The sequence below is a fragment of the Humulus lupulus genome, chromosome 5 (genome assembly GCF_963169125.1).
Source record: "Humulus lupulus chromosome 5, drHumLupu1.1, whole genome shotgun sequence".
Classification (NCBI taxonomy): Eukaryota; Viridiplantae; Streptophyta; class Magnoliopsida; order Rosales; family Cannabaceae; genus Humulus; species Humulus lupulus.
The window spans coordinates 90,451,807-90,595,985 of NC_084797.1; the positions used below are offsets into that span (position 1 = coordinate 90,451,807).

Genomic DNA, 144,179 nt, shown 5'->3' on the forward strand with positions numbered 1-144,179 from the left:
AATTTTATGTTCTTCATCTCAAAAACATCACAGTATAATTTAATTTTACAAAATAAATATACAGTGGATGCTTGACCCCTTGGAAGTCACAGCTCAAAACTTGTATTTTTGTTTTAGGATTTTCAACAAAACCCTTAGGGATTTTGGTCCCTATTTTCAAAAACCAACACACAAGCATCATAAAAATTATAAAGCAACTACCATAGCCTTATTACATCACCAATAAGAAACTTTAAGCATTAAATATACAAAATAATGCTTAAAAAATAAAAAATAAATAAAATCCATACAATAACAACCATAAAAAGTAAATTGTTTACCTCTTGAAAGTAAACTTTCAAAACCTTAACCAACTCCCCCAACAACATATATAGTTAGCTATTGAAAGATCTATGGTTTAAAACTTTACAAAAGTCAAGTTTTTTTTAAAAAACTTTACCTTAGGGATACTCTTCCTAGACCAAAGCTTAAGCTTTCTTAGTGTCCTTGATGGTTGAAAATGGAGAGAAAACTTGAGAGAGAATTTTTAAGATGAGAGTGATTTGAGAGAGGGGGTCAGTTATGGGAGGTTGGAAGAGCTTAGACAACTCTAAAATATCTAAAGCACTTGAGTGTTTTTACTTTGACCACTTGATGCCATTAACCCTAATTTAAATGGAGATTAAAACTGAAATAATTTGGTCCACCCAATTAATTTCCTTCACATGGCTGGCCACTATTTCTTTTATTTATGTTATTTTTTTTTTATATAATGGTTAATAAATATTTCGTAAGAAGAAAATTCCAAAATGACTATCTATAACCTTTTCGCTCATATAAAGTTTTTTTTAAAAAAAATAAAATATAACACATAATAATTAAATTAAATGTCTCTCACATTTAATTAAATTAATTACACAATAAAATTTAACCTAAGGTCTATTTATGGAATAAAATTCCCCAATTCGATTAAATTAAGCATTTTAACACAAAATGCCCTAAAATTTCCATTTCCTCTTCCATTTATTATTTTGGACCAAAATTTAATTTTTATGAATGTATTTTATGCCCAAAATATATTTGCCATAGTTTCTCATTTTATTTTCCGAGATTTTTACCCGATTAGGGTTTTTGTATCGATCCAAGACCAAAAGTATTATCTTGACTTTTAATCACAAAATTCATAATTTGGCTAGCAATAACTCATGGAAATAAATTCCAAACAAATATAATATTATTTAAAATAATATTCTTAACTTGGGGAAAAAAACACGACCCGAGTCGTTTAAAGGTACCCCAAACGCAGGGCATTACATTAGGTCGATTATTATTGTATATCATATCAATTTTGCAAACACATAGTACAAGAAATCAATAATTGGGAATCTCATACCCGTTCACAACCACACAAGGGTGTTGTTTTCTTACCTTGAATTCCGAAGGAAGGATACAAATTGGTCCAAAGCACGATCCTCAGTCTTGTGTTTTGGAAAAAAAAAACCTAGGGTAATCATTAATTTCTAATCCAAATAAATACTTAGGAGACAAAAGCTAGCCTCTGGGACCTCAATTTCTACTAAATCGGGTAGTAGAAATTGGCTCGAGCGCCTAGGTTCGAACCCCCGAGCCTTACCGAACGTAGAAACCACCCTAAAGCAAAATCCCCTAGGCGGGCCATGACATGGCCCTAAGGGTCGCGACTTGCCCCCAAGTCAGAGGCTAAACCCTCAAGCCTCAAGGGGAGGCAGGCCGCGACTTGACTCCTAAGGTTGGGGCGCGCCCTAAAAAATAGAGAGCCACCCAGGAATTTTGGGCACGTAGGCCGCGACGCCCCCCCCCCCCCCCCCCCCCCCCCCCCAATTCTCTGGGTTTCCTCCTCTCTCTTCCCAGCCAAATTCCCAGAATTTAAATCCTAACAATCCTCTCAACCCCAACCGAGCTTAGATACATCTTCTTTTCGGTAGCCCATCACTTGAGAACTCCAAATTTAAGTGTGCTTGACCTGGAGTAGTCTCATGATGGGTGTACCTCCTGGGAAGTTTTCTCACAAAGCGTGCGAGTGAGGACAAAGCATGCTGGAAAGACTCGTGTTGTTTTGTAGAGCCAAACGTCATTCCAAGAAGCAACCATAGTGTAACAACCTGGATAGCCAAGACTGTTACACTGTGTGTTTATAAAGGTGCAAGACTCGCTAGTCAAGTCATTTAATTCAAAACGTGTTACTGAAACTAAAGTTGAGCTAGGGTGAAAAGGTTTTGGTCTCAAAAGCTTCATCACTTATAAATAAACATTTTCTTTTTACATGGGATCCCAAAAGTAATGTGTTTAAGACCGTTTACAAAAGATTTAAGATTTAAATACAGTAGCTAGCCACTCTAAGGAAAAACAAACAAATAGGCTTTTCTCATCCTGTTCCACTCCTCGGCTGTGGCGGCCGATCAGCTGACTATGTACATTCAGCCCTACAGCTCTCCATCTCAGGATTGGTCCAACTTGCCTTTGCCTTTACCTGCACCACGTAGCACCCGTGAGCCAAGGCCCAGCAAGAAAACACAAAAACAGAGCATAATCATTCAACAGACAATCAGATAACTCATACCGCATAAGCATGTACTCAACAGTTTAAGCATTCATGTTAATCAAGTATTCAGCATACCAAGTATATCATTTCATATCAATAATCAATCCACACATGATAACTAGGGTTAACACCCTTAGGCCGCACCCTCTATTTATCCCACTGACACCGACCCGCTTAAACCGAGTTCAGTGAATATTAAGCTCTCCTCAGCTACCAGTGGCCGAGCCGCGCCCTGTGCGCAAGTATAATTTACAGCACCCTTAGGTTGTTTATCACATGTCCCATGGAATAATACCATCTATGACATCATACATATTTAGGGAGCACTTAGTCCCATCACAAACACATAACCGGGTGCAGTTTTCTTACCTTTGGTTCGCTAGCTTTGTTCAATTTGATCCTCAAGCACGATCCCGTCTGAGCCCTAGCGTACACCTAGTCACAGCCATAGATCAGAATCATCACCAAACATCAAGTCCAAAACCTAGTCTCGGGACCAATCCCGAGCCCTCGAGAAGCCCTAATTCCACCAAATGGGTGGTGGAATCAAACCCCGAACCCCCGGGCAAAAACCCTTGAAAATAACCAAAAAAACCCATTTCTGGAAACAAGGTAGAGCTACAACGCTCTAAGGAGAGCGCTATAGTGCTACAAAAAAAAGCCTAAAACGCCCCAAAACACAGCAAACCCAGTGACTAGCGCTGTAGCGCTAGTCACAGCACAGCAAACCCTGCATTTTCCTCCTTCGATTTTCCCCGAGCCAAACCTTACCAAAACTCTTCCAAAGTTCAACCAAACATTAAAACAAGCCTACCAACATCTCCAACTCACCCCACACATCCCAACCACACATAACTCAATCACATGCACCCTAAATCAAGGAAATCACCATAGCTGAACCTAAAGCTCAGAAACTCAAAAAAAACAACAACTGAAACCACAGAATTCGAACTAGAATTCCTCACCTTTGATGGGTGAGCCCAACCTAGGTTATTCTCCACACTAGCTTAGCCTTCACCTCCTCAAAGCTTCAGCCTCAACTCCCTAGAATTCCCACAGAATTCTGCTTTGAAAACCAATTCAACACCAATACCAAGAACTTAAATATTAACCTCAAAGTCTTACCTCAACCGATGAACAACCTCAGCTAGTTTCCCCAACCTGATCAAGACCCCAAGTATACAATCTCAGCCTTAAGCTCCTTTGGATTCTAGCCTCAAATCTCCAGAAGAAATTGGTGGAGAAGACCCAAACCGTTCTTGAAAATTTTCCCTGCTTTCCCTTCCTTCCTTTTCCTTCTTTTCTTTCTTTCCTTTAGACCTCTACTACCTTCTACACATTCCACTAAAGTATAAAACTTAATAATACTTATCCCTTATAAACCAAATGACCACAATACCCTCCCATTAAAATTTAACCCATCCAAGGGCATTCTGGTCATTTATTCCCAATTCTCGCTAATTCCTCGAGTGTCTCTAATATTTACAGCTTACATCCCGACACCTAACTAATCACCAATTATATTCCTCAATATCAAGATAAACTCCAATATATTCTCTAAATTCCCATAAATACCCCCAGGCTCGTCCCGAGCCGGGTATAAATCCCCGCCATGACTTTTTCGCTAAACCACTCCTAGGATCGTCTCGAGTCACAGATTACAAATATATCCACATAATAATGTGGTCTTGAAAATTTATCACAAATATATACAGTTATGCCCTCAATGGACCAAAATTATGAATATGCCCTTCTAACCTAATTAGGGCCTACATGCATACTAATACACATAGTCATGTATGTTAGATATTCAAATAATCATATAACATGCTTTTAATCATTAAATCACATATAATCTAGTTATGCCCTCCGGCACACTAATCAAGGCCCTTAAGCCTTATTAGTAAATTTGGGTTGTTACACATAGTGACGTGGGGCGTTACAGAAGAGGTTTAGAATAGTTTTCAAGTTTAGAGAAAACTATCGCGTTTTAGAGAGAGAGCCTGTATTTTTAATCTCATAAAAATAAAATCTTGTTATGAAAATCACGTACTATCAGACTTATACAAAATTATTTAATCTAACTAAATATTCTTTATTTTATTAAAAATAAAATTCAAATTAAAACTGATATGATATTTATATTTAATTATTTATTTAACTCATATTTAAAAAGGAATAATTAAATAACTGATTAAAAAAACTTATTTGAAATTCAAAATTCAAATCCCAGGGATAAAAATCACTAAGTTAGGCGCCACACACTGTACTGTACAATGTGTGTCACCCAACCCTATTAGGGTTTCCCTAATTTTTCTCATTTGTTTATTTAATCAAATTTTAAGACAATATATTTATCACAACATAAATATCAGTTAATTCAAAATTAAATTGATCTTAAAATATCAATTTTAAATTAAATAAATAAATATCATATTCTAAATAAGATATTTATTATTTTCTCTCTTTATATTAATCCAAACAAGATTAATATTAATTTTAACCTATTGTTTTTCAAAATAAAAAATATATATTTAAATAATTAATTAATTCACAATTAATCAATAACCCATAATTATCAAATAATTATTTCCTTGCCCTCGAAAATTAATTCATTTACAATTTAGTCATTCTCTCTACAAACCTTTCTTTTGACATCCTTACCCCTGATAGTATAGGACAACGGTGATCTGGGGACCATGGACCTATAATACGAAGCTCGAATAAACCAAGTTATTAATCAAACTCTTTAATCTAATAATCTTATTTCTTAATTTCATGATTACTCCACTATAAATATAGAATTTCACTCTAAGTATTTATTGAATTATATTTACAGAGTTTTCTCTTGTAGTCCATTGATATAATCAATATATGTAGTTATTGTTGGATTAGCTTATACAGGATATTTATTTATTTTCATGTATATCTAATATTAAACAAATTAATACGAGATAGCCTAAAACATGTTTCTAAAATTAAATTCAAAGAGAAACAAAGAATAGCATACTTATAGTATGAGCAGTGGAATGAAAGAGTCATTCCTTCAGTTTCTCTAACTCTTGTATCCTCTCTGTCGCAGAGTATTATCAAGAAACTGAACCGATCTTCTATTTTCTTCGCAGCCTTCCAATGTATCCTTAGAAATAACCTAGAATAGTGTGGGCAATTCTCAACACATGAGATAGATACAGAGAAGAAGAAGAAGAGAAAATAATCAAAGAGGCTTAGAAAAGGACTTGTGTTTAGAGAGAATCTAAAACTATCAGAAAACTAGTGATTAAACTTATGTTTTCACTTCTCTCTAAGCACTCTTTTTATAGACTCAATTAGGTCATTTAATTTAATTAAAAAATCAATAAAATAATAGCCATTTTAAAGCTCTAGGTCGAAATTATCATGGGCTTTAGGCCCGTGAAATTTCCCATTTGATTATAAGCCCATTGGACTTAAAATCAAGGCCTGTATTTTTTTTATTGATTTAATTAATTAAATCATTATTTAAATCCTTTATCAAATTACTTATTTATAATTTGAACCTTGATTTAAACTTATTTTTTAATTTAGATAACAATTTATCTTAATTAATAAATTTGCCATAATTTCTCTTTTCTTCTCAAAATTACACAACTCTGTGAAACTATCCAAAATTGACCTGGTCAACTTTGATAATTCTAATTGATAATTAAATCAATTAATTAAGACTATCTAGATGATTTTATCCAAGGTACAATGGGGACCATGGGCCTATGAAATCAAGTTCTAATAAGTTATCATAAATCTAACAAATAAATTTACTAACTTATTAATTCCTCGTGACTCCACTATAGACTCGGAATTGCACTCTTGAATTCATAGAACGCTCTATAACAAATATAGATACGCTATTAATTATCCATTGTTACAACCATAATTGTCACTCAATCCTCTATAGACGGTCTACAATGAGATAGAACTAAAATACCGTTTTACCCCTCATTGTATTTTATCCTTAAAACACTTAGTTCCTTGTAAATGATATTTCAGTAAACTAATTTAATTACTGAAATGAGATCTCTATCATTTAACACCTTGAACCAAACTAAAAGGAAACAATCGTTTCACTTCTTCATCAAAAGCTATAGATGTTCATATCTATGATTAACACTCCCACTCAATTATACTACCGAGCTCCCAAGATGTAAGTATGGGCTAGTCCGTAGGGTAAGCTGGTAACGAACAAGTCAAAGAACTCAAATAATACAATCAGTTAGATTACTAACCACTCATAATTGAGATTGAATTGACCTATGGTCAACTATATGATATGACTAGAATAGATAATAACGGTATGTTTACTTATCTTATCAACTGTCAATATCGGTCTTGTCCGATGTAACAAATACATCCGATCTTATCTACTTTGCTAATGTTCTGGAAAGAACATAACATTGTAATGTGTAAGTAGATCATGTCGTAGATTGGCAAGTCGATGTAAATCTGGTGCACTGACTAATCATAGGACTAACTTATTTTGAACATATAATCATATTTATATTCCACTTTGATTACGTCACTATAAATAAGATTAGCTATATGCTTGGGATTTAATAGAATTTTATATTAAGCAAATAATCATGAAAATAAAACATGTGAGCAAAGTGATTGACCAAGGCAAAAAATGATTTCTAATCTTTTATTGATAATAAAATGAGATTACAAAGAATTTGGGTTTTAATTAGGGCATTAAACTCCAACAAACTCCCACTTGCACTAATTGAAACTAATGCCTTAATTCTACTAATCCCACTTCCTTGATATGCTTATCAAATGTAGCTTCTGGTAGTGTCTTTGTAAACGAATCCGCAAGATTGTCTTCAGTTGCAATCTTCATAACCTTCACATCTCCCCTGGCCACATATTCTCGAATAATGTGATACTTCCTTTCTATATGCTTACTCCTCTTGTGACTTCGAGGTTCTTTCGAGTTGTCTGTCGCTCCTGTATTGTCACAAAACAACACAAGTGGTTTATCCATTTCTGGAATAACACCAAGATCCGAATAGAACTTCTTTAGCCAGACTATTTCCTTAGCTGCTTCTGACGCAGCTATGAACTCAGCCTCCATGGTGGAATCTGAGATTGCAGACTGCTTTACGCTTCTCCAAATCACAACTCCACCCCCATGAGTAAACACCATTCCAGAAGTAGACTTCCTGTCATCGGCATCAGACTGAAAATCAGAATCGGTGTAGCCTACAGGGTTCAGAACACCACCCTTGTAGACTAACATATAAACCCTAGTCTGTCTTAATTACTTCATGATATGCTTAACTGCTATCCAATGTTTCGGTCCTGGGTTTGACTGATACCTGCTCACTACTCCCACTACATAGCAGATATCTGGTCTAGTACACAACATGGCATACATCAGACTTCCAACTGCAGATGCGTAAGGAACTTTTCTCATTGCATCTTCCTCTTCAGGAGTCTGGGGAGAATGCTTTTTTTAAAGAAGAATTCCATGGCGGGACAGTAGACGTTCTTTCTTGGAATTTGTCATTGAGAAACATTCAAGCACTTTATCTATGTAAGTTGCTTGAGATAGAGCTAAGAGTCTGTTCTTTCTATCCCTGATGATCTGGATACCTAGAATATAACTGCTTCACTCAAATCCTTCATCTGGAATTGAGTGCTCAGCCAATTCTTCACATCTAATAATTTCTTAACATTGTTTCTAATTAGTAAGATATCATCTATATAAAGAACCAGGAATAACACTATTTGATTTGCCTTCAGTTGGTAAACACAGGGCTCATCAATTTTTTGTTCAAAGCCATAGGTTTTGATTATTTCATCAAACCTAAGATTCCAGGAATGAGAAGCTTGTTTAAGTCCATAGATGGACCTATTCAACTTGCAAACTTTTCCTTCTTGTCCAGATACTTTAAATCCTTCTGGCTGATCCATATAAATGACTTCGTCAAGCTTTCCATTAAGAAAAGTTTTCTTGACGTCCATTTGCCATATCTCATAGTCAAGAGTGGCTACTATGGCATATCTCATAGTCAAGAGCGGCTGCTATGGATAGGATGATGCGAATGGATTTCAGCATGGTTACCGGACTAAAAGTTTCCTCATAGTCCACGCCTTCTCTTTGGGTATAACCCTTTGCCACTAATCGAGCTTTATAAGTCTCAATATTTCCATCAACACTTCATTTCTTCTTGTAGATCCACTTGCACCCAATGGCCCTAAAGTCACTAGGTACTTCCATAAGATCCTAGACGGAATTTGAGTACATGGACTCCATTTCCTATTTCATGGCTTTGAGCCATAGTTCCTTTTCAGGGCTAGCCATTGCCTATTTGAAAGACAACAGATCATCATCACTAGTGTCACCAACAACCATATTGGTTTCACCATCCAAACCATAGCGAACTGGGTTCCTAGAAACCCTCCAACTACGACGAGGCTCCGTGACTGTTTGCTCAGGAACAATGGTACTTTCTTCATTTAAATCGACTTGCATCGGTTGTACATGAAGAGTGGTAATTGATGGCGATGGAACATTGGTTGGAGTCAATACTTTAACCGTCTCCTCTAAAACTACTTTGCTGCGAGGTTTAAAGTTCTGGACATAGTCATTTTCCATAAAAGTAGCATTTGTAGAAGTAAACACTTTCTTTTCTGAATGACTATAGAAAAGTCCACCCCGAGTATCTTTATGATAGCCAAAAAACATGCAAACTTCAGTTCACGGTTCTAGCTTTCCCTCCTTTTTCCTCAGGACGTGAGCGGGACACCCCCCAGATTCTATAATTGTGTAAACTAGGTTCACGACCATTCCAGCATTCTAATGGTGTTTTGGGGATTGATTTAGACGGCACGACAATGAGAATGTCGTTCGCGGTTTCAATTGCATGTCTCCAGAATGAAGTTGGTAGAATTGAGTAACTAAGCATGCATTTAACCATTTCCAATAAAGTTCTGTTCCGGCGTTCCGCTACACAATTTTGTTGCGGAGTACCTGGGGCAGTAAGTTGTGATAAAATACCAAGTTTAGTTAAATGATCTTGGAACTGCATATCAAAATATTCTCCACCCCTATCATATCGCAAGATCTTTAACCTTTTACCTAATTGGTTCTAAGCCATTGCTAGGAATTCCTGAAACTTTGAAAATATTTCTTATTTCCTATGCATTAGGTAAAGACATGAGTATCTAGAGTAATCATTAATGAAAGTGATGAAATACTCAAAACCACCCCTGGCTTATACATTCAAAGGTCTTCAAACATCTTAATGCACAAGGCCAAGTGGTTCTTTGGCCCTATCACCCTTTGCAGAGAATAGACGCTTGGTCAGTTTGCCTTCTAGACAAGATTCACAGACAGGTAATTCACCTAAGGTGAGTTCCCTCAAAGGTCCGTCTTTGAATCCTATCATAGCCAATGTGACCTAGTCTCAAGTGCCATAAATACATCATATTATCGTTATCAATCTTTTGACGTTTATTGGTCCTAGGTTTAGCTACTTTGAATAAATCATTATTAAGAGCGAGGGGTTCATTAGGTCGCAGAATATAAAGCCCATTTTCCAAACACGCAATACACAACTGTGATCCACTGAAAGAAATAAATATATTAGAACTTGTGAAAGTCATAACAAACCGTTCTAATTGCATCATGGAAAGTGAAATTAAATTTCTACTAAAACCCAGAATAAAAAATACATCATTTAAATTTAAAATTTATTTCCGAACTTTAGACGAGCTCTTCCTCTAGCTTGGACCGCAACGAACGCTTCGTTCCCAACTCTAAGCTTTAAGCCACCTTCGTTCACTTCCTCCCACGATTCAAGAAGTTGTAAAGAATTACAAACATGTTTAATAGATCCATAATCAATAATCCAAATGGATTATCATTCTCTAAAACACATGTTTCCAAGATAAATGAACTATAATCATTACCTTTGTTTTTTCACTGCTAGAAACTGTTATATTATTTCATATAATATAATGTTAGATTAAATAATGTGGCAAAATGTGATTTGTCACACAAATGTGATTTGTCACACAAATGTGATTTTTCACACCTTGTAACATATTATTGAGAGTCACAAAAAATTAGACACATGTGTGTGCCCAAATGTGACATATTTTGGAGTTACAAAATCAGTTACAAATTTGTAACTCCCAAATATTACCCAATAATGTGTATATTATATGTTACACATTTGAGATTGGATTTCACAAAGCTATGATGAAATATGGCTGTTGGAGACATGTTTTTAACTCCCAATAGGTGTTTGGAGGTTACAAAATCATGTGAGAAATGATTTGGGACGTTTTGGAAAATGAATTTTTTGTGCTGAAAATGGCCTGTGGCCGCAGCCTGGGGGACAGAAGCCAGTGGCCGCGGCCAGTGAGGCTGACAGCCTATTTGGTTTTTCAGTTTTTTCCAAATTGAACGGTTCTAACATCCCAAATAACTCCCAAATCTCCATTTTAATTCCATAAACATCCAATTAAACATTGGTAACAGCCATGGGGGTTGGTGGACTTTGAAATTCAAAGGGGTATCTCAAACTCTATAAATAGGAGCATAATGCTCACTTGGCTGGAAAATACACCTTGAGGCTTGATTATTCCAGAAAGCATTTCCAAAAAATCTGTGAGAGATCCCTTATTGCTTGAGTTAGGGGGAAATAAGCTTTTGGACAAAGGTTTTAAACCTTGTTCAAGTTGGTGATCCCCAACCCTCTTCACTTAGGTTGTGTAAGTGAGAGTTTACTATTGTTTTGTTCTTACAGTTTTTCTCTATTGCTTTTCTTCTTATTTTCATTTTCTATTTACTTGTAACTTTTGTTTAGAGTTGTAATCTTCTTTTCTTTTGTTTCAAACGCCTTTCATTTACTTGTAATCTTTTGTTTAGGGTTGTATCTTTCACCATTCTCTTCTTCTCCTTCTTCTTCTTCCTTTTCTTTGTTTGTTTGTATTTTCAGTTATAGAGTTGTAACACTCTTTCTAATCAATCATCTTGTCCATTGTATTTTTTGCATAGAGTTGTAATATTTCTTACCATTTCCATTGAAATAAAATATATTCTCTAACAATCAAAAAACTTAATTTAATTTTCAATAGAAGGAGAAACCATGGAGATCATATGAGGATCCAACTTTTAAAAGATGGTAAGATAAGGTAATGTTCTTCTTTAGTTTTCTTAGAAGATCTAATGGTTTTCATATAGTGATAGAAATGTGAAGAAGAAAAGTTTATAAATGAGGTTCATTGTTTTCTAATCTCCTTTGTTTTTCAAATATAGTGTTAGATTAGAAGATAATTTAATATCTTGAGTTTTTGTTATATGTGATTAATATGTAAATAATCTAGTAGATTATTGGGTAAACTGCTAGCATGTCATAAAATTGTCCCATTTTGTGTTAAGGGAAATTATTAGAATGACAACTATATGAGTTTTATATGACATGTATAAATATATTGATCTTGTGAATCAATAGAATGTGAAATCATATGTGTATGATATTTGTAATTCATGTTCTCATATTAATAAAGAGCCATATTAGTATGATATTAGTCATGTATGTTGACATCAATGTGAAAGTATATTGAAATATAATCATGCAAACAATGCTCGTTCTGGGGATTCCTCAATCATGACGAATCCAGAGTTGTCTTCAATCAACTCTATGTTGATGTTTTGCTTCCAATTAAGGAAGTTTTCTCCAGTGAGTTTCTCCATCGAAAGTTGATAAAGGATGGAAGTAGACACAGACACTACTTAGCTTAAAACTACAAATTATCAATAAAATAGAAAACTTCTATTCACACAAATTTCAAGAAATAGCACTACATATATCAAAAATATGTAAGATATGAGAAAAAATACCAAAAACAATCATATCTCTATTTCTTTAGGTTTTTAACTAATCTATGATATCCTTGTCCCGGTTGGCGAGAGTAAAAAATACCACTAGTTAAATAGAGTTGTAAACTCATTTAATAATGGACACCGCTATTAACAAGCTACTATTCGATCAAAATAAGAAAACAAAATCTCTTATTTTATGAGCTAGACCCACAGTTTCAAAAATCATAGATTTAGTCCTAGTAGTCACCGTAGGGGTGAGTCTAGTAGAGTTTGACCTATAATTATCTATCTTTCGAAATCTAACCTTGTCAAAATAACCAATGAACACCTTCCGTCGGGGGACGAATCAAAGCGCCTCGAGGCCCCATTAAGCTATTGACTGTGTTAAACCAACGGTGGAGATTGAATAAAATTCTTAAAATAAGCTCATTATAAAATTAAAAATAGTATTTTTATTATTTATTTTTAGAAAATTAATGACTATGGTTTTCCCAAAAAAAATTAAACAGATTAAAATTTTTAAAACCAAAGTCCTATAATTTCCTATTAATTCTAAAGTGTCACATTGAAACAAATTCAATTAATTTAGAATTAATTTATTCCTAATCAATATTTAGGTTTAACTAATATAATGAACCGATACAATTAAGTCAAACTCATGTACATGGGCCTTAACAATTAAGCTTGTGTGGAGGAGGGTTGGGCCCAGTATGTCGTTCCCACTACAAAGGCCCCCTATCTTCCATACAAGGTCCAAAAGACAGGAATTTAAACCTTCGTTTTATTAATTGTTATTAATTGATTAGGCCCACTATAGTCATGCAAAGCAAATGAGCCTTCACAAGTGGAATCACCCACAAGAGAGAAATTTAAACTTTATATTTTCTAATGGGCCCAAATAAAACCTATCATTTTATCAAATATTTTATTTGGCAAAATACCATATATCTAGCAAACATATGGGCCACTATATGCATCTAAGTCCAATTGCAAAAATACCACATATAGTGCAAACAGACATTTTATAATTGGATGGGCCTAATCATGTTACTATATGAGCAATTCTATGAATTTATGCAAAAATACCACAATTTATTTCATTTGCAAAAATACCACAATTAATTGTCTAGAATTTATCAAAAAATTCAAATTAATTAAATTTTTACAAAAAAATAAGTCAATTTAAATGAAATTTATCAACAATTAACAATAGTTAATTTAAATTTCATTTATCAACAATCAACTTGGTTTTAGGTTAATTTGAAAAAAAAATATTAATTTAATTTAAATAGGATCTATCAACAATTAACCAAAATTAATTTAAATCCCATTTATTAAAAAAAATATTTTATTGATTGGTTGAAAAAAAATTGATATTTTTCAAAATTTAACCAATTTTAAATTTTAAAATCAATATCTTAACTATTTTCTAAAAATATCTTGTGTTGTTACAACTATTAGCTAATATTTTAACCATTTAAAATAAAATATAAATAGTTATAACAACCCTAAAATATCTCAAAATAGTTAAACAAATTCAAATATCCATAAAAATATCTAACTATCAATATTCAAATTTTAAATAATTTAAATATTAAAAACTATAGAATAAAAAGATATTTATATTTTCAAATAAAGATTTAATAAAAAATCAAGAATTTAAATGAAAATATCTAAAATATCTGATATCATAATTCTAATATTTTAATATATTAAAAGATTTAAAATTAAGTTGTTAGTCTATTTTTAAATTTGAATTTGAATCTTTGTAGAAAATATCTAATTATTTAAATCCCAACTAACAAAAATGTCTTATTTAAAAAAAAACAATTTTAAATACAAAACAAATCTCATATTTTTGGCATTGATTATAAATAATAAATTTCCACAATTTTAATTTTCTTTATTTTTTTTTAAAATTTGATGAACAGTTTCCGTCGTCGGCTACTAAAGGAGGGCATGCGCGCGCGGGGCACGGGGTGCGCGCACGAGGCACGCGCGCGGAACAGGTGGGTGGCACGCGCAAGTGTGCGCGTGCATGGCAGCTAGTGCAAAATAATTTCAAAATTTTTTGTGTAATTTTTCAAACCAAAACCGTTTTCTAATTAATTTTTAACATGTTTTACACAAAATAAAACATATATAAAACTAATAGCATAGAAAACACAAAAAAATAACCTAAAAAATTGCTAAAATTCACATAAAATCAATATGCTTCATAAAAACATAAAAATCATCCAATTATTCAAACATATCAAATAATCCAATTTTAAACATGTTCATGCATGAAAATAAAGATTACTAAAGTCTCTGATACCAGTTGTTGGATTAACTTATACATGATCTTTATTTATTTTCATGTATATCTAATATTAAACAAATTAATACGAGATAACCTAAAACATGTTTCTAAAATTGAATTCAAAGATACACAAAGAATAGAATACTTACAGTATGCGCAACGGAATGAAAGAGTCATTCCTTCAGTTTCTCTAACTCTTGTATCCTCTCTGTCGCAGAGTATTATCAAGAAACTGAACCGATCTTCTATTTTCTTCACAGCCTTCCAATGTATCATTAGAATCACTTAGACTAGTGTGGGAAATTCTCAACAAATGAGATAGATACAGAGAAGAACTGTGCCAACTAAGTTTCTTCAGTACAGATTGCAAAAATACAAGGATTCTTTCAGATACACGCACTTTCTCTCTCTAGAATACTCAGACCCAAATTGTCTCTCTCTAGAAAGAAGAAGCAGAAGAAGCCCCTCTCTAATCCCATAAGCTCTCTATTTATAGGCTTAAGGTCATACATACGGTATCCCCTAGAACCGGGATATTTTATTATACTTATTACATTTAAATTACAAAAAACATTCAAAATGTAACAAACCCCCCATTTGTGGGAAGAATGAGAGATTCCCGCATATCTTGTTGAAGTTGTTTATGGGAATCTTGATTTAGTCCTCCTCTAGCTAGTTGATCCACCTCCTACTGACTGTAACGACCCCAAATTCACTATTAAGGCTTAAGGGCCTGGAGTAGCGTGCCTGGAGGACATAATGGGATTTGGTGTGTGTCTTTAATGAGTTTTATGCATGATTATGAGTTAATGCACGTTATATGACTATTTGATTATTTGAGATGCGTGACTATGTGAACTAGTATGCATGGAGACCTGATGGTCTTAGGAAGAGCATAATTGTAATTTGGCCATTTTAGGGCATAACTGTGACAACCGTATTATGTGATTTGTGCCATGTGAGTGTGGTGTTTTTATCAGGATGCACGCATCGAGACGGTCCTAGTGAGCCAATTAGTCTAAAAGTCACAACGGGATTTTATAGCCGGCTCGGGAGGAGCCTAGGGGTACTTTAGGAATTTCGTAAGTTGAAGTGAGAACTAATGGTTATAGTTTTGGCGATTGAGTAACCTGGGTAACCATTTGTAACTGCTGTGAGTAACAAGTTTTAGATAGAAAATGGTAGAAATGAAATAGAAGTGAAAGGACTTAAGTGCCCTTGAAGGTTTAGTTAGGAAGGGTTATTAGGAAGGGGTAAATTGGTCATTTGGCAAGGCAATTAGACAATTTTCAGCTGGGTTTATGGGGTACACAGTTTGGGAATTGGGTCATTAGGTGTTTTGATAAAAATTGGAAGAGAAGAAAAAGAAGAAGAAAGAAAGGCAAGGGCAAGAAGAAGAAAGAAGAAGAGGTGTAGAAGGGGCTGAAGTGGGAGTTTAGGAGGAGATCAAGGAAGCTTTTAGGGTGGATTCTCCACTTGAGGTAAGGATCTTATGCATATTTAAGTTTGATTTCTGCTTTGACTTGTGAATCTAAAGCTTGAGTTAGTTTTTTTGAGTTTTGGTTTGAGTTGCTGAAATTAGAAATCAAGGGGTGGATTTTTGGGTGTGATGGTGTTTTGCTCTTGATTCTAGTATCTATAGGTTTTTAGATGGTTCATATGAGGTTTTGATTTGATTTTGGGGTTTAGGTATTTGTTTGGGGTGATTTGGAGAGGTTGAAGCTCGGAAAAAACGCATGGGAAAACCCAGAAAATCTGGGTTCGCGAAGGAGCGCCGAGGCCCTGTTCTTGGGCGCCACGGCACGAGGATGCTTCAGGATGGGGGCCAAGCCGCTAGGCGCCACGACCCTTGATGGGAGTGCCGCGGCCCTAGGCCATTTTGGCAGCCAAAAAGTTGGGTTTTTAGGGCTTTTGCCCGGGGACACGGGGGATGGTTCCGATGTTTTGTTTTATGGATTTAGAGGTCCCGGGAGTGCGGGATTGGTCCCGGGAAGTGGTCTTGGGCTTGGTTAGTATTAAAAGTGTTTTATGTGTGTTGTGACTAGGATTTTGGGGAGGCTCGTACTAGAGGACCGTGCTTGTGACCTTGGTGCATCAGATATCTCGGGATACAGGTAAGAAAACCGTAACACCCGAGAATAGGGCATGGGCCCGCAGTGTGATTGCAGGGCATGGCCCTAGATTGTATTATGTGCAAATGTGTAATCTTAGATGAACTATTATATGTTTGAATGTTTAATTCAAAATGTATTATACGTACTATTATAATGAAATGAACGGCTATGGCCGAGAGCGGCGAAGGCCAGGTACGGCCTTGGGGCCGGAAGTAACACTCAGCACATGGGATGCTTATAGCCAGGGTGGGACCCAAGGGATACATGAGTTATCCTTACGGTGAGGACCGAGACCCCAGGCTTCGGTAAGGCCTCTGGGGCGGCATGGCCGTGCTTGTTTAGTCTGATGGTTTTCCTATTTGTCAGTGGATTATGTCAGCTATATTATTTGCATATGTTATGTACTATTTGGGTTTTCTTGCTGGGCTTCGGCTCATGGGTGATCCGTGTTGCAGGTAAAAGCAAAGAGTCAGTCAACCGGCCATGAGCATTGAGAGTGTGGGGGCGGCGTGTACATGTTCGGCCTGCCCGACTGCTTTGGTTGGGGTCATTTTTGTATATGGCTGTATTTACCATTCTTTTGATAGTTGATCAAGTGTAAATCTAATTTTGAGTTGTAAATATTTTGTAAACCTTATTTTGGGATCCCAGATGTTTTATACTTAATGTTTTCAATGAAGCTAAACATTTTAAAAGAGTACAGCCTTAAACTTTGATTTATTCACACTTTTGGTTTTAGAAACCACTTAGAGTCAGTCAAAAGCACGATTTCTGTCTTAAACTCACTAAGTAGCGGCTCTAAGGTAGTAGGGCGTTACAACTTGGTATCAGAGCGAGCCAAGGTTTATTGGTTCTGGAGATTGACCAAACATGTACGCACACTGCCATTGAAAAGCTCGACTCAGGGTTGATTGGTATGGTCGATTGATATATTCATGAATATGTGTTTAATGATTTGTGTGCCTGCCTAGATTGTTATGAGCATGATGATTGAAATAACATATGCATGATGCCAGGGCAAGACCCGTTGTATGCTGTATGATATTTGTATGTCATTTTGGTCGATTGATCATGGTTATTGTTGTGATTGAGAGGTGGAAATTGGACCTTGTTATCATGCCTGATGAGCGGTGTCACTGATTGCAGGCATTTAGTTGTAATGCCTCGCCAATCATCGAGACTCCGCGGCATTCAGGCCGAGGATGACAACCAGGGGCAGGACCCTCCACCTGCTCCTCAGAACTGACTGCAGATTTTAGCCGAGATGGAGGCTAGGTTGAAGAAAATAGAGGAAGAGCTTAGTCAGTTGAGGCAACCAGCTCCTCCACCAGCCACTGGGATACCACTACAACCGAGTGTAGCACCAGCTCCGGTTCAACCTGTGACTGAGAACAGGTTGGAACCTCTGTATGAAAGATTCAGAAAACAGCAACCTCCTACCTTTGAGGGCGGAGCAGACCCACTGCAGGCTGAGCAGTGGATGAGTATGATTTCTATAATCCTGGACTTCATGAGGGTTGAAGGAAAGGAAAGGGTTGATTGTGCCAGTTTTATGCTTAAAAATGATGCAAGAATATGGTGGGATGTGGTAAGGCAGTGAAGGGATACTGCAGCTATGACTTGGGAAGAGTTCAAGAGCATTTTTAACGAGAAGTACTACAGCGTGGCAATTCGAGCCGCGAAAGCTGATGAGTTTGTCAACCTGACGCAGAACAGGTTATCTGTCACCGAGTACACCCTGGTATTTGACAGATTAGCGAAGTTTGCGCCAGAGCTAGTGCCAACTGATGCGGCCAGAAGGGACAGGTTTATACGGGGATTGAACGTAATGATCGCCCGCGATGTGAGTATTACACTGGCTCCAGAGACTACATATGCGCAAGTGGTAGACAAGGCCCTCACTGCTGAGAGGGCTGAGGATCAGATCTGGAAAGATAGCGCTGCTAGGCGCGATACCCGGAGGGTAGTGCCTTCTTCTTCTGGGCCTAGTCGGGGAAGCGGCCCCAGTGAGTAGAAGAGAAGAGTACCAGACTCATTTGCTCCTTATGGTTCTGACAGGAGGGTTCGTGGTTCTATGGGTGGTCGCCAGGGCGGAAATGACAGCTGGAGAAGCTTTCCGATGTGTCCTCGATGCAGGCGACGGCATCAGGGCGAGTGCCGGACCAGGGCATGCTTTGTTTGTGGGAGCACCAGTCACTTGAAGAAAGATTGCCCGCAGGCTAAGAAGGAGGAGCCAAGGCAGGGAGACAGCCTCGCTCCTGCTAGGGTTTTCACCTTGACTCAGACTGAGGCAGAGGCCAGTCCCTCAGTGGTCACAGGTCAGATTTTTAGCGCTGGATCCTTGTTTACTGCATTGATTGATTCTGGTGCTACGCACTCATTTGTTTCTGCTAGGGTGATTGATCAGCTTTGTAGACCTAGTATTTTGTATGCTAGGGGTTTTCAGACTATATTGCCTACAGGAGAACTGGTAGTCTCTAGGAGGTGGGTTAGAGCATTACCAGTAGTAGTAGACGGTAGAGAATTGTTTGTTGACCTGATTGAACTAGATATGGACAATTTTGATATTATACTAGGAATGGATTGGTTGATGCGGTATGGAGCAACAATTGACTGTAGGCGACGAATGGTGACCTTTGAACCGGAAGGTGAGGCACCCTTTGTGTTCGTGGGAACGGTGAATGGACCGCGGGTGCCTCTGATCTCAGCACTAAAGGCTAGAGACCTGATGCAGGAGGGTTGCATATGATTCCTAGCGAGTATAGTAGATTCCTCCAAGGTGGCGGCAGTGGGACCGAATGAAACCAGAGTGGTCTGTGAATTTCCAGACTTGTTTCCAGCAGATCTGCCAGGACTGCCGCCACAGCGAGAGATTGAGTTCGTCATAGAGTTGATTCCGGGAGCAGAGCCAGTGTCCAAGGCACCTTACAGAATGGCTCCGGGAGAATTAAAGGAATTGAAGATTCAATTGCAGGAGCTACTGGATTTGGGGTTTATCTGACCGAGTTTCTCGCCGTGGGGTGCTCCAGTGTTATTTGTTAAGAAAAAGGATGGATCGCTCAGGATGTGCATTGACTACAGGGAGTTGAATAAGCTGACCATCAAGAACAAGTATCCATTGCCTAGGATCGACGATTTATTTGATCAGCTTCAAGGGAGTACAGTGTTTTCAAAGATTGATCTCCGTTCAGGTTATTATCAGTTGAGGATCAAAGAAGAGGACGTACCAAGGACTGCTTTTTGGACACGATATGGGCATTATGAATTTCTGGTTATGTCCTTTGGATTAACCAATGCCCCAGCAGCATTTATGGATTTGATGAACAGAATTTTCAAGGACTATCTGGATAAGTTTGTGATTGTATTTATTGATGTTATCCTAGTGTACTCCCAATCAGAGACAGAGCATGAGCATCATCTGCGCCTGGTGTTGCAACGGTTAAGAGAGCATAAGCTATATGCTAAGTTTAGCAAATGCGAGTTCTGGTTATCGCAAGTTTCATTTCTAGGCCATATTATCAGTAAGGATGGGTTACTAGTCGACCCAAGCAAGACGGAAGCAGTGAGAGATTGGCCTAGACCCAGCAATGTTCTTGAAGTTAGAAGTTTCCTTGGACTAGCAGGTTACTACCGGCGGTTTGTAGAGGGGTTCTCCAGAATTGCTACTCCATTGACAGAGTTGACAAGGAAGAAGACCAAGTATGTGTGGACAGATCGATGTGAGAATAGCTTTAAAGAGTTGAAGCGGCGGTTGATTACTGCACCAGTGCTGAGCCTGCCAACAGATGATGAGAAGTTTGTGGTCTACTGTGACGCTTCTAGACAGGGTCTGGGATGCGTGTTGATGCAGGCTGGGAAAGTGATAGCGTATGCATCAAGGCAATTAAAGGAGTACGAGCAGAGATATCCCACGCATGACCTGGAGTTAGCTGCAGTGGTATTCGCACTTAAAGTTTGGAGACACTATCTGTATGGAGAGAGATGCGAGATATACACTGATCACAAAAGTTTAAAGTATTTCTTTACCCAGAAGGACTTGAATATGAACCAGAGGCGGTGGCTAGAATTGGTAAAGGATTACGATTGTGATATCCTATATCATCCTGGGAAGGCTAATGTAGTGGCTGATGCATTGAGCCGGAGGGGCCCAGGACAGCTGTATAGTTCGAGGCAGATATCTGACAGACTAGCTGGAGAGATGACCAGAGCGGGCATTGAGTTAGTGGTTGGTAGATTAGCCAACATTACTCTGCAGTCAACGCTCCTCGAGAGGATTAAGGAAGCACAGGGAAGGGACCCCCAGTTAGTTGAACGTAGAGAGAATGTCCTAACTGGAGCAGCTAAGGACTTCTCTATTTCTGAGATGGGTTTGTTGAAGTACAAAGGACGGATTTGTGTTCCGATTGATCCAGAAATTCGGCGAGAGATTTTGGACGAGTCTCATACCACTCCCTACTCTTTGCACCCAGGGTCTACGAAGATGTACCATGACTTGAAGGTTTTGTATTGGTGGTCGGGCATGAAGAGGTATGTGGTGGACTATGTGGCTAGATGCTTAACCTGTCAGCAGATTAAGGCTGAACATCAGAGGCCAGTAGGATTATTACAGCCTCTAGGGATTCCCGAGTGGAAATGGGAAGATATTGCCATGGACTTTGTGGTTGGATTGCCGAAGACCGTGGGTCAGCATGACTCGGCGTGGGTGATTATGGACAGGTTTACCAAGTCCGCCCACTTCTTACCTGTGAGAACAACTTATACCGTGGAGCAGTATGCAGAGCTTTATGTGAAGGAGATTGTTCAACTTCATGGGGCTCCGAGGTCGATAGAATCCGACAGAGACCCCACTTTCACTTCCAAGTTTTGGAAGAGCCTACAGAAGGCGATGGGCACGCAACTTCGGTTTAGTACCGCTTATCATCCTCAGACGGATGAACAGTCTGAAAGGACAATTCAGATACTGGAGGACATGTTACGAGCTTGTGTGTTGGATTTTGAGGGATCTTGGAGTAGGTATCTCCCTCTGATTGAATTCTCGTACAATAATAGTTATTAGGCAACTATCGGAGTGGCTCCGTATGAGATGCTGTATGGAAGAAGGTGCAAATCACCGATTCACTGGGATGAGGCGGGTGAGAGAAGGTATTTAGGTCCTGAGATGGTTCAGAGGACCAATGAGGCACTTGAGAAAATTAGAGCTCGTATGCTCGCCTTCCAGAGTCGCCAGAAGAGTTATTCAGATCAGAAACGCAGGAGCATGGAATTTCAGGTTGGTAATCATGTATTCCTCAGGGTTTCACCCCTGAGAGGAGTAAAACGATTTGGCGTTCGGGGCAAGTTGAGTCCCATGTTTGTTGGTCCATTTGAGGTTCTAGAGCGAGTTGGGGAGGTGGCTTACAAGTTAGCAATGCCTCCAGCTCTATCAGGGGTTCATGACGTGTTTCATGTATCCATGCTCCGGAAGTACGTGTCGGACACTACTCATGTGTTAAGTTATGAGAACTTGGATTTGGATCGGGATTTATCATATGAAGAAAAGCCTATTCAGATCCTTGATAGAAAGGACAAAGTCTTGAGGAGCAAGACCATCACCTTGGTTAAAATATTGTGGAGGAATAGCAAGGTTGAAGAGGCGACATGGGAACTGGAGTCGGATATGCGGGAGCGGTATCCCGAGTTGTTCAGGTAAATTTCGAGGACGAAATGTTCATGAGGAGGGGATAGTTCTAACGACCCCAAATTCACTATTAAGGCTTAAGGGCCTGGAGTAGCGTGCCTGGAGGGCATAATGGGATTTGGTGTGTGTCTTTAATGAGTTTTATGCATGATTATGATTTAATGCACGTTATATGACTATTTGATTATTTGAGATGCGTGACTATGTGAACTAGTATGCATGGAGACCTGATGGTCTTAGGAAGAGCATAATTGTAATTTGGCCATTTTAGGGCATAACTGTGACAACCGTATTATGTGATTTGTGCCATGTGAGTGTGGTGTTTTTATCAGGATGCACGCATCGAGACGGTCCTAGTGAGCCAATTATTCTAAAAGTCACAACGGGATTTTATACCCGGCTCGGGAGGAGCCTAGGGGTACTTTAGGAATTTCGTAAGTTGAAGTGAGAACTAATGGTTATAGTTTTGGCGATTGAGTAACCTGGGTAACCATTTGTAACTGCTGTGAGTAACAAGTTTTAGATAGAAAATGGTAGAAATGAAATAGAAGTGAAAGGACTTAAGTGCCCTTGAAGGCTTAGTTAGGAAGGGTTATTAGGAAGGGGTAAATTGGTCATTTGTCAAGGCAATTAGACAATTTTCAGCTGGGTTTATGGGGTACACGGTTTGGGCATTGGGTCATTAGGTGTTTTGATAAAAATTGGAAGAGAAGAAAAAGAAGAAGAAAGAAAGGCAAGGGCAAGAAGAAGAAAGAAGAAGAGGTGTAGAAGGGGCTGAAGTGGGAGTTTAGGAGGAGATCAAGGAAGCTTTTAGGGTGGATTCTCCACTTGAGGTAAGGATCTTATGCATATTTAAGTTTGATTTCTGCTTTGACTTGTGAATCTAAAGCTTGAGTTAGTTTTTTTGAGTTTTGGTTTGAGTTGCTGAAATTAGAAATCAAGGGGTGGATTTTTGGGTGTGATGGTGTTTTGCTCTTGATTCTAGTATCTATAGGTTGTTAGATGGTTCATATGAGGTTTTGATTTGATTTTGGGGTTTAGGTATTTGTTTGGGGTGATTTGGAGAGGTTGAAGCTCGGGAAAAACGCATGGGAAAACCCAGAAAATCTGGGTTCGCGAAGGAGCGCCGCGGCCCTGTTCTTGGGCGCCGCGGCGCGAGGATGCTTCAGGATGGGGGCCAAGCCGCTGGGCGCCACGACCCTTGATGGGAGTGCCGTGGCCCTAGGCCATTTTGGCAGCCAAAAAGTTGGGTTTTTAGGGCTTTTGCCCGGGGACACGGGGGATGGTTCCGATGTTTTGTTTTATGGATTTAGAGGTCCCGGGAGTGCGGGATTGGTCCCGGGAAGTGGTCTTGGGATTGGTTAGTATTAAAAGTGTTTTATGTGTGTTGTGACTAGGATTTCGGGGAGGCTCGTACTAGAGGACCGTGCTTGTGACCTTGGTGCATCGGATAGCTCGGGATACAGGTAAGAAAACCGTAACACCCGAGAATAGGGCATGAGCCCGCAGTGTGATTGCAGGGCATGGCCCTAGATTGTTTTATGTGCAAATGTGTAATCTTAGATGAACTATTATATGTTTGAATGTTTATTTCAAAATGTATTATACGTGCTATTATAATGAAATGAACGGCTAAGGCCGAGAGCGGCGAAGGCCAGGTACGGCCTTGGGGCCGGAAGTAACACTCAGCACATGGGATGCTTATAGCCAGGGTGGGACCCAAGGGATACATGAGTTATCCTTACGGTGAGGACCGAGACCCCAGGCTTCGGTAAGGCCTCTGGGGCGGCATGGCCGTGCTTGTTTAGTCTGATGGTTTTCCTATTTGTCAGTGGATTATGTCAGCTATATTATTTGCATATGTTATGTACTATTTGGGTTTTCTTGCTGGGCTTCGGCTCACGGGTGCTCCGTGTTGCAGGTAAAAGCAAAGAGTCAGTCAACCGGCCATGAGTATGGAGAGCGTGGGGGCGGCGCGTACATGTTCGGCCTGCCCGACTGCTTTGGTTGGGGGCATTTTTGTATATGGCTATATTTACCATTCTTTTGATAGTTGATCAAGTGTAAATCTATTTTTGAGTTGTAAATATTTTGTAAACCTTATTTTGGGATCCCAGATGTTTTATACTTAACGTTTTCAATGAAGCTAAACATTTTAAAAGAGTACAGCCTTAAACTTTGATTTATTCACACTTTTGGTTTTAGAAACCACTTAGAGTCAGTCAAAAGCACGATTTCTGTCTTAAACTCACTAAGTAGCGGCTCTAAGGTAGTAGGGCGTTACACTGACCACCCATGCAAGTGCTGGTCGGACATGTGCATGGTGGTAGGACATGTTTTTGTGGGTCGGACAAGTGCATGGTGGTAGGACATGCACTCCTCTCCTCTAACATGGCACTCTCCTCTAGCATGCCATATCTCTCCTCTAACATGGCACTCTTTTATTTGGGCTACCATGCACTTGTTGGACATATGTATAAAGACCAAATTCTTGGGCTCTCCTCGGACCACATCCTTGGGGTCTCCTAGGACCACTCTCTGGGGGTCTCCTAGGACCACTCTCCTTAGCTCTCCTAGGACCACCCCCTTGGGGTCTCCTCGGACCACACCCTTGGGATCTCCTAGGATGCACTTGGCTTGGTTATGACATCTTTCAAGCAGTCCAAACTCTTCACCAGTCTACCGGGTCACTTTATCACAACTCTGAGGAGTCAATGTATTTATTGACTATTAATATGTCTTTTACTGACCATGCACTGCCACTTGTCACCTTTATTGCCACTTGTCACCTTTATTGCCACGTCATTGATTTCCAATTTTTGGGGATAACAATACCGTTTTACCCCTCATTGTATTTTATCCTTAAAACACTTAGTTCCTTGTAAATGATATTTCAGTAAACTAATTTAATTATTGAAATGAGATCTATATCATTTAACACCTTGAACCAAACTAAAAGGATACCATCGTTTCACTTCTTCATCAGAAGCTATAGATGTTCATATCTATGATTAACACTCCCACTCAATTATACTACCGAGTTCCCAACATGTAAGTATGGGCTAGTCCGTAGGGTAAGCTGGTAACGGACAAGTCAAAGAACTCAAATAATACAATTAGTTAGAATACTAACCACTCAGAATTGAGATTGAATTGACCTATGGTCAACTATATGATATGACTAGAATAGATAATAACGGTATGTTTACTTATCTTATCAACTGTCAATATCGGTCTTGTCCGATGTAACAAATACATCCGATCTTATCTACTTTGCTAATGTTCTGGAAAGAACATAACATTGTAATGTGTAAGTAGATCATATCGTAGATTGGCAAGTCAGTGTAAATCTGGTGCACTGACTAATCATAGGACTAACTTATTTTGAACATATAATCATATTTATATTCCACTATGATTATGTCACTATAAATAAGATTAGCTATATGCTTGGGATTTAATAGAAGTTTATATTAAACAAATAATAATGAAAATAAAACATGTGAGCAAAGTGATTGACCAAGTCAAAAAATGATTTCTATTCTTTTATTGATAATAAAATGAGATTACAAAGAATTTGGGTTTTAATTAGGGCATAAAACCCCAATAGTTATGTCCTCCATTATTGGTTCATTAATTAGAGCTGGTCCAAATTACTGTTTTGCCCTTCTAATTACCTCTTTATCCTTAAGTACCATTAATTCACTAGCGAATAATTAATCTATAATTTAATTATAGATTTGAGCTCAATAACTATTCAGTTCCAGAATTAACCCTTAAGGGAACCAATATTCAATCTGTTAGGAAAGCATGGATTCCAATATTGTAATTCATGTTCCCAACCATCCATGATTTTGAATCTCCAAAACAAAAGTCATTAGCCTCATTATTCTAGGAGACCTTAACGAGTGAATCAAAAGATCCAATAAACACAAACAGGAGTTCATGAATACTCGGGATTTAGAGTGATCTGCAAATGATCATCTATTATGATAAGAATTAAATTTTTATGTCAAACGGCAAGTTTATAAAGATAATTCTCATCGGTCCTATCATATATAATATCTATTATATACAGAATATTTACTAAGATGTCTATCCACATCAGTAATCCAAATCTAGATTACTCGCATCTCGTATGATTAGCAAACCGTACTAGTAACCATTCATTAAAGATTCCATACTTTAATATCTTATTGACTATTTTATTCATTATATATGATCTTAATTCTCTCGTACTAATACAAGATCATATTCTCATAAATGAATAGGGAATTTTCTTAATATTTTCATATAATTAATTCAAACAAGAATTATAACATTCAAATGTAATAAAATTGTACTTTTATTTAAAACCAATAAAATGTCCTTATATTCTTTTAGGGCATTAATCCTAACATGTCCTTCTTCTGGCAGAGCACACCGCGGGAGGGGTAGTGAATGCCCTCATCATTATAGAATTCCCTCATCCATAACATACTTGGGACTTGATATAACAATTTTCTTGCGTCCTTTCGGTCATTTGGTAGTTTACCGGTTGTGAGGTATTCCACTATGGGGGTTATCCAAGCTGGTTTTGTGTTAATCACTCCGACCTCAACCAGTTCTTCCGTTATGCTTGGTCATTCTAAGAAATATATTGGGACCACGTTTAATGCATCCACTTCTTTGGTGGTGGTGAGTCGGACTAAGGCATCACCATTGGAATTCTACTCGCGAGGTACCTGCTCAATGGAATGGAACTCGAATTCAGAAAACTCATCTTTAACCTTAGCAAGATAAGCTGCCATTTTGATACCTTGACCTTGATATTCTCCCAATATCTGATAAACCACGAGCTGAGAATCACTATAACACTAGATCACCTTTTCTTTTAGTTCATTTTCCACCCGTAATCCTGCCAATAGAGCTTTGTATTCTGCTTCATTGTTGGATGCTTTGAACCTGAACCTTAGGGTTGTATTGAATCGATTTCCCTTAGGTGAGATCAGAATAATCCCAGCTCCAGATCTGTTTTCTTTAGATGATCCATCAACAAAGATTTTCCATAACTCTTGCACTAGTTCTCTCATTGGCTCGTCCTGAAAACCTGTACATTCAGCCACAAAGTCAGCAAGCACTTGACTCTTGATTATTGTGCGTGGCATATACAATATCTCAAACTGGCTGAGTTCCATGGCCCACTTAAGTAAACGTCCCAATATTTCAGGCTTTTACAAGACCTGCCTTGAAGGTTGGTCGATTAAGATGTGGATGGTGTGGGACTGGAAATACAGTCTGAGTTTTCTCGAGGCCAAGATCAAGCAGAATGCGAGTTTTTATATTAAAGGATAACGGGACTCAGCTCCCCTAATGTAACGACTCAAAAATGCTAATAGGGTTTAGTGCCATGATTAGCGTGTCGAGAGGGAAAAATTGGATATGCGTGTGATTAATTGATTAAATGCGTGACTATGTGGCATGCATGATTTATATGATGATATGAATATATGAATATATTAATATGCATGTTTACGAGTATTAAATATGCATGTGGGCCCATTCTTGTTTATAAGGGCATATCTGTAATTTTGGGACATTAAGGGCATAAATGTGATTATATGTGTTAAATGATTGAGACCACATTATTATGTGGATATATTGGCGGTATACGACTCGAGGCGATCCTAGTGAGAGGATTAGCAGAAAAGTCACAGCGGGGTTTAATACCCGGCTCTGGGGAGCCTAGAGGTATTTTGGTAAACTTAACATATATTTGGAATATATCGAGTAATGAGTACGTATTTGGTGATTAGTTGGTTATGACGGGATTAATTAGGGATTTGTTGGACAACTCGAGGAATTAGTGGGAATCAGGATTAATGACCATTTTTCCCTTAAGGGCAAATAGGAGGCTGAGTTGGTTTCAGGGACATTTTGGTCCATTTTGCTTAAGGGTTATACTTAGTGGAAACTCTAGGAATAGTTAGAACTCACTAGAAATCACTCAAGACTTTCAGCACTCTCTCTCCCTATCACTCACGTTCTCCCACTCTCTCTCTTGTGCCTAAGGGAGTTTTGAGATTTTGGAGGAGGAAACTTAAGGAATTCAGCAGGAAAGTCTAGAGAATTGAGGCTAGAAGTTGACAAGAAACAACTTAGGGAATTAAGCTACAAACTCAGGTAAGAATAATGTTTTGTTTCTGCTGGAATTTAGATTGTTAGGATGAATTTGACTAGGTTTTTGAGTGATGATTTATTGCTAATTTCATATGGTAATTTCAATAGGATTTTGAGTATTTTTATGCCTAAGCTATGTAGTTAAGAGTCCTAGACTCAATTCTAGGTTTTGGTTGAAGAGTTCAAGGGATTTTTGATGAGTTGAGGAAAGGATGCTGAAAACCCAGGGATTTCTGGGTTCACGGAAGTGCGCCACGACCTAGTTGATAGGCATTGTGGTCTGCATGCCCAGAAGGACCTGGCAAGGCTTGCTATCTTGTGGGCGCGCTGCGACCCTAGGGGGACAGGTCGCGGCCCACCTCCCCCCAGAAGCAAGAGACTGCGCCTCTGACTTGAGGCGTGTCGCGACCCTTAGGGCCAGGTCACAGCCCACCTAGGCAGCCATAGCCTAGGTTAGTTTTTAGGCTCGGAGAGGCTTGGGGAATTAAACCTAAGCGCTCGGGACGAATTATACTACATGGTTTAGTAGAATTCGAGATCTCAGAGGCTAGTATTTATTTCCAAAACATTTAATTGGATTAGAATTTGATAGTTATTCATTGTTGCTTGTGACTAAAGTTACCGTTAAGGCTCAGGATTGAGGATCGTGCTCGAAATTGTTCTTTATCCAATGCTCGACACTCGAGGTAATAAAACTACACCCAAGTGGTTTTGAATGGGATTGAGATTCCTGGTAACTGAACATATGTAACTCCCTGGGTAACCAAGACCGTTACACTGTGTGTTTGAAATAGTGCAGGACTTGCTAATCAAGTCATTTAAATCATAATGTGTAACTAATGGCATAACAAGTTAGGTTAAAAAGAATTTTGGTTATAAATGTTTAAGTTTTACTAAAATACATGTTTGATACATGGGATCCCAAAACAAGGTTCAAATAACGTAAATATAAAATTCTTGTTAACAAATAAGCAACCAAGCCACTCTAATGGAAAAATTCACAGTTTAGGTTCTCGTCCCTGTACAATTCCCCCGACCGTGGTGGCCGAGCAGCTGACAATGTACACCTCGCCCCCAGAGCTCTCCAACCCATGGCCAACTAGCGTTACCTGCACCACGTAGCACCCGTAAGCCGAGGCCTAGCAAGAAAACATAACATCATAATATAACAGTAATAGCAGCTAAACAGTTTGTTGAGCATAATCCAAGTAATCACAAGGCATTAATCAGTTACCAGCACACCATAAAGTACATTCAGGGCAGCACACTGGCCAATAACCAATAATTCAACTCCAGATACTCATCAAGTCATACACAATAATCAACAATAGAGCATTTGTCAAGTAATAACTAGGGTTAACGCCCATAGGTCACACCCTCTGTTTAATTCACTATCTTTGGCTCGCTTAGGCCAATCCCAGTGACATACCCACTGACTCCGGCCAGCTTAACCGAGCTCAGTGATTAATAAGCTGTCCTCGGATACCAGTGTCCGAACTGCGCCATGTGCGCAAGTGTTGATTTCGGCACCCTTAGGCCGCTTATCACGTGTCCCAGTGGCATAATACCACCTCATGACATTCATATAATTATAGGGAACTCTTAGTCCCAACATATTCACATAGCAATACAAACAGATATAGGGAATTCTTAGTCCCAACCTATCCACCTACATAGGTGCAGTTTTCTTACCTTGATTCCAAATGCTTTAATTAGAGAGGACGAACCCCGAGCACGATCCACCTCTCGAGCCCTAGCTTATCACCTTGTCACAACCAGGATAATGGATTCCATTAATATTCAAACATAGGTTTTCGTATACAAAACTAGCTTCCGGGAAGTCAAATCCCACCAAGCACGGTGGTGAGATTGATCCCGAGCACCCTAGGCTCGATCCCCGTACCTTAAAACCTTGAACGTTCAAGTATGCATCTAAGGGCTGCGGCCCCTAAGGCTTAGCCGCGGCCTTGCCCATAAAACAGAACCAAGGCCCTCTCTGAAAGAAGACACGTGCCGCGGCCCTTGCCTTGGGCGCCGCGGCGCTCCCCCTTGGCCGAGCCCTCCTAGCTCATCTTCACCCTAGGGCCGCAGCGCTCTAGAACAAAGCCGCGGCCCTTCCCTTCGAACCCAGAATTTCCCCCATTTCTAACATCCAAAACCTCATCCAAACCTATTTTAAACAATCCCAATAACACAACTCAATTATCCCAACACTCTAGCATGCTTCCAGCAGTAAAGACCCAGCAGAAATCCAGGCTAAAACCCTCTCAACACATCATCTTAATCTATGAAACTCCCACACCTAAGAACTTCAAAACCAGTAAGAAAATCTCAGAAACTCAAACATTAAAACCTTAATTTCAAACTCACCTTTGCTGCAGAATCAATCCCCCAAGCAAAACTAAGCTAACTCCCAAGCTCCAAGCCTTAATTCAACCTTTAAATGTCAAAATCCACAATCTCTTCAAAACCCAGCATAATCACAGAATTTAACCATCATGAACAAAATTATATCTTACCTTTACTCTTGCTGGAATCCTCAGCTAATCCCTGAGTTAAGCTCCTAAGTCATAGTTTCAAATTCTCTGAATTCCAATCAAATTCCCCTTAATTTTAAGTAGTTCTTCATGAGAGTAAGAGAAAAGGAAGAAGACAAGGGGAAAGGCTGAGGCTAAGTCGGTTCCTCTAAGTTTCCACATAATTCCTTTATTTTGTATTATTAACTTAAGCTTTAAGGTTACCTCAAGGCTTAGGGTACCAAAAATGTCTCCGAGGGCAAAAATGGTAAAATTCCCCAATATTCCCGCCTAGACTTTCTAACCTCAAATATATCTCCATATATTTACTTTCATAACCCGATAGTCTAAATAACTACCCATCACCTATAATACCCCTGACTTATCCAAAGTCAACTATCAAGCCCCGTTGTGACTTTTCTGCTACTTGCTCCCTAGGATCGCCTCGTGCCGATAGCTACCAATGCACACACATGTACACGCATATATACATTTATCTATCTATCCACATAATAATCTGGTCTCAACAATTTATCACACACATTCACATTTGTGCCCTAACAGGCCAAAATTACAATTAAGCCCTTACCAGCCAAATAGGGCCCGCCTGCTTATCCAATAACCATATCCATACTTTCTTACCATTAATTCTCTTAACCTCCAATTATGCCATCCCAACACACTAATCAATGCCCTTAAGCCTTATTAGTAATTTTGGGTCGTTACAACATATGTGTTCTGTGAGTTATTTATTTGTTATGCGTAATTTCAAAGTACGACCTAAGGGAGTTAGGGCTGATGATAAGTGTATTGAACGCAGGTCAGCCTAAGCGAGTCAGGATCAGCTAAATAACCAAAGGGCTTGACCTAAGGGCGCCGACACCTAAATATTTGTGTTACAGATTGAATTATAAGCTTGAAAGTATATGTTTATCGTTGCCTAGCTTAATACTTGTGTTATGCTGATCAATTAAATTGAATGGATTAAAGATTATTATATACTCTTGTTACTGTCTATGCTTGTTGATTATGGTATTCTTGTTGAGCCTTGGCTCACGGGTGCTACATGGTGCAGGTAAAGGCAAAGGACAGCTGGACTAGCCATGAGTTGGAGAGCTTTGGGGGCGGAGTGTACATCAACAGTTGCTCGACCGCCACGGCCGAGGGAATTACATGGACTAGATCTCAAACTTGTATTTTGCCATTTAGACTGGGTACAATTGTATTAACTTTTGATATTTGTTTCTGCCATGTAAACCATATTTTTAGTATCCCATGTATCAAACTCTTATTTTAATGAAAATCAAACATTTTACAATCAAAATCTTTTAACCCTAACTTGTCATATGACTTTAGAAACACATTTACGTTCAAACGACCTGATTAGCAGGTCTTGCACTATTTTAAACACACAATGTAACGATATTGGCTACCCAGGGCATTACACCAAAGTCTTTTACTCAAGTAGTACACTGGTTTCTGCGCCCGATTCTCCTCTCGAACTAATACACCGCTAACTGCATTTTCCCAGCTATGTATAAGAGCAAACATTCTCCAGCTTCCAATTTTGATAGTATGGGGGGTTCAGCCAGGTGAGTTTTCAAATGCTGAAATGCCTCCTCGCATTCTTTGGTCCATTCAAACTTCTTGTTTCCTCTGAGTAAGTTGTAAAACAGGTGACACTTGTCAGTTGATTTTGAGATGAAGCGCTTTAGGGCTGCTACTTTCCCAGTTAGGCTTTGTACTTCTGTATGCGACTTGGGCGAGGAAATTTCTAACAATGACCTGATCTTCTCTAGGTTCACCTCTAGCCCCCTTGTGTTGACTATGAGGCCCATAAATTTTCCCGACGAAACCCCAAAGGTGGACTTCTGGGGGTTTACCTTCATGTCATATTTCCTTAGCATGCCAAAACATTCTTCCAGGTCGGATACATGGTAATTAGCAGTCTTTGACTTACTGAGTGTTGATGGTGAGAACTCGTCAACTAAGTTAAGTTAGAAAAATTGCAAAGTAGAGTTTATCAAAAGAAAAGCTTTTAGAAATCTATGTATAAACTCCAAGAACAATTGCAGAAGAACAATGGTGAAATCAGTTTGTATTCACTATGGTGCACTTGCTACAGTAATTTTTCCAACCCCCTTCCATGTGGAATTGGGGTTCATTATATAGTGTGCTCTAATGGCCCTAGATACATTGTGGTCCAGGGGACCAGGTGGTACATAAGTACACTGTCAGGAGAGTGGTTTCAAAGGCGGTGTTGTTGGTACAAGTACATGGCCAGGTACCATGAGGATGTCTCCACTACTCGACCGTACGACTGTCAGAGGAGTGATGCAGGTGGTAGTGGTGTCGACTCTGACATCGGGTTGGAAGCATGCAGGCCAGGCCCTCTCTCCTAGTGCTCCAACTACTTGTCTTGCATGAGTGCCATGGTCAGGCGTACAGGGTCTTAAAAGCCGTACCCCGTACAAGATTGTACCAACATGACCTTTCTGAGTCATACTTGGGCTTTCACTCCTAGATGGTGGGGTTTCCACAAGTCTCCATAGGAGATGCATCTCGAGGTGAAGGGTGAGAGATGCTCCCCTGCGAGGCCCTCGTGGCGCAGCCGAGGAGAGGTACGCGTGGCCCTTGGACGAGGCCCTTGGGGGCGAGGCCACTACCCTACGCATGTGTGGCCCTTAGGCGAGGCCCTTGGGGGCGAGGCCACCCTACGCATGCGTGATCCTTGGGTGAGGCCCTTGGGGGCGAGGCCACCCTACGCGCGGATCTGATGGTGTCTCGCGGCCAGCGCGCGCGGATCCTGGTGGTGTCGCGCGGCCAGCGCACGTGGATCCTGGTGGTGTCGCGCGGCCAGCGCACGCAGGCCCTTGGTGGCACGTGAGGCCATGGTGCGGGGGCACGCGAGACCGTGTCGTGCAAAGGCGCGAGACGGGGCCCTTAAACAGTTGGTGCGATATGCCCGTAGCATATCGGGCGTACCCACGAGGCGTTTATGGGAGCCTATCACGCGCTTTTGGCCTTTTTATAACTGTTGAATTTTGAGAATCCACACTTGCCCCCCAGTCTAGGAGAGGACCTTTAGGTGCTTTGGTAGACTATTCTCTTTAGTTCTTATAAATAGGCCTACATGCAAGGCTTATTATTTTCACCTTACTTCTTTGGCTTAGTGGTTTTGAGAATCCTTCCTCTTTCAAGAGGTAAGGGGTTCAATCCCCCACATCCTCATTTTTGCCATAGTTTCCTTCATTTTATTTTTTCATTTCATTTTTTTTATACATATGAGCTAATTTTTTGGTATGTCTATTTGGAAGCTAACACATCCTTTTTGTCTATTTTTGCAGACGCGTACTTCCCACCATTTGGTGCTTTTGGCCCTCGACCTCCTTTTGACCTCGACAGCGCTCCATTTTACCTGCTTGAGGTATATTTTCCTTTTCCCTCATATTCATTGGGTCCAAATTAGCATTACTCGGGATGGGGTACCTTGGCCTGAGCTTGCAATGAGTTTTCCCAGTTGCATGCCCCTCTTTTTTATACCCTGTAGTGGATCATTTAGGGTGTTTGCATCTAGAGGTTTTAAGCCCATTCCTTTGTGTTTTGTAGCCATCCCCTCATTTATACGTGAACCCCTTTTTGCTTTCGGGACGAGGTCTCATGGCCAGTGACGGTCCGTTCGACATACCTCCGGGGGTTGAGTTTATTGACCTGTCCTCAAAACTCCGAGTCCCTTGAGGAAAACCCTTACCAGGACTACCACTCCTTAAGGCAGGCCCGTATCCGCCATCTTGAGCACATGGCTGAACTTAGGCGTAAAATTTGGGTGGTGGAGAGTGAAATCGACTCGGTGTTGAGAGGAGACAGGGCACCTTTCCCCCCTTTCCTTAGTGACCATGTAGCGAGCCTTAGGGTGACCCTTTTAGAGTTGCAGAGGGAGTTGGAGTTTATGGAGGGACACCTTCCGCTTGAGCCCTCCAGCCCATCCTCACCTGATGACTATCATGGAGCCGCTCCCACTTCTCCTCAGCCCTTAGTCTCGATTTTCCCTAGCTTAGAGCTTCCGCAGTCGTTCCCCCGATGGAAGACTCTTGCTAGGAAGAAAAAATGGAGGGTCAAATGTTCCATCTCTTCCTCACCTTTTTCTTTTGGTTTTGCAGATATGCCGAGGGCACGATGACAGGTAGCTTCCAATGAACCGGATGATGCCCCTTTACTGGCATCCGAACTAGTGTCGCATGTGTCAGAAAACAAACTGAGGGAAATTGTGAATCACTATCGCGTCCCTCCGGAATACGCTTTATACATTCCTCAGGAGACATGCTGGGCTGACTGCCCTAGGACCGGCTTTGTGGACCTCAGTGAGCACATCCTGAAAGCGGGTGGTACCATCCCGTTACACCTGTTCTTTGTTGCAGTCCTCAACTACTTTGACCTTGCCCCGCTTCAGCGGGCACCCAATGGCTGGCTGACTTTGAGCTACCTTTTCGTTGCGTTTATGAAACTGTTTAAACGCGCTCCTACGGCGACAGAGGTGTATTTCCTCTACAACCTCATGCCTACTCCCAAGTCAAAGGGCTTTTACTATTTACAAAAAGCCAACAGCGAGGCCTCTTTGATAGAGGGCTCAGTGTCCAACCTGGGGTCCTGGAAGCAGAACTTTTTCTTCGTGCAAGGTCCCCTCTCTGTCTGCGAGCATTTCCGAGCCACTTCTAGTAAGTACCCTAAGCATCACTTTCTCTCTTTTCCTTTTTTGCAACTTATTGTTTCGCGACTTACGTTCGTGTCGACCGTGACGTGTATTATGCAGAGCAATTCACCGAACCCAAAGTTGTCGGGTCGAAAGCGAAGGATATGAGGAAGTTCCTCAGCGCTGACCCCGCTATGAAAAAGGTGGTGCATCTATTCACCATGAAGAATCTGAACCTCCATAAATTGTCCCGTGTCTCGGACCCCAAGTTGCTGTGGACCATCTCTGGGTCCAAGAAGATGAAGGGGGTATCGGGCAAGCCTTGTCCAGACGACGATGAGGCTAAGGAAGAGCCAGAGGAAGCCCCCCTTGAACGCGGGGGACCTCACCAGCTGCCTTCATCTCCTGGGGGATGCCCTCCATATGCCTCTTATGATTCGGACATAGCCCCTCATTCTCAAGACCAGGAGGCCGTTCCGGGGTGTTTTGTTTGCCCCAACCCTGAGGGCTATGATGCTTTCACTCAAGCTCCCCTCGACCCTAGTCCATCGGGGGCTTACTTCGCCGATCTTCCAGAACCCCCCTCTGATCCACCGAAGCCTCACTTTTCCACTTTTTCTATGCCCCCTCCCGTCTCAGCGAGCGAGTCGTCTGTCCTTATCCAGCCAGGTGACCCTGGCCTGGATGGGGTGCCCTGGGTGAATCGTATGTCAACCACCTACGGGCGGCGGCTCACCCAACTCGCCTCGGACCTCCCTGAACCTGACTAGAGCAGTCTTGGGAGTTGTGCTCTGTCAGACCTTGGGGAAACATTAAGGCGCACCACTACTTGGGTTAGTTCATGCATCTTGTGTCGGTCCTATTATATATAAATGTGCATACACATTTTTTTTTGTTACTTATCATTTCTGTTGTTAACTTTCTTGTGCAGGCCCATATTGTGGCTCAGTGGTTTGCCGACTCGACCAACATTCTCTCCTCGACAAGTGCTGAGAGGGACAGTCTCACGGCCCAGGTCGGGGAGCTCGAGAAGGAGCTTGAGAACACCCAGACTGAACTAAAAAGGGTTCGGACCAAACTTGCTGCCTCGTCAGAAAGGAAGCTGAAGGTGGTTGCCAAAGCCACAAAGTCGCGGGGCCAAGTTACCAGCCTGAGGAGCGAACTCCAGGGGACCAAGGATATCGTGGCAGCGTCGCAGGAGAGAGTTACTTATTTAGAGGCCGAAGTCGAGGCTACCAGGGCCGAACTCCAGGCTGCAAGGGCCAAAGTCGAGGCTATCAGGGCCGAACTTCAAGCTGCCAGGGCCAATGTCGCCTCGTTGCAGGAGAGAAATGCTTCCTTGGAGGCGGAGAAGACTGCCATTGAGTCCAGGTCCAAAGACCGTGCCCTTTACAGCGTGTGGAGGCAGGATCCCAATTTTGATTTTTCTTCTTTCGGTGAGCACGTCGTTGCTCGAGCAGCCGTGTGGAGCGCCCGCGGCAGGAGGCCCTGAAGTTGTTATTTCATAACTTTTGTCAACTAGCCCGCTATGGGTGTACGCTCTTTTTTGAGACTTTGTAATATCATTATCATTACTATTTTTCTTCTGTAAATCTTGTCATGTCCTCAAGACTCCCTTTTTTAATGTATATATACATGTGTGGTTATTTATCTCTTATTCCACTGCATTTGAGGCCCTTTTGAGCCTGTATGATGGGATTTGGCGGGTTCACCTCTTTTATTTACCAGGTTGGAGGTCCTTTGGAGCCCATGTGAAAGGATTCAATGGGACCTCTTTTGGTGCCTCTTGATTACTTTTTTAAGGATATTTTGACCCCTTGGGTCCTAGCTATCCTTTTATATATTCTTGCGCGCGCTTATTATTTTTTGCGAGAAGCGTCATTCTCGTTGTTATTCATAGTACTATTTTTGCAAGGGACTCTTTTAGGACCCTTTTTGGCTAGACGGCTTGGTGGCCGCTCTAGACTTATTATTGTTGTTACTATACTTTTTTTTGTAAGTTCCATTGGCCTCCTTGATGTTCACAAGGGTAGCTAATCCTTGTGAACCCAAGGGATGCCTTGCAAGGTCCTCTCCCTGCTTTCTATATATAAGGACTTCGCCTAAGGCCCCGATATAAGGGGTCCTTCTGGGATCCCCCATTAAAGGGTCCTTTTTAGGGTCATGGACCCTTTTGGGTCCTCCTGATGGAGGGTCCTTTTTTGGATCCTCCTGTTTGCTGGGGGGTCCTTTTTAGGCTCCTCTTGTTAGAGGGTCCTTTTTTTAGGATCCTCTTGCTAGAGGGTCCCTTGTTTTTTTTTTTTTTGCTTGCTATATTTCATTGCCTCCTGCCCTGCCCCCCAAGTGTTTGGGGAAATTTATTTCGGCAGGCACTTTGGCTGATGCTCGCATAGAGAAGAAAAATAACACGCGAAGTTGCAAACAGTTTCATTCATAGCATGTGGTTTACAACGGCACATTTAAAGAAGGGTTACATCTAACTGGGAGGTTACCTAGGTAGCCTCTTTGGTTCTTACTTACTATGCTAACATAATAAGGAACAAACTAAACATAGGTCCTCTTTGCACCAGGGGCCGAAGCCCTACTGGTAGCATTTCTCGAGGTGTTTCGTAACTCGTGGATCCAACTCGTGTGGGTCGCGCCTTCATACACAACCATTGCCATCGGCACCGATGGTTTTGTGGCTGTGCGGAGGGACATGTTATAGCATTCCCTCGCTTCCTTCTGCTCCCCTTTCATGCATGCTACTCCCCCAGGGGTTGGGAATTTCATAGCCAGGTGATACACAGAAGTTATTGCCTTCAATTCTCTCAGAGAGGGTCTCCGTAATACCGCATTGAAGGCTGAGGCGCAATCCACCACGACAAAGTTTGCCATTATGGTGGTTTGCTTGGGTTGTTCCCCCATGGTGAGGGCTAATTCAATCGCACCTAGGGGCTGTATCGAGTCCCCTGTGAATTCGTAAAGGGAGGAATTGCAGGGTTTCAAGTGTCGGACGCTCAGTCCCATCTTCTCCAAAGCGGGGCGATGCAAGATGTCCACAAAGCTTCCATTATCCACTAGGACTCGATGTACTCTCATGTTCGCAAGCTAGACAGTTAGCAACAGGGGGTCATTATGAGGGAAATGCACCCCTTGTGTGTCTTCTTTAGTGAAACTTATTGAGTCATTCTCGCCCTTGAAACTCTTCGGGGGGCGTTGCTCCAAACTTAAAATGCACGGTGGTGAACTTCGTCTGGCCTCCTTGGCGTATTTGTCTCGTCCCTTCCTTGAATCGCCTCCGAATCCTGGTCCTCTAAATATGGTCCTGACCTCCCCCTGTATTTCTGGGGCCACCTCTCGTGCCCGCGGCGGGGACGCTCCTTCTTCTGGCCTCTGGTTCTCATTGCGCACGTACCTGCCCAAATGCCCCCTACGAATGAGCTCCTCGATTTCCACCTTCAAATGATTGCATTCTGCGATGGTGTGGCCGACATCCTTGTGATATTGGCAATACCTGCTGGGGTCTCTTTTGGACCGGTCTTTTTTCATTGGCGGGGGCCTTTTGAAAGGGACCTAGTTTTCGTTCGCAACGAAAATATTCTCTCTCACATGGGTGAGGTCAGTGTAAAAGGTGTAGGGGCCCTGTAGGCGCTCCTCAGAGCGTTGATGCTTCCGGGGTCGATCGTCTCTTGTTCCCTCATAAACCCCCTTCTTCTTTGCACCGCTTGGGATCTCTCGGGCTGAAGGTTTCGGGGGTGACGGACCTTCTCCGGCCTTGAGGTTCTCGTGACCATCCTCCACACGAATGTATTTTTGTGCCTGCTCATAGAAATCATCCAAGTCTGTGATCTCCCTCTTGAGCATGTTATCCCATAACTTGCTTCCTGGGCGTACCCCAGCTGTGATGGCCATGTTCAGCTCTCGGCGGGTCAGGCTCCCTACTTTAGCTGCCTCCATATTGAACTTGTGAATATAGCTCTTCAGACTCTCGTTTTCTCCTTGCTTCACATTCGCGAGGCTAGTGCCTGGCATCGTGTAGTCTCGCACGGCGTGGTGCTGCTGGAGGAATTCATCAAAAAGCTGTTGCCAAGATCTGATGGACCCCGGTCTAAGTCTTTTGAACCATTTGTATGTAGGTCCTCTTAAGGTGACAGCAAAGCAGTGGCATCTGGCTCCACTACCAATTCCCCTCAGCTTCATCAGATCGTTAAATGTATCTAGATGGTATTTTGGATATGTGCTTCCTTCGTAGGGGGTCATATGGGGCTCCTTAAAATTGGCAGGGAGCTGGATGGCTTGGATCTCCCTAACGAAGGGTGACTCATGGTTGAACTCTTCCTCAGTAGCTTGACCTCCAGAGGCGGTGACGATCTTGCTTCGCAGGCTCCTCATTTCTGTGTCTAGGTCTTGTCTCCTCTTGCTTAGGGAGTCCCTTAACGCGGATGGGTTAAGATCCCCCTTTCCTTTGCCCTCTCGAGGCGCCATAGGGGGTGTGGTCCTTTTACCCGCCCTCTTTTTTTTGAGCTCCTCCCATAAATCTGAGGGTGCTCTCTTAGAGGTGACCTCATCCTCGTTGCGATGGGCCGCGTTGGTCTTCGGCTCTGGTTTCTGGGCCTGCTCCGGTGGCTCAGGATGTTCGCGTTGCTTCGTTCGGGGGGTGTTACTGGTGCAGTGTCGAGTCCTCCCATCGTCTACTGGAACGGTGGTCTCTGCCCCCTCACGACCTTTCTCTTTTCTCTTGGGCAAGGTTACGTTTGACTTTCCTTGCAATAGACCATTCAACACCTCTTGCATATTCTCCAGGGTAGTCTCCAACCTTTGGTTCTTACGGTGCAGCTCACGTATTTCTTCTTCATAGAATCGAGATTTAGAACTCGAGCTCATGGAATGGACCCGAGGATGCTTATCATGTCTATGTGTTGAGGGGTCTGGGTCCTTCCAGTCGGAGTTCGGTACTTGTGGCGGTTTAGGAGGCGGAAACTCGTTGGCATTTCCCGACGGTGCCCTTGGAAGACTCTCTCCGGGTGGGACAGCCGATGACTTGACCTCTCTATCACCCTCGTGAACTTCAGGGTCCCTTGGAGGCTCTACATCTCTGGGTGGAGGAGGGTCCTTCATGGAGGCCTTCATCTGGACTCCGTTAGGGTGGACCTCCACCTCTCGTGGCTCCCTGAGTCACTTTGAACGTCTCGGCATTTCTCCTTGCCGGAAGTAATGGTAGAACAATATGGGGGGTTCAGCCAGGTGAGTTTTCAGATGCTGAAATGCCTCATCGCATTCTGGTCCATTGAAACTTCTTGTTTCCTCTGAGTAAGTTGTAAAACAGTCGACACTTGTCAGTTGATTTTGAAATGAAGCGCTTTAGGGCTGCTACTTTCCCAGTTAGGCTTTGTACTTCTGTATGCGACTTGGGCGAGGAAATTTCTAACAACGACCTGATCTTCTCTGGGTTCACCTCTAGCCCCCTTGTGTTGACTATGAGGCCCATAAATTTTCCCGACGAAACCCCAAAGGTGGACTTCTGGGGGTTTACCTTCATGTCATATTTACTTAGCATGCCAAAACATTCTTCCAGGTCGGATACATGGTAATTGGCAGTCTTTGACTTACTGAGTGTTGATGGTGAGAACTCGTCAACTAAGTTAAGTTAGAAAAATTGCAAAGTAGAGTTTATCAAAAGAAAAGCTTTTAGAAATCTATGTATAAACTCCAAGAACAATTGCAGAAGAACAATGGTGAAATCAGTTTGTATTCACTATGGTGCACTTGCTACAGTAATTTTTCCAACCCCCTTCCATGTGGAATTGGGGTTCATTATATAGTGGGCTCTAATGGCCCTAGATACACTGTGGTCCAGGGGACCAAGTGGTACATAAGTACACTGTCAGGAGAGTGGTTTCAGAGGTGGTGTTGTTGGTACAAGTACATGGCTAGGTACCATGAGCATGTCTCCATTACTCGACCGTACGACTGTCAGAGGAGTGGTGCGGGTGGTAGTGGTGTCGACTCTGACATCGGGTTGGAAGCATGCAGGCCAGGCCCTCTCTCCTAGTGCTCCAACAACTTGTCTTGCATGAGTGCCATGGTCAGGCGTACGGGGTCTTAAAAGCCTTACCCCGTACAAGATTGTACCAACATGACCTTTCTGAGTCATACTTGGGATTTCACTCCTAGATGGTGGGGTTTCCACAGGTCTCCATAGGAGATGCATCTCGAGGTGAAGGGTGCGAGATGCTCCCCCGTGAGGCCCTCGTGGCACAGCCGAGGCGAGGTACACATGGCCCTTGGGCGAGGCCACTAGGCACACGTGATCCTTGGGCGAGGCCCTTGAGGGCGAGGCCACTAGGCATGCGTGGCCCTTGGGAGAGGCCCTTGGGGGCGAGGCCACTAGGCATGCGTGGACCTTGGGCGAGGCCCTTGGGGACCAGGCCACTACCCTACGTATCCGTGGCCCTTGGGCGAGGGCCTTGGGGGCGTGGCCACTAGGCACGCGTGGCCCTTGGGCGAGGCCCTTGGGGGCGAGGCCACCCTACGCATGCGTGATCCTTGGGGGCAAGGCCACCCTACGCATGCGTGATCCTTGGGCGAGGCCCTTTGGGGTGAGGCCACCCTACGCGCGGATCTGATGGTGTCGCGCGGCCAACGCGCGTGGATCCTGGTGGTGTCGCGCGACCAGCGCGCGCGGATCCTGGTGGTGTCGCGCAGCCAGCGCGCGCGGATCCTGGTGGTGTCACGCGGCCAGCGCACGCAGGCCCTTGGTGGCATGCGAGGCTGTGGTGCGGGGGAACGTGAGGCCGTGTCGTGCAGGGGCGCGAGACGGGGCCCTGAAACAATTGGTGCGATATGACCGTAGCATATCGGGCGTACCCACGAGGCATTTATGGGAGCTTATCACGCGCTTTTGGCCTTTTTATTATTGTTGAATTTCGAGCATCCACACTGAGCATATCATTGACATACATTTCAATGTTATTCCTGATCTGGTTAACAAACATTTTGTTGACTAGTCGTTGGTACGTTGCACCAGAATTCTTCAGCCCGAGTGGCATAACCTTGTAGCAATATACATTATGCTCTTTCATGAAGCTAGTGTGCTCTTGGTCTATAGGATTCATTGTGATCTGGTTATATTCAGAATAAGCCTCCATGAAAGACATGAGCTCGTGACTGGCTGTTGCATCTACCAACTTATCGATTCGAGGTAGGGGAAAACAATCCTTAGGATAGGCCTTATTGAGATCGGAGAAGTCAATGCAAGTTTTCCACTTTCCATTGGGTTTTGGGACCAAAATAGGGTTAGCAACCGAGGTCGGAATTTTGCTTCCGTGATGAATCCACACTTAAGTGGGCGATCTACTTCTTCTTCTAAAGCTTTTGATCGCTCCTTCCCCAAAAGCCTTAATTTATGTACCTTTGCAAGCACATTCCTGTCCAGATTCAGAGTACGCATTATTACATTCAAATTTATTCCCAAGATATCTTCATGTGACGAGGTGAAGACGTCCAGGTTATTTCTCAAAAACTCGACCAGCTCCTTCTTCCTTTCGGTTCCAATATTTTTTTTCCAACTTTTTGTAACGCACTGGATAACCAAGACTGTTACACTGTGTGTTGAAAATAGTGCTTAACCTCCTAAGCAAGTCGTTTGAACTTAAATGTGTAATTAAAAACTAAGCCAAGGTCAAGTCATAAAAGTTTTGGTCAATAACAAGATTATTTTTCATTAAAATATTAAGTTTGTACACGAGATCCCAAAAATCAATTTACAGATTAATAAAAGATAAATAGATACAATTTAGCCGTCTGAAGCGGAAAAAATAGGGTTTAACCCTAGTTCCTCCCAAGCTACCCCAATCGTGGCAATCGAGCAGGCTGCATATGTACACACCACCCTGAAGCTCTCCAACTCATGGCTAGTCATTAACTCCCTTACCTGCACCACGTAGCACCCATGAGCCAAAGCCCAGCAAGAAAACTTAAAACATCATACACAACTAAGCAACAATATAAAGACAGCAAATATAATTTACCAGATTCAACTGACAATAGATTATAGGCAGCAATCCCAATAAAAGAGCAACAATAGCATCCAACCAATCATAAGACAGTCATTTAGATATTCAATAAGTCATAGCCATCAAACTAATAATAGTAAACATATACGTTCAAAAATTTATCTCAATCAATATGCCATACTCAGGGTCAGCGCCCTTAGGTCACACCCTCTATTTACTCCACTAACTCCGACTCTCTTAGGTCGTGTCCACTTTTATCTAGCTGACCCCCGTTCACAGTGGCCAAGCTACATCCTGTGCTCAAATCATCAGCCTCGTCTCTCTTAGGATTTTCATTTCATGTTCGCTTAACAATATCACAGTTATACGACACATTCATATCCAAGTACAGGGAATCTCAGTCCCAACACATCCACACAAGGGTGCAGTTTTCTTACCTTGAATTCTGAGCGGAGATAATAGAACGGCCCTGAGCACAATCCTTAGTCCTGAGCCCCAAGCCACAGGGGAGGCGGGTCGCGACTTGCCTCCTAAGGTCGCGGTGCGCCCCACATCACAGAGCATCCCAGGGCACACGCGTCGCAACACCCCTGAGCTGGGTCGCGATGTGCCCCTTCAAACCCAGAAATTCTGGGTTTTCTCTAACCCTTTCCAACCAACAACCACAAGGTTTCAAACCAATTATACTTCCCACTTACAATTAAATCTCCAGAGTGAATTCAAGACTCAAACTATAGATTCTAAGCATACTAGAACCCAGCAACTCTACTTAAGCTAGCACCAATTCATCAACTAACTCAGCCTCAAAACTACTCAGCTCAATTCAGTGAATTAAAATTGAAATCTTACCTGAATTGATGTCCTAAAATCCTTAGAATCCTCTTGCTATATTCAACCTAGCTTTTCCTCAGCTTGAACCAACTCAATTTCAGCTGAGTCCTTGAATCTCCCTCAGCTTTCCTTCCTAGTTCCAAAGTACAATGAGAGGAAGAGATATGGGGAAAGACGTGCAAGGGAAGAGGGAGAGAGGAGAGTTTGGGGTCTTCCTTTATGTCTAGTGAGTTATGTCCTCTTCTAGGACCTTAGCCGACCATACTCTTTACAACCACAAATGACCAAAATGCCCTATGTTTTACTTAGCCCTTAATACTCTAGGGGTATTGTCTTTTCTCCCCAGTTCCCGCTAATTCCTCAAATGTTCCTACTATCTACCAATTAACCCTATCATGACTAACTAATTACCAATTACTTATTCAATATTTAATAAATCCCAAAATATTCTCTAAATTCCCAAAAATACCCCTAGGCTCCCACCGAGCCGGGTATTAAACCTCGTTGTGACTATTTCGGTAATCTTCTCACTAGGACCGTCTCGAGCCATATGCTGCAAATATATCCACATAATAATGTGGTCTCAACAATTTATCACATATATTCACATTTATGCCCTTATCAGGCCAAAATTACAAATATGCCATCATAGCTATAAAGGGCCCACATGCATATCTAATACTCATAAACATGCATATAATATATCCATATAATCATATTAATCATGCATGTCACATAATCATGCATTTAACTATTTTAAATATTCATATACCAATTATGTACTCCCGGCACGCTAATCAAGGCCCATACGATCTATTAGCAATTTTGGGTCGTTACAACTATCCTCTCCTACTGAGAATTTCATCCTCGAAATTTACTCAAACATATCGGGATATAAATCTTCTACATCTGACTATAATCTCAGAGTCCAATCCTTTACCTTTTTATCCCTCAAAAAAATTCTTACTAGAATGATAATCTTGTTCCATAAGATTTTTACTCCCTTATCATAATTCCATTAGCTTTTCCTTACGCAATAACTCTGCTGAAATCCCAAGGTCCCCTTACCTCATCAGCGGTGATTATTTTACATATCCTATCTTGCCATTGGCACCAGTAATACCCATAAGCCACCACCCATGCAAGGGTAAGGCTAACTTGTAGGCCTCCGGCCTAACCCTTGGTACGATCTCAAAACCCTTATACCTTATTAAATCGAGAGTCAAGACTCCTCTTTCTTTCCCAATATATTATATTCTTTCTTGTCTGCGATATTTGGAGAAATACAAGCCTCCAATCCTGGAACTTCGTGTTCCCATACTTGAAACTTGAGAACTCTTATGCCCTTTCAGATAGGCAGACACTTCTGCCCTAATAATCTCAATAACTTTATTGGTTTCTCCAAACCAGTACGGATTCACAATTTTCTCTGTCTACCGTTTCATTACCTGGAACAAGTACCTCATGCTCCCTACCTTGCTATATCTTATGCTGAGTCACCCTAGCCGCTGACCAGCATTCACCATTATGACGATTCAATCAAGGGACTATACTTATCTCAAAGCCCCAAACACTTGCACATGCATAGTGTATTCTTTTAAAATCTGAGTCACTTTTTCAAATTTCCAGTCTATCCGAAGATAACTAATAATTCTAGGTTCAATTTTATTCCTTATGTTTTCTATCTTCTTTCCAAAACTTGGAAAATAAAAGGTCTCAACACGACACTATCAGATACCATGTTATGTTACCTATTCACACGAACCAAAGTGTGTTAACTCAATCTGTTGAGTTGGAACTTTTCATGTCCAACCTTCTTACTCGCCATCCAATGTGGTCCACTCTTAAGATCCACCACTATACCATTTTATCTTTCAATATACGGATTTTAGACTCCAACATCCATTTAAATTTCCTGGTTACATTATGCATCTAGAATTTCTACCTCAACATCAGGTTCCATTGAATCACTCATCCACTCTTCATATCTTAATTCATTAATACTAAATAGTAGGATTCTTAACCATTCCCACTAAACTTCCTCCCTGAACTTCGTTGTCCATAGAGTTACATCTACCAACTATCAACTACAGATACCATATCAGTCCTGATCATTACATCGTCTAATCTTACGGTAATCTATGGGGTCCTATTCAACTGACACAGATCTACCCAACTTATGGGGGGGGGGGGGGGGGGTCAACTTCCATATTAATTTTCCTCTATGCAATCAAGGGTTTCTAATATGAATCACCCATTAATTTCTGCTAGGTTCTGGCCTCAAAGCTATTCCACTACGATTGACCACACACTCAAATCCTTTAAGCTATTGTGTCCACTTCTATTATGTAGGTGTTAGCACTACATCTTAACTGTGGTTATCTAGCATCACCGTCACTTTATATTTCGTATATAACATTCGTGTTCTTATTCTTTCATCTACCGCATGGCATAAATAACCGTCCTTTTAGTTTCATGTCTTAAACAAAGACAATATCCTTAATGTTGCCCTTCCATATCAATCCATTGCACACGGGCTCGAACACCATAGGGTGCTACCAATCCTTATTATTCCTTCTGAAAATCTAATACAAAACTATCCATTCAGTCTAACTTTAGGTTCTTTTGTCCTCCCAATCTCGAGTGTAGCTATCTTCAAAGATATTTCAAGTAGTAGACGACATGTCCATTGGTCTCACTATACTTCTCATACCTCTGTCATTATTCAGTAATTTCTTTGTGGCTTCTGATTTAATTCCTTCGTACATGATTCTACCACTTCCTACATCGTGGCCTTGAATGACTTTGGAGAAATCAAAGTTTACATCTTTTGGAGCCTTACCTGAAACCCTGCTTCATTAGTCGTAGTATTATCAACATAGTAGTCGTTCGTATCTTGCTTCTAGCTAGGAGTAGACCGACACATTCCTAACCAATCTAGATATGACTCATCCATGTCGTTCCTATAATCTCTGCTTGTCAAATTTTCATGTGCCGTTGAAGCATTGGTCAGTTAAGAACCTTCACTGATAATCTATCATATCCCACTTGGGACAAGTAATAATTCTTAAGATGTCTCTTTCCTTGATCCTCAGCTGGTAATAACCAGATCGAAGATCAATTCCTGAGAACATTATCCTGTCTTGCAACTAGGCAATCGAACTCTTCATCCATAACAGGCAATGTCCATGTGTAATGACCCAAATTTACTAATAAGGCTTAAGGGCCTTGATTAGTGCGTCGGGAGGGCATAATTGGATTATATGTGATTTAATGATTAAACGCATGTTATATGATTATTTGAATATATGTGATGCATGACTATGTGTATTAGTATGCATGTAGGCCCTGACTAGGTTAGAAGGGAATAATCGTAATTTTGGCCCGTTGAGGGCATAAATGTATATATTTGTGATAAATTAATGAGACCACATTATTATGTGGATATATTTGTAATCTGTGACTCGAGGCGATCCTAGTGAGCAGTTCAGCAAAAAAGTCACGGCGGGGATTTATACCCGGCTCGGGTCGAGCCTAGGGGTATTTCTGAGAATTTAGAGAATATATTAGAGTTTATTTTGATATTGAGGAATATAATTGGTGATTAGTTATGTGTCGGGAAGTAAGATGTAAATATTAGAGACACTCGAGGAATTAGCGGGAATTGGGTGTAATGACCAAAATGCCCCTAGGTTGATTTAAAGGCTTAGGGATAAAGGGAGGGAAAATTGGTCATTTGGCTTATAAAGGATAAGTGTTATTAGGCTTTATACCTTAGTGGAATATGTAGAAGGTCTTAGAAGTCTGAAGGAAAGAAAGACAAGAAAAGGAAAAAAAAAAGGGAATTAGAAGTCTATCTTTCTCTCTCTCGGTTGGAGGTTTCTTCCTCAATTCTTGAAGGAGTTTGGAGCTGAAACTCAGAGAGAGTCTGGGCAGGAGCTTGAGGCTAGGGTCCCTGGTTTGGTTTGAAGAGTTAGCAAGGGCGGTTCATCATTTGAGGTAAGGTTCAAGGTAGCTTTTCGATTTCTAGTTCTTGGTATTGTCATGGATTTTGAGCTGAGTTTTGATGGGGAATTCTAGGGAAATTGGAAGCTGAAGCTTTGAGGAGTGGAAGCTAAGGAAGAGTGGAGGATAGCCTAAGGTTGAACTTCTCTATTTAAGGAAAGAAGCTTTGATCGTGGTCACTTGAATTATGTGGTTTCAGTTGTTGTTTTTATTGAGTTTCTGAGCTTTAGGTTCAGCTATGGTGATTGAATTTTGTGTGGTTGGGACTTATGGGATGAGTTGAGGATGTTGGGAGGCTTGTTTTGAAGTTTGGTTGAGGTTTGGTTGATTTTTGAGAAGGTTTGGCTCTGGAAATTTCGAAGGAGAAAAAGCTGTGCAGGGCTGTGCTGTGACTAGCGCTACAGCGCTAGTCACTGGGCACTACAGCGCTAGGTCCTAAAGTTCCTGAGCCTTTTGGATCTGTTTATAGCGCTATAGCGGTCTCCTTAGGGCGTTGTAGCGCTACCCTATTTCCAGAAAGGGGTTTTTGGGTTATTTCTAAGGGTTTTTGCCCGAGGGTTTGGGGTTTGATTCCACCACCCCGTTTGGTGGAATTAGGGCTTCCCAAGGGCTCGGGATTAGTCCCGAGCCTAGATTTTGGACTTGAGGTTTCGTGATGATTCTAATCTATGGCTGTGACTAGGTATACGATAGGGCTCAGACGGGATCGTGCTTGAGGATCAAATTGAACAAAGCTAGTGAAATCTAAAGGTAAGAAAACTGCATCAGGTTATGTGTTTGTGATGGGACTAAGAGCTCCCTATATCTGTATGATGTCATAGATGGTATTATGCCATGGGACATGTGATAAATGGCCTAAATTCGCGGTAAATAATACTTCCGCACAGGGCGCGGCTCGGCCACTGGTAGCTGAGGACAGCTTAATATTCACTGAGCTCGGTTTAAGCAGGTCGGAGTCAGTGGGATAAATAGAGGATGCAGCCTAAGGGCGTTAACCCTGATTATCGTATGTGAATTGATTATTGATATGAAATGATATATTTGGTATGTTGAATACTTGAATAACATGAATACTTAGACTGTTGAGTACATGCTTATGCAATATGAGTTATCTGATTGTCTGCTGAATGATTATGCTCTGTTATTGTGTTTTCTTGCTAGGCCTTGGCTCACGTGTGCTACGTGATGTAGGTAAAGGCAAGGGCAAGTTGGACATGTCCTAAGAGGGAGAGCTTCAGGGCTGAATATACATAATCAGTTGATCGGCTACCATGGTCGAGGAGTGGAACAGGACGAGAAAAGCTTAACTGTCTGTTTTGCCTTAGAGTGGCTAATAACTGTATTTTAATCCTAGAATTTTGTAGACTGTCCTTTAACTTTACTAATTTTGGGATCCCTTGTAAAGAAAATGTTTGTTTATAAGAAATGAAGCTTTTGAGACCAAAATCTTTTAACCCTAGTACAACTGTAGTTTCAGTGACACATTTCAATTTAAACGACTTGATTAGCAAGTCTTGCACCTTTATAAACACACAGTGTAACGGTCTTGGCTATCCAGGGCATTACACCATGAGTTCCACGATACAATTCTCCGTCCAATCCATCCTTAAGTCAAATAATTCTTCAACTGAATCATTAATTCTTTTTGTTAAGCTAATATCATTCTTCATGATGTCCCTGATATCGAGTCTGTCCATACCCAAAGCCTGTAGCGTACCCAACAACTCCTTGCGTGCCCATCTGAAACCCTACTGGCCAACCAAGTTTCCATTCAGTCCAACTAATATACTTTAAGTGATATCTCCTGTGATCCATGGTTGTACCTTATCTAACAGATTAGTTCCCACTCAGGCTCATATCATGGCTCTCATATAACGAGCTCAATCACTTTTACTATAAACCTTTTACCACTTGTATTCCAATTCTTCTTTTAAAAGTTACTAACTCTCCCACAACATGTATTAATATCTTAAGCCCCACCATAAAATAATCTTGAGGCATGTACTTCATATCTAAATCTTTTCTGGGAGACACGCAACACCGAATTCTTCCAACTCATTATATAATAAAGAACGAGAACTAACAAATCAATCGGTCACCTCCGAGGGACTAGCCCCGGGCTCTGACTGTAATAGGGCAGACTAGTCCTCCCTGCTCCAATCTTGGGAAATACGGCCTAAAGTATTGAACCATTCCATGTAGAAAACATGCCTTCACTTGACATCCACCCAGACAACGTCTCCCGCATCTGGCGCATACTAAATAACTCTACTGGCCCCATCGCCGCCTAGGCGGTTAACTTGTAAACTATAACCCTTCCTGTCAAAACCAGGAGTAAAAGAACTATCAGGGGTCCTTCTTTTCTGGTTACTGGGCATCTGGCCATACTTGATCCTACAAATGGGAATACCATTACCTGCGTTTCTTACCCTACAACATTCACACTTCATATCTCATCTCTTATGTCTTTAATAGCAAGGCCCTCCCTCCAAGCCTTCTCTGAACACTAAAGGATAATGCTTCTAAAGCCTTCCATATGGTAACTCTTATCCATTTCCATCCCCAGATTAAACCAACACTGGTGCCCTCGCCATCAAGATATATGAAGCAGCTTTTTCCTCAACGAAACCTGCTATCTCAACCATCTAGTCTCCTTATTGCATACCAGCAGACATCGGCTGCAAATTCCAAGGGAAGATAGAGGGTTCCAACCCTAACTGTCATCTACATCCCCCACCCTAACAGTACCAAGTCCAATTAACCATCTTGAGTACGTATGTAACGACCCAAAAATCACTAATAAAGCTTAAGGGCCTTGATTAGTGTGTCGGGAGGGCGTAATTGGTTTATATGTGATTTTAATGATTTAATGCATGATTCTGTAATTGTTTTATATGAATATTCAGATATATGAAATGTAAGTTTACGGGTATTAGTAGGCATGTAGGCCATGTTTAGCTTAAAGGGGCATATTTGTAATTTTGGGCCGTTGAGGGAATAAATGTGATTATATGTTATAATTATGGAGACCACATTATTATGTTGATATATTTGCAGCATGTGGCTCAAGGCGATCCTAGGGAGCCAATTAGCGGGAAAGTCACAACAGGACCCAATACGTGACTCGAGGAGAGTCAAGGGGTATTTTGGGTATTAGATATTTATTTGAGCTATTGGGTTGTGAAAATAAATATTTGGATATATATATTTGAAGTTAGAAATTTTAGAAGGGAATATTGGGAAAATTTACCATTTTGCCCTCGGGGATGTTTTTGGTACCCCGAGCTTTGAGATTAACTTAAGTAAGATAAAAATAAATAAAGGAAATAGATAGAACTTTGCCAAACTGACCCTTCTCTTTCTCTCAGCTCACTCATCTCTTTCTCAAACTCTCTCTCTCTCTCTCTCTCTCAAGCTAACTTGTGGAAACCAAGGGAATTTGGGCTAGAAACTCAAGGATTTGAGCTGGAATCTTGGGGAGTAAATCAATAGCAATTTGGTGGTTCAGACAGAAGTTGAGGTAAGCATTGAATTATGATGTTAGTTTTTTAATTCTGTAGTTTTTGGCTGGGTCTTAGGTGTTCTTGGGTTCTGGATATTGAAGATTGAAATGAAGCTTTGGATGAGGATTTAAGTTCGGTTTTGTTGGGTTTTGCTGCTGGGAACATGTTAGAACTATTGTGATAATTAAATTATGTCACTGGGATAGTTTTGGGTTAATTTGATTGAGGTTTGATGGTTGAAAATGGGGATTTTTCTGGGTTCGAAGGGGACGGGTTGCAGCTCTGTTCTTCGTGTGTCGCGACCCTCTAGAACAGTTAGGAGCCGAATTGAAGGGCGGACCGCGACCCGTGTGTGCTGTTTGGGGAGGCTGGGCCTCTGGTGGGAGGTGGGTTGCAGCATGGAGGGATTAGGGTTGCAGCTCTTAAGAGCATTTTTGGCTTTGAGGAGGTTTTAGGTGCGGGAACTTAACCTAGGGTGCTCGGGATCGATTCCACTACCGTGTTTGGTGAAATTCAATCTTATGAAGGCTAGAACTTGGCCCGGAACCTTTATTTTTTTATTATTGATGGATCCCCTTATCTTGGTTATGACTAGGTGTACGCTAGGGCTCGGGAAAGGAATCGTGCTCAAGGGGTCATTTATCATAATCAGGGCGTTCGGAATTAAAGGTAAGAAAACTGCACCCGATTGTGTAACTATGTTGGGACTAAGAGTTCCCTATACCTATATGCATTATTATATTATGGTATTATGCCATGTGAACATGAAATAAATGGCCTAAGAGTGTCGAAATTAATATTGGCGCATAGGGCACGACTCAGCCACTGGTAGCTGAGGACAGCTTAATATTCACTGAGCTAGGTTTAAGCGGACTGGAGTCAGTGGGGGTAAACAGAGGGTGTGACCTAAGAGTGTCGACCCTAGTTATTGTATGACTTGGTTATTGATGTTAATTTGATAAATTTGACATGCTGAATATCTAATTATTAGATTGTGGATTTACTGATTATGTGAATGCCATGGACTGATGAGTGTATGATTATGCTTAATGAATTATTTGGTTATTGTTATTGTTCATGCTATGATATTATGGTTTTCTTGCTGGGCCTTGGCTCACGGGTGCTACGTGGGCCAGGTAAAGGCAAGGGTAAGCTTGATCAGCCCTGATTTGGGAGCTCTAGAGATGGAATGTACATAGTCAGTTGCTCGGCCGCCACGGTCGAGGGATGGACAGGAACGGGAGAACCTTAAATGTCTATTTTTCCCTTAGAGTGGATGGCAGTTGTATATAACCCTAAATTTTTGTAAATTGTCCTTTAAACTCTATTTCTATTGGGATCCCATGTATGAAATGTTTATTTAAATGGAAGGTATCTTTTATGACCAAAATCTTTTAACCCTAGTTCAATAATGGTTTTAGTGACACATTTTCAACTAAACGACTTGATTAGAAAGTCTTGCACCTTTATAAACACACAGTGTAACGGTCTTGGCTACCCAGGGCGTTACAACGTACATTCTGAATCAGTCTGCAATCATTAACTAAACCCCTCAGCCTTGATGTTCATATCCAGAATCATCCCACGGGCAGGTCCAAACAATTACAATAATCACACACACAATGTACATATCAAAACGCCAATCTATATCCCTCATGCATTAATTATCAAATTCCATTACTACCAAATATACTCATACACATCATGTTTTTTCTATACTAACACACAAATAAGGCATATAGGTTCAATTTAAACAACTAACCACATAATCATATTATTAGATACCTAACCATGAGTCGAGCTTATCTTTAGGAGCAAGTGTACATGCCCAGCGAGCCTTCAGGAACCCTTAAACCTAGACCGCTCTGATACCAAGTTGTAACGCTCTGGATAACCAAGACCATTACACTATGTATTTAAAATAGTGCTTAACCTCCTAAGTAAGTCGTTTGAACTTAAATGTGTAATTAAAAACTAAGCCAAGGTCAAGTCATAAAAGTTTTGGTCAATAACAGGATTATGTTTCATTATATATTAATTTTGTACATGTGATCCCAAATATCAGTTTACAGATTAATAAAAGATAAACAGATACAATTTAGTCGTCTTAAGCGGCAAAAACAAGGATTAACCTTAGTTCCTCCCAAGCTATCCCGACCGTGGCGATCGAGCAGGCCGCTTGCATACACACCGCCTCTGAAGCTCTCCAACTCATGGTTGGTCCAGCAATTAACTCTCTTACCTGCACCACATAGCACCCGTGAGCCAAATCCTAGCAAGAAAACTTAAAACAACATAAACAACTAAGCAACAGTATAAAGACAGAGATATAATTTACCAGATTCAACTGACAATAGATTATAGGCAACAATCCCAATAAAAGAGCAACAGTAGCATCCTACCATTCATAAGACAGCCATTCAAATATTCAACAAGTCATAGCCATCAAACTAATAACAGTAAACATATACATTCAGTAATTTATCTCAATCAATATGCAATACTCAGGGTCCGCACCCTTAGACCGCGCCCTCTGTTTACTCCATTGACTATAGCTCGCTTAGGCCGAGCACAATGTTTATCTAGCTGACCCTGGCTCACAGTAGCCAAGCCGCATCCTGAGCGCAAATCATCAGCCCCACCTCTCTTAGGTCGTTCATTTCATGTTCACATAACAATATCACAGTTATACATCACATTCATATCCAAGTACAAGGAATCTCATTCTGAGCGGAGATAATAGAATGGTCCCGAGCACGATCCTCAGTCCTGAGCCTTGGCGATAAACCTAGTCACAGTGGCCAATGGGTAACCGTCAACGTCTAATCCAAAGAAATACTTAGGAGATACAAACTAGCCTCTAGGACCTCAATTTATACTAAACTGGGTAGTATAAATTGTCCCGAGCGCTTAGGTTTGAACCCCTGAGCCTTACCAATTCTAGAAACCATTCCAAGGTAAAAATCCCTAGGCGGGTAGCGACTTACCCTCAAGGGTCGGGACTTGCCCCCAAGTCAGAGGCCAAGAACCCCAAGCCATAGGGGAGGCGGGTCGTGACTTGCCTCCTAAGGCCGCAGGGCATCCCCACATCAGAGAGCAACCCAGGTCTCACTCACCGTAGCGCCCCTGAGCTGGGTCGCGGCGCAACCCTTAAAACCTAGAAATTCTGGGTTTTCTCCAACCATTTCCAGCCAAGAACCACAAGGTTTCAAACCAATTATGCTCCCCACTTACAATTAAATCTCCAGAGCGAATTCAAGACTCAAACTATAGATTCTAAGCATACACAGGAACTCAGCATTTACACATGTTCTAAGCCTCAAAAATACTCAGCTCAATTCAGTGAATTAAAATTGAAATCTTACCTGAATTGATGTCCTAAAATCCTCAAAATCCTGTAGTTTCCTTTAACCTAGCCTTTCCTCAACTTGACCAACTCAATTTCAGCTGAGACCTTGAATCTCCTTCAACTTTCCTTCCTAGTTCCAAAGTACAATGAGAGGGAGAGATATGGGGAAAAACGTGCAAGGGAAGAGGGAGAGAAGAGAGTTTTGGGTCTTCCGTTGTGTCTAGTGAGTTATGTCCTCTTCTAGGACCTTAGCCGACCATACTCTTTACAACCACAAATGACCAAAATGCCCCCTTTGTTTTACTTAGCCCTTAATACTCTAGGGGAAAAATGGTTTTTTCTCCCCAGTTCCTACTAATTCCTCAAATGTTCCTACTATCTACCAATTAACCCCATCATGACTAACTAATTACCAATTACTTATGCAATATTTAATAAATCCCAAAATATTCTCTAAATTCCCAAAAATACCCCTAGGCTCCCACCGAGCCAGGTATTAAACCCCATTGTGACTATTTCGCTAATCCGCTCACTAGGACCGTCTCAAGCCATATGGTGCAAATATATTCACATAATAATGTGGTCTCAATAATTTATCACATATATTCACATTTATGTCCTTGACGGGCCAAAATTACAAATATGCCCTTATAAGCAATAAAGGGCCCACATGCATATCCAATACTCATAAACTTGCATATAATATATCCATATAATCATATTAATCATGCATGCCACATAATCATGCATTTAACCATTTTAAACATTCATATACCAATTACGCCCTCTCAGCACGCTAATCAAGGCCCCTACGCCCTATTAGAAATTTCGGGTTGTTACACTTTTACTACCCTTGAAGGTACTTCTAGATCGATACTGATTTCCTCGAGCTCTTCCAATGCTTGGAGCTCAGACTTGTCTTCTCCTAATCTTGGATTAATGTCATGTTCCTGGGCGACCTCATTACTTCCTTCCAGAGGTTCTTCCACCCCATGGGAAATTTTCATTACACGAGGCTCCTCTCCTCCCTCAATAACGATCATTGCTTGTTGCCCGGGTTGTGATTTTCCCTTCTTGGAAATTCTATTGCATTCTCTGGCAGCGAGCTAATCTCCTCTCACAATACATATACCTGAGGTTGAGGGGAACTTCATCGCTAGGTGTCAGTTCGAGGTGATAGCCTCAAAAATCATCAGCGCGGTTCGTCCCAAAATTGTGTTTTATGCTGCTGGACAATCTATTACGACAACTCAAGTATTTTAGAAATAGTTCGTGTATCATCCCCTAGCATGACTACAAGTCTTATCATCCCTATGGATGTTGTTCCTTCTCTAGAGAATCTGTATAGGGTCATTGATGTCGCCTTAAGATCGATTATGGAAAATCCCATCTTTTCTAGGGTGGACCTGAATAGCACGTTTACCAAGCTCCCATTATCAACCAATATCCTCTGTACTCTTTGATTGTCGAGCTGAACAGTTACCACCAGCTTATCATTATACGGGAACTAAACATGGCTAGTTTCCTCTTCCGTGAAAATGATTGGTTGTTTCTCCAACTGTTGTTGTTTTGATAACCTTTGCTCTGAAATAAATTCAGTACCATTGTGGTTTTTTGGCTCCTGTATGTATCTTTTTTGGGCCCCATTACTTGTGTCCGCCAAATGGGGTCCTCCGAAAATAGTGATTATATTCCCTCCTACTATTGGAGGGGAGACAAATTAGTTCCCCTGGTCTGTCTGAGCCCAGGGTTGACCGACCGGATTTTTCAGAACCGGATGAGTATTTTTCCAGTTGGCTGATTTGGAACTACTCAGTTTCAGGCATACTAGGCCAACAGTCCAACTCGGGTGAGAGTTTCGATCTCCGATGTAATTGTGATATAGACAGAACTTAGCATAGTCTCTTTTCTCCCTCTGGTGCCTTAAAGGCTCCGACTTCTTCCATGGAAGGCGGTTAGAGTTCTCCAGAAAAATATGCTCTCGCATATCGGTCAGGTCGGTGTAGGTAGTGTAGATGGGCTTAAAAATTTCTCCACGCTTGTTCTTTTATGTCCCATTCTAGTTGCCCTCACCAGTCCCCTTCCGCTTATTGTTCCCCGCCTGGTTATTCTGGGTAGCAGGTTGACTCGTAGCTGCAACATTTTCCAACACTTCAGCGGGATGAACAAGGGTTTGGCTGGTTCCTGTGACAGTAGATCGCGCCTCCTCCAGATTTATCCATTCCTGAGCTCGGCCCAGGAACTCATCTACACTCTTTACTCCTTTTCGTTGGAGTTCTTGCCAAAAATCACCTCCTACCATGATCCCTGTCCTCGTTGCCATGAGTTTAGAGCTATCATCAACATCTTTAGCTCGTGTTGCCACATTGGTGAACCGGTTCAGATATGCCTTTAGGGACTCACAAGGTTGCCGTTTTATGTTAGCCAGTGAATCGACCTCAACACGAGTTTCCTTCGAAGCTCAAAACTGTCTCTTAAATTCAGAAGAAAATTTCTTCCACGAGGTGGTTGAATGTCTTTTGCACTTGTTGAACCACTGTAACGCCCTGGATAGCCAAGACCGTTACATTTTGTGTTTATAAAGGTGCAAAACCAGCTAATCAAGTCATTTAATTTAAAACGTGTTACTGAAACTATAGTTGAACTAGGGGTAAAAGATTTTGGTCTCAAAAGTTGCATTTCTTATAAATAAACATTTTCTTTTTACATGGGATCCCAAAAGTAATAAGTTAAAGTCTGTTTACAAAAGATTCAAGATTTAAATACAATGATTAGCCACTCTAAGGAAAAAAAGACAGTTAAGCATTTCTCGTCCTGTTCCACTCCTCGGCCATGGCGGCCGAATAGCTGACTATGTACATTCAGCCCCGCAGCTCTCCATCTCAGGGTGGGTCCAACTAGCCTTTTCCTTTACCTACACTCGTGAGCCAAGGCCCATCAAGAAAACACAATAACAGAGCATAATCATTCAACAGACAATCAGATAACTCATACCGCATAAGCATGTACTCAACAGTCTAAGCATTCATGTTAATCAAGTACTCAGCATACCAAGTATATCATTTCATATCAATAATCATTCCACATATGATAACTAGGGTTAACGCCCTTAGGTCGCACCCTCTATTTATCCCACTGACTCTGGCCCGCTTAAACCGAGCTCAATAAATATTAAGTTGTCCTCAGCTACCAGTAGCCGAGTCGTGCCCTGTGCGCAAGTATAATTTACGGCACCCTTAGGTCGTTTATCACATGTCCCATGGCATAATACAATCTATAACATCATACAGATATAGGGAGCTCTTAGTCCCATCAAAACACATAACCGGGTGCAATTTTCTTACCTTTGATTTGCTAGCTTTGTTCAATTTGATCCTCAAGCACGATCCCGTCCGAGCCCTAGCGTACACCTAGTCACAGCCATAGATCATAATCATCACCAAACCTCAATTCCAAAACCTAGCCTCGGGACCAATCCCGAGTCCTCGGGAAGCCCTAATTACACCAAATGAGGTGGTGGAATCAAACCCTGAACCTTCGGGCAAAAACCCTTGAAAATAACCCAAAAACCCCTTTCTGGAACTAGGGTAGTGCTACAGCGCTCTAAGGAGAGCGCTACAGCACTACAAACAGAACCTAAAATGCCCCTGACCACACAGCCTAGCGCTACAACGTCCAGTGACTAGCGCTGTAGCTCTAGTCATAACACAGCAAACCCTGCATTTTCCTCCTTCGATTTTCCCCAAGCCAAACCTTACCAAAACTCTTCCAAACTTCAACCAAATATAAAAACAAGCCTACCAACATCTCCAACTCACCCCACTCATCCCAACCACACATAACTCAATCACATGCACCCCAAATCAAGGAAATCATCATAGCTGAACCTAAAGCTCATAAACTCAAAAAAAAAAAACAACAACTAAAATCACAGAACCTTACCCAGAATTCCTTACCTTTGATGGGTGAGCCCAACCTAGGTTATTCTCCACACTAGCTTAGCCTTCACCTCCTCAAAGCTTCAGCCTCAACTCCCTAGAATTCCCACAGAATTCTGCTTAGAAAACCAATTCAACACCAATACCAAGAACTGAATATTAACCTCAAAGTCTTACCTCAATTGATGAGCAACCTCAACTAGTTTACCCAACTTGATCAAGACCCCAAGTATACAATCTCAGCCTTAAGTTCCTTTGGATTCTAGCCTCAAATTTCCAGACCGTTCTTGAAAATTACCCTGCTTTTCTTTCCCTTTTCCTTCTCTTCTTTCTTTTCTTTCTTTCCTTCAGACTTCCAGCTCTTTCTACACAATCCACTAAGGCATAAAGCCTGGACATCACTTAACACCTATCCTTTAAAAGCCAAATGACCATAATACCCTCCCATTATCCCTAAGCCTTTAAATCAACCTAGGGGCATTTTGGTCATTACACCCAATTCCCGCTAATTCCTGGAGTGTCTCTAATATTTACCACTTACTTCCCGACACCTAACCAATCACCAATTATATTCCTCAACATCAAAATGGACTCCAATATATTCCCTAAATTCCCATAAATACCCCTAGGCTCGCCTCGAGCCGGGTATAAATCCCCGCCGTGACTTTTTCGCTAAATCGCTCACTAGGATCGTCTCGAGTCACGGATTAAAATTTTATCCACATAATAATGTGGTCTCGACAATTTATCACATATATATATAGTTAAGCCCTCAATGAACCAGAATTACGATTATGCCCTTCTAACCTAATCAGGGCCTACATGCATACTAGTACACAGTCATGCATCTCAGATAATCAAATAATCATATAATATGTTTTTAATCATTAAATCACATATAATCCAGTTATGCCCTCCCTGCACACTAATCAAGGCCCTTAAGCCTTATTAGTAAACTTGGGTCGTTACAACTACATTCTGGCGGGTCCGGTCAGAGTTGTGGGGAACTAGATACACCTTAAGTCAAACCCGACATTGTGGGCCATCATTAACGTATTAAACGATAACTCCACAATGCCTTAGGCAGCTCCTCGGGACAGGCACCTTTAGCCTGTTCTAGCCTCTTCTTTAGGGTGGCCTTAATCGTCTTGTTGATAGCTTCCACCTGTCAGTTGGCATGTGGGTGGGCTACAGAGGAAAATTTCTTCATGACTTCATGTCTTTGATAGAAGTCTGCGAACACCTCATTGTCAAATTGGAAGTTGTTGTCAAAGAATATCTTTCTCAGAAGCCCGTAGGAGCAAACGATGTTCTTAATGAAGAACTCTAGCGCCTTCTTGGAAGTGATTGTAGTGAGAGGTTCAACTTCGACCCACTTCATGAAGTAGTCGACCACCACAATAGTGTACTTCACTCCCCCTTCCAATGGGAAAGGACCCGATAAAGTCAATCCCCCCAACTACGAAGGGCCAAGGACTTGTCATCTGGGTGAGCTCATTTGGCGGAGCACGGGGTATGTTGGCGAAGCGTTGGCACTTGTTACACTTCTTGACGTAGTCCATCGCATCATTATTCATAGTGGCCTAGAAGTACCCTTGTCTTAAGATTTTCTTGGTGAGGCTCGGCCCCCCACGTGGTCCTCACAAAAGCCCTCGTATACTTTTCAGCAGCTTCTGAGCTGCTTTCTTGTCCTGCAGTAACTCTCCAAAGACTAGGTACTTGACAATAGGCTTCATCCATCTGTCCTGAGGCTGGACTGCTTTTACCTCCACAGGGGCTGAGATGCTGGGAGCAACCAAGTAGTTAATTGGGACAACATTGATCATCTCAGTGTCCTTGGTGGTAGAAAGCTTGGCCAGGGCATCAACATTAGAATTATGTTCACTTGGCACTTGTTGGATGGAAAACTTTTTGAAGTTGTGTAGCATTTCCTAAGCCTTGGCTAAGTAAGCAACCATCTTTGTCCCCTGGGTGTGGTACTCTTCGAGGACCTGATTCACTATGAGCTGAGAATAACTGAAGATCTCAATGCCCTCGACCTAGAGCTCTAGGGCCACTCGGAGTCCAGCAATGAGAGCCTCATTGTTTGAGGCGTCAAACCCAAACCTTAGCCCTTCAGGGGATACCAAGATTAGGCCCGCTCCTGCTCCATTCTTTTTTGAGGACCCATCTTCATACAGCTTCCACGTGGGCCTGACCACTGAGGCATTCCCGGGTCGCTCATGTACTCCCATGCACTCAATAATGAAATATGCTAGTGTTTGTTCGTCGATGACAGTCCTTGGGTGATAAGTGATGTCAAACTTACTTAGTTCAACGACCCACTTGAGGAGTCTCCCTGAGGATTCTGGCTTCTAAAGGACTTGTTGCAAGGGCTGGTTAGTGAGGACCTTACTGGGATGTGCTTCGAAGTAAGGCCTTAGCTTCCGAGAAGCAACTTCATCTCGAATCTGCAGAGGGCTGAGAACACTTCTGCCAAATCTCTCACGTGGTCAGGGGTTGTTCTAGATTTTACTGGCACGTTGTCTACATAAACCTCCATGTTCCAACCCAGCTAGTTCTTGAACATCCAGTTTACCAATCTATGATAGGTAGCACCAGCATTCTTGAGCCTGAAGGGCATCAATTTGTAGCAATATACCCCTTTGTCAGTCCAGAAGCTGGTGTACTCTTGTTCTGCAACATGCATGGATATTTGGTTATATCCGAAGTACGCGTCAATAAAGGACAAGATCTCATACCCAGAGGTAGCATCGACCATCTGATCGATCCTGGTCAAAGGAAAAAATTCATTTGGGAAAGCTTTGTTGAGGTCAGAGAAATCTATACAGGTCCTCCAAGTGTCTTTGGCTTGGGCACCAGGACTAGGTTAGACAACCGCCTCAAGTACTGAGCTTCACGAACGAACCCGTTCGTGAGGAGCTTATCCACCTCCACCTTTAAAGCCAGTGCTCGGGACCAGTCAATCGTTCTCCATTTTTGTTGTATTGGAGAAATGTTAGGATCAATGTTCAAGGCGTGGCAAATGATGTTCGGGTCAATGTCTGTCATGTCGAAGTCAGACCAGGCAAAGACGTCTTGATTGTATTTTTAGACATCCACCTTGAGATCTATCCTGACCTCCGCTTTTCTCTCTGGGATGGAGGCGTTAAGGATCATCTCCTCTATCTCTTCCATGAGCTCGATAGCCCTTTCTTCCTAAACTCAGGGGTCCAACTCATTGGACTCCCTTCCCTCTTAAATAGCCTGGACCTCCATCTCCTTCCAAGGAGGTTGTTCATCAACTGTTGCCTCAATTACCATTACTGGGTGCTTGAGGGACACATTGTAGAACTGCCTTTTGGTCTCCACGGATTGTGCTTACTTATGCCTCAATGGGGAACTTCATGCACATGTGGCTTATAAAGGTGACAGCTCCAAATTCTACTAGGGTCATACGCCCCAGGATGGCGTTGTACACGGAGGAGCATTCCACGACCACAAAGGTGCAATACTTGTAGGCCTGGCGAGGCAAGTCTCCAAGTGTCACTGGAAATTTAATTTGCCCCATCGGAATGAGACCTTCTCCTGAGAATCCGTAAAGAGTGGAGGTGCAAGGGGACAGGTCACCCATGGTCAGCCTAATCTTTTCGTAGGCTGGTTTAAATAGGATGTTCACTGAACTCCTATTCCCCACTAGGATCCGAGCCACTATCTTGTTGGAAATCTAGCCTTCAACCAGCAAAGGGAAAATGTACCCTCCGAGCATTATCCTCAGAGAAAGTGATGACTTGGTTAGTCATTTGAGGAATCTATGCTAGTAACTGGGTTAGCGTTAGCACTTCATCGTCATGGTTTGGGGCTTGGGTGTAACGACCTCCTAATCTAGGGATGTTACACTGTGTATTAAAATTAGTGCTTAACTTGTTGAATGAGTCATTTGGATTGAAAATGTGTAATTGAAACTAAAACAAGGTTGAGGTACTAAAATTTTGGTCAAAAGTCAACCATTCCATTGAAAGAGTTTGAGTTCGATACATGGGATCCCAAAAGAGTTTAAAACTGTTACAGATTATAAATGAATACAAAAGCCGACCTAAGTGTCAAAATCAAGGTCCAACCCTAGTTTCGACAGATATCCTCAGTCGTGGCAGTCGAGCAGGCTGCATATGTACACCCCTCCCCTGAAGCTCTCCAACTCATGGCTGGTTTAGCTTTTCCTTTCCAAGCTTTTCAATCAAATATAATCGATAAACCCTAGACTTATATGATGAGCTTTCCAACCAGATATGCATTCATCATTTAGTACAGATATGCATAGCACAGTTAAATGTAACGCCCTACTTCCTTAGAGCCGTTACTAAGTGAGTTTTTAAGACAAAATAGTGTGCAATGAACTCGCTAACCGAGGTTTTGAAACAAAAGTGTGACTAATTAAAAGTTAAGGCTGTAATCTTTAAAAATGCGTTGTTTCAATAAAAACTTCAAGTAATAAACATTTGGGATCCCAAAATAATGTTTGAAAGCTATTTACATCTTGAAATAAGTTTACAGTTGATCAGTTCTAAAATCATAGATTATTACAGCCATTTTCAAATAAACCCCCAACCAAAGCAGTCGGGCAGGCCAAACATGTACGCGTCGCTTCACGCTCTCCGTACTCATGGTTGGTTGACTCAGTCATTGCCCTTACCTGCAACACAGAGCACCCGTGAGCCGAAGCCCAGCAAGAAAACTCATGCAGAACATAACATATGCAGTTTATACAGTTTATCATAACAGATCATCCACAGATAAACAAGTCAACCATTAGACTAAGCAAACACGGCCAAGCCGCCCCAGAGCCTTACCGAAGCCTGGGGTATCGGTTCACACCGCGAGGATAACTCATGTATCCCTTGGGTCCCACCCTGAATATAGCATAACACATGTATCCACCGGGCCCCGCCCTGACTATAGCATCCCATGTGCTAGGTGTTACTTTCGGCCCCACGGCCGCCCCGGCCTACGCCGTACTCGGCCCTTGCCGTTCATTTCATCATAATCACACATATAGTACATTCAAAATAAACATTCACACACATCACGGTTCATTTAAGGTTAAGCATTTGCACGTAATACAATCTGGGGCCATGCCCTATAATCACACAGTGGGGCCATGCCCTAAACTCGGGTGTTACGGTTTTCTTACCTGCATTCCGAGCCTCCTGATGCACTAAAGCCGCGAGCATGGTCCTCTAGCACGAGCCTCACCAACAACCTAGTCACAACACACAAGAAACATCCCTCATTACTAATCAACCCAAAACCACTTCCCGAGACCAATCCCGCACTCTCGGGACCTCTAAAACCTTAAAACAACACCCCGGAGACATCCCCCGAACCCCCGGAGCAAAGGCCTAAAATTGCCAAAGAATGTCAACCTGAAATTTGCCTTGTGCCGTGGCACAACTTTCTTGTGCCGCGACACCCATCAGTCAGAGGCTCCCTTGCCGCGGCACGAAAAACCTGTGTCGCGGCACGCCTTCGCAGACCCAGAATTCTGGGTTTTCTCCTGCGTTTTCTCCGAGCTAAAACCTTCCCAAATCAACCCAAACTCACACCCAAGCCCCAAAACCAACTCAAGACTCCAAATAAACCATCCAACAACCCATAAACATCACCAAAGACATCTAAACACCCAATCAAATCCCCAAAATCCACATCCTTGATTTCAATTTCAGAAAAATAAAAACTCAAACATCAAACTTAACCCATGCTCAAATTCTTAACCCATAACATAATCAAGCCTTAAATGTGTATAAAATTCCTTACCTCATATGGAGAATCCATCCCTAAGCTTCCTTCATCTCCTAGGTCTCCAACTTCTCCTTCTCTTCTTCTTCTTCTTCTTCCTCATGCCCTAGCTTTTTTCCTCTCTTTTCTCTTCTCTTCAAACTCTATCAAGACCAAAATGGTTAAGCCCCAAACCGTGTACCCCATAAAACCAGCTGCCATTTATCTAATTCCCAACCAAATGACCATTTTGCCCCTCCTTGCCTATCCTTTCCCAACTAAACCTCAAGGGCACTTAAGTCCTTTCATTTCTATTTCATATCTACCATTTTCTTTCTAAAACTTGTTCCTCTCAGCAGTAACTAATGGTTACCCAGGTTACTAAATCTCCAATAGCCATTACCCGCTAAATCTCAACTTAACCATAAAATTCCCAAAGTACCCCTGGGCTCCTCCCGAGCCGGGTATAGAAATCTCGTTGTGACCCTGAAGTTAACTAGCTCTCTAGGACCGTCTCGGCACGTGCATCACAGTAATACAACCACACCCACGTGGTACAATTCACAGAATACAATTATCACCTATCAATACAGTTATGCCCAACATGGCCAAAATTACAATTATGCCCTTCTAACACGATCCGGGCCTACATGCATACTAGTAAACATAGCCATGCATCTCAGTTAAACAAATAGCCAAATAACATGCTTTAAATCATAACCATGCATTTAATTCATAAAAACACACATAAATCCCCAACCTGCCCTCCTGGCACACTAATCAAGGCCCTTAAGCCTTATTAGCGAATTTGGGTCGTTACATTAAACATGTTAAATAAAATATACTAAGCATGGTTATAACCATGTACAATAACCGGGCCAAGCCCTAATCACAAACCGAGTGCAGTTTTCTTACCTCAAATCCTTAACGAGACACATATAACGACCGTGAGCGCGGCCCTTTCCTCTCGAGCCTAACGGTGCACCCTAGTCACAACCAAAACAAGGTACAGCTATTAAGAAACGAATCTATAAAATCTACTAAACCAGGTGGTAGAATCATTCCCAAGCCCTTAGGTTTGGGTTTCCATAACCCAAAACCTAATTTCTGACTTTTCTCCAGTTTGAGTGGCAGCGCCCCCCACTGAGGGTCATGGAGCTCAACTAGTCAGGGAGCCCCAAGCTCAAAACCATAGGGCATGCGCAACGGTGCCACCCGCCTAGCATCGCAATGCCAAGGCAGTTCGAGGAACCTCCTTGCCTCACTGAGTTCATGTGGGTCGCAGCGCCTCAAGAACAATGCCACGGTGCAACCCTGTGAACCCAGAATTCCAGCGATTTTAAGAATTGCAAATCCTATCTAAAACCATCCCAAAACACGATTTTAACCAATTTCGACCACGGAAATGGTCTCAACAACTCAAAAACATAATAACCCACTTTAAAAGAAATAAAAACTTCATTAAAACTCAGAATTCAATAAAACTTCAAAAACCAAAACTAAAATCTCAAAGACTTGAATTTAACTATGTTAAAATCAATTCCTAGCTGTTTCCAGCTTACAAGCTTTTAATCTCAACTACAGCTTCAATTGCCTAAAAACTCAAAGAATGAAGAGTTTTTCTTCAAAATTTCCAAAGCACTTAGAGAGAGAGAGAGTGAGAGTGAGAGAGAACATGAACTAGGAGAGAGAGAGATTTTTCAATTTTGAGTTAAGTTAAGCCAATGGTCCAAATGACCAAAATATCCCCACTCACCTAAATCCCTCTCAAAGCCCCTCAAGGGTAAACACATCATTTTGCTCTCTAATCCCGCTCTATACTCAAAATTTCCAGATAATTCCACTAAACCTGGAATATCACTATTTTTACCAAAATATACAAATCATACTCCAATAAGTCCTGGTAAGTCACCAAATTACCAAAATACCCCTTGGCTCACCCTGAGTCAAGTATAAATCACCGTTGTGACTAAATCGCTATCTTGCTCAAAAGGATCGACTCCTGCCGAATATCTCAAATCTATCCACTTAAGAATGTGGTCTCAATCATCTTATCATAATTATTCCCTCAGTGAGTCTAAATTACAATTATTCCCATTTAAATCAAAGTGGGCCTGTTTCGCACATTTAATACACCTAAACATTCTTAATTAGATATATCATAATATAACTCGTGCAATTCACACAATCACATAAATATCCAATTAAATCACATAATAATAAAATAATTCAATCATGACCCCTAATCAAGGCACTAAGCCTTATTAAAAACTTTGGGACGTTACAACTATCCCCTCCTTATAGAAATTTCTCCCTCAAAATTTACCTGAACAACTCGGGATACTGATCCCGCATGTCTGATTCTAATTCCCAGGTCGCTTCCTCGACCTTGTTGTTCCTCTATAATACATTAACCACATATATGATTTTTTCCCTCAATACTTTATCCTTTCTATCCAGGATTTGAACTGGTTGATCCTCACAGGACAAGTCTGTCTCAGCTCTAGATCCTCATAACTCAAGACATGAGTTACATCTAACACATATTTCTGAAGCATCAAAATATGGAATACTTTATGAACCCTTGACAACGATGGGGATAGAGCCAACCTATAGGCTACCTGAACAATCCTCTTCAGAATCTCAAAAGGTTCCACGAACCTGGGCTTCCTCTGCTCATGATAAGCTTAGCTTCCTAGGTCATGCTCAGTGAGCCTACTTACGCCAGCTTTGACACTAAGCTTGCTCTGCTAATGATAGGCTTAGCTTCCTAGGTCATGCTCTGCGAGCGACTATCCAGCGAGGAGACCCATCTATGCTCCCCAAATGATTGGAGACTATATTCACTTGTCCATGCCAGCGAGCAGGTACACCTCGGGAAGCGAAATTACTAAATTAAAATTTAGAATACAAGTAGTTTCTATGAATTTCATCTATCGTGTGTTGTACACACGATTTCCATTAATTGTGCTCAGAGGCTACAAAATGACTACAAAACTTAGAAAATACATTGCTTATACTATTGGTAATACCGCCATAGGTGTTTGGCATTCCAGGCGTGGGGCACTAACTCCCCACCTAGTCAGGCTAATTTGTATGTCCCTGGACACATGATGCTCTCAACTTGATACCGACCTTCCCAGTTAGGGCCCAATACTCTAGCACCAGGATCTTGGGTGGCTAAAAAGACTCTTCGCAACACCAAATCTCTGACCTCGAACATCCTATCCTTCATTTTAAATTTGAAATAGCTTCTACTTTTTTTTTTGTAGGATGTTACTCGAAGCTATGAAGCTTCATGGAGCTCCTTCGCAAAGTCCAGAGATTCTCATAGTAAAGTATGGTTCGTAGTCGGATTGTACGTATCTCGTCGATACGTGGATATTGTCGCCTCGACTGGGAGCATGGCTTTGTATCCATAGGCCATGGAGAATGGTGAGTATCTAGAAGAGGCCCTAGTAGTGGTGTGGTAGGTCCACAATGCTTTAGGCAGCTCTTCGGGTCATGTGCCTTTCGCCAGTTCTTGCCTCTTCTCTAGGGTGGCTTTAACCATCTTGGTGACAGGTTCCACCTGTCTATTTTCTTGCAGGTGGGCTATGGAGGAAAAGCTCTTCATAACTCCATGCCTTTGACAGAAGTATATGAACAGCTCATGTAACGTCCCAAAAATGCTAATAGGGTTTAGTGCCTTGATTAGTGTGTCGGGAGGGCATAATTGGATATATGTGTGATGTATTGATTAAATGCATGAATATGTGGCATGCATGATTTATATGATAATATGAATATATTTATAAGCATTTTTATGAGCATTAAATATGCATGTGGGCCCGTTCTTGTTTATAAGGGCATATTTGTAGTTTTAGCTCGTTAAGGGCATAAATGTGATTATATGTGTTAAATGGTTGAGACCACATTATTATGTGGATATATTTGCAGTATACGGCTCGAGGCGGTCCTAGTGAGCGGATTAGCAGAATAGTCACAGTGGTGTTTAATACCTGGCTCGGGGTCAGCCTAAGGGTATTTTTGGAACTTAGAAAATATTTTGGGGTTTAATGAGTAACGAGTAAGTGTTTGTTGATTAGTTGGGCATGTCAGAAATAATTGGGAATTTGTAGGACAACTCGAGGAATTAGCGGGAAATGGGGTAAATGACCATTATGCCCTTATGGGCAATAAAGAAGCTGAGTTAATTTAAGGGGTATTTTGTCTTTGGGTTAAAGATATACTCAGATACTTTAGGAAATGACCAGAATCATTAGGAATACTCTCAAACAATCTCTCTCCCTCTCACTCACGTTCACTCTCTCTCATTTCTTGTGCTGTGAAACTGATGGAAACCCTTGAAGAGAAAGCTTGGTTTAAGCTAGAAATTTTTTTGGGAATTAAAGCTTAGGAATTGAAGAAATGAGTAGGAAATCTGGGGAAAACTAAGCTAGGAACAGTCAAGGAATCTATGAGGAGTTAAGCTATCAATTGTGGTAAGACTTTAGATTCTAATTATTGAATTCAGGTTGGGTTTGAATTTGTTTAGGGGTGCTTGGTTTGGTTTCTGAATTTGGGGCTTAAGGGAGATTGAACTAGTGTTATAGGTTGTTTGTGTATTGAATGATGAGGTAATATTGGGAGTTTTTGGACCTATTTTGGCTTGAGTGCATGTTTGGGGTCGAATTCTAGGGCTATGAGTTAGGAAAATATGCAGAAACCCCAGGGATTTCTGGGTTCATGGGGACGCACCACGGCTCGCATGCCCCAGAAGGCCCTGGGGGGGCTGCTGACTTGTGGGTGCATCGCGACGCTAGGGTGCAAGCCGCGACCCGCCTTCCCCCTAGAGTAGGAGGTTGACACCTCTGACTTAAGGCGCACCACGACCCTTAGGGCCAGGTCGCGGCCCGCCTAGGCAGCCATAGTCTAGGTTAGTTTTTAGGCGCGGGGGTTTTAACATAAGCGCTCGGGATGAATTCTACTACCGAGTTCAGTAGAATTTGAGGTCCCGGAGGTTAGTATTTGTTTCAAAAACATTTAATTGGATTAGATTTTGATAGATATCTATTTTCGCTTTTGACTAGGGTTACCATCAAGGCTCGGGATTGAGGATCGTGCTCGGAACTGCTTCTTATCCTTTGCTCAAAACTCGAGGTAAGAAAACTACACCCAAGTTATGGATGGGACTAAGATTCTCTGTAAATGAGCATTTGTGTTATGTAATTTGAATATTTGTTATGTGTGATGTCAAAATACGACCTAAGGGAGCTGGGGCTAATCCTAAGCGTACTGAACTGTAACGACCCCACATTTGTTAATGAGGCTTAAGGGCCTTGATTAGTGTGCCGGGAGGGCATTATTGGGTTAAATGTGATTTGAATGATTTTATTGAATTAAATGCATAATTATATGATTAATAATGCTTGTATGATTATATTGGTATTAATGTGGTATGTATATATGATAATTGTGAGAACCACATTATTATGTGGGTAGGTCAGCAGAACATTACTTGAGGCAATCCTAGGGCTAGTTAGCGGGGAAAAAGTCACAACAGGGCTTAATAGCTGACTTTGGATAAGTCAAGGGTATTTTAGGTATCGGGTAGTTATCTAGACTATCAAGTTATGAAAATAAATATATGGAGATATATTTAAGGTTAGGAAGTCTAGGCGGGAATATTGGGGGATTTTACCGTTTTGCCCTTGGGGACGGTTCCGGCACCCCGAGCCTTGGGATTAACTTAACAAATAAGACAAACTTAAGGGAACATATAGAAAGAAATAAACCGACTTTATTTCTTAGCTTACTCACTTCTCTCTCAAGGAAACTAGGTGAAAACCATAAGGGAAAAAACAGGGAATATCTGGGATTTCAAGCTGGGGAATCTCTGAGAATTGAGGTGGGGATTTGAAGCTAAGTTCAGAGTTTAACCAGGAGATGATTAACCAAGGCTAAGGTAAGGATTAAACTATGTTCTTGAGGTTTCAATTTTGAGTTTTCAGCTGGGTATTGAGGAGGTTTCAATTTTGATGTTTAAGGGAAAAATTAAGGAGAAAAGCTTGGGAATTAGTTTGGATTTGGCTTGGTGAAGTGGTTCAACAGAAATGGTAAGTCTCAATTTGTAATTTAGAATTTTTAATTTGAGTTTGAATGGCTGGTTTGAGTGTTTATAGCTCTTGAGTTTCAGAAATTGAAAAGAGAATTTTGGTGTGTGTTAGGCTGGGTTTTCTGTGGAATTATGTTGTTTAAGTCATGCTAAAAGTGTTGTGATTGTTGGGTGTTGAAGTAGGGAGCTTAAGGGTAGTTTTGGCTAAGGTTTCAAGCCTAGAAATGGTGGGAATTCTGGGTTCGAAGGGAAGGGCCGCGGCATTGTACTAGAGCGCTGCGGCCCTAGGATGAAGATGAGCCAAGAGGGCTCGGCCAAAGGTGAGCGCCGCGGCGCCCAAGGCAAGGGCCGCGGTGCGTGTCCTCTTTCAGGGGTGGCTTTGGTTCTATTTTGAGGGCAGGACCGCAGCCCTTGGGTGCACACTTGAACTTTTGAGGATTTTAGGCATGGGAGTATGGTCTAGAATGCTCGGGATCGATCTCACCACCATGCTTGGTGGGATTCGGATTCCCGGAAGTTAGTTTTGTAACTAGAAACCTATATTTTAATATTAATGGAACCCTATACTTTGGTTGTGACTAGGTGATAAACGTTTAGGCTCGGGAATGGATCGTGCTCGAGGAGCGTTGCTCGTAATCTAAAACCGTAAAGATTAAAGGTAAGAAAACTGCACCTGGTTGAATATATGTGACGGGACTAAGGGTTCCCTATTGTGAATGCTTAAAAAGATGTTATTATGCCATGTAAGCTATTTAGTGAACCAACGGAATAAGGGTGCCAAGGGTTACATTAGCGCACAGGGCGCGGCTTGACCACTGGTAGCCGAGGACAGCTTAATATGCACTGAGCTCGGTTTAAGCGGGCCACAGTCAGTGGGATAAACAGTGGGTGCGGCCTAAGTTGCCGGCCCTGATTATTATGTGATATGAATGTTGTAAGTGCTTGATTGCATCCATGATTCTGAATATATGCTAAGTGATATTAATGTGGATTATTTAATGAGAGTTCATGCTTGGTGAATTTTACTGTCTGATATCATTGATTGTGTTGCATTTCATGTTTTCTTGCTGGGCCTTGGCTCACGGGTGCTACATCTTGCAGGTAAAGGCAAGGGTATGCTTGATCAGCCTTGATTGGAGAGCTCTGCGAGCGGAATGTACATAGCCAGCTGCTCAGCCACCACTGTAATGCCCCGAATTCTCCAATGTGGTTTAATCGCGGGATTAGTAGGTCGGGAGGGCCATATTTGTTTAAGTATGCCATTAACTGATATTATGCATGTATATGTGAATTATATCATAATATGATGTTAAATGCATGCATGTGAGTCCACATTTTAATTACAGGAGTGTGATGGTAATTTGGCCCGTTGAGGGTATAATTGTATATTTGTATGCATGTCGGTGATATGTGTTGAGACCACATTATAATGTGGGTTTGTTCGAGCTATTCGGCATGAGGCGATCTTGGATTATTGATTAGCGGTTTAGTCACAACAGGTTTAAGTTCGGGGCTCGGGTTGAGTCTCGGGATAAATTTTATGATTACAGCGTTACCGGGAGTTAAAGGGTAACGGGATATGAATTATTGGTGTTCGGGATTATTGAGAATAGCGGGAATTGGAGAGCGTTAATTATGATTAACGAGATAAGTGGAAAATACCAATTTTTCCCTTGGGAGCCTTTAGAAACTTTAAATTGACCTAGGGGTAAAATGGTCATTTCACCCCTAGGATAGTTATAACCATTGTTGGCTGAGAAAGAGGTAGAAAACAGAGCAAGTTTCTAAGCTTCTCCCGTACCTTCTTTTCTTCATCTTTCTTTGGGATTTTTGAATCATTCTTGAGGATTCAAGCTTGGGAAGCAAGCCTTGGTAGTTTGGGAGAGTGTTCCACCCTTGAAGCGCATCATAAGCTGAACTTTGGGTAAGTTTCTAACCATGGAATTCTTTGGGTTGCCTTGTTTTGGTTCTGTTTTGCAGTTGTGATATCTAGTTTGATATCTTGGTCTTGTTGGGAGTTTTGGCTAGGGTTCCTATGGTTGGGATGTTTGGGATATGTTGAGATGGTTTTTGGGTTCATTTGGCATCAAAAATGGGATTTGGAAGCTTTTGAATCAGGTGGGAATCGAAGGAGATGAAGAAGGTTGGTTCAGGGGAGTTCTGGTCTGGAGGAAGCACTATAGCACCCACCCTAGGGTGCTACAGTGCTCCTCAGGAGGCTTTTGGGCATGTTGGAGGTTCTGAGAATAGCGCTGGGGCGCTAGGGGTCAGCGCTGTAGCGCTACCATGTTCCTTCAAAGTCCCATTTTGAGTGTTTTTAAGGGTTTTTGACTTGGGGTTTCAATCCTTAAGGCCCGGGATCGAATCTACTCAACGTGTGGGCATGTTTCGAGGTCCCGAGAGTGGTGCTTAGGTTAAGACCCTATCCATGTTGATTCTCATTAATGGAAGTTACAATTGGTTGTGATTAGGTAACCGCTGAGGAACTAAAAGATCGATCGTTCTCAGGAGTCGTCCTTATATTATTTCTCACTTGAACCTGAGGTAAGAAAACTGCACCCTGTGTATATATGACATGCATGATTGTTATTGAGGCATGTTGGTTGATGAATGTGGACATGGATTGCATATTAAATGCTAGTGAATGTTGATTACGTGTATATGGCACTGACTAGTCAGGGACACTGACCTATGAGTCAGAAACGGCATAAGCGTCCTGAACGCAGGGCCGAATGAAGATTAGATCTAATCGATATCAGCGTTGAATGGCTCTAAGGCATTAACACTGGACCGACCCTAAGGTCGATGAACTTATAAGCACTTGGCTAGTCTAAGACTAGTTACTAAGAGCCAGGGCATAAGGCCCAGGTGACTGCTTGTCACATGGCTAGGGAATGATGTTCCAAGGTTATGACTCTATGGTCATGAGGAAGGTTATGTTGGTGACCAGTCACCATGCACCTATCCTAGTTAAGCTAATGAAAGGTTCACTTACCTGTTAAGCCCCGGTGACCCTATCTTCACAAGGCTAAAGGGAACAAAACCCACTTTAGTGACTTTTCTAATTGTCACTCCTCTATCTTGGACTGAAAGTCTTGAATGATTATTATGATCATCGTTGATGTTATACTCATGCATTATTGTGTTTTCTTGCTGGGCTTTGGCTCATGGGTGCTATGTGGTGCAGGTAAAGGGAAAGAAAAGCTCACCCAGCCTTGAGTGGAGAGCTTAGGTGGTGATGTGTACATATGCGGCCGCTTGACCACCATGGCCAAGGAATTCTCAGAGGGACTAGGGGTCTACCCTATTTTTGCCGCTTAGGCCGGGTTATGTATTTTGAAACAGTAGTGGCCATCTTGTATAATGAACAACTTGTAAATGTTTTGAATAGCTCATGAGCAGTTTATATACTTAATAAAATATATCATTTACTCTTTATTGTTTTTCACCTTAACCTGCTAATAACACTTAGAACACATTTTAAACCAAAGGACTCGGGTAGCGGGTCAAATTTTCGGTTCACCGATCACCGTAACTGTTTTGGGGTAACCAGGGCATTACAGCCACAGTTGAGGTTTAGGCAAGGACGCAAAACCCAGAGATTGTCTATTTTGCCTTAGTATGGCTAACCTTTGTTTATGTTTCTTTTTGGAAGTCTGTAAATCAACTTTTAACTCTATTTCTTTTGGGATCCTGTGTATATAATAGATTAATTATATAAAGCGAGTCTTTTAAGACCAAAACCTTTTTAACCCTAGCTCATACATGTTTAATGACACATTTTCAAATTAATGACTTGATTAGCAAGTCTTGCACCTTTATAAGTACACAGTGTAGCGGTCTTGGCTATCCAGGGCGTTACAACTTGGTATCATAGCCTCCTAGGTTTAAGGGTTCCTGAAGACAGGCTAGACATGTACATTCGCTGCCAAAGACAAGCTCAAATCGGGGTTCAGTAATGTGTATATGTGTTTATGTGCTTATGTGCCTGAAATGAGCTATGAATGTTGTTAATTGCTGGATTATTAGGAAGCATGAGATACTGATAGGGCTTGGCCCTTGACTGTTGAGTGAAAATATTGGGCATGTTTATTAGCATCGTCGTGCACGTAAATGAATATATGGATGATTAATTGTATATTGTGCATGGATGAATGCTTTTTTTATAGCTATTGTGTAAGGAGATTGGAGGCGTGCTTATTAGCAGCCAGTGCATGAGAATGGATGCTTATATATTGATTGTTTGTGATTGGTTATGCTCTATTGATGGATCTTGGAGAATTTTTTACCCTGTCATCATGGTCTGACTGTCGAGTCGTTATTTGCAGATTGACTTGGATAGCTATGTGTCCAAGAAAATCTACACAACTAGCCGGCACTAGGTCTGGGACCGGGAATGATGACCAGGGCCAGAATCCTCCGCCAGTCCCTGAGAACTGGCAGCAGTTGATGGCAGACATGCAGGCTCGATTACAGAGTCAAGACGAGCAGGTCCGTATTCTGTGACAGCAGGCTCCATCAGGGAGTGCTGCCCCTATTGTACCACCTAAAGTGGTACCGGTTGTGCAGTCTGGGGAGGTTGGTAACAGATGGGAGCCGTTGTATGAGCGGTTCAGAAAATAGCAACCCCCAATCTTTAAGGGTGGACCAGATTCGTTGAAAGCCGAGCAATGGCTAACTATGATCACCACAATTCTGGATTTTATGAGAGTAGAGGGCCATGATAGAGTGCTTTATGCCACTTATATGTTGAGAGAGGATGCCCGCATCTGGTGGGAGGTGGCATCGCAGACCAGGGATGTTACTACTTTGAGTTGGGAAGGTTTCAGAGACTTGTTCAATCAGAAGTACTATAATGTTGCTGTTAGAGCAGCAAAGGATAATGAGTTTGTGAGTCTTGTGCAGGGCAATATGACTGTTACTGAATATGCCCTAAAGTTTGATAGGCTTGCGAAGTCTTCTCCAGATCTTGTGCCTACTGATGCTGCTAGGCAAAATTGATTTATTAGAGGGATTAATGCTATGATAGCCCGGATGTCAGGATCACAACGGTACCTGGAGGAACAACTTATGCCCAGGCCGTTGAGAAGGTTCTTACCGCTGAGGAAGCGGAGAACAAGATATGGAGGGAAGGTGCGGTGAGGCGCGAGGGCCGCAGAACGGTGCCTCCTTATTTTGGGACAGGTAGGGGCGGAAGCCTCAGTGACTGCAAGAGAAAGGCTCCAGACACTTCGACCGCAGCTGGTCCTGATAGGAGGGGTCGGGGTGGTCAGGGTGGCCGACAGGGTGGCGGTGAGGCATGGCGGACCTATCCAGAGTGCCCGAGGTGTAGAAGACGCCATCTGGGCAAGTGCCGAGCCAAGGCATGCTTTTTGTGTGGGGCAGTAGGACATCTCAGGAAAGACTGCCCAACGGTGAAGAAAGGTAAAGCAGGAAAGGTGGATAGCTTGACTCCAGCTCGAGTATTCACCTTGACTCAGGCAGAGGCAGAGGCTAGTCCCTCGATTGTGACAGGTCAGCTTTCTAGTGCTGGCTTTCCTTTTAAAGTATTGATTGATTCTGGTGCTACACATTCTTTTGTTTCTAGTAGGGTGATTGATAGATTGTTGATAACTCTACAAAATAGAGTTATTTTACCACTTTTTATATGCTAATTGTTGCTTAGTTCTTGAGTTTTTAATTAACTTATTAAGATTTTATGTAATTTTTAATTTATTAATCTTATTGTAGTTTTATAGATTTTTATATGTTTTTATAGATATTTTATTATAATATGTGTAATTTAATTATATGAAATTTGTATTGTTAAGTTAGAAGTTAAAAGTGTAATTCTTTTGAACTTAAATGCTATATTAAATTAAATTATAATCAATATTTTCAATGAATTAATATGATTTATTTATAATTGAAGAGATTTGATTATTATTTAATTTAATTTTTTTTTTATGGTGTAGGAATTGTTGTATCTTTGTTGTGTTTTGAAAATAAAGAAATAAATAATGACATTTTCAAGGAAAGGAATGAGCAAAATGGCATAGAAGCCCAGTCGGCCCAGCCATTCGGCCCAATTCCTCCTGCCCAGGCCCAGCCCGCCTGTCCCCTGGCCCAGTCCGCCTGCCATCTTCAGCTCTCCAGTTGCACTTCACGCCCATTCAGCTGCACTAAAGCTTCAGCCTTCACGTGACCAGCCAAGCACTCAGCTGAAGCTTCTTCCCTTCAGCAAGTTTCAGCTTTCACGTGACCCAGCAGCAGCAATTCTTCACCATTCAGCAAATTTCAGCAAGCCCAACCGGCCCATCCACCCATTCGCCCAGCTCCAAGGCCCACGTTGGCCCAACCTCCTCACTCCAGCAGCTATCCCACAGCCTCTGCCAGGCCCAGTGAGCCCAGCCGAAACCGCCTGGCACCAAGCAGCCACCAGCAGCCTAAATGCTGCATTTTGTCACTTTTTAGCCTAAAAATGTCTAAGTGTACCAATTGTCCCCTAGGTTCAAAATGCCACTTTTCACCCATTTTCTACATAATTTTTACCCCAAAATCATCATCACTCCTACAATTTACCCCTATTTTACCATTTATTATTAATTTAATCAATTTACTTAATTTAAATTGATTATCTTAATAATCTCATTTTGGCTATAAATAAGGGTTTTGAAGACCATTTTTTGGGGTGCTTAATTTTTTGGTTACCATCTTTTTCTCTCATTTTCTCTCTACCATTCTCTCTTCCATTTGGGTTTTTCAAGAGCATTTTGCAAGTATGTATGTCATTTATTTTGTAATTTCTATTCTAGTTATGTGCTTCTAATCTTTTTCATAAGATTATTAAGATCATGATGAAGCAACTTGTAACTAGGTAATATTTATGTTGTATGTTGATTTCCCTTGTAATGCAACAAAGTCTATGGATTTTTCTTCTTCATATATTTCTTTCATCTTAAATATCTTGTATTTTAGATTGTTAGAACATTTTTACACTTTGTTCTTCATTAGTGCATAAACATAATATTCTTTGTGTAAGATGTGTCATTAAATTGTACACATCCATGCTTAGAACAAAAATATTATGTTTTGCCTTATAAATAATGTTCATTGATTTATTTGTTATTTCATTAGATTGATTTACACTAAATGCTTTGAAATTATAATTTTGAAAAGTGAAGAAAAATCCTATCTTTTTATAAGAAAATTGTGCTTAAAATTATAAATATTTTTGGAAAATGATAGTTTAAATTATTTTAACTATCACTAAAACTTGGGAATCAATATACTAATAAATATTATTAAACTTACATTTTGTGGATTCTAGTATCTTAATAATCTTTTCTTTTAATACTTATTTTCAACTCATTATTGGTTTATTTTCATTATCTTAAAAAGCTTTATTTTTCAATATTTCATTTTATGTTCATACTATTAAAACTTATCAATCTTTGGAACTAGGTTAGAATTTATTACTTTTGATTTAAAATAGTTTCATTTTCGATTTTAGACAACTCCTTTGGGTTCGACATCCTTGCTTACGATCACTATTCTATATGGACGATTCGTGCGCTTGCGATATATAAATTTTTAAACATACCCGTTTAGGGTCCATCAAGTTTTTGGCGCCGTTGCCGGGGAGTTGCAAGAGAAAAGAAACGAATTTATCTCAAGGTTAGTGAATTCTTCTACTAGTTATTTTAATTTTTGTTACACTTAAAAAAAAAAAAATATATATATATATCTTTAAAATCTAAAAAAAAAAAAAAGATAAAAAGAAATTTGGGACGGTTCAACCACCCATAAAAAAAATATATACTTATATTTATATTTATTGTTTTTTTTTTAGTTGACGGCACTTGTGCCTCCTATCTATCCTTTTAATTTTTATAGTCGATGGCACTTGTGCCTCCTAATTTTGTTATAATTTTGTTGTAATTTTATTTCTTTTATATCTTTGTTAATTGATGGCACTTGTGCCTCTTGACATTTGTTGTAATTTTCTTTATTTATATTGTTGTAATTTTTATTTTATTTAATTTCCGCAAATTACTAGTTGATGGCAATTTTTGCCTCCTAGTCCTCTATCTTATGTTTAAGTTGATGGCACTTGTGCCTCCTCGTTTTTACCTTAATTTTGTTATGGTTGATGGCATGTTATGCCTCCCTACTCTTGTCTAAATTTTAGTCTTATTTAATTTTTGCCTTATTTTTCTTTGTCTTCTTTAATATTTTAGTGTAATATTGTGAAAAATACTTGAAAAAAAAAAGAGAAACCTAAATCTTGTCCTTTCACCATAAGCAATTCTTGCTTAAAGGAAATTTGAACAAAATTCCCATCCGCCTCTACTAATTAACCTCGGGGAGTTGTTAGTAGTGCGCGAGTAAGTGGAATCAAATAGGCCTGGGGACAAGTAAACCATAAGAATTATATTGTTGTGAAATCTCTAAAAATTCTAAGTATGCTCTGTGGTTGCGGTTTTAACTGATCTTCCACATCAGAAAATTGTTTGTTTGAGATTATCCTTGTTGCCTTGTTTGTGAAAATTGTATGCATCATTGGGAACGTAACTCTAAAAAACGATTAGTAAAAAGACGTTTATCTTTGTTTGAAATTGAAAGTGTCAGTAAAAATTTGAGCATCATGGAACCTATTGCTAATATTGTTGATGAAAATGTTGTGCCTGAAAAAACTTTGCTTGAATATTTTGCGCCTATTTCATCTAATGCTCCTTCATGCATTGTTTTACCTACAACTTCTGCTACTCATTTTGAGCTTAAACCAGCAATCATTCAATTGTTGCCATCTTTTTATGGGTTAGATAGAGAGGATCCTTACATGCATGTCAAAGATTTCTTAGAAATTTGCTCAACATTTAAATTTCAAAATTTTTCTGATGAGTCGGTCAAACTAAGATTGTTTCCTTTTTCATTAAAAGACAAATCAAAAGCTTGGTTAAATTCCCTTCCCACGGGGTCTATAACTACATGGGATCAACTTTATAATAAATTCTTACTGAAATTTTTTCCTATGTCTAAAACTGATAGTCTAAGGAGAGAAATCTCCGAGTTTTTTCAAAAAGATAATGAAGAGTTTTATGAATGTTGGGAAAGATTTAAAGATTTATTATTAAAATGTCCTCATCATGGTTTTGAAAAATGGAGACTTGTAAAATATTTTTATGATGGTTTGACTCCCTCTAATCGTCAAATGATTCAATCTATGCATACTGGAAAATTTTTAAAATTTCAAGGACAAGAGGCGTGGGACGCCCTTGAAGATTTATCTGTCAATTCACAACAATGGAATTATTTTGATCCTAGGTCTAGGTCAACTAATTCACCAAAAAGAGGAGGAAGGTATGAAGTAAAAGAAGAATTAGACTTAAGAACATCCTTAGACAAATTAGCGAGAAAAGTAGAAGCTTTAGCCATAAGCCAAACTATAAACTCTCCAATTCAACCTAGAAAAGATATTTGTTCTATATGTTCTAGTCCTTGCCATAATGCCCAATCATGCCCTTCCTACCAAGAAGCCTTTTCTGAGGAGGCCAATGCTCTTCATTCTTATGGGAAACCAAATGATAGCCCATTTTCGTCCACCTACAATCCAAATTGGAGAAACCATCCAAACTTTTCATGGAGACAAAACCAACCCCAAATGAATCAAGGGCACCAATACAACACACAAAACCAAGCTCATGCCCCACAAAATCAACCATATCCGCAACAAAGAAAACCTTCCTTAGAAGATACTTTACAACAATTTATGCAATCCACCCAACAAATCCTACAAAATCAATCTCAATCTATTACCAAACTCGAGACACAAGTAGGACAACTCGCCACTGCTTTAGCTGATAGAGAAAAAGGAACATTCCCTAGTCAACCTATCCCTAATCCAAAAGGTCAATATGAGATAGGAAAGTCTAGTCATAATGGAGAAGTCAAATCAATTTCAACTCTTAGGTCTGGAAAGAAAATTGTCAAACCCGATTACATACCCGAGGTTGAAAAAGAAAAAGAAAAGAGTCAGCCTTCTAGTTCTAATCTTAATGACTCATCAAACAAAGAAATTCCAATCCATCCTTTCATTCCAAAAGCCCCATTCCCACAAAGATTACTTCCAATAAAAAAAGGCGGCCAATATAATGACATCTTAGAAGTTTTTAAACAAGTTAGTATCAATATCCCTTTCTTAGATGCCATTAAACAAATTCCTGCCTACTCTAAATTTTTAAAGGATCTTTGTACTGTTAAAAGAAACACTAATGTTCCTAAAAAGGCGTTTTTAACTGAACAAGCTAGTTCCATTATTCAATATAAGAGTCTTGTTAAATATAAAGATCCTGGGTGTCCCACAATTTCATGCATTATTGGTGATCATTTTATTAACAAAGCTTTACTTGATTTGGGTGCTAGTGTGAATTTATTGCCTTATTCTATTTATAAGCAACTTGGTCTTGGTGAGCTAAAACCTACCTCTATAACTCTTCAATTAGCCGATCGTTCTGTGAAAATTCCTAGAGGCATTATAGAGGATGTTTTGATAAAAGTTGATAAATTTTATTTTCCTGTTGACTTCATTGTTCTCGATACTCAACCTGTGGAAAATATGCATGCTCAAATTCCTATCATTTTAGGTAGACCATTCTTAGCTACATCTAATGCAATCATAAATTGTCGTAATGGTGTTTTGAAATTATCTTTTGGAAATATGACTGTTGAATTGAATGTTTTTAATGTGGTTAAATCTGTTGAGTGTGAAGAAGTGCATGAAGTTAACATGATAGATAGTATTTGTGAAGATGATGGAAATGACTTACTTGATTTTTGTGAAAAATACTTTGGTATGAACTTGCATATTGATGACTTTAATGATGATGTGAATGCTTTGCTAGAGTCTATACCCTTAAATAAAACCAAAGTTGAACCTTTTTCACCCTTAGGTCATGTTCAATCAATTTCTGAGTCTCCAAAGTTAGACCTTAAACCTTTACCAGAAAATTTAAAATATGCTTTTATAGGAGAATCTGAAACTTTACCTGTTATCATAGCCTCCGCTTTAGATAAAGAACAAGAAGATAAGTTGTTAGATGTCCTTAGAAAACATAAAGAAGCCATAGGTTGGACCATTGGAGACATTAAAGGAATTAGCCCATCCATATGTATGCATAGAATCCATCTAGAAGAGAATGCTAAAACCTCTCGGGAATGTCAAAGAAGGCTAAATCCAAATATGAAAGAAGTAGTTAGAGAAGAGGTCATAAAATTGTTAGACGTAGGTATCATTTACCCTATTTCTGATAGTCAATGGGTTAGTCCAGTTCAAGTTGTGCCTAAGAAGTCTGGGATCACAGTTGTTGAAAATGAGAAAAATGAATTAATCCCTACTAGAGTACAAACGGGGTGGAGAGTGTGCATAGATTATAGAAAGCTGAATAACGATACTAGAAAAGACCATTTTCCATTACCCTTTATTGATCAAATGCTTGAACGATTAGCTGGCCATGCATATTATTGTTTTCTTGATGGGTATTCGGGATATAACCAAATCCCCATTGCCCCAGAAGATCAAGAAAAGACTACATTTACATGCCCTTTTGGGACTTTTGCCTATCGTCGCATGCCTTTTGGATTATGTAATGCACCTGCGACTTTTCAAAGATGTATGATTTCGATTTTTTCTGACATGGTTGAAAGATTTCTTGAAGTATTTATGGATGATTTTTCTGTGTTTGGTTCTTCCTTTGATGAATGTCTGCATCATCTTTCACTTGTTTTAATTCGTTGCAAAGAGAAAAACCTTGTGCTTAACTGGGAAAAATGTCATTTTATGGTTAAAAAAGGAATTGTTTTAGGTCATGTAATCTCATCTGATGGAATAGAAGTTGATAAAGCTAAAGTTGATCTTATTTCAAAACTTCCCCCACCTAAAACTGTTAAAGAAATTAGATCATTCTTAGGCCATGCCGGTTTTTATAGAAGATTTATAAAAGACTTTAGCAAAATTTCTCGGCCTTTATGCCATTTACTTGGAAAAGAAAATGCTTTTGTCTTTGATAATAATTGCCATGTTGCCTTTGAAAAATTAAAAAATTTGTTGACTACTGCACCCATTATTCGACCTCCTGATTGGAAAATACCTTTTGAAATAATGTGTGATGCTTCTGATTATGCTATAGGTGCTGTCTTAGGACAAAGACTTGAAAAAATACCTCATGTAATTTGCTATGCTAGCAAAACTTTAAATGATGCTCAATTAAATTACTCCACAACCGAAAAAGAATTGCTTGCTGTTGTTTTTGCATTGGAGAAATTTAGATCTTATCTGTTAGGGTCTAAAATTATTGTCTACTCTGATCATGCTGCATTAAAATATCTCTTATCAAAAAAAGATGCTAAGTCTCGTTTGATCCGTTGGATCCTGCTTTTACAAGAATTTGACTTAGAAATACGTGATAAAAAAGGATCTGAAAATGTTGTTGCTGATCATTTATCTAGACTAGTTGTTGAAACTATACATGATTCCACCCCTATCACTGAAACTTTTCCTGATGAACAATTGATGCATGTTTCTTCCTTGCCTTGGTATGCTGATATTGTTAATTATTTGGTCACTAAAGAAATACCATCTCATTGGTCTAAGCATGATAAATCTAAATTTTATTCTGAGGTGAAAAACTTTATTTGGGATGATCCTTACTTGTTTAAATACTGCCCTGATCAAATAATTAGAAGATGCATTCCAAACTGTGATCAATCTAAAATCATATCTTTCTGTCATGATCATGCATGTGGAGGACATTTTAGTGGTAAGAAAACAGCTGCTAAAGTTTTACAATGTGGTTTTTATTGGCCTACTATCTTTCATGATACATATGTTTATTGTAAAGCTTGTGAACGTTGCCAAAAGTTAGGAAGTTTAACTAAAAGAAACATGATGCCTTTAAATCCTATTCTTATTATTGACATATTTGATGTTTGGGGCATTGATTTTATGGGACCATTTCCTAACTCTTTTGGTAATCTTTATATACTTGTTGGAGTTGATTATGTGTCTAAATGGGTTGAAGCTATTGCATGCCACACTAATGACCACAAAGTTGTGCTTCGGTTTTTAAAAGAAAATATATTTTCCCGTTTTGGTTCACCACGTGCTATAATTAGTGATAACGGTACACACTTTTGTAATAGGCCATTTGAACATTTGATGAAACAGTATGGCATTACACATAAAGTCTCAACACCATATCACCCACAAACTAGTGGTCAAGTTGAAGTGTCTAATAGGGAAGTTAAGCACATTTTAGAAAAAACTGTGAATCCAACTAGGAAAGATTGGTCCTTAAGACTCACTGATGCATTATGGGCGTATCGTACCGCGTACAAAACACCCATTGGCATGTCACCCTACAGACTTGTGTATGGGAAGGCGTGCCACTTGCCTGTTGAGTTAGAACATAGAGCCTTTTGGGCAATTAAGCAGTTAAACTTCTCTTTAGACAAGGCAGGTGAGAAACGAAAGCTTCAACTAAATGAACTAGATGAAATTAGGAATGATGCATATGACTATTCAAAAAAGTATAAGGATCGCATGAAATTTTACCATGACAAAAATATTTTAAGAAAAGATTTTTATCCAGGTCAGAAAGTCCTTTTATACAACTCTCGTTTGCATTTATTCCCGGGAAAGTTACGCTCTAGGTGGTCCGGTCCTTACATTGTTCGTATTGTTTTTCCACATGGAGCTATTGAAATTGAAAATCCTAAAAATGGTGATATATTTAAAGTTAATGGACAAAAACTAAAACCATTTTTAGAATTAAAAACTGATGAAGTGGATGAGATACTCCTTGAGGACCCTGTTTACCATGCTCTTTGATTCCTATTTGATCTTGGCAACTTGTGTTTTATTTGTTTTGTTTGTTTTATGTGTGATTTAATTTTTGTTTGTTGTATCTTCTACTCTCTTAGTGGTGCACCATATCGAGGTACGACCATTCTAAACTCTAAACTCTTGTCAATTTTAATTTATATTTATATTTTGACACATTGAGGACAATGCTTACATTAAGTTTGGGGGTATCGAGTTTTATTGTGTTTGTTCTGTGTTTTATTTATGTTTATTTGAAAAAAAAAAAAATTTATGTTGTTGTTTTAGTTGTTCATTTTCATAAAAATTCAAAAAAATATATATTTAAAAAAAAAAAAAAAAAAAAAAAATTGGTGATATTTTTCATTTTCAATGATAAAAATCCTGATTGAGTTTGAAGTTAATTCTCTTAAAAATATGAATAATTTTTAAGCTTTGTTTTTAATTATAGGGTCAATTTTGCTTGTAACAAAAAAATACATTTTTCATAACAAAAACATTCTTATTTCCTATAAGTTTAAGTGGAAAATAATTTTAAATGAAAACCTATTTTCTAAAAGCAAAATTGACAATTTAATTAATTACATAAGCTTAACTTTTATTCATAATAATTTTTTAGAATTATTTTCATTGTGCAATTTTTGAGAAAATCATTTTTATCACCAATAAAAAATGTGTGTTTTAATTTTTCTTTTGCTTGAGGACTAGCAAAACTTTAAGTTTGGGGGTGTGATAACTCTACAAAATAGAGTTATTTTACCACTTTTTATATGCTAATTGTTGCTTAGTTCTTGAGTTTTTAATTAACTTATTAAGATTTTATGTAATTTTTAATTTATTAATCTTATTGTAGTTTTATAGATTTTTATATGTTTTTATAGATATTTTATTATAATATGTGTAATTTAATTATATGAAATTTGTATTGTTAAGTTAGAAGTTAAAAGTGTAATTCTTTTGAACTTAAATGCTATATTAAATTAAATTATAATCAATATTTTCAATGAATTAATATGATTTATTTATAATTGAAGAGATTTGATTATTATTTAATTTAATTTTTTTTTATGGTGTAGGAATTGTTGTATCTTTGTTGTGTTTTGAAAATAAAGAAATAAATAATGACATTTTCAAGGAAAGGAATGAGCAAAATGGCATAGAAGCCCAGTCGGCCCAGCCATTCGGCCCAATTCCTCCTGCCCAGGCCCAGCCCGCCTGTCCCCTGGCCCAGTCCGCCTGCCATCTTCAGCTCTCCAGTTGCACTTCACGCCCATTCAGCTGCACTAAAGCTTCAGCCTTCACGTGACCAGCCAAGCACTCAGCTGAAGCTTCTTCCCTTCAGCAAGTTTCAGCTTTCACGTGACCCAGCAGCAGCAATTCTTCACCATTCAGCAAATTTCAGCAAGCCCAACCGGCCCATCCACCCATTCGCCCAGCTCCAAGGCCCACGTTGGCCCAACCTCCTCACTCCAGCAGCTATCCCACAGCCTCTGCCAGGCCCAGTGAGCCCAGCCGAAACCGCCTGGCACCAAGCAGCCACCAGCAGCCTAAATGCTGCATTTTGTCACTTTTTAGCCTAAAAATGTCTAAGTGTACCAATTGTCCCCTAGGTTCAAAATGCCACTTTTCACCCATTTTCTACATAATTTTTACCCCAAAATCATCATCACTCCTACAATTTACCCCTATTTTACCATTTATTATTAATTTAATCAATTTACTTAATTTAAATTGATTATCTTAATAATCTCATTTTGGCTATAAATAAGGGTTTTGAAGACCATTTTTTGGGGTGCTTAATTTTTTGGTTACCATCTTTTTCTCTCATTTTCTCTCTACCATTCTCTCTTCCATTTGGGTTTTTCAAGAGCATTTTGCAAGTATGTATGTCATTTATTTTGTAATTTCTATTCTAGTTATGTGCTTCTAATCTTTTTCATAAGATTATTAAGATCATGATGAAGCAACTTGTAACTAGGTAATATTTATGTTGTATGTTGATTTCCCTTGTAATGCAACAAAGTCTATGGATTTTTCTTCTTCATATATTTCTTTCATCTTAAATATCTTGTATTTTAGATTGTTAGAACATTTTTACACTTTGTTCTTCATTAGTGCATAAACATAATATTCTTTGTGTAAGATGTGTCATTAAATTGTACACATCCATGCTTAGAACAAAAATATTATGTTTTGCCTTATAAATAATGTTCATTGATTTATTTGTTATTTCATTAGATTGATTTACACTAAATGCTTTGAAATTATAATTTTGAAAAGTGAAGAAAAATCCTATCTTTTTATAAGAAAATTGTGCTTAAAATTATAAATATTTTTGGAAAATGATAGTTTAAATTATTTTAACTATCACTAAAACTTGGGAATCAATATACTAATAAATATTATTAAACTTACATTTTGTGGATTCTAGTATCTTAATAATCTTTTCTTTTAATACTTATTTTCAACTCATTATTGGTTTATTTTCATTATCTTAAAAAGCTTTATTTTTCAATATTTCATTTTATGTTCATACTATTAAAACTTATCAATCTTTGGAACTAGGTTAGAATTTATTACTTTTGATTTAAAATAGTTTCATTTTCGATTTTAGACAACTCCTTTGGGTTCGACATCCTTGCTTACGATCACTATTCTATATGGACGATTCGTGCGCTTGCGATATATAAATTTTTAAACATACCCGTTTAGGGTCCATCAATTGTGTAGACCTAGTGAGTATCAGACTGCAGGGTTTGGGACTTTATTGCCTATAGGGGAACTGGTAGTTTCTAAGAGATGGATTAGGGCACTGTCAGTGATGGTTGATAGTAGGGAACTCTCGGTGGATCTGATTGAGTTAGATATGGAGGATTTTGATATGATCTTAGGGATGGATTGGTTGGTCAGGTATGGGGCTACGATTGATTGCAGGAAGATGGTTACTTTTGAGCCTGAGGGCGAAGACCCTTTTGTCTTTGTGTGTGCGGTAGGTGGACCCCGCGTACCCATGATTTCAGCATTGAGAGCCAGAGACTTGTTGCAGGGGGGATGCATAGGTTTTCTGGCCAGTGTGGTGGATACTGCTAGAGTTATGCCGGCAGGGCCGGGAGAGACCAAATTAGTGTGTGAGTTCTTAGACGTATTTCTTGAGGACTTACCAGTGTTGCCGCCGCGCAGGGAGATTCAGTTTGAGATTGAGTTAGCACCGGGGACAGAACCAGTATCTAGGACACCGTACAAAATGGCACCAGCAGAAATGAAAGAGTTGAAGATACAGTTGCAAGAACTTTTGGATCTGGGATTCATCAGGCCTAGTTATTCTCCATGGGGTGCTCCAGTGTTGTTTGTTAAGAAGAAGGACGGGACTTTGAGGATGTGTATAGATTACAGAGAATTGAACAAGTTAACTATTAAGAATAAGTACCCTCTGCCAAGGATTGATGAATTGTTCGATTAGGAGTAGGGAAAGACGGTGTTCTCGAAGATTGATCTTTGATCTGGTTATCACCAGCTAAGGATCAAAGATGAGGACATACCGAAGATGGCCTTTTGAACACGGTATGGGCATTATGAGTTCTTGGTCATGTCTTTTGGTCTGACTAGTGCCCCAGCAGCCTTCATGGACTTAATTAACAGGGTGTTTCAAGGACGTTTTGGATCAGTTCGTCATTGTTTTCATCGACGACATCTTGGTTTACTCCAGTTCAGAGCCAGAGCATGAGCATCGTCTTCGACAGGTTCTACAGAGGTTAAGGGAGCATCAGTTGTATGCCAAGTTTAAGAAATGTGAGTTTTGGTTGGTAGAGGTGACTTTTCTTGGACATATAGTTGGGGCAGAAGGGATTAAGGTGGATCCATCCAAGGTGGAAGCAGTAAGGGATTGGCCGAGGCCGAGGAATGCCTCGGAGGTGCAAAGTTTCCTTGGGTTGGCTGGTTATTATAGATGGTTTGTAGAGGGGTTCTCAAAGATTTCTTCACCGATGACAAAGTTGACAAGAAAGAATCAGAAGTTCGTCTGGTCAGAGAAGTGTGAGAACAGTTTTCAAGAGTTTAAGCGACGGCTTATTTCTGCACCTGTGTTGAGTCTTCCTTCGGAGGAAGGGAAATTTTTGGTTTATTGTGACGCATCGAGAATGGGTTTAGGCTGCGTGCTGATGCAGAATGAGAAAGTTATAGCTTATGCATCTCGGTAGCTGAAGGAGTATGAGCAGTGGTATCTGGCTCATGATTTGGAGCTAGCCGCAGTGGTATTCGCACTGAAGGTGTGGAGTCATTATTTGTACGGGGAGAAGTGCGACATATACACTGACCATAAGAGTTTGAAGTATTTCTTCACTCAGAAGGATTTGAACATGAGGCAAAGACGTTGGTTGGAGTTGGTTAAGGATTATGATTGTGATATCCTTTACCACCCTGGAAAAGCCAATGTGGTGGCAGATGCGTTGAGCCAGAGGGGCCCGAGACAGTTGTATAGTTCCACCCAAATCTCGAGGGAATTAGCTGATGAGATGGCCAGGGCAAGGATAGAACTGGTGGTAGGCCAGTTAGCTAATATTACCTTACAGTCGACCCTGTTAGAGCGGGTCAAGGAGGGTCAGTTGGTAGATGCACAGTTGCGGGAAGCTAGGCAGCATACCTTAGCGGGGACAGCTAAGGATTATTCAGTTTCTGAGACAGGTTTGCTTCGGTATCAGGGACAAATTTGTGTTCCGACAGATGAGGGGATCAGACGAGAGATACTGGATGAGTCTCACACTATGCCATACTCACTTCATCCGGGTACCACGAAGATGTATCAGGATCTACGAACATTATTTTGGTGGCCCGGGATGAAGAAGGATGTGGTAGAGTATGTGTCTAGGTGTTTGACATGTCAGCAAGTTAAGGTTGAGCATCAGCGACCAACGGGATTGCTTCAGCCCTTGGGTATCCCAGAGTGGAAGTGGGAGGATATTACGATGGATTTCGTGGGAGGATTACCCAGGACAGTTGGACTTCATGACTCGGTGTGGGTGATAGTGGACAAATACACCAAGTCAGCTCATTTTCTACTAGTGAGGTCGACCTATACAGTGGAACAGTATGCAGAGTTGTATGTGAGGGAGATAGTTCGTCTCCATGGGGTTTCAAAGTCTATTGTATCTGACCGAGACCCTATCTTTACCTCCAAGTTTTGGGGAGATCTGCAGAGAGCCATGGGGACTCAGCTGAAGTTTAGCACAGCTTTTCATCCTCAGACTGATGGACAGTCTGAGAGGACGATTCAAGTATTGGAGGACATGCTTATATCATGTGTGATTGATTTCGAGGGGTCTTGGAGTAAGTATCTTCCGTTGATCGAATTTTCATATAACAACAGTTACCAGTCCACGATTGGAGTTGCTCCTTATGAGATGTTATATGGAAGAAAGTGAAGATCACCTATTCACTGGGATGAGATGGGTGAGAGAAGGTATTTGGGGCCAGACATGGTTCAGAAGACCAATGAAGCTATTGAGAAGATTCGAGCCAGAATTCTTGCTTCGCAGAGTAGACAGAAAAGCTACGCTGATCCTAAGCGTGGAGTTCCAGGTTGGGGACCACGTGTTTCTACGAGTTTCACCATTGAGAGGTGTGAGGACGTTTGGAGTGAAGGGCAAGTTGAGCCCTCGGTTTGTTGGACCTTTTGAGATCCTAGAGAGGATTGGACAAGTGGCTTATAGATTGGCCTTGCCACCGTGCTATCAGGAGTTCATAATGTGTCCCATGTCTCCATGTTGCGGAAGTATGTTTCTGATACAACACATGTGTTGAAGTATGAGGACTTAGAGTTGTAGACAAACTTGTCCTATGAGGAGCGACCAGTTCAAATTTTGGATCGGAAGGACAAATTCTTACGGAATAAGATAATTCTGTTAGTGAAAGTATTGTGGAGGAATAGCAAGGTCAAGGAAGCGACCTGGGAGTTGGAGACAGCGATGCGGGATCAATATCCCGAGCTATTCAGGTAAATTTCGAGGACAAAATTCTCATTAGGAAGGGATAGTTGTAACGACCCCACATTTGTTAATGAGGCTTAAGGGCCTTGATTAGTGTGCCGGGAGGGCATTATTGGGTCAAATGTGATTTGAATGATTTTATTGAATTAAATGCATAATTATATGATTAATGATGCTTGTATGATTATATTGGTATTAATGTGGTATGTATATATGATAATTATGAGAACCACATTATTATGTGGGTAGGTCAGCAGAGCACGACTCGAGGCGATCCTAGGGCTAGTTAGCGGGGAAAAAGTTACAACAGGGCTTCATAGTTGACTTTGGATAAGTCAGGGGTATTTTAGGTATCGGGTAGTGTTTACCGAGTTTTTCGGAAACGAATACAAACAGAATAATAAAAAGATAAGAACTGTAGAAGTGCTGGAATGTAACTAAACAAACAGTGTTTTTACGTGGTTCAGGCGTTAACAAGCCCTAGTCCACGAGTCGATGTTATTATACTTGGAAAGGATTACAGTAAGATGGATGGTGTACAAGAACTTCACACCCTCACAGTGTTTCTCTCGGGTTCTTTTGAAGAAGATGAAGCTAGAGAGATTTTAGTAGAGTTCTTGCTATGTAATTTGTTGGCCGTCCCTCTTCTTGTAAAATGAAGGGGTCTTTATAGCTAGGGTTTTGGATTAGGGTTTTTCTCTACGTACATGAGTCTTAATTACACCAGCCATAAATAGGGGATACAATTACTGTAGTAGCATGGCTACAAGACTCTATGTGGGTATATTTACGTGAAAGTATGGGGAACACACAAAGTCAGCCGTCTTTTCCAAGTTGTCAGCGGAACAATAGGCGAAAAGGTACCCTTAGGCGTGCTGGGATGTGTGCGGCTTTGACCTGTCGGGCGTGTCAGGCGGGATCCTGTGTCAGGTGGATATCATTCCAAATATGCCTCCTCCATGACTCGACCGCTTGGTTTTGTTCCGTGCGAGGCACGGAACTGTTTCCGCGAAGACCACTTGAAGAGCTTCTCCTGGAAGGAGCTTCCCTGAAGGATACCCCTTCGGGAGTCCGAGAGGGTTGACGAGTTTTCGTGTCGTGTTTGCTTGAAAGAGTAATCCGGACACTAAACGGGAGAGGCGAAGCCTTTCTGTCCATCCGCGAGCTCTGGTCACCTACCGTGAAAGACATTGGTAATTCTGCTTCCCCGAGGACATCAATCTAAACGCTATCCGGAAATCTGGATCACATTTACCCCCCAAGGTCACGGAGCTTTGAGAGATCCGGGAGCTTGTACAGTCCTCCGGGTATTTCGGTTTCTTAGATTAGGCGAGGGGCCACCTTCTGTGTTCCCGGAAGGGTTCCTTTTTCCCGCCTGAGTGTTAGTATGAAAAAGAAAGGGAATTTCTTCTGTTTGAACTCAAGTACTCAAGTGCGGCAAGGACCACGCGTCATGCTGGGAATGGTTCTGCGACCAAGACGTGTGCGTGAGGCGACTGGTTGAGTATGCGTGCGTCAGTCATCTGAGTAATGATTTGACGGTTTTTAATGGTACTCCGGGCCCGAGGTGGTATAATGATGGGAAATAAATACTTTATTCCCATCCGAGGAGTCATAAATAGGATCTGTTGATGCTCAAAATCTCATCTAGGGAAAACACGCGGTTTACAAGGTGTGGGTGCTAAGATGTCATGGCCTCGCACGGCCCCGCTCGGATGCTAAGGCACGAGGCGACATGGCCTCGCTTGGCCTCGCCAGCCCACGCCACCCAAGTGGCCTTGCGAGACGCCTAGGCCGCGCCACCCAAAGGGCCTCGCGAGATGCCTAGGCCACACCTCCCAAGTGGCCTCTAGGCCACACCTCCCAAGTGGCCTCGCGAGATGCCTAGACCACACCTCCCAAGTGGCCTCGCGAGATGCCTAGGCCACGCCACCCAAGTGGCCTCGCGAGACGCCTAGGCCGCGCCTCCCAAGTGGCCTCGCGAGATGCCTAGGCCACGCCACCCGAAGGGCCTCGCGAGATGCCTAGGCCACAACTCCCCAGTGGCCTCGCGAGATGCCTAGGCCACGCCACCCAAGTGGCCTTGCGAGACGCCTAGGCCGCGCCACCCAAAGGGCCTCGCGAGATGCCTCGGCCACACCTCCCAAGTGGCCTCGCGAGATGCCTAGACCACACCTCCCAAGTGGCCTCGCGAGATGCCTAGGCCACACCTCCCAAGTGGCCTCGCGAGATGCCTAAGCCACGCCACCCAAGTGGCCTCGCGAGACGCCTAGGCCGCGCCTCCCAAGTGGCCTCGCGAGATGCCTAGGCCACGCCACCCAAAGGGCCTCGCGAGATGCCTAGGCCAAAACTCCCCAGTGGCCTCGCGAGATGCCTAGGCCACGCCACCCAAGTGGCCTCGCGAGACGCCTAGGCCGCACCTCCCAAGTGGCCTCGCGAGATGCCAAGGCCGCGCCACCCAAGTGGCCTCGCGAGACGCCTAGGCCGCGCCTCCCAAGTGGCCTCGCGAGATGCCTAGGCCACGCCACCCAAAGGGCCTCGCGAGATGCCTAGGCCACAACTCCCCAGTGGCCTCGTGAGATGCCTAGGCCACGCCACCCAAGTGGCCTCGCGAGACGCCTAGGCCGCACCTCCCAAGTGGCCTCGCGAGATGCCTAGGCCGCGCCACCCAAGTGGCCTCGCGAGATGCCTAGGCCGCGCCTCCCAAGTGGCCTCGCGAGATGCCTAGGCCACACCTCCCAAGTGGCCTCGCGAGATGCGTCCATGGTTTTGCCCATGGCCTCGCCCATGGCCTTGGAGGTGAGAATACTCACAAGGGGCATGGTACATGCATGAATATGGAATGTGCCTACAAACCTAAAGAAGTCAGAGTACGGATATAGTACCCCTATCAGACAAGTAGTGGGAATGCCAGGAGTGGGTATGCAAGGATAGGAGTTATGGTCCGTACGTCTACGGCCATAGGTCAGAGCCGACACCACTACCTCCTGCGCCACTACGCCTGCCACCACGCATCAGACATGGATACAGACAAGTAGTGGAGACATCCTCCTGACACCTGCTCCTGTACGGGGTGTACGACCACAGCCTCTGGAGCCACTCCCCTGACACAGTACGTATGTACCACTTGGTCCCCTGGACCACTATGTACCTAAGGCCATTAGAGCCTACTATAAAATGAACTCTAAAACCACCTGAAAGGGGGGGTTGGAAATTTGACTGTAGCAGAGGTTTGAGTGTGAATGAAAGACTGAATTCTCCATTACTATTCTATCATTGTTCTTGAGTTATTGTTCAAGTTTTTATAGTTTTCTGATCAGTGATCTTGATTTGATAATTTTTCCAACTTAACTTCGTTGACGAGTTCTCACCGTCAACAGTTTGGCGCCGTCTGTGGGAACGTTAATTTCAAGCTACTGTTCCACCATTGTTTCTGGCAAGAAGAAGATGCCAAGACGCTCAAAGCGGCTGAGGGAGCCACGAGAGGTAGAGATTCACCTGAGCGGAGCCCAACTGAAGGCCTCCATGAAGGACGCTCCTCCACCAAGAGACGTGGAGCCCCCGGAAGACCCTGAGGTTCACGGAGGCGATAGGGTGGCCTCATCACCAGCCGTTCCACCTGGAGGAAGTCCTCCAAGAGCACCACCGGTAAACGCTAACGAGTTCCCTCCTCCAAAATCGCCGCAGGCACGGAACTCTGGCCGGCAAGACCCGGGCCCTTCTGCACGTAGGCATGATAAGCACCCCCGAGTCCACTCCGTGAGCTCGAGTTCGAAATCCCGGTTCTACGAAGAGGAGATACGTGAGCTCCACCGTAAAAACCAAAGATTAGAAACCACCTTAGAAAACATGCAAGAGGTCCTTAATGGCCTGCTGCAGGGTAAGTCCAGCGTAACCGTGCCTAAGAGGAAGGAGAAGGGCAAGGATGGGGTGGAGACCATTGTACCGGTAGATGATGGGAGAACCCGACATTCAACCAGTAATACCCCCCGAACGAAGCAACGTGATCACCCCGAACCGCCTAAGCAGGCCCAGAAACCAGCGCCGAGGGCCAACGCTGCCCCCGCAATGAGGACGAGGTCACCTCTAAAAAAGCCCCCTCAGACTTACGAGAGGAGCTCAATAAAAAGAGGGCGGACAAAGGCACCACACCCCCTATAGCGCCTCGAGAGGGCAAGGGAAAGGCAGGTCTTAGCCCGTCCGCTTTGAAGGACTCTCTAAGCAAGAGGAGGCAGGACTTGGAAACGGAGATGAAGAGCCTGCGAAGCAAGATCGTCACCGCATCAGGCGGCCCGATCTATGAGGAAGAATTCGACCATGAGTCACCCTTCATGAGGGAGATTCAGGTCATCCGACTTCCTGCCAACTTTAAGGAGCCCAATATGACCCCCTACGAAGGGAGCACGGATCCAAAGTACCACCTGGACGCGTTTAATGATCTGATGAAATTGAGGGGGATCGGAAGTGGTGCCAGGTGCCATTGTTTCAGTGTTACTCTGAGAGGACCCGCCTACAAATGGTTCAAAAGACTAAGGCCGGGGTCCATCAGGTCCTGGCAACAATTCTCTGACGAATTCCTCCAACAGCACCATGCCGTGCGAGACTACACGATGCCAGGTACCAGCCTGGCCAACGTGAAGCAAGGGGAGAATGAGAGCCTGAAGAGCTACATTCACCGGTTCAATATGGAGGCCGCGAAAGTGGGGAGCCTAACGCGCCGAGAGTTAAAAATGGCCATTACCGCCGGAGTGCTCCCAGGAAGCAAGTTGTGGGACAACATGTTGAAGAGGGAAGTCGCCGACTTAGACGACTTCTATGAGAGAGCGCAGAAGTACATCCGCGTGGAGGATGGCCATGCAAACCTGAAGGCAGGAAAGGAGGAGCCCCTCGCGAAGCCCCCAGCTAACGACGGGTCGAATGTAGCAAAGAAGAAAAGGGCATACGATGGATCAAGAGATGACCACCAGAGGAAAACCCAACATGGGAATGATCGCAGGCAAGCGACTTACACTTACTACACAGACCTCACAGACACCAGGGAGCACATTTACCTCACCAATGAAGATCGAGTTCCTTTCAAAAGACCCCCACCAATGAGAAAGGACCGGTCCAAGAGAGACCCTGGTAAATACTGTCAGTACCACAAGGATACCGGTCACACCACGGCAGAGTGTATCCATTTGAAGGAAGAAATTGAGGAACTCATCCGTAGGGGACATTTGGACAAGTATGTGCGCAAGGATAACCAGAGGCCAAAAGGGGGAGTGCCCCCCCCTCCCCCCCCCCCCCCCCCCCCCCCGCGGGCACGCGAGATGGCCCTGGAAGTTCAGGGGGAGGTTAGGACCATCTTTGGAGGACCAGGATTCGGAGGCGATTCTAGGAAAGGACGAGACAGGTATGCCAGGGAGGCCCGGCAAAGTCCACCACATTGCGTTTTGAGTTTGGAGCAACGCCCCCCGAAGAGCTTCAAGGGCGAGAATGACTCAATAACTTTCACTGAAGAAGATGCGCAGGGGGTGCACTTTCCTCATAACGACCCCCTGGTGCTAACCGCCCAACTAGCCAATATGAGGGTACATCGGGTCATGGTGGATAACGGGAGCTCTGTGGACATCTTGTATCGACAGGCGCTGGAAAGGATGGGGTTGAGCCTCCGTCACCTAAAGCCTTACACCACGACCTTGTATGGGATTACGGGAGATTCGATGCGACCCCTGGGGACGATCGAATTAACCCTCACCATGGGGGAGCAACCCAGGCAAGCCACCGTAATGGCCAACTTCGTCGTGGTAGATTGCACCTCAGCCTTCAACGTGGTGTTAGGGAGACCCTCTCTGAGAGAATTGAAGGCAATAACTTCCGTATATCACCTGGCCATGAAATTCCCCACCCCTGGGGGAGTAGCATGTGTGAGAGGGGAGCAGAAGGAAGCGAGGGAATGCTATAACTTGTCCCTCCGCGCAGCCACCAAACCGTCCGTGCCAATGGCGATGGCTGTACATGAAGGAGCGACCTGCACAAGTTAGACCCATGCAAGATTGGACCCGCAGGTTACGGAGCCTCTCGAGAAGTGCAACCAGCAAGACTTTCCTAGTTATATGTAACCTTTTTCTTTTTTATTTACAAAGTTCTATGTAAACCGCGTGCTATAAATGAAACCGTTTGCTACTTCCCGTGTTTACTTCCTTCGCCGCACAAGCATCAGCCTAAGTGCCTGCCGAAATAAATTTCACCAAGCGCTTGGGGGGGCAGGATAGGAAGCAATAACATGCAGCTAGCAAGGGGAACCTAAAAAGGGCCCTATAACGAAGGATCTTAGAAAGGACCCCTCGCCCTCCTAAAAAGGAGACTTCTAAAAAAGAGGCTCCTAAAAAAAGACCCTTTAACAAGGGATCTTAAAAAGGGCCCTCAATTAGGAGTAACCTAAAAATGACCCCCTATCAGGAGGATCCTAAAAAGGGCCCTCCATCAAGAGGAAGTGGCCCATGGCGACGAAGCAAGCAACAAGCAAAAGAATCCAAAGAAGGACCCCTTGCACCAGGATCCTAAAAAGGATCCTATGCATTAGGAGGACCCGAGAGGGACCATGGCCCTAGAAAGGACCGTTTAATGGGAGGTCCTAGAAGGACCCCTTATATCGGGGCCCTAGGCGAAGTCCCTAAACACAGGAAACAATAAAAAGACCTTGCAAGGCGTCCCCTGGGTTTACAAGGATTAGCTACCCTTGCGAACATCAAGGAGGCCAAAAGGCCTTACCAAAAAAATATACATATATATAGTGACAACACTAATAAGTCTAGAGCGGCCACCAAGCCGTCGAGCCAAAAAGGGTCCTAAAAGAGACCCTTGCAGAAATAGTACTATGCATAATGACGAGAGGGACGCTTCTCGCAAAGAAATAATAAGCGCGTGCAAGAAAAACATAAAAGGATAACTAAGACCCAAGGGGTCAAAATATCCTTATTAAACCAACCAAGAGGCACCAAAAGAGGTCCCAGTAAACCCTTTCACATGGGCTCCAAAGGACCTCCAGCCTGATAGATAAAAGAGGGGAACCAACTAAACCCCTTCACACAGGCTTAAAAAGGGCCTCAAAAGAAATAGAACAAGAAATAAACAAGCAACATATGTATTTATGCCTTAAAAGAAAAAGGGAGTTCTTGAGACAATACAAGAGTTACCAAAAGAGAAGTAATACTAATAATGAAGTAAGGTGCAAATATTAAGCCATGCATGAAGGCCTGTTTATAAGAACCAAGATGAATAGTCTACAAGAGCACCTAAAGGTCCTCTCCTAGACTAGGGGGCAAGTGTTGATGCTCAAAATCTCATCAAGGGAAAACACGCGGTTTACAAGGTGTGGGTGCTAATATGTCATGGCCTCGCACGGCCCCGCTCGGATGCTTAGGCACGAGGTGACATGGCCTCGCTTGGCCTCGCCAGCCCACGCCACCCAAGTGGCCTTGCGAGACGCCTAGGCCGCGCCACCCAAAGGGCCTCGCGAGATGCCTAGGCCACACCTCCCAAGTGGCCTCGCGAGATGCCTAGGCCACACCTCCCAAGTGGCCTCGTGAGATGCCTAGACCACACCTCCCAAGTGGCCTCGCGAGATGCCTAGGCCACGCCACCCAAGTGGCCTCGCGAGACGCCTAGGCCGCGCCTCCCCAGTGGCCTCGCGAGATGCCTAGGCCACGCCACCCAAAGGGCCTCGCGAGATGCCTAGGCCACGCCACCCAAGTGGCCTTGCGAGACGCCTAGGCCGCGCCACCCAAAGGGCCTCGCGAGATGCCTAGGCCACACCTCCCAAGTGGCCTCGCGAGATGCCTAGGCCACACCTCCCAAGTGGCCTCGCGAGATGCCTAGGCCACGCCACCCAAGTGGCCTCGCGAGACGCCTAGGCCGCGCCTCCCAAGTGGCCTCGCGAGATGCCTAGGCCACGCCACCCAAAGGGCCTCGCGAGATTCCTAGGCCACAACTCCCCAGTGGCCTCGCGAGATGCCTAGGCCACGCCACCCAAGTGGCCTCGCGAGACGCCTAGGCCGCACCTCCCAAGTGGCCTCGCGAGATGCCTAGGCCGCGCCACCCAAGTGGCCTCACGAGACGCCTAGGCCGCACCTCCCAAGTGGCCTCGCGATATGCCTAGGCCGTGCCACCCAAAGGGCCTCGCGAGATGCCTAGGCCACAACTCCCCAGTGGCCTCGCGAGATGCCTAGGCCATGCCACCCAAGTGGCCTCGCGAGACGCCTAGGCCGCACCTCCCAAGTGGCCTCGCGAGATTCCTAGGCCGCGCCACCCAAGTGGCCTCGCGAGATGCCTAGGCCACACCTCCCAAGTGGCCTCGCGAGATGCGTCCATGGTTTCGCCCATGGCCTCGCCCATGGCCTCGTCCATGGCCTTGGAGGTGAGAATACTCACAAGGGGCATGGTACATGCATGAATATGGAATGTGCTTACAAACCTAAAGAAGTCAGAGTACGGATATAGTACCCCTATCAGACAAGTAGTGGGAATGCCAGGAGTGGGTATGCAAGGATAGGAGTTATGGTCCGTACGTCTACGGCCATAGGTCAGAGCCGACACCACTACCTCCTGCGCCACTACGCCTGCCACCACGCATCAGACATGGATACAGACAAGTAGTGGAGACATCCTCCTGACACCTGCTCCTGTACGGGGTGTACGACCACAGCCTCTGGAGCCACTCCCCTGACACAGTACGTATGTACCACTTGGTCCCCTGGACCACTATGTACCTAAGGCCATTAGAGCCTACTATAAAATGAACTCTAAAACCACCTGAAAGGGGGGGTTGGAAATTTGACTGTAGCAGAGGTTTGAGTGTGAATGAAAGACTGAATTCTCCATTACTATTCTATCATTGTTCTTGAGTTATTGTTCAAGTTTTTATAGTTTTCTGATCAGTGATCTTGATTTGATAATTTTTCCAACTTAACTTCGTTGACGAGTTCTCACCGTCAACAGGATCGTCGCTTCATCTCCAGCCGTTGGATCTGATGCACACGGAATGGGAAGATCGGGACCGTCCATTTGAGGAATTCGAAACGACTTTTTCCCTGCTATAAAAACGAGGGAACGGACCTTTCTTCCTCTTTACGCTTTCAAATTCTCTATCTTTCGGATTTTTAGATTTCCAAACCTTCGAACTCTCAGGCTTCCAAGCTTTCATTCCTTCGAACTTGCCACTTCTTTTGGTAAGGGATCTAGAAACTTTTCTTTTGGTTTGGCAGTGGGTTTATTCGCCGAAGTTCAGGGTTTGAATCGCCGTTCGTCTTTGCAGCTTTTACTTCTCGCGATCATGCTGTGCAGTGATCCGGTTACTCCTTCAACCTCCAACTACCCGAATACCAGTAAGTATTTCTACTTTGCTCTTTCCTCCCAAACCTTAGGTCGTTGGTAGTTGTTAGAGTTGGGGTTTCTGCCATTACCGCCTATGTGCATGCGTGAATAGGGCTTTGGTAGGCATGTGATTGATGTGAGTCGATAAGTAGTCTCTTTTGCATGCTTTGACGATTTGCGTTTGGAAAGTCGTTCCTTGTTTTGCTTGCGTTGTTCTGGTTTGCTGTTTTAGGGCATAAGCATGAACGCCTTTAGGGTGTCTTTCTCTGGAAAAACACTTCTTTTGGTGGGCTTAGGCTCGGAGTCTGAGTCTGGTTCCTTGCTGCCCTTCGGGTGGCATGGTGCCAACCCCTCGGCAAGCTCGGTGGGAGCCTCTCCAAGAAGTTTTCGGGGAGGGTCTCCCCGACGCCTTTGATACCACTAGGGTATGACAAGGGTGCTGACTGCTTAGAGTGTTTTCTTCTTTCTTTCTTTTGTTCAGTGACGAACCTCTCAAAGGAACAACTCCTTGCTGTGGTGGAGGCTGATTCTGCCCAGGAGAAGGGTTCCCCTGTCGCTGGTGCAAAGGGGAAAGGAAAGGCAAAAGTGGTCGCGGCTAGCCCGCCGACTTCCAACAGTTCAATCTAGGAGATGGACCAGAAGCCGAACCTGTTCAGGAATTACGGCATGCTGGAGCTGTACTCCTCCGAGGCAGGCCTGAAGAACATCCCAGGTCTGATGTGGCACCGTCTGTCGGTGCTGGGCGAGTCGGCTAGCCAGAGTCACGAGGGCTTTGGTGCCTGGAGCTGGGCACACATAGTGTGTGGGGCGCACTTGCCCCTAAGAAGTTACTTTGCCAATTTCTGTGTCAAGGCGGGGATTGCCCCCTTCCAGTTGATTCCCCCCAGCTACAAGCTCCTAGCGGGGTGGTTCATCTTTTGCAAGTCCCGAAAACTGGAAGCTCCTACCCCGGAGGAGGTGCTGTACTTCTACGGGTTGAAGTCTCAGCCTATGAGGGGTCATTCAGACAAGGTGGGATTTTACAGGCTGGAAAGGCACCCGGACGTGATGTGTCCCACCTGTCATACCGCGAGGGTTCCAGACCTCCGGGAGTACTGGTTCCTGACGACTGGCTTCCCACTGAAGAGGGTGCCAGCCCTATCTTTGGACTTCAAAATCCCTGGTAAGTGCTCCTTCCTCTCCTTTTCAACTTTGTTTCTTTGCGTTTGATTTGCCTTTCGGGAGGATCTCTAAAGCTTGTATTTGAATTTTGCAGAAGTCGCTCCGCGGACACCTCGCTGTGCGGAGATGATAAGGAGGTCCAAGTTCTACGAAGGGCTTTCGGAGGAAGAGTTGAAAGTGGAGGGACTTGTGACCTCCGAATCTTTGAGGGAGTATGGGCTACTCGCCTCTTTCCAAAACATTGAGCCAGTGACTGGCAGGGGGCAAAGTCAGGTGTCAGCTGACATCCGGGAGCAGACTGCCCTGGAGCTGTCCAAGGTGATCACCCAAGCTGCCCGGGACGAGAATACTTTATCTCCTAGTTGGGCGGAGAGGTTCCCCGACCCCCAGCCGGAGGAAGAGGAGATCGAGGCTCGCCATGCCACGGCTTACCCTAACGAAGGGGCTCCGGGGGCTAGTACCTCCGGGAGAGGTAAGACTAGTTTTCGATTGATCCACACCCCCAGCCTGTCTGAGGTTTCCCGGACCTCTCAAATGGGGTTCGATCCCCGCTTCCTTAGGCTAGATCCGCGTAGGATACCCTTTGACAGATATTGCGATAGGGTAGATGAGCTCCTCGGGTGTCTGAGTGACGGTAGTCTGCCAGAAGGTGTCATCATGGTTGACCCTTCTTCCCTCAGCATGGCATTCCCGAAATTCAAGCAGTACGGGAGCTTCCTGGAGCAGGAAGCGGTGTATTGTTTTGCTCGGGGAAGGCCATCCACGTTTCTCGTGCATGGTCGTCCCTTTCAAACTTTTCTTTTTCTTGTTTCTTGTTCCCTGCTGGCGGGCTTGCTTGTGCTTTTATGTTGTTGATTGTCTTGTCTTCCGCTTATCTTCTTTCTCATTGCTTGTTGGTTCGTTAACCTTGCTTTGTATGTTTCTTGCAGAGTATCCAGAAGCCAAGATGTTGGGGAGAGTTACTTTGCTCATTAAGAAGGCTGCCACCAGCCAAGACCCGTCCACGGGGAAAGGACGGAAGACCAAGGCTGGTAGGGGAGGTAAAGCTGCCACCCCCAAGAAGACAAGTGGCGAGGCGCAAGCGTCTCCGGGGGTAGAGAAGTCTCCTACCGACGGGCCTTCCGAGACTATGATGGTCTCGAGTAGTAGCAGCGACGGGGAAGGGCTTGTGTTCCCCGTGAAGACAACTGGGGTGAGCAAGCGTCCTGGAGAAGATGCTGAGGGCGCTAAGAAGAAACGCCTTAGACACTCTTCTCCTGGTCGAAGGCAACAACAACAGCAACGACAGCAACCACAACTACAACAACAGCAGCAACAAGAACAACAGAGACAATCACCAACGCCACAGCGGCAGCAACAACAACATCCAAACCAGCAGCAGCAACAAGGGAAATTACTTCCGCTGCCGCAGCAGCAAAAGCAACAAAAACAACAAAGGCAGTCACCTCCGCCACCGCAGCAGCAAAAACAACAGACCGGGGCCTTAATACCCCGTCTGCCTCCTCCTCCAGCCCAAAGGGAGTCCACCCTTTCGGGGTCTCCTTCTTCTCAGCCAACAAACCTTCCTCTGCCTGGCCTGAAGTTCCACTTCCCGCAGAAACCAACCCGTTTCCCCGCTACCCTCCTGGAGGGTGTAAGACGGGCCGATAATTTTTTGAAGAGGCGGTTGGAGGCTGAGAAGGCCATTACTCAGGGAAGGGCAGACAACTTATCTGCCGTGAAGAGAGCTGAGTTGGCCGAGGGGGTGAGGTCTCTTCACCTGGCTGGAGCGGTTTTGGATGGCCCAGCCTTGGAGAAGAGGCTGGTGCCTAGGCTTGGACGTGCATTGGCGCCGTTCGGAGCGGAGATGATGGAGGACATGGCCCTGAGCTTGTGCGAGCTCAATTCTGAGAAATGGGCCATCAGTAGCAGCAAGGATCCACTGCTGCTAACACATGCCGTGAAGCAACAATTGTGCGGGTTAAGCCGTCAGTTAAGCTTTGGGATCATCTGTCTTAGCACATTTGGTTCTGCTTAACTCATTGCGCTGTCTTTCCATGCAGGCCTCTCTGATCGCGGAACGCTCGTTCCGGGAGGTGGGTGCAGTTCTGGTTCAGCTGGAGGAGAGCCAGGTGGCTCGCCAGGCCTTGGAGGCGGAGAAGGAGAAACTGACCCAACAGGCCTTGGAGGCTTCGGAGAAGATTGACCAGGCCCGGCGCACGGCTGAGGAAGAGGCGGACAAGAAATATCTTGCCAAATATCAAGAGTACCGGGCCAAGGCAGAGAATGAGTTCAGACAGCGGTCGGATGAGATAAGGGCCGAAAACTCCAAGCTCCGGGAAGAACTGTCCCAAGCCAGGGTGGAGAAGGATACCTTGGAAGCCCGCTTGCAATCAAAAAATGATCTCCTCCTTAAGCAGCAAGAGGAATATTCCACTCTTCAGAGTAAGCTGCACGAGGAGGAGCAACTCCATAAGAGGAGCAGGGATCTCGTGTCTATGCTGCAGTTGGGGCTCGCCGAGAAGGATAAAGAGATCGGAGCCTTGCAATTCACTGCCAGGGGGCATGTGACCGAGAAGCAATCCGTGCTGAACCAAAATAGGGAGCAGCGCAAGGAGATTGATTCTCTTAAGGGAGAGCGGGATGCCTCCAAGGCCGAGATGGACAAACTAAGGGCTCAATTAGCTGTCGCGGAGGCACAGCTGGCAACCTCCGAGGCGGAGCGCTTGAAGGAGAAGGAGGATGCTGAGGTGATACTGAACAGGACGATTAATATATCGCATGTGGTCCTCATGCATCAACTCTGGAAAGTGAACCCGGAGGTACTAGGCTATCTGGGAGAGGATGCCGATGCCATGAGGGAGAAGCTACTCGTGTGGGATCAAGGCCCAGAGGCGTATGTCCAAACTTACAACATTGACGAACGTGCTGGAGCCATAGAGGCGGGAGATCCCGAAGAGGCGGGGACCTCTGAACCTTCCCGTGACAAAGTTCCTCCTTCCAATGAGCCGACTCCGCCAGCCTCAGTTGAAGCCGATGTCCCCGAGGCCGCAGTCGTGGAAGCTGCAGCCACCCCCAATACTTGAAGGGGTTTTATCTTTAATTGTTTTTCATTTGAGTTTTTCATTGCAGACATATTTGCCATAATTATAGCATTCTCCTTTCTTTTATGCCGAGTTCTTTATTTAAATTTGCGTTTAGGGTAGACTTTTATACGGTAGAAACTGTTGTAGGGGCGCTTGAGGTTTTGGTTCCAACGGCCAGAACCTATGCACATCCCACTTGAGGCTCTAACGGCTGATGTCTTTTCCCACGTAGTTTCTAGGTTACGAAGGTTTCCTGGTTCCAACGGCCAGACTCCTTTCACCGTATTTTAGCTTTCCTAAGGCAAATAGCCAATCCCGGGACTTGTAGTTATACTGTTCGCTGGGATTGCTAAGGTGAGCCATTCCATGGCTCGGAACGGGAGTTCTTTTGGTGAGCATCGCTAGACTTAAGGTTAGATCTTTGCGAAGCAAAACTAACTGTTGTTGCGAACCTCATGGTGGCTGACTTCAGGGACCTGGCATGGAGCCCTGCGAGGCAAGGCTCGTTGTTGTCGGGGAAATTGCCACGCCCACCAGGTGTGATCCCGGAGCAGGGGCTTTGCGAAGCAAGGCCTGCTGTGAGTGGGGGATCGACCATGTCTGCTCCTGGAGCTTAAACTTGCAATGGTCGAGGAGCTCGCCATGCATTATTTTGTGAGATCCGAAGCTGGAGCCTACGAAGCAAGGCTTACAACGGTCGCGGATCTTGCCATCTTTTTCCTTGCGGGACCCGGAGCTGGAGCTTGCGAGGCAAAGCTCTACAGCGATCGCGGAGTATTCTGCAAAGGACTTGTCAGGGAGTTGGGGGTGTTTCGGCGTAGCTCTCTGAACGTGCCCCAACCCCTAGTCCTGTTCATCACTGTGCTACACAGGAGATAATTTTCATGATGCATAATGGCAGGCATTTCAATGGTAATTTTCACATAAACACATAATTCACGTAATGCAAACATGTTCATGGCAACAAATTAACCTAAGCTTAACAATTTAAAAATTTCAAACACAATGCTAGCACATAAGTGGTGTTCTGTGTATGTTTTTTTCAAGGGGCGTATGGCTATGCCTTAGCCATGTATACCCCCCCAAGTGAGCGTGGGGTCCGGACGTCTCCGGACCGCGTGGTCACTTGTTAAAACGCAGCTTTGAACACAGGGATAAAAAGTGCAGTAAAAGTGGAGTGAATCTCTCCGTGTTTCATTAAATTAGCCTGCTAGGCACGTGTTTTACAACAGGGAGGATTATTTCCACATTTTTCACTTTTGCTAATTTCACCAAGGACTTCCGACTAGATCGTCCGGGGCTTACTGGTAGTAACGGCGGAGGTGCTCCGCGTTCCAGGCGCGTGGGACTTTAGATCCGTCGAGTCTCTTTAAGTGATATGTCCCATGGCCCACTTTTTCTTGGACTTCGTAGGGGCCTTCCCAGTTAGGTCCGAGGACTCCCACTCCCGGATCCTGCGTAGCAGGAAATACTCTTCGTAGGACAAGATCCCCAACTTCGAATGTACGGCTCTTGACTCTCGTGTTAAAGTGTCGGGCTATCTTGCCTTGGTACATTTTTAGTTGGACCTGCGACTGTTCCCGGAGCTCTTCGATCATGTCCAGGGACTCCTGGAGAAGGGCGTGGTTCCGGGTAGGGTCGTAGGTATCCTGCCTGTGAGAGGGGATCATAGTTTCTACTGGGATGACGGCCTCGCAACCGAAGGTCATGGAATAAGGCGTGTGCCCCGTCGAAGTTCTCTCTGTTGTGCGATAGGCCCAAAGTACTCGCGGAAGTTCTTCCGGCCAGTGAGCCTTGCAGGCTTGGAGTTTTTTCTTCAACGTGGTCTTTAATATTTTGTTTACAGCCTCCACTTGCCCATTAGCCTGGGGTCTGGCGACTGCGGAAAAGCTTTTGATAATTCCATGCGAAGCACAGAAGTTCGTGAAGTGTTCACTGTCAAATTGCTTCCCGTTGTCGGACACAATTTTTCGTGGAAGCCCAAAACGACACACTATATTCCTGATGACAAAGTCCAGTGCTTTTTTAGATGTGACCGTGTTCATAGGTTCAGCCTCAGCCCATTTGGTGAAGTAGTCTACCGCGACTATGGCATACTTCACTCCACCCTTTCCAGTTGGGAGGGAACCTACTAGGTCAATGCCCCAAACGGCGAACGGCCAGGGGCTGGTCATTAAGGTAATTTCTGTAGGCGGCGCTCACGGAACCTTGGCGTACCTCTGGCACTGCTCACACCTTCTGACATAATCCACACAATCCTTCTTCATGGTGGGCCAGAAGTATCCTTGTCGAAGGATCTTTTTGGAGAGGCTCGGCCCGGAGGTATGGTCGCCACAGAAGCCTCCGTGAACCTCATGGATGATGGCGCTGACTTCGGTTCCGGAAACACACCTAAGGAAGGGTATGGACAACCCCCTGCGGTAAAGCTTTCCATCCATAACCACGTATCGGGGAGCTTGATACTGGAGCTTTCTTGTGTCAGCTTTATCAGTGGGGAGCTCTCCGGTGGTGAGAGCTCTATTGCTTTCTCGATTCCCACTCTTGGGTCGAGTTCGTCAAAGTATGCCTCTTGAGCACCCCCAGTTTCTGGTAATTCTTCCGCCAAAGGGATGGCAGCAATCGTCTCCTAGACCGTGTAGAGGGATCGGACGGAGACGTTATAACAGCTTCGTGCACTTCGTTGGTCTCCTCGGAGGGTGCCGATACGCCCATCATCGCATGGAAACTTCAAGCATAAGTGGCGTATCGAGGTTATGGCCCCACAATCTATTAGGACCGGTCGGCCTAGGATGGCATTATACGCCGTGGGGCAGTCGACCACCACGAAAGTGCTGTGCTTGAAGGCACAAGCGTCGCTTTCTCCTCTGAGGGTGACTGGAAGTTGAATTTTGCCTAATGGCATGAGTGCATCCCCATTGAACCCTTGAAGCTGGATGGGGCATGGGGTCAGGTCTGTCTCGGTTAATCCGATCGCGTGGAAGGCCGCTTTGAAGAGGATGTTAACGGAGCTTCCGTTATCGACCAAGATCCGTGAGACCTTCTTATTGGCAATCTGGGCTTCCACCACGAGGGGATCGTTGTGGGGGAAGTGCACATGTCGAGCATCGTCCTCCGTGAAGGTGATGGGAAGATCCATCATTCGGGGACGTTGAGCAGGTGATTGAACCAAGGCGCACATCTCCCCGGTGTGTTCTAACTCCCTCAAGTACCTCTTCTGGGAGTTGCGGGTGCTTCCGGCAAGGTGCGGTCCTCCGGAAATGGTGGCTACGTGTCCGTCAACGGGTGGCGGAGCAAGGCCGGGCGGATATGGGTTGCCAGGTCCTGGAGCCAACAAGGCAATGGGTGCCGGAGCGGCTGGAGCAGGAAGCGCTGGGAACTGAGACCCGGGAGCTTGGGGGTGACCGGCTCCAGGAGCGCTAGCGGTCCCCCTCTGTCCCGGGGAATATGCAGCTCCGTAAACTACTCCCTGTCCAGGATAGATAATGGGTATCCTCACCCACTGATCGAGGTGTCCCGCTCTTGCCAGGGACTCGATCTCATCCTTCAGCTGAAGGCACTCGTTCGTGGTGTGCCCCACGTCTCCGTGGAACTCACACCTCTTATTGGAGTCTCACGGACGCCTCCCTCCGTGAGACACTTTCGGGGGCTTCCTGTAGTTGACCATATTACAGGTCGCCCGATAGACATTCTCTCGCGAGTCTATCAAACTGGTATACTCCGTGAACTTGGGCTCATAGTCCTTCCGGGGTTTCTTTGAATTGTCTCCGCGGTTGGAGTTTCTTCCGCTTCGTTTGCTCCGCGATTGGCTCAAATTTCGTTCTGGGGCTTCCGCTTGCGGCTGCGGTATGCCAGGAGCGATACTACATCCGGTTTGTACAGCTCCGTACCCAGAGAAATGGGTTTGACTCGGCGTCTGATCAGACGCGGAAGGCCCATACACACTTGGAGTGAATTGGGCTCCTGGAAGCGTGAGGGCTGGTGCGGGAGCTTGCGAAGCAAAGCTCGGCGCAGTCACGAAAGGCGTTGGAGCTGGGGGAACTCCAAAGGCCTGCTGGTAGGCATCCTCAAGGTTGATGATTCCCTGAGCTTTTGACATGAATTCGGACAGCGTTTCTGCCCGTCTCCTTTGCATTTCCCCCCATAGCAGGGAGCCGACAGTAAGGCCCGATTGAAGGGCGATCAGCTTCATGTCATCGCTGACCTTGGTCTTTACAGCAGCTTCCATCATTCTCTGAATGAAAGCTTTGAGGTTCTCATTGGGTTGCTGCTTGATGTTGGTTAAGGAACCAACCTCCATGTCGTGGTCGCGGGCAGCAATGAACTGCCTCCTGAATGCGGACTGTAGCTCCTTCCAACTCTGGATTGATCCGGGAGCTAATCTTTTCCACCAGTCCTCCGCGGACTTGGTAAGGGTGAGTGAGAAGCACATGCATTTGGCGTCCTCACTGACACGCGCCACTTGCATCATTTTGTTGTATTTAGCTAGGTGGGTACGCGGGTCTGTCCTCCCATCATATAATTCTATGTGAGGCATTTTGAAGTTATCCGGGAGGGACGTTTCCGCGATCCTCCGAATACATGGTTCCGGGTCTTCCTCCTCAGAGTCTGACAGGGCCCCACTTTGCTTCCGGACCAGCTTGATCAAGGCAGCAATCTGTTCCTCGAGCCTCTTCGTATCACTCTCCGGGAGGTCACGTCCCCGGAGCTTGTCATTAATATGATTTCGGAGGTCATCTCCGCGAGGCCGGGCCTTTTCTCCTTTGGCCTTTTCATACTTGGCCTCCAACCTTCTTCTTAGGTCCACCATGGACCAGCTATCTTCGGAGTGCGAGTTCGCAGCCCGACCGTCCTGGTTGACGGAATCACTGGGGCGGTTGTTCCTTCCCCTAGGCCTGGGTGCCTTAGCACCGGGCCCTTTAGGCACGGAGTGCCCCCTTAGGGCTGAAGGACGTCTGGGCTTAGGAGCGCCAGAGACCTTCTGCGCGCGGGGGGGGGGGGGGCAGTCGGCCTGGTGATTCACGCCTTTAGGAGGTGCAGGGGCGTCAGCGCGTACAGGCTCTCCAACTTTTTCTTTGCCCTTGTTAGGGGCGGCTTTGGATGGTCCAGCAGCGGCTGGATCCGGCATAGCGGCATCAGCACCACCTAAAACAGAGGCGTCCTCGTCCGAGTCGCCTAGGTCTCCGAACTTGCTTTGGAGGCGCTCCATCATGCGCTGCATTTTTTCGGAGAGGCGCTCCTGCTCAGCAAGCTTGGCTTTGGTGACCTCCAGTTCTTCGGCTACTTGGACCAGTTCTGGGTCCTTCTCATAGTAGCAGCCGTCCTTGTAATAACCGTCTTGGACATACTCTTCTTCGTCTTCTAAGTATGTCGTATCTTCGGTACTGACCCGATCCTGGCGGGATGTCGGGTCTTCACCTTGGTAGTCCAAGGGTTCGTTTTGCACCGCATCTTCCATCACAGTATCGGGGTTGACCCTAGCATTTTTGTCAACCGCGGATTTTCTCGTAGTCACCATCTCTTTAGCACGAAGTGAATACAAAAAACGTACACAGAAAAAGAGCTGACTAACAACTTCCTACAGCTCTCAATGAAAGCACCAAAATGTTTACCGAGTTTTTCGAAAACGAATACAAACAGAATAATAAAAAGATAAGAACTGTAGAAGTGCTGGAATGTAACTAAACAAACAGTGTTTTTACGTGGTTCAGGCATTAACAAGCCCTAGTCCACGAGTCGATGTTATTATACTTGGAAAGGATTACAGTAAGATGGCTGGTGTACAAGAACTTCACACCCTCACAGTGTTTCTCTCGGGTTCTTTTGAAGAAGATGAAGCTAGAGAGATTTTAGTAGAGTTCTTGCTATGTAATTTGTTGGCCGTCCCTCTTCTTGTAAAATGAAGGGGTCTTTATAGCTAGGGTTTTGGATTAGGGTTTTTCTCTACGTACATGAGTCTTAATTACACCAGCCATAAATAGGGGATACAATTACTGTAGTAGCATGGCTACAAGACTCTATGTGGGCATATTTACGTGAAAGTATGGGGAACACACAAAGTCAGCTGTCTTTTCCAAGTTGTCAGCGGAACAGTAGGCGAAAAGGTACCCTTAGGCGTGCTGGGATGTGTGCGGCTTTGACCTGTCGAGCGTGTCAGGCGGGATCCTGTGTCAGGTGGATATCATTCCAAATATGCCTCCTCCATGACTCGACCGCTTGGTTTTGTTCCGTGTGAGGCACGGAACTGTTTCTGCGAAGACCACTTGAAGAGCTTCTCCTGGAAGGAGCTTCCCTGAAGGATACCCCTTCGGGAGTCCGAGAGGGTTGACGAGTTTTCGTGTCGTGTTTGCTTGAAAGAGTAATCCGGACACTAAACGGGAGAGGCGAAGCCTTTCTTTCCATCCGCGAGCTCTGGTCACCTACCGTGAAAGACATTGGTAATTCTGCTTCCCCGAGGACATCAATCTAAACGCTATCCGGAAATCTGGATAACAGGTAGTTATCTAGACTATCGGGTTATGAAAATAAATATATGGAGATATATTTTAGGTTAGGAAGTCTAGGCGGGAATATTGGGGGATTTTACCGTTTTGCCCTTGGGGACGGTTCCGGCACCCCGAGCCTTGGGATTAACTTAACAAATAAGACAAACATAAGGGAACCTGTAGAAAGAAATAAATCGACTTTATTTCTCAGCTTACTCACTTCTCTCTCAAGGAAACTAGGTGAAAACCATAAGGGAAAAAACAGGGAATATCTGGGATTTCAAGCTGGGGAATCTCTGAGAATTGAGGTGGGGATTTGAAGCTAAGTTCAGAGTTTAACTAGGAGATGATTAACCAAGGCTAAGCTAAGGATTGAACTTTGTACTTGAGGTTTCAATTTTGAGTTTTCAGCTGGGTATTGAGGAGGTTTCAATTTTTATGTTTAAGGGCAAAATTAAGGAGAAAAGCTTGGGAATTAGTTTGGATTTGGCTTAGTGAAGTGGTTCAGCAGAAAAGGTAAGTCTCAATTTGTGATTTAGAATTTTTAATTTGAGTTTGAATGACTGGTTTGAGTGTTTATAGCTCTTGAGTTTCAGAAATTGAAAAGAGAATTTCAGTGTGTGTTAGGCTGGGTTTTCTGTGGAATTATGTTGTTTAAGTCATGCTAAAAGTGTTGGGATTGTTGGGTGTTGAAGTAGGGAGCTTAAGGGTAGTTTTGGCTAAGGTTTCAAGCCTAGAAATGGTGGGAATTCTGGGTTTGAATGGAAGGGCTGCGGCTCTGTTCTAGAGCGCTGCGACCCTAGGATGAAGATGAGCCAAGAGGGCTCGGCCAAAGGTGAGCGCCGCGGCGCCCAAGGCAAGGGCCGCGGTGCGTGTCCTCTTTCAGGGGTGGCTTTGGTTCTTTTTTGAGGGCAGGGTCGCGGCTAAGCTTCAAGGGCCGCAGCCCTTGGGTGCACACTTGAACTTTTGAGGATTTTAGGCATGGGAGTGTGGTCTAGAATTCTCGGGATCGATCTCACCACTGTGCTTGGTGGGATCCAGATTCCCGGAAGTTAGTTTTGTAACCGGAAACCTATTTTTGAATATTAATGGAACCCTATACTTTGGTTGTGACTAGGTGATAAACGCTTAGGCTTGGGAACGGATCGTGCTCGAGGAGCGTTGCTCGTAATCTAAAACCGTAAAGATTAAAGGTAAGAAAACTGCACCTGGTTGAATATATGTGACGAGACTAAGGGTTCCCTATTGTGAATGCTTAAAAAGATGGTATTATGCCATGTAAGCTATTTAGTGAACCAATGGCCTAAGGGTGCCAAGGGTTACACTAGCGCACAGGGCGCGGCTCGGCCACTGGTAGCCGAGGACAGCTTAATATGCACTGAGCTCGGTTTAAGCAGGCCGGAGTCAGTGGGATAAACAGAGGGTGCGGCCTAAGTTGTCGGCCCTGATTATTATGTGATATGAATGTTGTAAGTGCTTGATTGCATCCATGATTTTGAATATATGCTGAGTGATATTAATGTGGATTATTTGATGAGAGTTCATGCTTGGTGAATTTTACTGTCTGATATCATTGATTGTGTTGCATTTCATGTTTTCTTGCTGGGCCTTGGCTCACGGATGCTACGTGGTGCAGGTAAAGGCAAGGGTAAGCTTGATCAGCCTTGATTGGAGAGCTCTACGAGCAGAATGTACATAGCCAGCTACTCAGCCACCACGGTTGAGGTTTAGGCAGGGACGCAAAACCCAGAGATTGTCTATTTTGCCTTAGTATGGCTAACCTTTGTTGATGTTTCTTTTTGGAAGTCTGTAAATCAACTTTTAACTTTATTTCTTTTGGGATCCCGTGTATATAACAGCTTAATTATTTAAAGCAAGTCTTTTAAGACCAAAACCTTTTTAACCCTAGCTCATACATGTTTAATGACACATTTTCAAATTAATGACTTGATTAGCAAGTCTTGCACCTTTATAAGTACACAGTGTAGCGGTCTTGTCTATCCAGGGCATTACATGAACGCAACTCAACCTAAGCGAGTCGGGATCAGCAAAATAACCAGAGGGCTCGGTCTAAGGGTGTCAACCCCTAAATATTTGTGTTAAGATTGATCTATATGTTTGGTTTAGACCATTTTTGTTGCTTAGTTTGGTGTTTATATTCTGTTGTTAATTAGACTGATTGGTCTAGGTTTGTTATATATACTTTGTTGTTATCTATGCTTGTTGATTAAAGTTTTCTTGCTGAGCCTTCGCTCACGGGTGCCACATGGTGCAGGTAAAGGCAATGGAAAGCTAGACCAACCATGAGTTGGAGAGCTTTGGGGACAGAGTGTACATTGCCAGCTGCTCGACCGCCATGGCTGAGGGAATCACAAGGACTAGAGCTTAACCTTGCATTTTTCCATCAATATTGGCTACTGTTGTACTAACTTTTGAGGGTTGGGTATACCATGTAAATACTATTTTTGGGATCCCATGTATCAAACTCTTATTTTAATGAAATTTAACCATTTTATGATCAAAATCTTTTAACCCTAACCTGTCACTTAACCTAAAAACACATTTATGTTCAAACGACTTGATTGGCAAGTCTTGCACTATTTGAAACACTCAGTGTAACGGTCTTGGTTATTCAGGGCGTTACAGCTCATTTTTGAATTGCAGGTCGTTGTCGAAGACTATCTTTCTCGGGAGCTCATAGTGGCAAACGATGTTATTAATGACAAAGTATAGCATTTTTTTGGAAATGATCGTAGCGAGAGGTTCGGCTTCAACCCACTTCGTGAAGTAGTCGACCACCACAATAGCGTACTTCACTCTCCCTTTCTTGGTGGGCAAGGACCCGATAAGGTCAATCCCCCAGACTGTGAAGGGTCAAGGACTTCTCATCTAAGTGAGCTGATTCAGAGGAGCTTGAGGTATGTTGGCAAAACGTTGGCACTTGTCGGACTTCTTGACGCAGTCCATCGAATAACCACTCATAATGGGCCAGAAGTACCCTTGTCTCAAGATTTTCTTAGCGAGGCTCTGCCCCTCGACATGGTCCCCACAAAAGCCTTCATGTACTTCCTGAAGTATAAGGCTAGCTTCTTGCTTGGACACACAGTGATTAGGGGCAACAAATATCCTCGCCTGTACAACTTGTTCTCCATGATCACGTATGGTAAAGCAACTTTCGAATTGCTTTCTTGTTTTGCGGTAACTCTCCAGAGATTAGGTACTTCACAATAGGCTCCATTTAGTCGTCCTGAGGTTGGGCTGCTTCTACCTCTTCGGGGGCTGGGGTTACCAAGTAGTCAATCGGGACCACATTGATCAACTCAGCATATTTGGTGGTAGCAAGCTTGGCTAGAGAATCAGCATTTGAGTAATGTTCCCTCAACACCTATTGGATGGAAAACCTTTTGAAGCTATGCAGCATTTCCTGGGCTTTGGCTAACTAAGCGACCATCTTTATCCCTTGAGATTGGTATTCTCTGAGGACCTAATTCACTACGTGCTGAGAATTACTGAAATTCTCAAGGCCCTCAGCCTTGATCTTTAGGGCCACCCGAAGTCCAGCAATAAGGAAACCCAAACCTTAAGGCACTGTGGACCTTGTGCCCTTCAGGGGATACCAAGAATAGGCCTACTTCTGCTCCATTTTGATTGGAGGACCCATCTATGTATAGCTTTCACGCGGGCCTGACCACCGAGGCATTCCCGGGTCACTCATGCGTCCCCGTACACTCGGTTATGAAATATGCCAGTGCTTGTCCCTTGATGGTAGTCCTTCTATGATAAGTAATATCAAATTGACTTAGTTTGATGGCCCACTTGAGGAGTCTCTCTGAGGACTCTGGCTTCTAAAGGACATGCCGCAAGGGCTGTTAGTGAGGACTTTGATTGGATGCGCTTGGAAGTAGGGCCTTAGCTTCCGAGAAGCAACCATTAGGCAGAAAGTTAGCTTCTCCATAAGTGGATATCTAGACTCCGCCTCAAGGAGTCCCTTACTCACATAGTAGACTGGGTGCTAAACACGGCCTTCCTCATGAACCAAGGCGGCACTGATGGCATTCTCCACGACAACCATGTAGAGGAGGTTGGGTTCTCCATCTATGAGCTTCGACAAGATATGCGGATTAGCCATATGCGCCTTCAATTGTTGGAATGTCTGCTCGCATTCCTCCATCCAGTGGAATCTTTGACCTCCTCAGAGGATGTTGAAGAACAGAATGCACTTATCAGTTGCCTTGGAGACAAAGCGACTAATTGCTGCTTTCCTTCCAGTTGGGCTTTGTATGTCTTTACGCTTTCGAGAGGATGGTATTTCGGCCAAGGCCTTGATCTTCTTGGGATTTGTCTCTATTCCACGGGCGCTAACTATGAAGCACAAGAACTTCTCGGAGGCAACTCCAAAAGTGCACTTCTGGGGATTCAACTTCATCCTAAGTTTACAGAGGACGGAGAACACTTCTGCCAGATCTCCCACATGGTCTGGAGTTGATCTAGATTTTACCAGCATATCGTCTACATAAACCTCCATGTTCTAACCCAGCTATTTTTTGAACATCCGGTTTACCAATCTCTGATAGGTGGCACTAGCATTCTTGAGTCCGAAAGGAATCACATTGTAGCAATACACCCATTTGTTAGTTCGAAAGTTAGTGTGCTCTTGATCCGCAATATGCATGGAAATCTGGTAATACCCCGAGTATGCGTCCATAAAGGACAAGAGCTCGTACCTGGAGGTACGTCGACCATATGATCGATCTTAGGAAAAGGAAAGCAATCATTTTGGCAAGCTCTGTTGAGGTTGGAGAAATCTATATAGGTCCTCCAAGTGTTTTTTGGCTTGGGCACCAGGACCGGGTTAGACAACCACCTTGCGTACTGAGCTTCTCAGATGAATCTGTTCATGAGGAGCTTAGCCACCTCTACCTTTAAAGCCATTGCTCGGGTATGGTCTATCCTTCTCCTTGTTTTGATGTATCAGAGTAACGTTAGGATCAATGTTCAAGGTGTGGCATATGATGTTCGGGTCAATGCCTGTAATGTCGGAGTAAGACCAGGCCAAGACATCTTGATTGTCACTGAGAAAACTCATTAAGTCTACTCGGACATTCGCCTTGAGATCCTCCCGACCTTTGTTTTTCTATCTGGGATGGAGGCGTCAAAGATCACCTCCTTCATCTCTTCCATGGGCTCGATATCCCTCTCCTTCTTTACTCTAGGGTCCAACTCATTAGACTCTCCTTCCCTGTGAACATTCTAGACTTCCATCTCCTCGGGAGGAGACTGTTCGGGGGCTGCTGGCTCAATTACCATTACTGATGCTTAAGGACACATTGTAGCATTGTTAGGCATCCTTTTGGTCTCCACGGACTATGCATATTCCCGCCTCAATAGGGAATTTCATGCACAAGTGATGCATGGAGGTGATTGCTCTGATTCCACTAGGGTCGGACGCCCCAGGATGGCGTTGTACACGGAGGAGTAGTCCACGACCACGAAGGTACGGTACTTGAAGGTCTGGCAAGGCACTTCTCCGAGTGTCATTGACAGTTTAATTTTCCCTATCGGGATGAGACCTTCCCCCGAGAACCCATAAAGAGTGGAGGTATAAGGGGACAGGTCACCAGTGGTCAGCCCAATCTCCTCGTAGGCTGGCTTGAACAGGATGTTCATAGAACTTCCGTTTTCCACCATGATCCAAGCCATCATCTTGTTGGAAATTTGGCTCTCGCCACTAAAGGATCGTGGTGGGGAAAATGTATTGTCCGGGCATCATCCTTAAAAAAAGTGATGACTTGGTCAGTCATTAGGGGAGTTTGTGCTGGTAATTGGGTTAGCAGTAGAACTTCATTGTCATGGTTTAGGGCCCGGGCATACCGATTCTGCGAGCCCCTTGACATGCCCCCCAGGTGGGGTCCTTCAGAGATAGTCCCTACTCTCCTGTTCATCGAGGGAGGTCCATGGGATATCTGTTACTGCAGGGTCGCGGGCAGTTGGACTAGGGGCTGAGGAACCACCTGCTAAAGAGGTAATCCTACGGTCGATGCCTGGGCTGGACGAGCGCTAGTCCTATCATATGGGTGGAGGTGCCCTAGTTTGATGAGTCTTTCAATCTCATCTCTAAGTTGCCTGGACTCGTTGATATGGTGCCCCACATCATTATGAAATCGTCATAACTTAGGGGAATCTCTCTTCTCCAGATCCCTCCGCATCGATGGCGGTTTTTGGTTGTGGACTTGCTGCTAAGTGGCCAGGAAAATATTCTCCCAAATATCCACTAGGTTCATATATTTGGATTATTGTGGAGTGTACTTCTCGTTGGGAGCGGCTCCAGTTCTCTTGGGCTTCTTATCCTTGCCTTTTCTCCCGCGTTTGCTCCTGCTAGGGGTCTCGCTGGGTGCCGCGGACTAGGCCAAAGATGTAGTTCTAGCATTGAATGTAGACTGAAAAGAATTGTATCCAATGAGAGCTGCTCCATAGCCTATCAGGGCAGCACCAAAGTCGACACTCGGCATGAGGCTGAAACTAGCTGGTTGAACAACAAAGCTGATATGTGGGGCGCACAATACACTCGTCTAGGCTGAAGTGATGGCGAGTATTGGGTTCTCAGGGCCACGGTGTTTGGGAACAATGGAGCGGGGAAAAGGACTGGTACTCCGAAGGCTTCTATCTGAGCCTCCTCCAAGTTGATGTACTTTTGGGCTCAACGTATGAAATCGTCAAGCTAGTAGAATCCTCTTCACTGGAGCTCATCCCATAGTGGGGAACCTGCTTGGATGCTAGCTTGTAAGGCCATCAATTGTTGGCCATCATCGACCTTCTTGGTCCTGGCTGCTTCTTCCTTAAAGTGTTTGATGTAAGCTTCAAGGGTCTCAAGTGGTCCTTGCTTTATGTTGGCCAAACCATTGACCTCAAAATTCACCTTCCGTGCAACTGTCAATTGTCTTCGGAAGGAGGAGGAGAGTTGGTGCCAGGAGTGAATGGATCCAGGCTTGTGCTTCTTGAACCATTCATTTTTTGATCCCGTCAAGGTCAATGGGAAGATGTGGCATTTGGTGTCCTCAGAGATGCGGTGGAACGGCATCAATCTATTAAACTTTGAGATATGGTCGGTGGGATCTGTGCATCCATTGTACAAATCGATGTTTGCCATTTTGAAGCCTCGAGGTAGTGGAGCCTCCATAATTTCGGGAGCACAAAGCTCTCCAACCTCTTCCTCGGAGAATAAGTCATGACCTTGTCTATGGAACATCTTCAGCATTATCCTTTTCAAACTCTCCAATTCAACGCAGAGAGGGTCGTGATTTTGATTGGCAATCTATGTCGGGTGTTCTCTTCTCTGAGCATTAAGGTTGTCTCAGTGGTCTAGTTGTTGTCATCTCCCAAGATTGTCCTTGGTAGCCACCTTAGCCCTACGAGCATTCAAGTTATCTCATAGGTCAGGCTGATCTTGGTGGTGACCACCGTCCTCAGGGTATTCTACTTATGTTTCCCTATCGGATTTGATGTATTCGTTGTTGACAGAGATACTGACTCCCTGTCCTTGGTTGGCGGAGACATTTCTCCCTTTAGCCCCTTGGGCAGTTTTCTGTGAGGTTGGCAAGGTTTCGGGGGACAGCACCTCAAGGCCTGACGCGATCCAACGCAGCGCACCTGGGTTGGGTGCCCTAGGCTCCACGGACGCTGGCGGCCAGGCATTTTCTTTGGGCACCATGCCCTTGGTCTTCATTGGCCCTTGGCCTCGGGGCCTAAGCGGGTTCAGAAGCTCGACAAGTTCTCTTATGTGCATGCGCAAGGTCATCATCTATCTTGTCTTCACCACGGTCTTGTGGCGCAAGTAAGGTTACAGCTCCATTTGGGCGCAGAGGTGGCACGCCGGTTTTCGGATCTTGCTCCATGTCAGCGGGGTGCTCGGGAGGCACGCCTGCTACATTTGCAACTGGCACTCCAGCTGAGTGCCCAGGTGGCACCCCAGCTGGGTGCCTTAGTGGTACTTCGCCATAAGGGTCCACTCGCAGCCCTTGGGCCTCCAGAGTAGCCTTCATGATGTTAACCATCTCCTACAAGGCGATAATAATCCCCTCTTGGGCATCAAGTTTTTGCTACTAGGAGGCAACCTAGCCGCGAAGGGCCACCACCTCTGGCTGATCTTTTGCGTCCATAGGCTGAGGATAGTCTTCCTCATAAAACTCTCCATCTTTGTGGTCGTAGTCGACATTCTCATCATAATCTTCTTGGGCCATCTCTGGGAAGTCGTGTGGAGGTGGGTGGTTTGTTTCTCCTCCCTCAGCTTCGGTGGGAGGAACAATATCTTCTGGGGTGTTTCTACGCATGGTCACCAATACTATTTCTTCAAGCTTTCCTCAAGCTCTCAATGAAAGCACCAAAATGTTGACTGCCTTTTTTGGTATCAACTTAACAACAAAACTTAAAGAAAATAATGAAGATAAACATCAAGGTTTTATGCGGTTAAGGTTATAAAACAACCCTAGTCCACGATTCTTTAGTATTAGAGTTCTTGAAGCTTAAGATGGCAAGCTTCAATGGGGGTTTTCTTAGGCAGCGTATATATTGCTCTAAGTAGAATAGCTGCCAACCCTTTTACAATGGTATCCTAGAACTATTTATAGGGGATGGAGTTCATTAATACAATTAATTACAAACATTCCCCAATTATTTGGGAAGTTAATTATTATTTAACCCCTCTAAATGTTCTAATAAAGACTGTGAGCACATGCGTATCGCAGGGGGCCCAATTCGTAGGTTGCAGCCCACCAACTTTACAGGAGACACACCTCTGACATTGTTAGGGTGCGGCTGCACGTTTTCCCATGCCAGGCAATGTTGTGGGAAATACCAATTGTTGAGTGTATGAACTCGATGCCACTACTCGAGGCACCGAAAATGCTGTCAGTCAATCTTGTGGTGGCCTAAGGCTACAGTGATTGACACCTAGCACTCCCTCCAGGTTCGAGGACAAAGCTCATAGAACTAGAGGACTATCTGATCAAAAAGACAAGAGTTTCGCTAGGGTGATCCTCAAAACGTGGCCTCACTTGGAGACATCCACGCCTAAGGGAAACTCGACCTGGCGGGGAGGATACTATTCTCAGAGGAGCTATGGGGGAGCTCTGCAGAACTTCACTATCTTTTGAGGAGCATAATTACTTCTCTAATGACGGTCACGTCTCCAATGATGAAATCGCGTACAACAACTCTAAATCCTAAGTGATCATGAACTCATGTTTGTGTTTATTGGATCTTTTGATATAACGAGGCTAGTGACTTTTGTTTTGGAGATTCAATATCATGAATGACTGGGAACATGATTTTACAATAATGGAATCCATGCTTTCCTAACGGATCGAATATTAGTTCCCTTAAGGGTTAATTCTAGAACTAAATAGTTATTGAGCTCAAATATATAATTTGATTATAGATTAATTATTCGCTAGTGAATTAATGGTACTTAAGGAACAAGAGGCAATTAGAAGGGTAAAACAGTAATTTTGACCAACTCTAATTAACGAACCAATAAATGGAGGACAAAACTATATTTATTGATTATATCAATGGACTCCAAGAGAAAACTCGGTAAATATAATTCTATAAATATTTAGAGTGAAATCCTTTATTTATAGTGGAGTATTCATGGAATTAATGAATAAGGCTATTGAATTAAAGAGTTTAATTAATAGTCTAGTTTATTGGAACGTCGTATTATAGGTCCATGGTCCCCAGGTCGCATCTATCCTACATTGTCAAGGGTAAGGATGTCACAAGGAAGATTTATAGAGAGAATGACTAAATTGCAAAAGGAATTAATTTTCCAAAGCAAGGAAATAATTATGTGATAACTTTGGGCAATTGATTAATTATGAATTAATTAATTAATGAACTATACAGTTTTTAAATGAAAAAATTTATATTAAAATAAATATTAATCATGTTTGGATAAATATTTTGGAGAGTTTAATTATTATCTTATTATAAGATAATTATTTAAAACTAATAGTTTTTTAAGATAAAGTTAATTTTGAATTAACTGATATTTATTTTGGGATAAATATCTTGTCTTAAAATTAATTAAACAAACAAATGAGAAAATCAGGGATAGAAAATAGTGGCACACGCTACTCACTGTATCTGAGAGTGAGTGGCGCCACACACACATCCCTATCACTGGGATTTGAATTTTGAATTTTAAATTAATTTGTTTATTTAATTATTATTTTTAAATATGATTTAAATTAAATAATTAAAATATGTTGTAACTGGTTAGTTTTATTTTAATTAAAATAGCTTAATTATCTTTATAAACCTAAAAAGAAGTGATTCTTTTCTAAGTGAGTTGTTTTTTAGGTTATCAGACTCTCTCAAAAGAAAGAAACGATAGAATTTTCAAAGCCTAAAATTCTAGAAGTTTCCATAGCATCCCTCTTCTCAAACCTCTCTAGATCTCATGTGTTGAATACATCTAAAGATCCTAAAAACCAACTTGTGAAACATACGTGCCCACACATGTCCTTGTGTGTTAAGAGGAGCAGCTTGGAAGGCTAAGGTATGAGCTTTCGTAAGGATAGGAATCGTTGATTTTACTAAAAGACTCAATGAGACTTGATAGGCTATGAGAGGTAATATTTATTCCTTATACGTATCATTTAATAAATCTATATATATGTATGATCTCGGCTGGTGCTAATAATTTTTTGAAAATCCCTCATATTCATTCCGCTGCGTATTTTGATATTTTTCTAATTTAATATTGTAGAAATATTAGAATAGAAAGCTTTGTTAGGATACCAAAATTAATGATAAGAATGTTGTATTTTTATCTCGTTCCTTGTATAGATATTTTATTATTTATTGTCCTATTTTTTAGGATATTTTGTTCACAACAAAATTTGAGGATCGAGTCTTTTCTTTCCTTCTGTATATATTCACAGCTTGTAAACTATTTCAATATCAAGTAATAAAATCATTCAGAAATTTCTAAATGGTATCAGAGCTTGCATCTGAACCCTAGTCTCTTCTCTGCCATTTTCTTCATCAATCCCACTCGATTTCAATGGCCTCTCCTACTGACTCCACTCTAGTCGAATCTGTGTCCTCAAAAAATCAATCCAAATCAGATCTCAGTGCCATCACTACTCCAACTCCTCCCCATGTCCTTGATAGTTCTCCTTTCCCGGTTACTTGTCACAAACTCAGCGGGAAAAACTACCTTCAATGGTCTCAATCTTTCATCATGTATATATCTCTAGCAGAGGGAAGGATGAATATCTTACTGGTGCAATCGTGGAACCCAAGGAAACAGATCCTACTTATCGACAATGAAAAACCGAGAACAACATGGTAATGTCTTGGTTAATCAACTCCATGCTTCCTGAGATTGGAGAGAATTTTCTTCTCTATCGGATTGCTCAAACTCTTTGGGACGCAGCCCGTGACACCTACTTAAGTTCTGTAAACACTTCTGAACTTTTTGAAACAGAAACTAAACTGTTTGAACTTAAACAGGGAGACTCTAATGTGACACAATATTATAATATTATCACGCGTTTTTGGCAGCAACTTGATATGTTTGAAGTGTATTCTTGGAAGTGCCCTAATGATCTGCCCTATACAAAGAGAATGTTGAGAAAAAGAGAACTTACATATTTTTATCAGGTCTAAATAAGGACCTCGATCAGGTCAGAGGGAGAATTATGAGTCTCAAACCATGCCCTTCAACCTGTGAAGCTTTTTCTGAAGTCAAAATGGAGGAAAGTCGCTTAAAGTTGATGATGTCGAACTCTACAATGCACTCTAATGGATCTGCAATGCTCACTCATTCCTCCTCTCAAGATGATAGAATTCGAAAGGGCAGACCTTGGTGTGACCACTACAAATGACATGGCCATGTTCGTGACACTTGCTTGAAGCTTCACGGCAAGCCAGCAGATTGGAAACCTTGATCCCAACCAGATCAAGGGTGTGCTAATGTGGCTACCACTACTGAAGCCGCATCTAGTGAGGTCAATTCTATCTTCAAGGATCAACTTGATGCACTGCAGAAGCTTCTTGGGCAGATGACTCAACAAAAGCAATCTACTTTACCTTCAACCGAAGCTAATGTGAGCATGATGAGTCCACAAGGTACTAGTGATGCACACGGGGCAAGGAATTGGCGGGGAGTGCTCCCCCCATCCCCATCCCTATTTATATTTGTAATCCATGTCCTTGTCCCATCCTCACTTACTCCCCGTCAGGGGTGGGGTGGGGTGGGGAATCCCCTATTGGGGCGGGGAATCCCCATGGGGAATCCATTTATTTAAAAAATAAATTTTAAATTAAAATTTTAAAATAAAAATCATAAATTATATGTAAATTAAAATATTGCACAATATTTATTATTTAAAATATTAAACATTATCCTAAATAAAATTTAAATTATTAAAAAAGTTACTACTATACTACAATAACACATAAAGAAAGATATAAAATACATATAAAATATTACAAAAATATATAAAATTTAAATTGGGCCCTATCAGGGCAGGGATTGCTATCCCCTCCCCCACCCTATTTAACATTCGGGGATTGAAAATTATCCTCGTTCCTGCCCCGTTCCCCATTTAGACGGGGATTCCCCGCCCCATTAGGGGCAGGTCCCCGCACAGCCCCATCCCCATGGGGAAAATAAGCATCACTAGGTACAACCTCTCATGCATTTGCTGCTCACTCCAACTCAGGTCCTTGGATAGTTAATCCTGGGGCATCTAATCACATGACAGATGATTTACAAGTCTTCACCACCTTCAAACCGTGTACTCAATCTCATACAGTCAGAATTGCTGATGGATCTCTTTCAAAAGTTTTAGGGATCGGATCTGTAAAATTATCAGATGACCTTCTTCTTTCATCTGTTCTCTTTGTGCCTAAATCACATTGCAATATTCTATCCATTAGCAAACCCACTAGAGATCTTAAATGTGTTACTAAATTTTATACTACCATTTGTGAATTTCAGGCTGGGAGCTCGGGGAAGGTGATTGGCAGTGCTAAATTGCATGATGGTCTCTACCTTCTCAAGGACAATTCTACAAATAAACAAGTTCGCAAGCTCAGTTATGTTTCTAATTATGTTTTCAAGTCTGTTTCTATTCCTAGTGAAAGTCTTGTTATGTTATGGCATTTATACCTTGGACATCCAAACTTTGGTTATCTTCAAAAACTTTTTCCTCATTTATTTATCTATAAAAGTTCAAATTTCTTTCATTGTGAAGTGTGCCAACTTACAAAACATATAACGCCCTACTTCCTTAGAGCCGTTACTAAGTGAGTTTTAAGACAAAATAGTGTGCAAAGAACTCGCTAACCGAGGTTTTCTTACGAAAGTGTGACTAATTAAAATTTAAGGCTGTAATCTTTGAAAATGCGTTGATTCAATGAAAACTTCTAGTATTAAACATTTGGGATCCCAAAATAAGGTTTGAAAACTATTTACATCTTAAAATAAGTTTACAATTGATCAGTTATAAAAATCATAGATTATTACAGCCATTTTCAAATAAACCCCCAACCAAAGCAGTCGGGCAGGCCAAACATGCACGCGTCGCTTCACGCTCTCCGTACTCATGGTTGGTTGACTCGGTCATTGCCCTTGCCTGCAACACAGAGCACCCGTGAGCCGAAGCCCAGCAAGAAAATTCATGCAGAACATAACATATGCAGTTTATACAATTTATCATAACAGATAATCCACAGATAAACAAGTCAACCATTAGACTAAGCAAACACGGCCAAGCCGCCCCAGAGCCTTACCGAAGCCTGGGGTATCGGTTCTCACCACGAGGATAACTCATGTATCCCTTGGGTCCCACCCTGAATATAGCATAACACATGTATCCACCGGGCCCCGCCCTGACTATAGCATCCCATGTGCTAGGTGTTACTTCCGGCCCCGCTGCCGTACCCGGCCTACGCCGCTCTCGGCCCTTGCCGTTCATTCCATTATAATCACACATATAATATAACACAACAACATGCAATCAAATATTAATTCATTTAAGTCTGCACCCTAACATGTGATGCAATATAGGGTCGCGCCCCGCAATCATACTATGGGCCCATGCCCTATCCTACGGGTGTTATAGTTTTCTTACCTGTATTTCGAGCCTCCTGATGCACTAAAGCCGCGAGCACGGTCCTCTAGCACGAGCCTCACCAACATCCTAGTCACAACACACAAGAAACATCCCTCAATACTAATCAAATCAAAAACCGCTTCCCGGGACCAATCCCACACTCTCGGGACTCCCAAATCCCTAAAACAATTCATCGGAAACATCCCCCGAACCCCCGGAGCAAAAGCTCAAAAATGCAACTTTTGGTGCCCTGAAAATGGCCTTGTGCCGCGGCACAAGAAAGTTGTGCCGCGGCACCCATCAGACAGGGGCTCCTCGTCGCGGCACGAAAAAGCTGTGCCGCGGCACGCCTTCGCAGACCCAGAATTCTGGGTTTTCTCCTGCGTTTTCTCCGAGCTAAAACCTACCCAAATCCTACCAAACCAATACCCAAACCCCAAAACTCAATTCAAAGCTTCATATGAACAATATAACAACCTATAGGCACTAGATACAAGATCAAAACATCAATACACTCAAGAATCCACCCCTTGATTCCTATTTTCAGCAACTCAAACCAAAAACTCAAACACACAACTCAAGCTCTAGATTTTACAAATCAAAACAGAAATCAAAACTTAGATGTGTATAAAACCCTTACCTCAAATGGAGAACCCACACAAAGTCCTTGATCTCCTCCTAGACTCCCACTTCTCCTTCTCTTCTTCTTCTTGCCCTAACCTTCTTTCTCCTTCTCTTTCTTCTCTTCAATTTCTATCAAGCCTTAAGTGACATAAATGCCCAAACCGAATACCCCTAAATCCCAGCTGCAATATGTCTATAACCATTGCCAAAAGACCACATTACCCTTTCCTACTAATCCCTCCTAACTAAACCTTCAAGGGCACTTAAGTCTTTACACATCATTTCAATTCTATCACTTTTTACCTTAAAACTTGTTACCCACAGTAGTAACAAATGGTTACCCAGGTTACTAAATCTCCAATAACCATTACCCGCTAAATCTCAACTTAACCATAAAACTCCCAAAGTACCCCTAGGCTCCTCCCAAGCCGGGTATAGAAATCTCGTTGTGACTCTTGAGTTAACTAGCTCTCTAGGACCATCTCGGCACGTGCATCACAATAATAAAACCACACTCACGTGGTACAACTCACAGAATACAATTATCACATACTAATACAGTTATGCCCAACATGGCCAAAATTACAATTATGCCCTTTCTAACACGATCCGGGCCTACATGCATACTAATATACGTAGTCATGCATCTCAGATAAACAAATAGCCAAATAACATGCTTTAAATCATAACCATGCATTTAACTCATAAAATCACACATAAATCCCATTATGCCCTCCAGGCATGCTAATCAAGGCCCTTAAGCCTTATTAGCGATTTTGGGTCGTGACATATACCTTGGACATCCAAACTTTGGTTATCTTCAAAAACTTTTTCCTCATTTATTTATCTATAAAAGTTCAAATTTCTTTCATTGTGAAGTGTGCCAACTTGCAAAACATACTCAAAATATTTTTTCAAGCACTTTATATAAACCTTCACAACCTTTTACAATGATACATAGTGACATTAAGGGACCCGCACGGGTTAAAGATATTAATGGCTCTAGCTGGTTTGTATCCTTCATTGATGATCACACTCGAACAACATGGACTTTTCTCATGAAAGAAAAATTGGAAACTGTATCTATTTTTAAAATATTCCATTCCATGATTCAAAATCAATTCAAACAAAAAATTAAAGTTTTGAAAATTGATAATGGGAAGGAATATTTTAACTCCATCCTTGGCCCATACTTTTTGGATCAAGGAATCATTCATATTAGTTCAAGTGTTGATACTCCACAACAAAATGGAGTAGCCAAGAGGAAAAATGGACATCTTCTTGATGTTTCACGAGCTATTATGTTTTCAAAAAATGTCCCAAAAATTTACTTACTACTACCTACCTAATTAATCATATGCCCAACCATGTATTACAATTTAATACCCCAAGAAATGTGTTGTTGTCCTTATATCCTCATATCTCAGCCTTCTCCTCAGAGTTACCACTCAAAGTCTTTGGTTGTCCTGCTTTTGTCCATATCTACGATCATGCAAGATCAAAACTTGATCACAAGTCTCTCAAATGTATCTTTATTGGGTTTTCCAATACATAGAAGGGATACAAGTGTTACTCTCCAGTTACTAAAAGAGTCTACAACACTATGGATGTCACATTTTTTTAACATTAGTCTTTCTTTCAAAGGACTGATATTCAGGGAGAGAATTCAAGGGAATATCAACTCTACGAAACTCTTCAAGATGGTCAAGCTGTTTTTTCACAGCCTAATATCATGACACATGAGCATCCTACTATTCCCAAATCAACTGATCTCTTTCCCTCTTCAAAGTCCGATCCTCCTGTGTACAGCAAACAAAGCCCAGTCCAAATAGCGTTGTCAACCCGTCTACCTCTCCTTTTACAAACAATCCTTCATTCAGTAGTCCATCATTCAATCCTCCTTAAGAAAATACCAACAATCTTCCAAATTCATCACCCCTTCAAAATCGAGCACAACTTGACGTGGGAAACAAAGAACTTCGTGTTTATACAAGGAGAAAAGTTGGGAATATAGAGGTCAACATGCAAAACAAGGATTGTTCAGACACACATCCGAGCTCTCTTGACCTTGAAAACACTGAAGGTATGGATTCCATAACTCATGAGTTAGTTTCTCCTATTGATAACGATCTTGATTTACCTATTGCTCATCATAAAGGTGCTAGATCTTGCACTCGTCATCCTATTGAAAAATATGTTCATTATGGGAAACTAACTCCTATGTACCGAGCTTTTGTCTTTTCTTTTGATCATGTTCAGATTCCTGCAGACATCTATGAGGCCTTGAAAGATCCAAAATGGAAAATTGCAGTCGATGATGAGATTAAAGCACTTGAGAAAAATGGTACATGGGTTCTCACTAAGTTTCCTCACGAAAGCAGGCAGTGGGTGTAAGTGGATTTTTATAGTTAAATATAACTCAGATGGGAGCATCAACAGATTCAAGGCTCGGTTGGTTGCCAAGGGGTTCACTCAATCATACGGTGTTGACTATTAGGAGACTTTTGCTCTTGTTGCTAAACTTAACATAGTAAGAGTTTTGTTATCACTTGATGTGAATTGTGACTGGCCTTTATATCAATTGGATGTTAAAAATGCTTTTCTAAATGGAGAATTGGAAGAAGAAGAAGAAGTCTATATGGAGGTTCCACTAGGATTAAAAAACCACCCCAAAGGTCAGGTAGTGTGCAAACTTATCAAATCCCTTCTTAAAGCAGTCACCTCGAGCATGGTTTGATAAATTTGCAAAGTCAGTTGTAAAGATTGGATACACTCAATGCCAAGCTGATCATGCCTTGTTTGTAAAGTTTTCTCCAACAGGGAAGCTGGAAATTCTCATTGTTTAAGTAGATGACATTATCCGAACTAGAGACGACTCAAGTGAAATTTTGAATCTCAAAAGACTTCTTGCCTTAGAATTTGAGATAAAAGATCTAGGACAACTCAAATACTTTCTTAGAATGGAGGTAGCCTAATCTAGAGATGGAATTATTATATCTCAAAGAAAGTATATTCTAGATCTTCTAAAGGAAACTAGAATGATTGGGAGCAAACCTCGAGACACTACAATGGATCCAATCTTGAGAACCAACCGAAGTGAGGAATCAATTCCAGTAGAGAGGGGGACTTATCAAAGATTAGTAGGAAAACTAATCTATCTCTCTTAGACTAGGCTTGATATCACTTTCTATGTCAGTGTTGTCAGTCAACATATGCATAGTCCTTGTGAGGAGCACTTGGAAGTTGTTTATCGAGTTCTAAGGTATCTAAAGAAGAATCCAGGTCTTGGTTTGCACTTCAAAAGACACAACAATCGAGACTTAGAGATTTACACGGATTCTAGTAGGGCTGGAGAACTAACTAACAGACAATAAACTAGTGGCTATTGCACCTATGCTTGGGGTAATCTTGTTACCTGACGAAGCAAAAAGCAGTCTGTTGTTTCAATAAGTAGTGCAGAGTCAGAATATCGTGCATTGGCCCTAGGTATATGTGAAGGGGTGTGGATTAATGATTGATGAATGAGTTAAGAATCGACTCTTCTAAGGGGTTTAAAATGTGCAGTGATAGTCAAGCTGCTATTAGCATCGCTAAAAATCTAGTTCACCATGATAGAACAAAACATGTTGAAATAGACAAGCACTTCATCTCTGAAAAGGTGAATTCGAAGATTTTACAACTCAACTATATTCCTAGAAAGAATCAAATTGCAGACATCCTAACAAAGGCTCTACCAAGAACAAGCTTTGAGGAATTTAATTCCAAGCTGGGTTTGTATAATATATACAACTCACCTTGAGGGGGAGTGTAGAAATATTAAAATAGATGCTTTGTTAGGATCCTGAAATTCATGATAGGAATATTGTATTTTTATTTCTTTCCTTGTATAGATATTTTATTATTTATTGTCCTAGTTTTTAGGATATTCTGTTCTCAACAGAATTTGAGGATCGAGTCTTTTTGTAATGCCCTGGATAGCCAAGACCGTTACACTGTGTGTTTATAAAGTGCTAGACTTGTTAATCAAGTCATGTAATTAAAATCGTGTTGCAGAAACTATAAAGGAACTAGGGTTAAAAGTGTTTTGGTCTCAAAAGCCGCATTTTCATTAAGAAGCATCATCTGTTTACACGGGATCCCAAAAATATTAAGTTTAAAGACCGTTTACAAAAGACACAAGGTTTGTATACAATATTAAGCCATACTAAGGCAAAACAGATAGTTAGGCAATCCCTATCCTAACCCACTCCTCGACCATGGCGGTCGAACAACTGGCTACGTACATTCAACCCCGCAGCTCTCCACCTCAGGATTGGTCCAACTTGCCCTTGCCTTTACCTACACCATGTAGCACCCATGAGCCAAGGCCCAGCAAGAAAACATAACAACAGTGCATAAGCAATCAACAGACAAATCAACATCCCATACTGCATCACATAATCTCAACAATATAATCATTCAGTATAATCAAGTATTCAACAAGCTAAACATATCAACTCATATCATATATCACAGCACAAACGATAACTAGGGCTAGCACTCTTAGGCTGCTCCCTCCGTTATCCCACTGACTCCGGCCCGCTTAAACTGAGCTCAGTGAATATTAAGCTGTCCTTGTCTACCAGTGGCCAAGCCACGCCCTGTGCGCAAATATTGTGTACATCATTCTTAGGCCGCTTTTACATGTCCCATGGCGTAATACCACCATTGACATGATACAAGTATCGGGAGCACTTAGTCCCATCATAAACATATATCCAGGTGCAGTTTTCTTACCTTTCAATTCACTAGCTTTGATCCCTAGACTCCTTGAGCACAATCCCCCTCGAGCCCTAGCGCTCACCTAAACACAATCATGGACCAAAGTCATCATCAATCCTCAAGTCCAAAACCTAGCCTCGGGGCCAATCCCGAGCCCTCAGGAAGTCCTAGTTCCACCAAACAAGGTGGTGGAATCAAACCCCAAACCCTAGGTCAAAAACCCTTGCAAACAACCCTAAAATCTCCTTCAGAAAGCAGGGTAGCGCTACAGCGCTCATGGGAGGGCGCTACAGCGCTACAAACAGAAGAAAAAACCCCATCAGCAAGCCTGGCCTAGCGCTACAACGCCCAAAGGCTAGCGCTGTAGCGCTAGTCACAGACAGATACCACCCCCAGTTCTCCTTCTTGTAATTTCCTCGAACCAACCTCAACCAAAACTCTTCCAAATCTTACCCAACCTCAAAATCAACCTTATAACCATGCTCAACTAATCCCAAGCACCCCAATTACCTAGAACTCAAGCACATGCATCTCCAAACTCAAAATTCACCATAGCCACTCCTAAACACTAAAACTCAGCAGAAACCAGTTGAACAGCAAAGTTAGAGTTTAGACTTTATACCTTTGATGGGATTTCGACCACAAGTTGCCTCTAGACTTCCTTGACTTGCTCCTCCTCAGCCTTAGTCCTGAATTCCCTAAAGTTTCCATCCAGTTCAACTTAAACACCATAGCTCAAAAACCAGAAACAGAAACTGAAGAACTCTAAAGTCTTACCTCAAGTGTTAGTGACCTCTTGCTAAACCTCTGCCAATTCCTCAACCCTAGCTTAGGATCCTTGATGTTCAGTCTATCCCAGCTCTCCTCTGAGCTTTGCTCCAGAAATCCTCAAGAAACTGATGAAGGAAGCTTAAACCGACTTTAGAGAACTCTCTCTGTTTTTCTCCCTTTCTTTTTCCTTCCTTTTTCTTCTTTTCTCTCTTTCAGACTTCTACACTTCTCTACACTTCCCACTAACATAAAGTCTCAGTAATTCCATCCTTAGAAAGCCAAATGACCCTAATGCCCTCCCCTTTATTCCTAACCCTTTAATCCACTTAAGGGCATTCTAGTCATTTTACCCAATTCCCGCTAACTCCTCGAGTGTCTCTAATATTTCTCGCTTAATTCCCGATACCTAATTAATCACCAATAATTTTCCTCAATGTCAAGATAGACCCCAGTATATTCACTAAATTCCCATTTATACCCCTAAGCTCACCCCGAGCCGGGTATAAATCCCCGCCATAAATTTTTCGCTACTTTGCTCACTAGGATCATCTCGAGTCACAGACCATAGATATATCCACATAATAATGTGGTCTCGACAATTATCACATATATCAAAGCAGTTATGCCCATAATGGCCAAAATTACGATTATGCCCTTCTAACCTAATCAGGGCCTACATGCATACTACTACACATATTCATGCATCTCAAATATTCAAATAATCATATAACATGCTTTAAATCATAATCATACATCTTAATCATTAAAACCACACATAATTCCCATTATGCCCTCCAGGCACACTAATGAAGGCCCTTAAGCCTTATAAGAGTGAAGTCCATCTAGTGCTGTAGCGATTCTCAGCTCGTGGTAAGCCAGGCGCTGGGGGAGTATCAAGCTCGTGGGATCAAAATGGCTGCTTATTTGGCCAAGGTAAAAAGTGAACTATCAAAATTCGAGTTTTACTCCATAGAGCATGTCCTGCACAAGTAGAACACAAACGCGGATGCCTTTGTTTGGCTTTCCACAACTAAAAAGGTGGACAAGTTAAACGTGGTCCCAGTTGAGTTCATTGACAAGCCCAACATAGATGAAGAGCTGCAGAAAATTGAGCTGATTTGAGAAGGGTCGACCTGGATAACTCCAATCGTAGAATACCTCACAATAGGAAAACTGCCTGAGGATCGTAAGGAAGCACGGAAGTTGTTGTACCAGTTCTCGAGGTATGTTTTGGTCGAGGGAATTCTTTATAGGTGTGGTCATTCCATGCCACTACTCAGGGATGTTCTGCCAGAAGAGGCCCAAGCTATCCTTATGGAAGTCCAAGAGGGATTTTGCAGAGACCACGTTGGGGGGCAAAGTTTGGCTTTAAAGATATTGAGGCAGGTACATTTCTGGCCTACCCTAAGGAAAGACTTGGACTCATATGTTCGAAAAATGTGACATGTGCCAGCATTTTTTTATGATAGCTCGAGCTACACCTGTCTAGCTAACCATGATTTTCTTACCTTGGTCGTTTTCCATATGGGGGATAGATTTAATCGGGTCACTACCGACAGTGAAAGGAGGAGTTTGCTATGTTGTGGTCGTCGTGGACTATTTCATGAAGTGGGCCGAAGCAGAACCATTAGCAATAATAACTTCGAAGAGAGTACTCGATTTTGTCATAAAGAACATAATTTGTCGTTTTGGGCTCCCAAGGAAGTTCGTGTCATACAATGGGATCCAATTCGATAGCGACCTGTTCACAAACTTTTGAGAAAAGTACGGATTAATTAAAAAGTTTCTCTTTAGTAGCGTATCCTCAGGCTAACAGGAAGGTGGAGGCGGTGAATAAGACCCTCAAGACGAGCTTAAAAAAAGGTTGTAAGATGCTAAAGGATTATGGCCCGAATAGCTCCCACAGGTGCTTTGGGCGTACACAACTTCTCACCACACCTCTACTAGGCACACACCATTCTCACTATCCTTCGGAAGCGAAGCAATGCTCCTGGTCGAAACCTTAGTGGCCTCGCATAGACAAAAGACTTTTAACCATGAGCAGAATCACGACTTACTACAAGCATCTTTGGACTTGATTGAAGAACAGCGAGAAGAATCACAAATCCAGCTCACCCATTACCAACATAAGGTAACTCAACACTTTAATTCAAAGTCAAAGAAAGAAAACTCGAGTTGGGAGATTTAGTGCTTAGAAGAGTATTCTTGGAAGATAAAGACCCTAAAGATGGTGTCTTGGGTCCAAACTGAGAAGGACCATATCATATCATAGAGATTCTGCGATAAGGTACTTTCAGAGTAGCCCGATTAAGCAGAGAAATAATTCCAATGATTTGCATTTGAAGAAGTACTATCAATGATTAGGCTTATTTTGAGTTTAGTCTGTGTTTTAAGGCTTATTCATAAAAGTCATTTATTTTAATTTTCCTTTAATTTAATAAAATAATGGTTAATGTGTGGTTTAAACACGTTACCGAATTCTTCTTAATATTTTTATTATCACTATGTAAAAGGGACCTAGAATATTCATAAATTCTAATCTCTTGGGGGGCATAAACCCTTGAAAATTGCTTCTTTGAAAAATTATGTAACTTAAAATTTGGAAATTTTGCGGCTTGTTAAAGCTCGAATGTTCAAAACAATTCTGAATATTAACTAAGTAAGAAAATTCAAAGCAAAAAAAAAAACCCTTAACTAAACCATGTACGAGGCCTGAATACTAACAGGTATGTTATTAAGCAATTAAAATCCTAAATATAACCAGGTTCACGACCTGAAGATTAACTGGTCATCTATCAAGCATGAAATTCTAGAAATACCCCGATCTAAAATAACTCCATATAACTATGCATGTGTATAAGAAATTAACGGTTTAAAACACAATAATAGAAGGGAAATATATAAAAATTAGAGTCAAGTAATTTTAGAGCGAGGATAAATAACCTCTAACAAAGCCATCTGGGTAAATTGTCTCGGCCTAAAAGGCCTAATTACAAGGGATGAAAGGCACCCCCAAGAACAACAAAAAAACAACAGATAAAGTCTTCTCAACTCTTAGCTCCAATAACTTACCCATGAGAAGAGACCTCATCCTCCACGCCATCTCCATCAGCTCCCAAGGTCATATCCACCATTTTTGAAGGCTCCTTCGCAAGACGATCTTGGAATTTGGCGTGGTACCACCCCCACAGCTCGGCATCTAGGAAAGAGAAGTCACCTTCCAACTTAAAGCACCATAATTTGTAGAACATCTTTTCCACAGTCTTGGAAAGATGGGCTTCAGGGTCGTCCACCTTTGGCTGGAGCTTGTCGATCTTGAGTTGAAACTCGCCAACCTTCTCCTGGAGCTGGTCATGGTCCTTGATTACCTTTAAGGCTTGCGCCTTAGAAATCTTCTCATTGGATTGGGATGTCTAAAGGTCCGCTTCAAGTTGTTGGATCCTCGTGAGCTTGTTCGCGAGCTAGTTCCATCTCTCGAGAGGTGGCATCCTCGATTTGCTTGCACTAGTCCCTAACCTATTCCAACTCCATGGCAGATTGCCTCACATCAGTGAGGATGGAGAGGATCATATCCCCTACTCTGATCTGGGCAAAGTATGACTGTCATTTAAAATAGCCAAAGGGTTAGATCATGGAAAAATATAGGAAAGACCGAAGAAAAATTAAATAAGGAAACTTACGGTCAGTAGCATCCCCAGGGCAGACTCCACCATGACCTCAGGAGTTTCTCCCTCAATCTTTTCCATCTCCCTAACGAAAAGTTGGTTGACATGTCCGACCATCTGGCTGGTCAGGGATTGGATAGGACCCCAAAGGTGGTTAGGAAACTTGCCCACCTCAACATGGGGAGCTGGGATAGTGGCAAAAGGCACGGGTGGAGCTCTAGTATGAGAGCTAGCAGTTCATTCTTTATGGAGTTAGGGGCGAAGCATCCTGGATCAATACCATGGTCTCTTTTTGACCATGTGGATGGGAGGGAGGTGTCTCCTTGACCTTATTTTGAGCTCTCGTGGAAGCCCCGGTGGCAGCCTTCTTCGAAAGTCTCTGTCTCTTGATAGCAGGACTAGAACTCCCCAAAGTGGTTGCCGGATCACTCATATCGCCTTCTGCAAGATGGTCAAAAGAGGGTTAGATAAACTCCAAGTAAACTTAGAAAATAACAAATAAAAGAAGAAAATCCTATCCTCCAAGCTAGAGGAGGAGACTACAATAATTAGTTCTAGATTGGGTACCGCGCTAGCTACTTGAGGAATATCTAACTCTTGGACGACATGGGGTGAGGGAGACTCTAACAAAACTACGTCAAGCACCATTTCAAACTCGAGCTCTTTGCCTAAGCTTGGATCATACTCTAGCTTCCTAGTGATAGAAAAAAAGGTACCAAGGTCCAGAGGGATCCTAGGTCGATTAGTCGTACCATACTACTCAGAAAAGGTACTCCTAATATGTAAGGTATTATCTATAACTATGGTCATCTTGGGAAGGCTAAGGTCATGACGAAGGACTAGGAGATCAACACATTCTTGAATGGTAACATCTTTAGCTAGGTCCTCAAGGCGCTAGTCACAACCATATTTGGATCATGGCGAGCTAACATAAAGTTGGCAGCAACTCGGTTAATATCGTTATCATTTTTACCTTGGCCAAAGGTGCCGAATGCTGCCCTCGACTCTGCCTGACCTGGGTTACTATCTAGATTGCCCTGAGAAGGGCGTCTGCGCACCAATTGCGTAACCTGATCTTCTTCCTCGGCCTTTTCTATAACATTCAGGGGCCTCTTCTGATGAAGATCTCAAGATCGGAGTGCCAAAGATTGGCCTTCCTTTATTATCCAACATGCCAACATGTTGACATCAGTTATTACTGCTCGCTAATCTTTTTCTTCAACAGGAGGCCTCGAACCTCTTGTAAATGGCTGGAAAAACAAGTAGCGCAGTCAGAATAAGGAAATATTGTAAGGCAGACAAACATTTACAAAATCTACAATAAGAAATCAAGACAAAGACACTTACGACGTCGGTATATCGATATTCGCAGGTCCTGAATCCATTTGACATGAAGAACTGGTCCTTGAAGTCATTTGGATGGCTGGGGAGATCGATGATGTTGGCGGTCTTGGGGAATCGGGTGAGGTAATAAACACCATCACCTTCGATTATGGTGTCCAGGTTGGCCTTAAGGCAAAAAAGAAAAGGATGTCTTTGATTCTAACTTTATGAAATTAAGGAAGTCTGTGAAGTACGAGCTCAGCGGGAGGAAGGCGCCTGAATTCAGATGCTCATCACTCCAAGCCCCAACGTAGCTCCACTCACCTTCCAGCATAGGACGGGCCTAAAACTTTGAGTTCATCTGTATTCCATGGCCCCTCATTATATTATTTACCTTAGGCATGGGGGTCTCTACGACTTGCTGGCTCTGGGAAGAAGAGCCCACTACATTCTTGTTCTTTTGTTGGTTAATTTTTGGAATTAATTAAGCTCGCTTGGACACAAAGAAGTGCTAACTATTAGTGGGGACCTAAGGATATAATCCTCGATAAGGATCGTGAAAGTAAAGAGAGTTGGTCATGTTTAGTAACTGAAGGAGGGTCCTCGGAGAACCCGGCCTAAGGTTTAAAGGGACATGTTTCGCGAGTTGAAGTCCCTACGAGCTATAGCGGATTTAAAATTCATGCACGTAGATCCACGCATGCCCCTAAGTCATACACCCTTAATCCCAGAAAGCATTGTTACCTCAAAAACCCGAGTGTTAGAAACCTAGTTTTGGGAAGCAGTTTTAATGCAAAAACCACCCAAGAAGCATACTCCTAAGCTACCTAGTGTGGAGGTCAGAAACCCAAAATTTTGGCCTAAATTGTTCTTCATTTAAACCTCAAAACCCAGAAAATGCCCTGAAACCCACCTATTTTTGTCACTCTCTCAATATTTGCAGCTAAATAAACGTATACTACCTGTTTTCCTTCACAAAACAAGAGCATGCGAGCCTAACTGAAACCTCTGATAGAACTATCACGTAAAAAAGAAAAGAAAAAAAAAGAAACTTCGAAAATGCACAAAAAATGTGTGAAGGAGTTCAAGGAAAATACTTACAATTCTGGTCGAGGAAGGCTTGAAGGATTGAGATGATTGAAGAACTGCAATGATATGACTCAGGGGAAAATCACCACAATGCTTGAGAGCTTCAGATAAGAAAAGGGGAAATGTTCAGAATGCAACAGTGGTCAGGATCAAATTCAGTGGCCCTATATATAGGCCAAACCTAGGAAAGAACCAAAGCCATACGATCTCGGTAGTTCAAGATCGAAGGGCTAGAATTGAATGGACAAAACAGTGGCAAAAAAATTGAATAGACAACTGTCACTGTACTCGAAACTCGAACAGACGCATATAGAAATCGAACATGTGTCCCATACTCGAGAGGGTAGGACGGCACACTCCCCATAGCGAAAGTAGGAAAGCCCCTACTGTGTGTGTCAGATATAGGAATGACGCCATACACGAGCAGAGGCTTGAGGGGGAAATGTTGTACCTAAAAACACGATCTTACGTGTCCTGGCTTGCGGTACAGCTAGTAATCATTTAATGAAGTTATTCATAGTTTCAAGAAAGTGGTACAAGTTCCCAAATGGGTTGCTTGATTCAACCGCAGGTTGGCAAGACATCAAGGAGATCGCCTAGCCAGATCTTCAGGTCGTATAAGAATAGCTTGAGTGTAACATCCCAAATTACCTAATAAGGCTTAAAGCCTTAATAAAGGGGCCAGAATGGAAAATATGGAAATTATATGATTATGTGATATATATATATATATATGCGTGTATCATTATATGATTATGTGAGTTATATTATAATATGACTTGATATGCATGTTTTGGTGTATTAAATATGCATGTGAGCCCATTTCTGATTAAAAGGGAAATTTCCGTAATTTGGCCTGTTATGGGTATATTTGGCATATATGTGATATATGTGTGGGACCACATTATTATGTGAATATATTTGGGTTACTCGGCACGAGACGATCCTAGAGAGCAAGCTAGTGGGAAAGTCACAACAGGACCCATATTTGATTCGATGTGAGTCAAGGGGTGTATTGGGTATTTAATACATTACTAGGTTATTGGGTAATGGGAATGATTATTTGATGATATATTGGGAGTTAGAGAGATCAGGAGGAAATTATGGAATTTTGACTATTTTACCCTCGAGGGCGTTTTTGGAACCCCGAGTAATTGGATTTGCTCGAAGTTACTTAAGTTCGAAGTAACCTGCCAGAAACATAAAAGAATGTTCAGTACGTTCTCTCTCTCTCTCCTGTTCTCTTTTTTACGCCCGTTCGCATTTTTGAAGAAAACTCGAGTTTCAGGACTCAGATTCAAGCAAGGGTCGAGTCATAGCGATTCTAGGAAAGATTATAAGCTTATTAACCGAAGGATTTGGTGAGAAATGACATAATCAAAGGTTATCGCTAGGGGCTCGAAAATGAGATCATGCTCGAGGGTCGTTTATTGGTAACCTGTACTTGGACTAAAGGTAAGAAAACTGCACCCAGTATGTGATACATGTGATTATGGCATTGCCTAAATGTTGAATATAGACTTGAATAGAGCTTGAGTCTCTGTAAATGTGCATGATTATTATTATTATGCTTATGATTCTGAATTGTTGAACAGGAACATGAATAGGGCATGAACACTTGAGTATGTGCATGATTTTGATTATGCTTATGATTGTTGATTAAGCATGTTGAATGCTTTATATCTGGATATTAGACATATGAATGCATGTTTGCATTATCTTATTGAGAAAGGCTTGAGTTATTAGTCAAGGGCGGCAATAGCGTGTGCGCGCTGGTCGTTATGGTTATGCTTAACCAGGAGCACATCATACGCTTGACCGACCTATTGGTAAGGGAAAACTCAGCGCCAAGTACGCTAGATCAGCTCCAAAGCTGGTTATACAGAGGATAGGTTGGGGCCCTAGGTGCCTTATTAGTCCCATATCCTAGCATTGGCTTATCATTCAAGGAAGACATTAGCACGGTGAGTGCTGGTCATAAAGCATTGACTTATTAGTTAAGGATGGCATTAGCACGGTGAGTACTGGTCGTAAAGCATTGACTTATTAGTCAAGGATGGCATTTGCACGGGGAGTGCTAGTCGTAAGGCATTGACTTAACAGTCAAAGACGGCAATAGCACATTGAGTGCTGGTCGTAAGGCATTTACTTATTAGTCAAGCATGGCAATAGCGCGGAGTGCTGGTCCATATGATTTAGCCTAACCAAGAGCGCATTATATTCTTGGGCCAAGGGTGACTCATTAGTCCCATATCCTATGGCGTTGAGCTAGTATGATTCCATAATCATGTATTTTGGGCATTGGGCCTGATATGATTCATTGATCAATTATCTAGGGCAATTGGTCCCATATGACATTGTACTCATTTATATGATTGGTATGTGTAGAAATATCTTTGTAAATACATTTTGTACAGCTATTTTTAGGTTGTAATTTACAGCTAAGTTAGGTTGTAATTGACAGCTAAGTTTAGGTTGTATTTTTTCCTTATTTTTTGTCTAGCTCTTTGTATTCAGCCTATATATAGGCCATATTATTCACCAATAAAATAAAATTAGAAGTATTATTCACACAAAACTACATGGTATCAGAGCATTAGTAGTCTAAAAATTGGAAAATCTTTCCAATTTTTTTTGCCCTTTTTCTAGTAAAAAAAAATTAGGGTTTTGCACTCTTAAGCTCAACCTTAGAAAATTATTTTAGGGCCATCTTCTACTCTCACCTCCTACACAGGAAGCTTCCTGCACCTCTGGCCAGCAAAACCTTGAAGTTCGACACCCAGCAGAGCTGCGCGTGAGCCTCACGCACCGCCTCCATCTCCGGCCCATCTCCCACGCGCGTGGCACATGTAGGCGCGTGCAGCACCCCGACGACGAGCTTTTTTCGACGGCGACCTCCTCGGCACTCCTTGCTACATTTCCCTGGTGCTTTCACGATTTCATCACAAAAATTCAATCAAAAATTTTTTTTTAGCCCTAGCCTCTCTATCGTTACTAGATAATATTTTTTGTTCCAATCCCTCATAAGCTTATTCCAGTCAAATTTTTTTCACTCTAAAGTTCTTATCAATGGCTGTTCCAGCCAACTCCTCGTCTAAAATTCAATCTCAAAAATATCAGCTTCTCCAATCAATGGCTGCTCCTCAACTTCTCAAACCAGCCAAGCCCACTCCTCAATCAGCTGCTCTTGTCACCAATTCCTCTCATAAAGTCATCCATTTTCAAGACTTGGAAGTCAGCCACTTCTCAAAGGACAAAATCAATGCAACTCCAACACCTCTTGGGCAGTGTATGCACCCACCAAATCCATCTTCAACCGAGGAAAATGTCAGCATAATGTGTCATCAAGGTTCTACGTCTCACACATTTACTGCAACCTCCAACAAAGGTACTTGGATTGTTGATTCAGGGGCTTCCGACCACATGACGGGTGATTTAAAAGTCTTTAGCACCTTCAAACCATGTGTTGAATCCCACACCGTCAGAATTGGCGATGGTTCTCTCTCAAAAGTGATAGGGACTGACTCTGTAACATTATCAGATGACCTTCTCCTTTCATCTATTCTATTTGTCCCTAAACTAAATTGCAATCTTCTTTCAATGAGCAAACTTACTCGAGATCTTAATTGTGTAACTAAATTCTATTCAAATCTTTGTGAATTTCAGGTTGAGGGCTCGGAGAAGGTGATTGGCAATGTTGAAATGCATGATGGGCTCTATATTCTCAAGAATTCTCCTAAAAGTAAACAAGTTCACAAATCTAGTTGTGGTAACCATTCCAATTTAGATTATATTTTCAATTTTGTGTCTGTTTCGAATGAAAATCTTGTCATGTTGTGGCATTTTCGACTAGGACATCCAAATTTTGGTTATCTTGAAAAACTATCTCCTCAGTTATTTGTCCACAAAAGACCAAAATTCTTTCATTGTGAAGTATTTCAACTTGCTAAACATACTCTAAACTCTTATCCCAGTCTTCCTTACAAACCTTCACAACCTTTTTCGATGATACATAGTGATATTTGGGGACCCTCACAAGTAACTAATATTAATGGATCTAGATGGTTTGCATCCTTTATTAATGATCATACTGGGACAACATAGGTATTCCTTATGAAAGAAAAATCTGAAACTGCTTCTATTTTAAAAAAAATTCATTCAATGATTCAAAATCAATTTCACTGAAGGATCCAAATCCTTAAAATCGATAATGGAAAGGAATATTTTAACTCCATTCTTGGTCCATACTTGTTAGATCAAGGTATTGTTCACATTAGTTCATGTGTTGATACTCCACAACAAAATGGAGTGGCTGAGCGTAAAAATAGACATCTTCTTGAAGTTTCTAGATCCATCATGTTTTCAAATCATGTTCCCAAATAGTTTTGGGGGGAAGCCTTACTCACAGCCACCTATCTCATCAATCGTATGCCTAGCCGTGTACTACAATTCAAAGCTCCCAGAAATCTGTTACTTGCAACATTGCCTCATATCTCAGCCTTCTCCTCCGATCTTCCATTTAAAGTCTTCGAATGTACGACTTTTGTCCATATTTATGATCACAAACAAACAAAACTTGATCCAAAGTCTCACAAGTGTCTCTTCATCGGGTATTCCAACACTCAAAAAGGGTATAAATGTTACTCTCCAATTACAAAAAGGATCTATAACACTATGGATGTCACCTTTTTTTAACATTAATCTTTCTTTCCCAAATCTAGTATTCAGGGGGAGCATTCTCAAGAATATCAGCTATGGGAAATTAATCAGGATCATCAAGCTGCATTTCCTCAACCCAATGTTGTGCACACAAACACCAAAGTGTTCAGTCTTTGCCCTCTTTGCCTATCCAGCCAGATCAATCAACTGGTCATTCATTCCCTTCTTTTCATATCCAACCAGATCAATCAACTGGTCCTTCCTTACCCACTTTTCCTATCCAACCAGATATCAGTACAGAAAACACACCCAACCCGTCCTTCTCTATAGTCAATCCGACCTCACCTTCCTCCTCAGAAAATCCAAACACTCCTTCAAATTTACCATCACCTCAAACTCAAGCACAATTTGATATAGGTAACAAAGAACTTCGTGTTTATAGCGGGAGAAAAGTTGGAAATATAGAGGTCAACATGCAAGACAAGAACTGCTCAAACACTCATCAAAGCCCTCTCAGCCTCGAAAATCATGAAGGTAAGGATTATGTGACTCATGAGTTAATTTCTCCTACTATTGATGATCTCGACCTACCTATTGCTCATCAAAATGGTGTTAGAACTTGTACCAATAACCCTATTGAAAAGTATGTTGATTATGGGAAACTAACACCTATGTACTGAGCTTTTGTATCTTCTCTTGATCTTATTCATATTCCCACAGACATTTATGAAACCTTGAAAGATCCTAAATGGAAGACTGCAGTCGATGAAGAAATGAATGCTCTTGAGAAAAATGGTACTTGGGTTCTCACTGAGTTACCTCAAGGAAAAGGGATAGTTGGTTGTAAGTGAATTTTCACCGTCAAATATAATTCAGATGGGAGTATCAACAGATTCAAGGCTCAATTAGTTGCCAAGGGATTCACTCAATCATATGGTGTTGACTATCAGGAGACCTTTGCTCCCGTCGCCAAACTTAATACAGTAAGAGTTTTATTATCACTTGTTGTAAATTGTGGCCGTTATATCAATTGGATGTGAAGAATGCTTTCTTGAATGGGGATATCGAAGAAGAAGTCTATATGGAAATTCCACCAGGTATGAAGAAACACTCCAGTGGTCGAGTAGTGTGCAAACTTATCAAATCCCTTTATGGCTTGAAACAGTCACCTCAGGCATGGTTCTACAAATTTGCAAAGTTAGTTGTCAAACATGGATATACTCAAAGCCAGGCTGATCATACTCTATTTTTAAAGTTCTCTTCAACTGGGAAGCTAGCAATTCTCATTGTCTATGTGGATGACATAATCTTAACTGGAGATCACTTAGGAGAAATTTCAGATCTCAAAAGACTTCTTGCCTCCAAATTTGAAATCAAAGATCTAGGAACCCTCAAATACTTTCTTGGTATGGAAGTAGCCCGATCAAAAGAATGAATTGTTATAATTCAGCAAAAGTATATCCTAGATCTTCTAAAGGAAACTAGAATGATTGGGAGCAAGCCAGTTGACACTCCCATGGATCCAAACTTGAAAGTTAATCGAAGAGAGGATTCAACTCCAGTACAGAGGGGGAGCTATCAAAGATTAGTAGGAAAGCGAATCTATATCTCTCATACTAGACCTGATATCGCCTTCCCTGTCAGCGTTGTTAGTCAACATATGCACAGTACTTGTGAGGAGCACTTGGAAGCAGTGTATCATATTCTAAGGTATCTGAAAATGACACTAGGTCTTGGTTTGCACTTCAAAAAACACAACAACCGAGACTTGGAAGTTTACACAGACTCTAGTTGGGCTGGAGAGCTGACCGACAGACAATCAACTAGTGGTTATTGCACCTATGTATGGGGTAATTTAGTTACTTGGCATGGTAAAAAGCAGCCTATGGTCTCAAGG

At 42.5% G+C, this 144,179-nt stretch overlaps 2 protein-coding genes and 1 non-coding gene across 3 annotated transcripts in view; 2 read left to right on the forward strand and 1 right to left on the reverse strand.

Moving 5' to 3' along the window:
* Window positions 1–18,462: 18,462 nt before the first annotated feature.
* LOC133779290 (uncharacterized) lies at window positions 18,463–85,131 on the forward strand (the record flags this gene model as incomplete). The annotated part of the gene is made up of 6 exons (XM_062219267.1): window positions 18,463–18,588; window positions 36,821–37,325; window positions 80,861–81,376; window positions 81,524–81,652; window positions 82,535–84,103; window positions 84,608–85,131. Coding segments are annotated over exons 1-6 (3,369 nt in total), but the record flags the coding sequence as incomplete, so codon positions are not given.
* LOC133780905 (small nucleolar RNA R71) lies at window positions 80,392–80,498 on the reverse strand. Its single transcript, XR_009869712.1, has one exon. It is a non-coding gene; the product is annotated as a small nucleolar RNA R71 (small nucleolar RNA).
* Window positions 85,132–143,768: 58,637 nt separating the features above from the next.
* LOC133779291 (secreted RxLR effector protein 161-like) overlaps window positions 143,769–144,179 on the forward strand; it is a 720-nt gene continuing 309 nt past the window's right edge. Inside the window, exon 1 of the mRNA XM_062219268.1 lies at window positions 143,769–144,179. This exon is cut by the window's right edge and continues 309 nt beyond it. Within this exon, the coding sequence (XP_062075252.1) occupies window positions 143,769–144,179 (411 nt within the window).